This window comes from Hesperophylax consimilis, chromosome 24, assembly GCF_061612785.1.
Source record: "Hesperophylax consimilis isolate HC1 chromosome 24, BYU_Hcon_1.0, whole genome shotgun sequence".
In the NCBI taxonomy this organism is placed as follows: domain Eukaryota; kingdom Metazoa; phylum Arthropoda; class Insecta; order Trichoptera; family Limnephilidae; genus Hesperophylax; species Hesperophylax consimilis.
In genome coordinates this window covers 7,359,940-7,504,118 of record NC_142859.1, presented here as the reverse complement: position 1 = coordinate 7,504,118, position 144,179 = coordinate 7,359,940, and the positions used below count along the sequence as shown (strand labels likewise).

Genomic DNA, 144,179 nt, shown 5'->3' with positions numbered 1-144,179 from the left:
CATAATCTTTAGGATCACGTGACGATTTATAAACTTTATGAGCAATTTTTTTGTCTCTAATTATTTTAATAAGGTCGTTGCTAAACCATTTTGGGTAGTTGTGCACAGTGATTTTAGTGACGGGTACAAACAATTCAATTGCATTATTTAAAATTAAGTAAAATTTGTCTACCATTACATTTAGGTTTTCTTCAAAGTAAAGAAAGTTCCAGTCAGTAGACAATAGAAGATTTGTGATTTGCTTAAAATCAGCTTTGAAAAAGTTTAATTTTGTTGATGGAGATGGATTTTTTTCTATTTTTGAACTGTAGCATTCGATCGTTAAAGGAGGGTGATACTTGTCGATTGGGAGAATATCTTCAGCAGATGCGGATACTTTTACAGAAGAAGAATTGGAAAACACTAGATCGAGAAGACGAGCGTTAACATTGTAGACATAGTTTAACTGCCGGAGACTTAAAAAATTTGACATCTCGATTATATCATGGGAACCATGATTGATGTTGTCCGTGCATGAAGTTTTATTGTTTTCTGTGTCCCACGTTACATTAGGTAGATTGTAGTCTCCTGTTAATATTAAAGTGGCATCTGGAAATTTTCTTCGTATTGTTTCAGCTTCGAGGTAGTGGTCTTTGTATAATTGAGCATCAGAAGAAGGGGGTATATATAAGCAGCCAACAATAATTTTTTCCTTATTGGTAGACACCATGATGAATAGTTGTTCCAGATGAGTGTAGATGCATTTGAGTTTTCTTGAGTTGAATTTCTTATTTACGGATATTAACACACCACCTCCTCTAGTTTTATTGCTATTGCTTCTATCTTGTCTGTACACTGTGTGTTCAAAGAAACCCAATTCCGTAGTATCAATGTTTTTGTTCAGCCATGTCTCAGTGAAAGCGTAAGAATCGTAATCCAGAGTAGGTAAGGTTGATTTCATGTCCTGTAATTTTGTTCTTAGTCCACGTACGTTTTGATAAAATATTTTTATTTTAGAATTTAGTTTTTTGGGTTCGATTTGACTATCGACGGATTATTATTTGTGTATTTTATCGTGATATCCGTTTCACCAGAAGATTTTCTATTTTCCAATTCTTTTCTTAGGTCACTCAATTGTTTCCGCTGCATAAATGACTGATCTTGGTAAATACGTATATTATTTTTTAATGCGTGTTTCTTGCTTAATAGTATTTTCGGCCATTTAGCTTCCGGAAACTCGATTTTAATTCCTCTTGGTTTATCGGCACGCCTTTGACCCAATCTGTAGATTTTCAAGTCAAGATTTAATGTTGACATATCTAAATCTGAAATTATTTTTTTCACTGACACTATGTCGCTATTTATTGATTCTGTCTGAGATAACGATGTATTCTCCGGAATATTATGAATAATCAAATTTTTATCTCTGTAACTTTGTTCTTTGATTTCGGCGAGGATATCACAGACACTCTGAGTTTGTGAAACTGAGGGGGTGCACACATTAGGGGTTGCAGTTTTAAGAGCTGTTAATTCACCCTCAAGATTTGCCATTTTAACAGCCATTTGGCCAATTGTTCCTAATATGTCATTGGTTCTAGGAATAATTTTAGCGATATGTTCTTTCGTGAATTTATTATTGGGATCCATAATCATGTTGGTCAGTAAGTTCACTGCGTCCTTTGCGAGACAAATATATGCCTGAGCATCCATATTAAGAATGGTTTTTGGAAAGAAAAAGTTGTAATTATTTACTTGCCGATGTGGCTAATGGGACAGCCTAGATATCTCAGCGCACTCGGAACCAATATGTTAGTAGGTACTATACTGGCCAATACACTACTCACTGCGGCTTCGGTATAGGTAGATACCCACAAAGTTAACAATAAAAATACTAAATTGTTTGACACTTGGCGTATTCAAATATTAGTTTTGGATTATTATGAGTTGGTTAAGTGTGAATTAAATAATGCACAATGCAAGCTCTTACACTTCGCCACTTCGAGGTACCAAAATTTTACAGTGAATTTCGGTAAAACTCTTTAAATTTAAATATCTTTGTAATGACAATTTTTTGCGTCTGAACAGCAATAATAAAACTATAATATCTTCTGGTAAATAAATATACATAATAATTATATTTACAAGTTTTAACAGTTTAGCTGTACAAAAATGTAAGTAATTATTAATTATCTATGAAGTTTGCAATTTTTTTTTCATTTCTTATTTCAGTGAATAGTTTTTCCATATTGAGTCAAATGCTCTGTTTTTTCAGTATGGCTAGGTCTTCAGACACGTCCCCAAGAAAATGTCCGGAAATGAAGACACTATTGTTAAACAATCAACATTCCCGAAGGGAAATAGCAGCCATTGCAGGTATTTTAAAGTCTACGGTTAACAGGATAAATTAGAAAATCAATCAAAATCTGCCCCCTGAATTGGATCACAGTGGGAAATGTGGCAGAAAACGAATCACTACACCTCGTACTGACCGCAAAATCAAAGACTTCTAACTCCAAAACTGCAAAAAGAGTGTGGCTCGACTGACCTTGATGATCAACTAAGAAGATATCAAAGTCTCCCAAAGGAGAGTCCAGAGGAGATTGGCTGAGGAGAACCTCATTGGTCATCGGCCAGCTAAAAAACCTAAACCTCAAAGTAGATATGAGGAAAAAAGTACTGGAATGGGCCAACGCACACCAAAATATGTCTATAGAGAACTGGAATATGGTAATTAACATTTTTGTGGTTTTCAAACTTAAAAAAAAAATCATTTACTTTGATTATGGCATTTTTTTTAGGTGTGCTTCTCTGACGAGTACATATTCCAAATTTTGTTGGACAAATCATCGTTCGTCCCACGACGCCCAGGAGAGAAATTTCATCCGGACTGCCTTGTAGAGACGATCAAACACCCAACCAGTATCATGGTGTGGTCAGTCATCTCTTCCAAAGAGATGGGGCGCCTCCACATCGTGCAAGGGACTATGAGGCAGGATCAGTAGAGACAAATACTGGAAAATCGATTACTGCCTCAAGTCGGAGAATGGTTCCCTGGTGGCCAGGAATACGTCTTTATGCACAACTCCGCACCTTGTCGTAAAGCCAGGACTGTCACTGCATTTCTGGCTGAAAAAAATATGCAGGTTTTACCTTTGCCGGGGAATTCCCCTAACATGAACCCTATTGAAAACCTGTAGGAGCTCACCAAGAGGTAGATTGCCAAGGAGGTGATCACAACGAAGCAGCAGCTCATTGAAACCCTCATCCGGTGTGGCATCATTCTCCTGACCTAAAGATTACTGCAAAATTGTGCATTGAGAGTATACCACGGCGTGTACAAGCTGTTATTGCGGCTAAAGGCGAAATTACGAAATGTTCACTTTTTGTTCGATAATGTTTAAAAATAATAATAATAAAAAAATAATCGCAGATTAAGGACAAATACGGTGTTTAAGTTTTCAAAATTCAATATCCTTGTTAATAAATAATAAAAAAACGCACCTAAAATCATAAACATCCGTGTTTTATGAACACATAGTGTGAAAATTCCATTTTCCTTAGGTGTCCCTATTAATATGGCAACCCACTGTAGTTGTGATTTATTGTTCTTTTGACAACCTATAGTGAATAGTATAGGTTGATGTTACCAACTTTTAAAATTAAATACTTACGCTAACATTGGGGCGCTTACTCCTTCACCTTCTTCTTGGGGTTTCTCTGACCTCTGGCATCAATTTACAGAGCGCCGTAATTACGAAGTTGTCATCTGTCAAAGTGACAGATCCCATACAAAGAAATGATATTCAGCAGCAGTTCCCCAATTGATCTGACCCCCTCTCCAGAGGAAGAGCTTTATTTTAGACTTCTTTTCGACTTCTCTTCGTCAGGTGTTGCCCTTATAACATTTATAAATTAAAATAATTTGATGGGTCAACGCAAGCTTGCTTCAGGGTAAATGATTAAACTTATGTGATGTCAGATACAAAACATAGTTACTGGAAACTTCAATGCTAAGAGTTAACTGTAATACAGGCATAATATTTTTTATGCAATTTTCCAGTGATTCACCATGTATACTCAATTTTATTTCAGAGATATTTATTTACTGAAAGAAAGTTCTTCAACAGGAATCGAACCCGCATCAGCCAGTTCATTATCATATATGTTTAAACATTCATATTAAACCAATCTAGTAAAAAAACTCGGTCAGGAAATATTCTGTCAGTGGCTGAGTTGGCATCGTGTTTGGGTCCCACCCAGGATAGTGTGTTCAATTCCTCAGCTGCTAATCCCAACTATACTAATCCCAGCGAGAGATCGTACAGGATGTCATCGTTCTAGGGCCTTCTGTTTTTTCATTTTCAAACCAGATGCGTGAGAAGGAAAAGGATGAACGATGATGTCCCTAGGACTAGTTTAGTAAGCAACTCGTTATAAGTTTAGGAAAAAAAAAAGCCTTTGGTAATTTTATTATATTCTTTATTACTTATTTACAAAATGACAAAAAACAATAAATCAACAAAAAAATTATTACATACATATTGGAAAAATAGACAGGTTTACAATTTAATCTTTCTTCTTTATACAACTACAGTAACTCAGCTGTAAAATGTAGTTTACCCCTAGGATATAACGTACAACAAAAAAGGGTGTAAACCACACAGTTACAGTTATATGAGACAAGGATATTTTATCTACAGGATTTACATAACAAAAGCAAAAGTGTAAATCTGAAGAATTTTTTTTTTTTATTTTTTTTTTTATATTTACTCCACACAGGAGGCCCTGAAGAAAATAATTTCCCTCAGGGCCTATGTCATCTTTGGGGATGCTGTGTGGAGGGTCTTTTTGTGGAGAGGAAGGAGTGAACATGGGTCTTGAAGAGTCCCATGTTGTAGGAGGGAGGAAACACAGAGGCCGGCAGTTCGTTCCACAGCCGAGCTGTTGAACTTAAGAACGAATCATAGAAGCGACCCGTTCTCATGTGACAAGTGTCAACTGTGTACAAATGTTGGGCGCGCGTTTGGCGTGTATCCCGACTACGCACCGGTGCCGAAGGGATCAATGACGCTAGTTCCTCAGAGCATCTTCCATTGTAATACCGATAGAACAAGGACAGCATACCTACCTGACGCCTGTGCTCTAAAGATTGCAGTCCGTTTGTTAAGATTGGGGAATCTATCAAACGGACCGCCCGTTTCTGCACAGAGTCAAGGGTTTTTTTCAGGTATTTTGGGGCTCCAGACCAGAGATGGCTGCCAAATTCGACAGTAGGGCGCACTTGCGATTTGTACAAGGTGAGCAGTTGTGTACTATTAAAGTATCTGCGGGCCCTGTACAGTACGCCCAGCTTCTGAGAGGCCAACTTTACTCTAGCTTCAATGGAGCCCCCGTACCTGAGCTGGTCACTTATAGTTACACCAAGCATATCAATGGAAGGCCTGTTCGGAAGATTGCTTCCGTTGAAGGAGACTAGATTATCATTTGGATCCCTTTTAGACGTAATCAGACAGGATTGGGTCTTTGAAACATTAAATTCGACGAGATTATTTTTACCCCAGGAGGAAATACTCTCGAGATAACCGTCCATTCTCTGCTTCAAAGCCCTCCGAGCCGTTGGAGTTTGTGTGCCCTTTGGGGGCTTGTCAAACAAAAAGCTATCATGAACTGTACTGTCATCCGCGTAACAATGAATCGGTGCACATGTCAAAAGGTCATTGATGTGCAACAAAAACAAAGTCGGAGACAGAACCGATCCCTGTGGGACGCCAGCATTTATGGAGTGCGAGGAAGAGGTGAAACCGTCAGCAACCGCCTGAATCGACCTATCCCTTAAAAAGTCAGCAATCCACGTACACAAGGATGCGGGAAGTCCGTAAGAATGCAATTTGTTGACAAGTCCTCGGTGCCAGACCCGGTCAAAGGCCTTGGATATGTCTAGTGCGACCGTTTGGGTCTCACCGTGACGTTCCAGGCACCGCCCCCAAACATGCGTCACATACGCGAGAAGATCACCGCACGAGCGGTTCCGCCGGAATCCGTATTGACGGTCGTTGATAATTTTGTTCTTCTCGAGGTATGTGAGCAGTTTGTCGTTGATCACACGTTCCATCACTTTGGACAGAACTGATGTGATCGCTATGGGGCGGTAGTTGGCCGGGTTGGAGCGGTCACCTTTCTTGGGAATAGGGTGAATTACCGCTTTTTTCCAACCAGAGGGCACAGTGCCACACTTCAGGGACATTTTGAAGAGCTTTGTCAAAACTGGAACTATTTCCGCAGCACACCTCTGCAATACCAGGGCAGGTATTCCATCAGGTCCACTAGCTTTGTTAACATCGAGCCCCCGTATGACGTGGAGTACATCCCGATGCCGGATCCTCAGCTTTTTCATATAGAAGCCGCAGTGAGGAACCGACGGCGGAACAGCACCCCCGTCGTCGAGGGTCGAGTTTTCCGCAAACATTTTCCCTAAAAGGTTTGCCTTTTCGGTGGCGGTGTTTGCTAGTGAGCCGTCAGGTCTGGTAAGAGGTGGCAAACTGGGTTTGCAAAAATTTCGACCTATTGAGCCCGCAAGCGACCAGAATGCTCTGCTGCCATGCGGGCAGGCAGCCAGCTTTTTGCTGATCTGCAGGTCGTGTTCGAATTTTGACCTATTGATGATTCTCTTGCATTCAATAGGATTTAAAAACAAAATAACATGATTAACAACAGCTTTACAATGAATAGAGACAACTTTAATTCCTATGACGTATACAACAAAAGAAAGAGTAACATAACTGTAAGTACTTATGTATTGGATGCCTGTAGGGCTTTTACAAACGTTATACATTTCAAAGAAAAATAGGGTAAAATAGGAGTATGCAGAAATATTACAAAAATAATAATAGAAGCTTAAAATTAACTATGAAATACATAACGGGTTCATTCAGAACTAATTATTATTATTTTTGCTTTGATGCAGAACGAAAAGTTTTGAATATGTAGAAAGTTCTTTAAGTAGGCATTGGCAATTCGCTGAAAATGCTCTGGTGGTGAGTTTTGTGCATAGTTTATATTGCAGTTGTCACACTGGAAAAGATGGTGCCAATCAGGTGGATCTAATGCTGCCAGTACACGTTGGCCGGCCAACCCGAGAATCTGGCGCCCTTTGTAGAAGTATGTTTTACATGATTTTCATCATAATTGTTCCACATACACTATTTGCTTTTTAACCAACTAACATTTCTTCGAGGTTCGTCATGCCCATAGAGTTCTTACAACGATTTAATCTCATTATGCCGGAGAGATCATGAATTGTAATTGTGAATAGCAAAAAAATTAACGCAGTTAATGAAGCTTTTACTTAGAAAAACCTTTTCACACGCACTTATTATCTTTACACTCGTATTTAATATGGAATAACATTTGATATATATTAATATTTGCATACAGCAAGATAATAGTGTTACATTGGCGCGGTAATAATTCTGTTTGTCAGATTGGTGGTTTTTATGTTTCAATTTTTATAGGGTAGGTCAGAATTGATGACTAGTGTTGGTGAAGTGCGTGATGCGGTTCTTCACAGATTCAAGAAGTCCCGTGACTTCCTTACTATTAACTGTCATCAGGCGGTTACATATTAAGTTTACACAGTTTGTTGGATCTGTCGGATACTCCGAGGGCAAAGCGTTGAAGCGTCAGAGATTGTGTGGTATTTGTTACATGACATGTGCTAATTAAATCATCACCTACCTCGGCGACTAGGATTTACCTAATGACAAGACTCTCAAAGTATAACCAGGAGCCAGATTAAAACTAAGGAGGTTACAACCATGGATACTAAGCAGCTGGGTGACCCTGAGCTGAAGGAGGACAAGGTTTCACAGAGCAAGGCAACTAAAAGTATTCCAGTATATAAATGGAATATTCTATATGACGGTTCTACTTGCGTTCCAAGCTTTATAGAGCAGATTGAAGAATTAACAGAAGGCCGCGGCGGTGAGTAGAGTAACTGATAACCATATTTATAACCCTGTGTAGGTTCCACTCGCGTGATAATATAACAGCTGGCTGCCATTAAATAAATTTAAAAATGTTAATCTCCATTTGATATTTTAATTCAAATCAGTATAAAACTAATATGTATTAATGTACAAGTTTCATCATAGTTGCGTTTCACAAAGTGTACTACGTCCTAAATTATTGTAGAGCCGAATTTTACAATAGATACCTGGTAAAATGGCGTATTTACCTTACAATTACCGGTAACGTAGAATCGCAGTGTAATAGCTACCTGAATAAGAGGGGCAAGTCTCTATTATTTACCAGTCGAGTTATGCAAGAATGCGCACGCGCTATTCCGTAGTGACATCTCCGAATAAAAATATTTTAGAAATCTTAAGGAAGGTAGCTTCCTTATTAAGTGAAGTCACACCGACCCTAGACGCGTCTCTACAAATAAAACTATGTTCCTTAAAGGAAAGAAAGGCTTCTTGAACTAAAGGATCGACTCGATAAGGGTGTGACTCCACACCAACTGATATTATGGAAACATCAAGAACTTGACCCACCAAGATACCCCCGATCTTCATATAATATGAAAAAAATTGGAACCTCCTCCAGAAGCACCCCTCGGATGCTGGGATTAAAATAAATCATACAAAGGCCATTTCGACAGGGGTGGTCCTCGACACCAGCGATTATTCAAAAACAATACATTCGCTCGGAATAGCTTATACACGTCACCGAATCCTGGCTGAAACCAACTGTGTATGATTCTGAGCTATTTCCTGAAAACTGTTGTTTGTCACCGACACCACCTTGTGGCGGGTTCAGACGTTTCAATTTTAGTTGATCAACTTCTCTGTTTTATGACACTTGAAAGCTTATCACATGTGTGAACAACCTTTTAACAAAATTGATCAAATTTTTAGTTAAACAACCAAAGTTGAAAGCCCGTCTACTTTTGTTGTTCAAGTATGAGTCATTGTTCGATTTTCACGCCGAATCGAAACATGTGAAATCTAATGATGAACTAGACCATTTTGAAAAACATATTGTAGGTTAACTAAGGAAGAAGCCAGAATATGAAAGGATTATGTGTCAGGAACAAACACATGCCATGATAATGAATTGTTGTAATTGTCCTTATACGCCACGGGGGGGTCCTCCTGGCTACAAGAGAGGTTATTAGAAGGTATTATCAACAGACCTTCCTTGAAACTGAATCCCTGTGAGCGAAGCTGATCTTGAAGTGATCAACTTTATGTGTGCGTAATATGTGCCACCACATTCTACAACTTTTAAATGGGTTCTGTAGTATATTCGAAAAAGTCGAAAGTGATTGTAATCTTCTAATGATAAAAATATCTTAAAATTAGGTGATTTAAACCTCCCTTCATATAACACTAGTGCTGTAAACATGTGTAATCACTTTAAATGTGTTGTTATATTACAAAACTCTTTGTTCAGAATACGTTAAAATATTGTAAAGAAAGTTCCATCACGCCCCGCAATGCTTTGGCAGCACTGCGCTTGCCACACAAACGCAGTGCAGCAGAGCGACTTTTCTACCTTCCCCACTCCTCAGACGAGGTATCACCATCTTAAAGACCTCACGCGTGTTGTGCTCATCGAGCGCCCTTTTGGACTGCGTGGCTTTCGCCATGCCAAACTCTATTCCAAATAGGATAGAGAAGTTCTCAGTTTGCTGGAAGTTATAACACACCGTGGGACAGTATCCTCGGCGGGTCAGGTCTGACCACGCGAGTTGAGGTGATACTCAGAACCTGTAGTCCTGTGAGTCCGCTGTAATTAATTACCCTTGTGTGTGCCTATCATAATCATTTCCTCTGCAGCTGCGAATGCAGGCTGAAGTCTGAAGGCCGCCAAGTGATTATTTGGTCCAATCTCTAGAACTTTTATTTACTGGATTCAAAATAGTAAGCTCATCAAATCTGTACGAGAATTTTATATGGGTTTTATTGTTTTTTTTAATTGGAATTTTAACAAATAAAAAAGTGCTGGGGCCAGATATGGACCGCTTCATGGGGGATCCTCTGCAGAAAGCAGGAAAGTGATGTTAGTCCAATCTCTAGAAGTTTTATTTACTCAAAATAGTACCTCATCAAATCTGTACAAGAAGTTTATATTTCTTATGAATATAACCATTGGTGTATTACCTACTCAATTTGCTTGTCATATTATTCAACAAGATAGTGTTACTATTATGTAACTGTATTACTCTTATGTATTTTGTAATGTTATTGTGAATGTGTACATGTATGATCATTTGAAACCTGTTAATTTGACTGTCCTAAAACGGGAAACCTTCCTAGCTGGACAGTCAACAGCTTTTTTCCATATAATGTAATGTATCTTTTCAAAATAAATATCGGTTTTATAATTTTTGGAATTCGAATTTTAACAGATAAAAAAGTGCTGGGACCAGATATGGACCGCTTCATGGGGGTTCCTCTGCAGCTGAGAATGCTGGCCGAAGACTGCAGGCCGCAAAGTGATCAGGAAGTGGTCCAATCTACAGAACTTTTATTTACTCAATTCAAAATGGTAAGCTCACCAAATTTGTACAAGAAGTTTATATTGGTTTAGTCTTTCTTGGAACTGGAATTTTAACAGATAAAAAAGTGCTGGGACCAGATATGGACCGCTTCATGGGGGTTCCTCTGCAGCTGAGAATGCTGGCCGAAGACTGCAGGCCGCAAAGTGATCAGGAAGTGATCCAATCTACAGAAGTTTTATTTACTCAATTCAAAATGGTAAGCTCACCAAATTTGTACAAGAAGTTTATATTGGTTTTGTCGTTCTTGGAACTGGAATTTTAACAGATTAAAAATGGCTGGGGCCAAATTCGGCCCCTTCATGTGGGTTCCTAACGGCAGTCCTTTGTTCTCCTTGAGCTGGGTCTTAACCGAGGGGAAGCGGAGGGGCAACTCAAGAAATATGCGGAAGAGGTGCTCCAACAGATGAAACAAGTGCAGGGGCCAGATATGGACTGCTTCATGGGGGTTCCTCTGCAGAATGCAGGCTTAAATCTGAAGGCCACAAAATCAGTTGGTCCAATCTCCAGAAGTTTGTTATGAAAATAATTAATCCTGGCAAATAAATAATTATTTTCCTAACTAAATTAAATAATCCCACATATTACCCCGGTATAATTTAATCAATCACCATTTATTTACTGGCTACCAAATAACTTCACTTTTTCTCCGGGAGTAATTTCTAGTTGCAACGACAGGGGGTTATTCGTCGCGCTAGTCACTTTTTGAAATTTTGGCATCGAATGGGGCGGTTTGCTTTCGACTAGTCACGACAATGTGGGATTTTAAATAGTAATTGTTAACGGAACGGTGGAATCATTTAATTAAAATGTGTTCGTAAATCTTATGTTAGACGGCCAATCGAAGTGATCACGCGTCTCAAGATTATATAACTGCAGATTCAATGTAATCTCCGGCGATTAAAATGGCGGTGTGCATAGCCGACCATAAAATAACGGATTATCCAAGTCATCCGTCATAATCCAGTATGGATTCCTTCAATACAAGAGTCACATTTACCGCCGTTCGCGGACAACGAGAAAACGGGTGATTTTACCGACCACATGATCACAACCGACCGAAAGTTAAACTAAAATGCGGATGTGTGATATTATTGTGGATATTGTGTCTTCAATTTACAATCTGCTCTTTTCAGAGAATGTTCCGCTTACAGCTTTCTTCAATACAAGCATACAAGATAAAATATGTCATTAAGAGATGAGTGATATTCAGATTAGTTATTGTCAGTTCAGTCAGTTGTCGCCGTTGTCGGGCATTTAAATTTAAAACTTTTCTTGCTCTGCGAATGTTTTGAAGTTATATAGTTATAAGTTATATCGATCATATGTGTATGTGTGTTAGGTAAATCAATTGCAGTTTATACTAACTTATGATTACTTTTGTGTTTTTTCATTGTATATATTAACCCTTTTAGACCGTATGTATGTTCAAACGAACACTAACTTTGAGAATTATTTTTTCCCAAACTACATCGAATAAAAGACTCGGGTTTTTGTTTTCTAATACCTGGCAATCTTCTCTGTGGCGTCTATTTTTGTCCGCTATGTTGTCACTCGTTATCCCGCCGAAAATATCAACAACATTTTGACAGTTCGCATGCTTTCGGCGCTTCGAATTCCTCTCGCTATTATTTGCATCATATAAGGTGAGTTATCCATTGTTTTTACTCAATTTACATTTATTTTGTTGCCCAAAGGCGCATTACAAAATAATAACAATATAAACATCCATCTTACAAAGATATTTACGAGAATATTATAAGTGAAAAAGCATGTTCGGTCAACCTAACATTCGGTTTCAATGGTAGTTTTTTTACGAATATGGCGAATTTTTCTTTATTATTGTCATTCAAAACCATTTAATTTCAGCATGTATTTTAGCACAAATGTTATTTGTTAATGCATTATTGATTTGTCATTATATTTTATGTGGTGTTTTATAATTTACAGATGAATAACGGTCTCAAAGATATTGAAATAGCACTTTTGTTAGAAGGAGATGTTTCTGACATAGAGCTGGAACCGGATGAGGAAGAAGACGAAATCCAAGACCTTTTTCACGCAGAAGAGGGCTATGTTGATCATCAAACCCTCGAACGTGAAGTTGGGATGGGCTTTGAAGTCATAGTAAGTCATGAAGTCTTTAAAATCCACATTTAAATGCATATTTATGAAACCGTATTATCCATTAATTTTATCTTATGTTCAAAACATAACATTTTCTATTTTCAGGACACTGAAGTGGACAGTCAGGAAGAGGATCCTCCCCTGGACATGGATGAGGCAGAGTCCACCCAGGAAGCAGACAACGTTGCCCCAGAGGCAGTTGCGAGGGCTGATGTACGCTGGCGACATTGAGATTTGGAACCGGTGAACTCTGAATGCAAAGTCAACTTTTCTGAACCGAGTGAAGTACGAGGGTGGGTCAATAAGTCCTTAGAAAAGCCGACAGGTGGCGCGACTAGTACTGTAAGCGGTTTGTTTTCATGCAGCGGCACTACCGATTCAGTATGCTGCGAAGTTTCAAGCAGATTGGTCGGGTCGTTGTGTGTTTCTCGTACATTTAAAAAAAAAAATTTGCTTGCTTACAAAAATGGAGAAAATTGAGTTTAGAGCTGTTATTAAACATTTTAATATAAAAGGGTTAACAGCAAAGGAAATAAAAAATGAGTTGGATTTAGTTCACGGCACATCTGCTCCTTCACTTGCAACTATTTATAACTGGTTAAATGAATTTAAACGTGGTCGTACATCAACAAAGGATGAACCACGCTCAGGACGTCCTGTAGAGGTGACTACACCAGAAATGATCAATAAAATCCACGATATGGTGTTAAGTGACCGAAGATTAAAGTTGAGTGAGATAATTGAGGTTACAGGGATCTCAAAAGGTAGCGTCATTTCTATTTTACATGACAAATTGGGCATGAAAAAAATTTCTGCAAGATGGGTGCCGCGTTTGCTCACAGTCGACAATAAACGCAATAGGGTGGTGGCCTCTAAAGCCCTGTTGTCGCTCATGCAACGCAATACGGATGAATTTTTTCGTCGATTTGTGACTGTAGATGAAACATATAATATACATATACATAGATACACCACTATACTCCCGAGACGAAAGAACAGTCAAAGCAGTGGATTGCGAAAGGCGAACCATGTCCAAAGAAGGCGAAAACCGTAAAATCAGCTGGTAAGGTTATGGCTACTGTATTTTGGGATGCACGTGGAATTATTTTCGTTGACTATTTGGAAAAAGGAAAAACAATAACAGGGGATTATTATGCATCTTTATTGGACCAGCTAAAAAACAAAATTGCAGAAAAACGGCCTCATTTAAACAGGAAAAAAATCCTCTTTCATCAGGACAATGCCCGTGTTCACACATGTTTACGATCAATGGCTAAAATTGAAGAATTGAAGTTCGAATTGGTCGACCACCCACCGTATTCGTGTCAAAAATACGTGTGACTTTTTCCTTTTCCCAAACTTAAAAAAATGGCTAAGTAGACAACGTTTTTTTTCAAGTGAAGAAGTCATCGATCTGACAAATGCTTATTTTGAGGACCTTCCGAAAACTTATTTTTCTGATGGTTTAAAAAAAATTGAGAAACGTCTAACCAAGTGTATTGAGCTCCAAGGAGATTATGTTGAGAAATAAAAAAAAAAATACAAAAATACAAACTGTTTTAATGCTTTTTTCTAAGGACTTATTGACCAGCCCTCGTAATAACAGCTCTCCAATACTTCAAATATTTCATTGACGATAAAATTATTTTAAATATGGTGGAACAGACCAACCTTTACTCTGTTCAGAAAAGTTGCAGGAATGTTTGCACCTCAAGTGAGGAAATGGAAAGGTTTCTCGGCATGCATATTTTGATGGGTATGTTTAGGCTTCCTCAGATTCGCCAATATTGGCAAGAGGGACTTAGACTACCCATGATATGTGATGTGATGTCGAGAGACCGATTCATCAGCCTCAGGAAATATTTACACCTAAATGACAACACAAACTGTGGTCAACCTGGGCACGATAAACTATTTAAAGTTCGTCCATTTATAGATGCTCTCCGTCACAACTTATCTGTGATCGAACCAGAAGAATTCAACAGTATAGATGAAGCCATGATCCCATTCAAAGGGAGGAGCATTTTAAAGCAATATATGAAAAATAAACCCCATAAATGGGGGATTAAAATGTTCGCCCGAGCAGGAGCAAGTGGCTTCGTTTATGACTTTGAAGTCTACACGGGCAAAGACACCAATGTGGGTGAGAGGACTTCACTGGGAATAAGTGGAGATGTTGTTGTACGACTCTGTAGAGGCATTCCCCAAAATGCGAACTTCAAGGTTTCGTTCGACAACTGGTTTACCTCTCACTCACTTATTTCTAAATTGAAATCTGTAGGCATATGGTCCATTGGCACTGTTCGTAATATCCGACTACGGGGTTGTACCTTTAAAACAGACCCGACCAGACCATGACCTCGGACCCATCGGAAATTCAGAATTTAATAGCCTCAACAGAGTTCTATGCCATATCAAGAATCATGAAATTTATTCGATCATGTAAATTGGAAAATATTTGAAAGTGTAATCTTGGACAAAAGGCACCTTTGAAGGACCTATAAATTACAATACTGTAATTTTAAAAACAGATGAGGCAAAAAATGACAACATTATGTGAGTCAGAAGCCTCGTTAATAAATAAAAAAAATTTAAAAAATTAAAAATTGACCGTCAGTTGAAAGAAGAGGGCCGTGGCACAGAGTCATATTTCCATGATCTACACGACCAAAAGTCCCAATCTCAAAATAACAATACTATTCATAAAAACCGGATCCCCGAACAAAGGACTAACCCGTGAACAGGACCCGTCCCTGTTCTACCTTGTAATGCGTACCGCGCACCCGTGGCGCAGTGATGGGATGTCTAGGGAAATTTCCCTAGATCTAGGGGAGAAAAATATTGTCTAGGGAAAAGGGAAATTAGCACAAAATGTTACGAAATCTAGGGAAATTTCGAACTCTGGTAAAAAAAATTTTTACATATGACAATATAGCTGGGATTGCTAGTGAAAATGGTTTTATTATAATTTTATATTATTGGGATTCCCATTATTCTTAAATAATATTTTTTTAACACTGACAACTCAAAATAATGTGTATTTATGAAAATAAAAACCATTAATGGGGATTCCTCAAAGATATTTATAGGTTTCCGATTACGTTTTTTTCTATGAATATTGCAAGAAATTATCTTGTCTTTCGGTGATTGCAGTTAATTATTTGATTTTTTATTACAAAGTTAGTGGTTTTTACTAGGAATTCTGTGGTAAGTACATACATAGTTTGAAACTATTAATTGGCAATATTATTACATTAGTAAACACTGTTTTATTTTGAAAAGCACAATATTATAAGTACATCTACTACGTTCCAATCATTCCAATCTCTTTCCAATTAATAAACATATAAAACGGTGTTAGGTGTTAGTGTAACACAATATAAGTTCAATGTTGAGCTGCTACTTTCTAATATATCATTAAGACAACTTAAAAGTGCATCCTGAATATAATGTAGTATTTATTATAGGCCAAAACGATGGATTCAACACCTTCTACTTCTGGCTTAAGGAGGAACCTGTCAGATGAGGAAGACGCTTCGTCAACTTCGTCTTCGGCCAAGAAGTGCAAGAAAACTTATTATACCCAAAAATATCAAGAGAAGTGGGAGACTGATGAAAGTTTTAAAGGGTGGTTAAAAGAGAGCAAAAAGGGGCCAACATTCTTCTACTGTAATGCCTGCAATAAAGATTTTGTTTGTGGAAAGTCAGAGATTCAAAAACATGCGAAAAGTATCAAACACACTACGAATATCAGAGCTGCCGCTTCCCAGCCCACATTATTTGGTATGCAAGCTATACAGAAAAGGACAGCAGAAGTTTCAAAAATAAAATATGAAAAAAATCTACTCTATTTTTATAACATTTTTTGAAATGTATAATATCTACTATTTTGTTAATTATTTATTTGTAATTTCAGGTTGGCCGCCTTTGCTGTAGAACATAACATACCATTTCATGCCATGGACCATCTGAGCAAGTTGGGCCAAGCTCTTTTCCCAGACTCGGAAATTGCCAAAAAAGTTAGATGTTGCAATGCACAGCAATTGTCAATAACGTCACGGGGAAAGTTGGTTTTGACAAAGTGTGTCAATTATTAAGGGAGAATAAATTTTCTTTGATTGTAGATGAGTCCACTGATATTAGCAGCATTAAGCATTTAGCCTTAGTAAGTAGTTTTTGATAATAGCGTTAACCAAGTAGTAATTTAGTTCCCGTGCCTTCTGCAACTGCCGATAATATGTATAGTGAAATTAAAGATTTTTTTATTGAAAATAATATCCCTTATGCTGCTAATATGGTGGGCTTTGCTGCAGATAGTGCCAATGTGATGATGGGTTCTAGGCATTCGCTTTCTTCTCTTTTCAAAAATGATATTCCAGGTCTTTTTATAATGAAATGTGTGTGTCACTCTTTTCACTTGTGTGTTAGCAATGCATGTGAAAAGATTCCATCCGGTGTGGAAAATTTGGCAAGGGACATATATTCCTATTTAAAAAACAGTTATAAGCGACAGTCTGAGTTAGTCGATTCTGTGCGTGGGTCATATGACTACAGGACTGAGATTGAATCTGGTGTGTTTGCCCTGAAATGGTTCGATAACAGAAATGTTCACTTTGCATCTTCATACGTCGGACGAGAACCAGTTGGTACCGTCCGTCGGTGGTCGAAGACTTCCCGCTCCTACATAGACGTACTATGTCCTGCCATCGTGGCTCAGTACAACAGGTTCATGGGTGGTGTTGACCTCAACGACATGTTAATTGCACTATACCGGACGGATATCCGATCGAAACGCTTCTATTTGAGAATAATTTTTCACCTCATTGACATGTGTGTGGTGAATGCATGGCTATTATACAGGCGTCACTGCACACAAAAAGGTGAAAAATATAAAAGTCTGATAGTGTTTCGATCGGAGATTGGGCGTGCCCTGACTTCCAGCAGTGCAATCAACCCATGTCGGAGAGGTCGACCCTCAAATGAATCGCAGGAGGAACCGACGACGTCTAGTAGGCATCGGGCGAGACAAGTCAGACCTGTTGATGATGTGAGGTTTGGTGGTTGGGGGCATTTTCCTGAGTATGTTGAAAACCCCTTGAGGTGCAAACACTGTGTCAAAGGCATTATTCAGGTCAAATGCCAACGGTGCCAGGTACATCTATGCTTTACACCTACTCGCAACTGCTTCAAGGACTTTCATGCAAGGCCTGAGTTCCAACATTGACCAAAATCTTTTTTTTTTGTTTATTTCAATTATGTTTCTTGTTCACTATATATGTTTTTAAATCTTTCATTAAAAATGTTAATTTTTAATAATAAAAATACTTTTAGTATGTATTTGTAGGGAGTATATTTTCCGATATAAATAAAAAAAACTGCCCTTTGATAACTAATGTTTAGTATTCAACCTAACATAGCATAACTTCTATTTTTGTATCTTTCATAAAATATGTTAATTTTCATTAAATAAAATCCATTTTTGTATGTATTTGGGGTTATTATTCTTTTCCCATGCAAATATAAAAGTACCCTTTGAGACCTAATGTATGTTCAACCTAACATAGCATTACTTCCAAAACTTATTAAAAAAAAAAAAAAAAATTTTAAAAAATTATAAATAATTTCCAGAGTTGTAATCAAGCCTCAAATATTTTTTTACACTGCCAGTTTTAATTCAGGTCTGAAAGGGTTAAACATGTGTTTGAATGTGGAATATATTAAGAACAATAGGTCGAGTAGAGAAACTTCCTATATAAAGTTCAGTTAAAAGGTGAACTCTGTGCAATTTACGCCCGCTGATGATTTTTCAAAATCTGACGGCGCTTTGTCAATTTTACAACTTTTTTATAATACTTGTTTATTGGAAGAAAAATATTTTTTTTTACTGTTTTGTTCAAATGCCTGCTGAAAAACAACACCAGATTTTTTTTGATAAAAGCTGAAAATGATAAGTACGATTTTTATTTAATTTTTGGGACATTCATACTATCATAATTTGTTTTAAATATGTAGGCATATTATTTTGAAAAAAAAAACTCACCCCAGGGAATGACCACCATTATGAAACTTACTCCCGGAAAGTATAAGAAAATATTTAATTTAAGCTGGATTTGAGAAAATAAATATAATGATCATTTTCGCATTAATTTCTTCTTGCGATATCTCGGGACTTTCTGTATAGATGGCGCAAAACTCGGGCTTAAAAAATAATTTGAACTTTTATCTAGCGACATCTCCACACAGATGTGACAAATGATTTTGTTTATATGTATAATGAAAGACCTTGTCAAACTGGAGACTACAATATTTCCCCTCTGTGTTTGAATTCCACGCGCGCGCGTAGCCGTGTTAGTGTATCACATGGTTCCTTTTTATCTCGACGGTTCGCAAATACTTAGAATCTGTAATGAATCGTGGTTCTAACGTTATTATTTTAACAAATTGTTTTTATTAACTAGTAATATTTTTAGTGCAAATAAGTTTTGTGTTAATCAACATGTTTTGTTATTTTAAATGAAATAAGTTGTTATATCCGCTTTTCGACTGAAAAAATAATAATATACATTTTATTTATCTGTGTTTAGAAACTAATTATTGTGTTAATTTGTCGTTTTTCCAATATTTTTTTTGTGTAACCCTCCATCATGGCTCGACGCGACTTGTCTGATGACCAAATAAGAGAATATTGTCTCGATCTTGACTCTGACTGTGAATTTAGTGACAGTGAGTGCGATTCCGCCAGTGAAGTAAGCAGTATAAATGAAGGAGTAGACTTTTTTGTTATTTGGTTTTGGGGTGTTATGCCATGTTGCGCTAACTCCTTCTTTAGCCAACATTTCGGACAGCATTGCAGTGTCCATCATCAGGGCAGATGTGTTATTTGAGGTTGTGTTAAAATGTGAGCTTAATTATGAGGTTGTGATACCGTGTTGCCAGCTCCAACCCTCTGAGCTAACATTAACGTATCATTTTATTTTATTTTTTTTATTTAAAGTGGTTTTTCTTCGTTTAGCTCTGGTGTAGCCGTCAATTACCGGATACCAAGAACTATTGAGCTTAGCTCCATCGTCTCTATTAATGTTTACGGGATTTTTATGAATTTCAATGGCTTCCGTAATCAGCCGTGCTCTATAAGTTTTGGGTCTCCCCAGGATTTCAGGAACAAATCCAAAGTAATGCCCGGTGTCAATCAAATGCTCGGCAATTGCCGATTTGTCAGGGTGGCCGAGTTTATAAGCTCTGAAGTGTTCTGAAATCCTTTTGGAGATAGTCCGCTCTGTCTGGCCTATATAGACTTTGTCACATCCGGAACAGCTGAGTTTATACACCCCATCTGTTTCCAGAGGAAACTTAGTCTTTGCAGACCTCAGTAAGTCCTGTATCTTTGTTGTTGTTCCGAAGACAGTCTTGATATTTTCCTTTCTCAATAGCCTGGCAATTCTGTCTGTCACATTGTGCACATAGGGAGAAGGATAAAGAAGGAGTTAGCGCAACACGGCATAACACCCCAAAAACAAATAACAAAAATACTTTTGGCCGTGAAAATCTTAAATCATATTTGAAGGAGTAGACGTTGAAAATATTGTTGAATCTAATGATCAACTCTTGGACGAACCCAGCACATCAAGTCAGACTGGTTTTGACATGAACACTTGGACATCGGATCATTTTGTTCTGATTATTCACGACTTCGATGATTTCCCTTCTGGCGTAACTCTTCTCCTCTTTTGTCGGAAAATTCCGAGGAAGTGAATTTTTTTGAGCATTTTTTAAATACAAATATTATGACTGATATTGTATCTCAAACTAATAAATATTACGCAGCAACAATACAGAAAAAAGTGGTGTCTGAACAATCGAGGCTTTGTAAATGGGTTGATACTTCAATTAGTGAGATGTATGTATTTGTTGCCATATCAATGCTGATGACACGAAATAAACATCATTCAATAGAAGAGCATTGGTCGACAGATCCTCTTCTTACGAGTTCCATTTTTGGTAAGACGATTCCCAGAAATAGGTATCAAATATTATTGAGCATGTTACATATTTCTGACCACAATACACAAATTCCTGGCGACAAATTGCATAAAATAAAATTACTCGTTAATAATCCGACTCGTAAGATATTTAAAGAAACTTTTACTCCCTTCGAAAATATTTGCATCGACGAGAGCATGGATGTTTTTAAAGGACAATTAAAATTTAAACAATTTATTCCTTCCAAACGCCACCGGTTCGGGATAAAAATGTTTGTTTTGTGTGATGTACTGACGGGTTATGTTTTAGATTTCATTGTTTATTGTGGTGATGGAACCGACGTCACTGATAATCAATGTACAGGCGCCTCGGAAGCTGTTGTGACTACTCTGCTTAGAGATTACCTAGATAAGGGACACAAACTTTATGTTGATAACTGGTATACCAGTCCTACACTATTTAAATACCTGCATGAAAATAAAACCAATGCTTGCGGAACGGTGCGAAAAAATAGGAAATACATGCCAAAATTTGACAAACTGAAGAAGGGGGAAATGGTAACAAAGAGCTGCGGGCCATTGATGGCTCTAAAATGGCATGATAAGAGGGAAATGTACATGCTCAGCTCTTTACACGACAACACTATTTCCCCAACGGGAAAAACAAATTTAAGAACGGGACAAACAATATGCAAACCCAATTGCATTCAGGATTACAATAAGCATATGGGTTTAGTGGATAAGGCAGACATGATGTTAACTGGAGTAAGTTGCTTGCGAAAGTCCATTAAGTAGTATAAAAAGCTTTTTTTCCATATTATTGATTTATATCTGTTAAATTCTTTTATTGTACACAACAGCATAAAAAATTCAGGTATGAGCTTCCCCGATTATCAGTTATGTGTGATAAGACAATTAATCGCAAAACACCACAAAAAAACTCAACTCGACTCAACTCCTCATTCGTCTCATCATGACACACCATTACGTCTGCTTTCAAAAGAGGTTGTAAACTATATGCCTGAGCCAATACCGGCAACATCAAAACGATCCAAGCCATACAGAGCCTGCCATGTTTGTGCGAATACAAAACTTAAACAAAGCCGCAGAAAAATGGCTCGATATATGTATTCCCAGTGTAATGTGGCATTGTGTATTCATCCCTGTTTTAAAGTCTACCATTCGAATACAAATAATGCATCAATTCATAAAGATATCTTGTTTAGACTTTTCAAGAGTGTAACATAAACAAGTTTTTTTTTTGTTTTGGTAATAATTTACAATCTCTAAGTGCTGAGGATAATAAATAATGAGGCAATATAAAGAATTCTAAAAATCCTTGGCGCGGGAGTATCTATCTTGTTGTTATAATCCCAGCCTATGCTACAAATCTAAGTAATTAAAGTCAACCTTTATTTCCTTCTACATCTTAATATTACTGTTAATCTTAGCGGGTGCCCCAAAAGTAAGCCATAATGGCAAACATCACTGCCGTCTCTATAGAAGGCCGTGCTGTAGAAAACCAACTGACATTCAAAGAGTCCTGTTTTTGGGACTTCGTGGTAGCTTTTTTCTATGCGCCAGTATGGATGTGTCTGGAAAGTGTGTGCAACTGATTGAAGCAGTTATTTAACATTTTACATCACGTTTCTGCAATACTTATAGTTTATACTTCATTTTTGTAAAACAATACGTTGGTGGTTATATACGATCGTTAAGTAAGACATTTTAATTATATTTACAATTTGAACGTAGTAAATAATGTTTTCAACAACTTTCATAATGGCGGATGACGCTTAGCTTTGGATCTGTACAGATTATCATTAGAAATGGTGTAATTTACTAGATAATATAATATAATCTACATAATAGTACTATGTAATAACATGTGTAGAGCTTTCTGAGAGAATAATAGGGTAATTCATAAGCCGCCACGTTTTTAGTAGGCATTTGGAAATGATACTTCGTTTCAACTCGATTGTTGATTTGTTTTCAAAGTGAAATTTGATTTGTTTTGAAAATACGTAATATATTTATTAGTGGATATTATTTTCAGATGCCTCATAAGTGCTGTGTTCCCGGATGCAAAGCAAATTACACCAGTTCTCTGAAGAAGGAAGGAGCGGTTACCATCTTCAAATTTCCAGCAGAGGAAGAACGCAGACAGTCATGGATCAGGGCCATTCCTCGCAAAAATTGGATTCCAGGTGCTTTCGCTGCCGTTTGCATCAATCATTTTGACAAAAAGGATATTATATCGCACCCTAAAAAACCAAAATTGGCCATCGGAGCTACACCAAGTATTTTTAAAGGTTTGTCAAGTTATTTAACAAAGAAAAAGGCACTGGATATAGTGAATCCCGAAAATAGGAAGTTAAAATTAAAACACCGACACGAGGAACAAGTTGAACTTTTCTTTCAAAGTGACACAATAGTGATTTTGTTAGAAATATGCAAATAAAAATTAAACTCGGTGAGTGGAATGTAAAAACTATAAATGACATAACATATTTACGTATATATACGCCACAAACTTTGACAATGTAGATAAACATTTATATTTAAGTTCTCAAGTTGTAGGTGACCATAATCTGAATATCAAAGTATTTGTCGGAACAAATGAACTTTCTCACAGTGAATTGAAGTGGTTATTCCCCAAAACTATGATATGAGTTTATGGTCACAATTAGAAAATTTGTTGGTACGATTTCATACTATTAATATAGATGACAATGTTAATTATGAAGACAAGAGTCAGAATACTGTAAATAATCATTTAAAAGCTCATATTTATTTAAAGTCTGCACTAGACGCTGCCAGTAGTCTTGAATATGAATTTAAAAACTCTTTAGAACTACTTTTAGATCAGGTTAGTTTATTAACATCAAAAAGGAGACGATATAGTACTACCACTTTAATCTTTGCTTTCATGATTTACTCGGGGTCTCCTACATGTTACAGAGTAATTAAAGATTTTTTTTTATTTTGCCACATAAAAGGTATTTACAAAGCATTTCTTCGTCGTTTGATGTTTCACCTGATTCTTCAAATAATTTAAAACAATAATGAAAACTTAAAACATATTGTAATTAGCTAATATTAAAGTTAGTGTTCATCTTTATTGTTTATCAATATTATTGTTGATTTGAAGGTTATTAGCAGTTTATCTATTTTTACTTACTTAATAATTTATATTCTATGTTACCTACTTTTGTAACATTTCATGTAACCTGTGTTTTGTTTCTTTATTTTTATGGACTCAGATATTTGTATGGTGGGTCCCCTCCAACGTTCCTATCCAAATATTATAATACAAATATTGAAAATAATTGTATTGTGTATAATGTAATAAAATATATACTTGTACAAAAAATTCTTTTCTTATCTATCCATGAAAAATTGTATTGTATTGTGTATAATGTAATAAAATATATACTTGTGCAAAAAATTCTTTTACTATTTATCCATGAAAAATTGTATTATATTGTGTATAATGTAATAAAATATATACTTGTACAAAAAATTCTTTTACTATTTATCCATGAAATTCTAAAATATCTACTTCCCACAGTAAATATATATCTTTTTACCCATAGGATTTAGGTGAGTACGTATTCATTAATATGAATCAAAACGATTTGCATAGGTAAAATAGGTAAGTATTTATAAATATAAAATATCCATGCCTTCACTTTAAATTAAATTCATTAGAACCTTTAAAATCAGAGCTGGAATGATGCTTTTGCTTCTTGGGGAAATAGGCCTCTTTACTTTGAAATTTGACTTCCCGTCAAATCTACAGCACGGCTATGTAAATAGAGACGGCAGTGCAAACATTCATTTCTTCGGCACTTTAAAAGGAGCCATATTATTTTGGGAAACCAATCGATGATGCAATATTCAAATTAGTCACATGACCCTTTTTAGCATCTTAGGGATTAAAGTCCACAAAGCTCTCACGGTCCCAGAGACCCGGAATACTATATAAACAGGAACAAGCTGTTCCCCTATGTTCACAATTAACATCACTTGTGCTGCTTGCATGCTGCACCTCTACGCATTATTGTTATTGTCATTTAATTAATGTACTTGTCATTCAATTAAGTAAATAAGTGTACTTCTATCTAAATAAAGTAATTCAACTAAATCTATAAAATTGTTATTGTGTGGAATCCATATATTCACCTCAAGATACTTACACACTGGAACTTGTATCACCCCAAGATACTTACACACTTACACCTGCAGATCTTATATACACATCCTCAGTGTCCCGATCTCCAAATTATACATCAACCACGAAGAGAACTTCTTGACAACCGCTCGCCGTACAGAGTTAAGTTTTTATTTACTGCGCCTCAACCGAGGGTCGTAGCAAATTGGTGTCAGAAGTGGGATTGCAAAGACATTCCCAAAGGACCTTTTGTGACGACGGAAGACTCCTACCTCATCACTTCACCGGAACAACGACGACAAGTCTGGCAGATACTCTCCTCGGAGAAACCCTTTTCGGAAGGCAGGGACGGCTCTCCCTCAAATCAACCTGACTCATCGACGTGACCCTGGAGAAGAGAAGAAAACGGCAACAACGTAGATCGCGGAGACAACATCTACGGTGAACTTCAGTTCTTCAAGCAGCCAAGAATCCAATCCTGTCAACTCTAAACCACGAGCATCGAGACCTTCACTTCTACAAGCAGTATGAACTGGCGACTCGTCCTTCTTCTACTGTAAGTCCATCAAAATTTTTGTCCTGTAGAAATTTTTACACTGTATTTTCCCAATTCCCTTATTGACAATTAATGCATTTCTTCTCGCTTATACACCGTGAACCGTGTATTAGTGAAACTCCTATATTTCTTTTTCTTTCTTCAACGCGTAATAATAAATTTCGTAAAATAATTAAAATTTAATAAAAACCTCTTAAATTAATTCGCTTTAAATTCAGTTAATTTCTTTAATAATAATAAATACTTCTTAAAATGAACGATAAACCTACTTCGTCCTCTCAGGAATCCCAGGAAATGACTTTACCATTACCTGTTTTATTTAAATTTATCAAATCTTACGATGGAAACAGAGATAAACTCTGTGCCTTCTTAACTAATTGCGACCGGGCTGTAGTACTAGCTCAGCCTAATCAACAGAATACGCTCCTTTCATATATATTAACTTCATTAGAAGGCCAAGCAGAAGTCATCTGTGCCAATCACGTTCTCAATAATTGGTCAGAATTAAAAGATCTATTAAAAAGATCATTCGGTGAACGCAAACACTACGCACACCTATTATTGGAATTGCAAAATTGCAAACAATTTCATAATGAGAACGTATCTCAATATATTTTACGGATAGAAAATTGCATAAAAAACCTCTTAGTCTCAATTAATCAAAATAATAATAAACCCGCAGAAATGTTAGGCAGAACAGCCAGCATCCAAGAACTCGGTATGCAAACATTTATGTATGGAACTAACCCTTCCATAGCTACAATATTGAGATCGCGCAATCCGAAAGACCTCAATGAAGCATTTACAATATCACTAGAGGAAGAGAGAATAAATAAATTACTGAATTCCTCAAAAACTAATAACATTAATAATAAATCATTCGATGAAAAACGCGCGTTGGCCACATGCACAGTAGCCATCCTAACAGCATTAATAAAATTAACTCTGTTACTATCGGAATCCAAGACCATCGGATTCCAGACAAAGGAACAATATCCACTTCAATTAACTATGAAGCATCGCGTTTTTTCCTCATTATGACTAGTTGCTCTTACTTCTGCTGCTACCCTCATTATTGATATCGCAGAAGGTGAACCACTATGGGAAGAGTTTTAACAGATACCTGGGAGCTCACTTTAGGCATTATAATATTGCACTCATATTATGTTTTGGCAGTCCTTTCTTCCCCTCAAGCTAGGACTTGGGCCAGACATGAACAGCTTCATGGGGATTCCTCTGCAGCTGAGGATGCTGGCAAAAGTCTGCAGGCCATAAAATGGTCAGTTGGCCAATCTCCAGACATTTTATTTACTCAATTTAATATAGTGCTCCAACAGATGAAACAAGTGCTGGGGCAAGACGTGGCCAGCTTTATGGGCATTCCTCTGCAGTTAAGAATGCTGGCCGAAGTCTGCAGGCCCTAAGGTCAGTTGGCCAGTCTCCAGACGCTTTGTTTACTTAATTTAATATAGTAATATAGTGCTCCAACAGATGAAACAAGTGCTGGGGCAAGACGTGGCCAGCTTTATGGGGATTCCTCTGCAGTTCAGGATGCTGGCAGAAGTCTGCAGGCCCTAAAATGGTCAGTTGGCCAGTCTCCAGACGTTTTATTTACTCAATTTAATATAGTGCTCCAACAGATGAAACAAGAGCTGGGGCAAGACATGGCCAGCTTTATGGGCATTCCTCTGCAGCTGAGAATGCTGGCCGAAGTCTGCAGGCCCTAAAATGGTCAGTTGGCCAATCTCCAGACGTGTTATTTACTCAATTTAATATAGTGCTCCGAAAGACGAAACAAGAGCTGGGGCAAGACGTAGCTAGCTTTATGGGCATTCCTCTGCAGTTAAGAATGCTGGCCGAAGTCTGCAGGCCATCAAATGGTCAGTTGGCCAGTCTCCAGACGCTTTGTTTACTTAATTTAATATAGTAATATAGTGCTCCAACAGATGAAACAAGTGTTGGGGCAAGACGTAGCCAGCTTTATGGGGATTCCTCTGCAGTTCAGGATGCTGGCAGAAGTCTGCAGGCCCTAAAATGGTCAGTTGGCCAGTCTCCAGACGTTTTATTTACTCAATTTAATATAGTGCTCCAACAGATGAAACAAGAGCTGGGGCAAGACATGGCCAGCTTTATGGGCATTCCTCTGCAGCTGAGAATGCTGGCCAGTCTCCAGACGCTTTGTTTACTTAATTTAATATAGTAATATAGTGCTCCTACAGATGAAACAATTGCTGGGGCATGACGTGGCCAGCTTCATGGGGATTCCTCTGCAGCTGAGAATGCTGGCCGAAGTCTGCAGGCCCTAAAATGTTCAGTTGGCCAGTCTCCAGACGTTTTATGTAATCAATTTAATATAGTGCTCCTACAGATGAAACAAGTGCTGGGGAATGACGTGGCCAGCTTCATGGGGATTCCTCTGCAGCTGAGAATGCTGGCCGAAGTCTGCAGGCCCTAAAATGTCAGTTGGCTAGTCTCCAGACGTTTTATTTATTCAATTTAATATTATGTTGGGACTCGGGTTGTCTCTAGGGCCGGTGAGTGGCTGCTTGAGAATGTAACAAACGAGAAGACCTATAAGAAACGTATTTACGCTATGAAAGCTTCGCGCTTTTTTGTCATTATGACTACAATGGCTCTTTCTTCTGCTGCTACCCGCATTATAGATATTGAAATGGTTGAAGCGTTTTGAGAGAAATTAATACATTGCACTCTTATTAAGTTTTGGCGGTCCTTTCTACCCATCGAGCTCGGACTTAACCGACAGGAAGCGGAGGGGCAACTCAAGAATATGCGAGAGAGAGGTGCTCCAACAGATGAAACCATTGCTGAGGCCAGACGTGGGCAGCTTCATGGGGGTTCATCTGCAGCTGAGAATGCAGGCCACAAAGTTATCAGTTGGTCCAGTCTACAGAAGTTTTATTTACTCAAAGTCACCAAAGAATTGGAAGTGGCCAAAATGATGTATGATGGGGAAGATGTGATACAACCTATCAAGAGCGTCTCCGTGTGTCGGCCCTTATAATCAAATGAACATTCCATAGCTGATGTCCTGCTGGTCACCTAAGGCTGGGCAATTAGTGCTGGCTACCGACTGCTTGCCATCGCTGCTGGCCATCTAATGTAGCCGTCGACTACGCCATCTGCTGTATTGTATGGCGCGCTGATTCAATCAACAGGTGCACAATGTGCTCCAATTTGAAATCATCACTGAAAGCATTCCTTTTGAACAAGTGTCACTACGCCTTGGACAGATACTGTCCACAAACCGATTTCCTCAGTTTCTATTTGTGTATTAAAACACAGTAGTATTGAAATACACACTCTACTTCTTGTGAATTGGGTTGGCTGTAAGAAATAGGAAGTACCTATAAGCTACACCCCTTTGCACTTTCTGTATACCAGTACAATAAATGTAATTAAAATGTGAATTTTGATTTGAATCGTCTTTCATTTTATGATGATTTGGATAGAACACCTCAGGGTGTTTTACTTAAATCATTACACAGGTTGAGGGCTGATTTGTGCCGGTGCTTATTATTTACAGTTTTTTCTTGTACAGGCAAGCACGCCCCGTACACCTGCCTTAAACAAGTATAAAATATACAACCACAGTAAAGGCTTTTATTAATTGTTTGGCGAGTTTTAAGCAGACTGTATCAAAAACTGTACTGAAGTGACCTACGTTTGAAGTAGTGCTTCCCCGGCTCAGAGACGTAAGGAAAGCAAACAAGGGTAAAAACACTGTAAACGAAGGGTAAGCTAGCCAAAAACCTGCGGTGAGCACAAATCTGGAATAATAAATTATCCGCTAAGTCTCTAACCATTGCCAATAAATACAATGATATTGTTAGCGCTATATTGTTAGCGCATGAAAATGTAGACTCCCAGTCAATCAAAGACATCAAGTCATCATGACATCAGTCAGTCAAGCGGGTTCTGTATATTGATTTAAATAATATCAATTTTACAAATCACGGGGGAGTAATTGTAGGGCAAAATGGTCTCGACGGTCCCGAAGAACAATGCCAAATCTGTATATAAGTTTTGGCTTAGACAGTATATGACAGGTTTATAAGACTTTTGAGTTTTATACCTAGTTGCTATTTGTTTTGGTCCTTGAAACTTGTTCAACGGATGCCTCTATAATTTTTGTTTTACTTTTACAGAAGCCAACTGTGGGTTGGCATTCAACCTCTGAAGAAGGAAAGGTTGCAGATGGCGGATTTTTATTTTTTGTAATCTATTGTTCGCTAGAATAATATCAGACGATGATTTGAGTACTTACACCATTGAGTACTTGACCGAGAAAGTTGAGTGCAGATATCATGATATCAGAAATTATAGTACATAATAAATTACAAACTTTGACAATATTGATATCAAATATCTATTGACTCTCCTTACGTAATTAGCGGAAATAACGTATGTTTCGAAATAAGTAAGATATTCGAGATTCACCTGAAAATTGTTGGACCGGGGCATTTTTATTGTAATCGTAATAAATAAATCAATAAAAATACTGGAGATAAGTGGTTAGGGTCGACTAAAAGAGCACAAGGAGTAGAGTAACTTCAGGAAGTCACAACGCTCAAAAAACCATAAGCCCGCGAAAGGCTGCGAATTGACCCCGCCCTCACCGAACATGGGAGTGGGGGGGGTATTGAAATAAACAATACACAACAGACAGATTCCCCATTCTTGTGACAGTACAAGAACTTATTACATGTAGATTCCCCTGAAAATTGTTGGGCCGGGGACCCAAGCGTTTTTATTGTAATCGTAATAAATAAATCAATAAAAATACTGGAGATAAGTGGTTAGGGTCGACTAAAAGAGCACAAGGAGTAGAGTAACTTCAGGAAGTCACAATGCTCTAAAAACTATAAACCCGCGAAAGGCTGCGAATTGACCCCGCCCTCACCGAACATGGGAGCGGGGGGGTATTGAAATAAACAATACACAACAGACAGATTCCCCATTCTTGTGACAGTACAAGAACTTATTACATGTATTACCAGTGATAAAGCAATGTTATCATCTTCGGTGAGTGTATGTTATGAAAATATTTAATATGTACATAACAATTGTAATCGCTAAGGTAACGCTTGTCACCGTATCTACGCAGTACCCGCTACCGTACGTAAATTTCTAGTCGAGCAAGAGAAAGTATTTATAAGCTGGACTATTTGCCGCGTCCGAGATTTTATTGGCCTTACTGTCTGCACCAAATGCTACATGATTGGTCACTCATACAAGTATTGCAGAGATACCAAACCCACATGTGGACATTGTGCTCAACAGAATCATACTGGTGAGTCCTGCCCAAATTCCACCATCAAACCAGTTTGCGCGACATGCACCAGATTTGGTAAGCCTGCTGATCACTCAACTGGAGATAGGGACAACTGCCCGGCCTACATCGCTGCACTCAAGAACGACCTTGCAACTATAGATTATGGAGTGTAACATACATGAGCATAAGTGCCTCACCATCGAGAATTATAATCCCGTGACGAACTGTCTACGAATAATGTATATGAACGCGAGAAGCATCCGTAATAAGTTTGATGAGATCGAAGAAAAAGTAAGAAGTTCGCGGTACATTGTACACGTGCTCGTCATTACGGAAACGTGGCTTAAGATTGGAGAGGAAAAGTTTTACTCCCTGAATGGTTACAAAAGTGTTTTTGCTTCTCGCCCCAACGAAGGAGGAGGCGGCGTAGCAATATATGTGATTGATACTATGAAGTGTGCAATTATTGAAAATTTCTCAAATGAAAATTCCTTTTTAGGTATAACGCTTAGTAGCAGTGATAGGAAACCAGTTAACATCTATGCTATCTATCGAAAACCCAACACAAATATGCAGGATTTTCTAATACATCTAGAAAAAATACTGAACGAAAGTAGACAAGATACATTAATATTCGGAGACTTTAACATTGACATATCCATATCCACACACTCTTCATTAAATTTTTGCAACATCTTACAATCTTACAATTTTTCAATACATAACAAAACATTTCCCACGAGAGTCACTGATACAAGCTGCACCTTAATAGATCACATCTTATCAAATAGGCAAAACATTCAGACTACTATATCGAATATTGATGATCCACTTAGTGACCATAATATACTTATTGTTGATTATAAGAACAACTTAAAAAAATGTTTTAATAATAGAACCAAATCCCGGATTACGAGACCTATCATCAACAGTATGTCAGTAAAATCCTATCTTCTTGATAACAATTTCACGATCAACTTAAGCGACTCAGAAGACCCTTTTAAAAGTTTCAATTATCACATTAAAAAGGCAATAGAATCAGGTACAACTACACCAAAAACAGGATTAAGAAGTCGGGTACAACTGAATACTCCGTGGTTTGATTCCAAATTAAATACATTAATCAAAGAACAAAACCAGATTCACAAGCAGTGGAAACAAGACCCTGGTAATCTTACTCTTGTAACACTTAAAAAGAGATTGAGAAATACCATTACTAATTATAGGCGAAATCTAAAACACAAATATTATGCGAACAGCTTTCAACAAAACCAAAATAACCCCACTAAAACCTGGAAAATCATAAACTCTATTCTATCAAACCGAACACATAAACCAACTAACGAAATAGAATCCCTCGTGGTAAATGACTGCGTAATTAAGGATCCGAGCCAAATAGCATCCGCATTTAATGAGTTTTTTCTCTCAATAGGAAAAAAGCTAGCAGCTACCATTCCGTCATTCCCGGATGACTGTAATACCGTTTTTGTGGAACCGAAGGCTTGCCAATCCTTGTACATGGCTAGGACAAACAAAGATGAGGTACTGAGGATCATCTCTAAAACTAAGCTGAAAACAGCACCGGGACTCGATGGAGTAACACCATCAGTTCTTAAGACTTGTAAAGAAGAATTAGCGGGTCACCTTACAGAACTTTTTAATTGGTCACTGTCCTCGGGAAAGTTTCCAAATGAATTAAAGTTAGCGAAGATAATACCTATACACAAAGGAGACTGTAAAACATGTATCTCTAACTACCGTCCTATATCACTTCTATCGGTTTTTTCAAAAGTATTTGAGACCATAATCAAAGATAGACTCCTAAAATACATATCTGCGAATAATATCCTTACACCACAACAATATGGCTTTCGGAAAAATTCTAGTACTCAATGTGCCGCCTTTGATTTTATCTCCAACCTTCAACAGTATATAGACCAGGGTGAATATGTGGCAGCCATATTTATAGATCTCAAAAAAGCCTTTGATACGGTCGATCATGAAATACTCTTAAAGAAATTGGAATATTTGGGAATTGTTGGGAAGCCCCTAAATCTCCTCCGAAGCTACTTAGATGATAGATTTTGTCTTGTTGAAGTCAAAGGTGTCTCGAGTGGCTTAGGTAAAATCACATGTGGAGTGCCACAGGGATCAATTCTTGGGCCTCTGCTTTTCTTGCTATATGTCAATGACATAACTAAATGTGGTATCTCTGGAAACCTCCAACTTTATGCGGATGACACTGTAATCTATTATCACAGTACAAGCCTGAGTGACCTGGAGTCTCAAATGAATGTAGATGTCTCAATTCTAGCTAATTGGCTGCGTATTAATAAATTGAGCCTCAATATAAAAAAAACGCACTACCTAACTTTCGGTAATAAGGATTATGTGCCAATGAATATCACACTTGGAACTGAGAAGCTCCAAAATATAGAAGTCACGAAATATTTAGGGCTATTAATAGACTCTAAACTTTCGTGGAATTCCCATGTTGAGCATGTGAAATCTAAAATATCCCCAATAACCGGCGTACTGTACCGACTCCAAGGTCTTCTCTCTACATCTCTACTAAGGGCCACATACTATGCGATGATTCACTCCCATCTGAGTTATTTAGTTAGTATCTGGGGCACTATTACTAAAAAACAAATATCAGAAATACAAGTGATTCAAAATCGAGCAATAAGGAATATCTACCGTCTACCGTGGGATATACATATCAAAGATATATATTTAAAGGCAAACATACTTCCTTTTACGGTTCTACCTAAATACAATATCACTTATACAATATTACAAATCATACATAGATCCTCACACACTAACATCAAACCAGCATTTAATTCAGACATACACCAGCACAAAACACGGTCCCAAAATCTAATACACCTAGCATCGTCTACCCACACAACAAAATTTGGTATTAACTCATTACAATATATTGCATATAGACAATACAATGCATTACCTAATGAAATAAAGCAATCAGTAACTAACAAAAAAATATTAGTTAAAACGCTTAAAGATTATTTCCTGAAAATGTTTTTAAACCAGTGAATTTTCGCTCGCTTTCATATGTTGGTTTACTATGTTTCATGTGTATAGATGTCTCTCAGTATTTCTAAAATCTCTATTCTTAACAATGTATTTTTCCTTTTTTATTTATTTTTCTTTTCCTTTTCAATATGTTGTATTTTTTTAAAAGTGTAATATCCTTGTAAAATGTATTTTATGTGTCTGTACTTCCCGTAATGAGTTTTATCTCAACTCATTGGGAATAATGTGTTACTTACCATGTTTTTTGTAATACATTATAAATAAATAAATAAAACTTAAATAAATCAGGTACTGATTAGTACTTTGATTATTGTCGATGGTTTTTTTGACAGCCATATATCGGCGCAAAATAGGAGGAAATGAATTATTCTTGCGGGGTTCTTCACTTACCTACAGGGCCCAGTGAATTTTAAAAGTCGAGCTGAGCAAATGATCTATTAATTTAATCCAGGCATCCGATCCTGGGAAACGCTGATTATTGCGTTTGTGTGCGAATCGCGGGAAAATGCGCGTAATGTGAGACTTAAAATTAAACCCGAAAGAGTAAAACGCGTGTCAATGGACACCGGGTTGTGAGTTTACGTTTGGGAGTAATCTACGCAAAAGGGCGGCAATCTTCACTCGCTTCGGGCGTGTTAACTGTCGGGAACGGGCAGTATTGTTAATTTTATCGGATGGGTTACGTATTTGGGGGCGGGATCGCCTATTACCCACTTTACCACGCACGCCTTGGAGGCAACGCAAAGACATGGATGGATGGTCACCGGAGGCAATTGGAGAGGATCTGGTAGTCCCTTGGCTGGGGACTGAACGAGAGACGGAGCTGGCGGGCTGGTCGCCCGCGCTGAAGCAGTCGTGGACCCTTGGGGGAAGGCGTCTCCATCCATCCGCAGCATTAGTTAGTTATGATGGGGGTAAGTTTTTAAAAACCTTTTCTGTATGTAATCCACTTCTAATGTGAAATAGAGGTTATTTGTTATATTTGAAGAACTTGCCTTTCATTGATTTACTTCATCAGTTCTACTTGTGAATAAGCACCTTATGCCCATCCCTGAGGAGGGTTTCTTATGTCTACCGCAGTGCTCGGCATTCTTTGTCACCGACAAAGTTTGCCGTCCAAAAGTTTCCAATAGCATCCATTTAGCTAATAACCTAACACATTCATATCAGCTCAACATATGCCTACCCAAACCCGCGTATCATGTATTACTGGCAAGCAAAATTTAACAAAAGGATTAAGTTGTGTTATGATTTGCACATAGCCTCATATAAGAAAATTAAAAAAACAATACAGTTTGAACAACCATTGCAAGCCTCACAATTTGATATTCGGCCATAAACAGCAAATAAAAGTGAATAATTACAAAATCTCATCACAAGGGCTGATGATTGAGTAGTTGACAAAACAAGAACCGCACGAGGCGACAGAAGATTCATATAGAGATGCAGGACAAAAGAGTTTAGTTCCGGTCGGTTGGTCGAGATCTCTAGTCTTGTCTAAGGTAGTAAATACAAAAGCAACTACACCTCAGACCGAAACGAGGGTGAACGCAAATATCACGATCATAGATTAAATGTAAAATTAACCCGAAAATCCTTGTCATAAAAACATAATATGTAGTTATTCTGCTTCCAGGACATTAAGACAAATCACCAAAGATATTAGAAGAACGAGATATGCTATATTGGCCGCCGACCGAATACTACCTAATTAGGGTACTTTGAATACTATCGGGACGTGTACGCACACAAATCTGTTCTATGTATTAGTGCGGATACCTTAGCGTAAGCGAAGGTGTGCAGTAGTATTGGTGAACAAAACCGGCGACACTCGGCAAAACAATTCCACACAGTATGAACTGCTCATAGCACATCTCGTTCTTCTAATATCTTTGCAAATCACCTACAAACTTCCTAAGTAATCTTCATTAACATAAACATCGTTCCACTAAAACATTACATGCATTGTGTCAAAACGAGTAGCGTGGTGGGATACAGTGTGTTGAAAAGGTCAACAGTGTAAAGATTAAAGATTAAAATATAATATACCTCCCTAAAGTCTTCAATATAATAAAAAAGAAACAAAAACTCTTCAAATAAGCTTAAACGGGGGAGAATCTCCCAACATTACATACAAAGGTAAAAAAACAAATCGAAGGTAGAATCAACAAAGATATTTTGCACAAAAATACACATATTTATAATGCCCTATTTTCCTGGGGATTTATGCACATCTGAAGTTCCACCAACATTGTTCCACTGCGTGATGAAGAAGCACTTTTGTTAGATGAAGTTTCCGTGTTGGTTTTAATTCTTTAATTCTGCTTACCAGTCTGCTACTTCTGCTGTGATCCATTCATTTGGAGTGCTACCTGCTTTCCTTTGACAGCAACAGCATGCTTCAATCCAGGGGCTGAAATGAAAAATCATTTATTATAGACCAGCTGACGTGTACCCAGTGTTGCTGAGGGTTATCTTTAAGAGTTAGACGTATGCCATAGTGGACTTTTCTGTAGGCTTTTTCAAGATATACAACTCGGTAGAACATTATTTTGATATATCTCATAAGGTTTAACCAGCGTCAGCAATGTAAATGCCCAAAAATATTCTTTTTACGACTTGATTACAAAACCTTCAACTTTTCTGTACTTTTTATATGTATAATTATGCATATATATAAACCTTCCGGAAGAAATTCTCTAAATGATAGTGAAAATTCTATCAAAATTCGTTGTGTTATTTAGAAGAACTAAGCGCACAGACAGACGCGGATAGTGATTTTATTTTATACTATTTAGAGATGAAACAATCGATTACTCTAAGGACGGGTTGTTTCACAGAATTGAAATGCATGGAGTAAGTGTAGCAGACAGACTCAAGTATAGAGTGTGTTCTACAGATTTTTTAATGGAGCCTGCTCTAAGAAGTGCTATGTTCGGTTAAAACCCCATCTTGGAATTGAACCAAGGTGTAGTGAAATTTGCTAGCTCAGTGTAAAGGTAGGACAGGTGAGAACTCTAATTCATCAGGTGTGGGGGACTTTCCAGCTCATTTCTACGTCCATCGGCCAGGATATGGGAAGGTCAATTCAATTATTACTCATCAATATTTAAGGACAAAGGTTTATTGAGTAGGATACACTGGGACATAGATTTACTTTAAAGAAACACATTGTAAAATAGAATCTCTCTCTAACATTGTAAAATAATCTCTCTCTCTCTCTCTCTTTAAAGAAACGACAGGATGAAACGGGAATTTAAAATGAATTTACGGTCTTGAACACAGTTAGGGTAATATACTGAAGATGCTTACGGCTCGCCAAGGCAGGATGAATATGTCTCGTACACGTATGCTCGCGAATAAAACAGAGGTACGGCTCCGACGGGCGAATTTACGTAATGAATCCGAAATATGTTTGAGACTGATACTGCAGAATATTAAATACATCAATAATGAGTCTGTTTAAAAGGCGTAAACTACGCGTGATTTCGTGCTTAGCGTCATTGCTGAGAGCGATAATATTTGTTCGGCACGGGACGCTGCTTGCGCGACTGAGCGCGGTTCTCGACTGTGCCGAAGCGGGAGAATTCTGACGCGGTAGCTGCGGGGGGGGGGGGGGGGGGGGGGGGGGGGCGCACTTGCAAGCAGTCGTTTTGACCATCTGGCATGCGTAGAGTGGGGTATCAAGTGTTGCTATAGGGTGATTGTACCTTTTAAAGTATAGGGTGATTGTATTTCGTAAAAGGAGCTAGCAGCATTGATCCCCGGTGTGTGAAACTCGACGGATACGAGCGAAACACCCGTTCACGGTTGATGTTGACTTCATGAGAACAGGTCGTTTCTTCGACTCTTTTTGGTGTGATTCAGCTTGTATGTGGAACGAGCTACCGGCATCTGTTTTTCCTCCTTCATATAATCCGGGCCTTAACAAGACCCGCATTAATAAATCCCTTCCTACAGCACCTACCCTAACCCTCCTCACAACGCTGTCACATAGGGTGTGGAAATAGTTTCCTGTCTTTACATACTACAAACAGGGGGCGCACTTGTGAGGTGTCTCTTATAAACTTTCTACTTTCGAAATGGGTGGTAAAATCATGAAATATATACTTTGGATGAATTGTATGCTTTACGACCCTTACCAGTAATAAACAATGACAAAAACCATAGTGGTATTGACAATGACAATAACAATGGTGTACTATTTCCCCGACGTAAGGGAAGAAAACGAGTGTGTAGAGCCGGGAGGAAGGTTAAGCTAGTCAAAATCCTACGGTTAGCACAAACCAGGAATGCTCATCTGCCTAAGTTTCTAACCGTTGCCGCCTGGAATGCGCGATCCATTGCGAACAAACACGATGATATTGTGGATCTCATTCGTGACAAAGGTATTCACATTTTGGCGCTATCGGAGACTTGGCACGAAAATGCAGACTCATTCACTTAGAAAACAAAACTGATCTCATGTCCAAAAAATACACGAAAATCCTGTATGACTTCACCTGCATGGGGTGGGTGAACTCGGCTACTCATGATGCAGGAGGTACACTTGATATTATAATTTCCCCGAGTAGGGTGTCCCCCGAATAGAACTCACGTTACTGACATTGGACTATCGGATCATCGTCTCGTCACATTCGTGTTTGCCTTCGACCCTCCAAAATTGGAGTTCAAATCCGTTATCTCCAGAAATTGGAGAGAATTTGACTTCGAGGCATTTTGCAAAGAGCTGAAAACCACGCCGCTCTGTGATAAGGAAAAGTTTTGTGAAAACCGGGTAGAAGAGTTAGTAATTCTTTTTAATTCTACACTACTACATTACTTGACAAAAATGCGCCTTTCACAGAGAAGGTCTGCCGCATTCGAAATTGCTGCAAATGGTTCGATGTTTAATGTCTCAAGAAGAAAATGGATATGCGGAAATTTGAGAGGTTTTACAGAGGTAGTGAGGGCAACGAGAAGGCTGACGAACTAGCAAGGTAAGGGGCGAAAGCACCACTTGTAAGATCCGAGCCGGCCGTAGGAATAGCAGCTTGCCACACAAAATTAAATATTGATAGGTGGGTCAAATCCCAGCACCGCAAAGAATGGGAGAGGGCACCTGGAATGAGACAATCCAAAGTTCTCATAAAAGGACCAGACCCTAGACGAACCAAGAAACTACTCGATATGGACAGAAACATGCTGAGGGAACTGGTAGGACTACTAACGGGACACTGCCATCTCAAGAGACACATGCAGATATTGGGAGTGGAAAACACCAATAGATGCAGGAAATGTGAAGAGAGGATGAATAGACTCCAATTCACCTATGGTGCCAATGTCCTGCCCTGGTGCGAACTAGACCCCATACCGACCTGGCTCAAAAAATAGTACCACAGATGAAATAATCACTTATTTTGCTAATTATTTTCTATTTTTAGAACTCCATCTAATTTCACAATAAATAAAAACTAGTCACGAGAGATCAAAATGCAATCTACATTTTTTACCCCAAATAAACATAAGAACAAGTATGTACTTTAACACCCCGTATAACACACATTGTATTAGAATCATTAGATGAAGTAGGTACTTACAGCAACATCTTTTTTCTTAGCTCTCAAAGCAGTAATTTGGTCTAGTCAGGCAACATGTCCAGTTTCATCTTCTGGTTAGAAGTTAGCTATCATCGCAGCCATCAACACCATAGCACAGGCGAATGAAACTGCACCCAATCAAGCTAACGCTTCTTTGTTTGGCAATGATTCATCTTCTAGTGAGAAGTTAGCTATCATTGCAGCCATCAACACCATAGCACAGGCGAATGAAACTGCACCCAATCAACCTAACGCTTCTTTGTTTGGCAATGATTCATCTTCTAGTGAGAAGTTAGCTATCATTGCAGCCATCAACACCATAGCACAGGCGAATGAAACTGCACCCAATCAAGCTAACGCTTCTTTGTTTGGCAATGATTCATCTTCTAGTGAGAAGTTAGCTATCATTGCAGCCATCAACACCATAGCACAGGCGAATGAAACTGCACCCAATCAAGCTAATGCTTCTTTGTTTGGCAATGATTCATCTTCTGGTGGAAGTTGGCTATTATTGCATCCATCAACACCATAGCACAGGCGAATGAAACTGCTCCCAGCCAGAGCCAAACTCATGTTTCTCCAAGGGTAACATCTTTATCTGGCAATGATCTTCAAATCTATAAAATAAACAAAGCAAAACAACATCAGCAAGGATTAGCAGTAACAAATGGTGACATGATGAATGAATTTGAGTATAGCGAGGATTATGTACCAGAATATAGATGTGTTACATTCTATCCCCTATATATATACTCCTACAGAGAAATTTGATGTTGCAATGACCATCACACGATTTGATGACAACCTTCGTGGCCAAGAGGTTATGGTTCTTGACTACGAAACCATAGATTAATATTTCACATTAAATTACTGTAAATAATTGCACTTAATACGCATAATTTTTTGTTATAGGGTCAATCCGCACCAAATCATCCAGGCCATGTCACCCACCATCTCAGATTTTGATGAAACTTTAAATTTTTAATCCTTCCATATAGATAAGAAAATATACCAAATTTTACCTTAATACCTCAACTCGTTTTTTTTTTATGGGCAGTTGAAGTTTGGGCAAAATAAGCGTTTTTACATATTCCGAGCACTCCGGAAGAGCTTGTACCTTCAATGAAAAAAAAATGTATCTTTGTCATTTATAGTGCAAATGCAATGAAAATTTTCAATATTATCAAGAAAACTATGCTGATTGCAGAAAAAAATAAATAAACCCTTTACATTTATCTACTTGACTTTAAAAAATTACCAAAAGTAATTTTTTAAGTAATTTTTGGGACGGAAAAGGTACTTTACAAAAAAGCAATATCTCGGGAAGGTACAGTGTTAATGAAGTAATTTTTTTTTTTATTCATATCTACAAATAGCATAGAATCACATACAAAAATAAAATTCATGGCATTTTACTTGCTTCAATAAATAAAATCCATTTTAAACTTTTTGTAATTTTTTTTTATTCTTATCTACAATAAACATAGTACAACCTAAAAAAATAAAACTCCTGGTATTTTGTGTGCTTTACAGTGTAGAAACGTTTTTAAAATAAGAAATCTTTATCATACAGAATTGTTCTAGGTTTTTTTAAATCTAGATACAAAAATAAATAAAATCCATTTTAAACTTTTTTCAAACTTTTTGTGATTTTTTTAATATCTATTTTTAGTTTGTAATTGGGCAAGTTATAGTTTAGGTATATAGCTAGTAATATAGGTTGAATGAATGGACTAATATCAAAGAAACAGTCCTAGAGACAAGTCACTACATGGAAATGATGTATCTGCAACAAGAACAAGACAGAACATGAAAATTACTATCTGCCTCATCACTAAGTTTGCAGGATACTACATGCTTTGTTTCCTCTGACATGCTTAGTTCTGAGTCAGCTTCAAAGCAGTGATCATCTATATAAATACAGTAGTTGTTTCATGTTATGGTGTACGTTGTTAAAATGTCTCTAATCGAAACAAGTTTAGTTAAATGTAGTGTGGGACAACATAATGGTACTGAATGTCACAAAAAAAGTTATACTAAGTCAGAGAAATTAACGAGTGTGGATTTGTTAAGTGAATTTGAAAAAAAGCTTATTCAACAAAGAAGTTTTGTATCTACAGACTTGGTTTTCAACATTTGTGAGCACCACAGAATATTTAACTTAAATAAATATGAAACATTTCAAAAAGCTTGTTTTGACCCGTTCCAAAGCCACAAAAGGAAAATAACAAAAACTTTAAGAACAGTATCCTTGGAATTTTCAGAGAACATTAATACCATTCTAAAAGTAACTAATAAAGCAATCCCTGGACAAAAAATTTGTAATGCATGCAGAGCAAAAATTAGTAAGAGCCAAAACCTTAACAATGAAATTGAAGAGCTTAACACTTTTCAAGAAGACATAAGTGAAGTTGAAAATGTTTTAAACAAAGAAATTTTTTTACAAGAAATCAACACTTCTTTAACTGACATTGGAGAATCTCCATTTAAACTACATGCAATACCATCCCACAGTAAGTCTAGTTACGCTAAACGGAAGTTAGATTCTGCTTGTTCAACCTTAAAGAAAAAAGTAAGTAAAGTTTTAGAAAAAGAATTTTCCCCAGTAAAATGTGATGCAAAAATACCAAGATGTATTCAAGAAAAAGCTAATGACATGGACAGGCTTGTTGAGTTGGTTAAAAAAAAATTGGAAACACAAGTTACACGCCGTGAGAGAATTCAGCTTCTAACTCTCGCTCCAACTTCGTGGAGTAGAAAAAAGGTTGCTGAAGAATTCAGTGTTGGTGAATACTCAGTTCGTAAAGCACGAGAGCTACTAAATGAAAATGGTATCATTGCTTTACCTGATCCAAAAAAAGGAAAACCATTAGACCAAGGAACAGTTACTTTGGTTAAAAATTTCTACCAAAACGATGAATTTTCTCGTGTTATGCCAGGGAAAAAAGATAAAGTTAGCATAACCAAAAATGTTTATGAACAACAAAAGACTATTGCTTTGTAACCTGAATGAACTTTATGCTACCTTCAAGTTTGAATACCCTGCGTCAAAAATTGGGATTTCGAAATTTTGTTGGTTGCGTCCCAAATGGTGTGTGCCAGTAGGTTCTCCAGGCTCTCATTCTGTCTGCGTTTGTGCAATTCATCAAAATGTAGTGTTGCTTCTTAATGCTTGTGACAGTGAAGAAACGTACAATGATTTAATGGACTACTTAGTGTGCTCAAAGAACAATAGAGACTGTATGCTTCGACATTGCGATAAGTGTTCAACATCTAGTGAAAATCTTAAGAAACATTTGTTAGAAAAATTTGAAGAATGGGACCAAGAAGATGAAATTACATACAGTGCATGGGTAACTACTGATAGAACACAGCAGGTTTCAGTACAGTTCCCTTTCATGAATATGTAGAACATCTTGTGAAGAGTCTTGTAAAACTTCTTCCTCATTCTTTTATAACAAAGTCTCAATCAAAATATCTCAAAGAGTCCCTAAAAGCACAGCTTCAGATAAATGAAGCTGTTGTGTTATTAGACTTCAGTGAAAACTTCTCCTATGTTATCCAGAATGAAGTCCAGGGTTACCACTGGACGCAAGACAGTTGTTCACTCCACCCAGTGGTAATTTACACTTGTGAAGAGCCTGGCAAAGATCTCACAGTGTCAAGCTTGTGTGTAATTTCAGATGACTTGGAACATGATGTAAGTTTCGTTTACGAAACTCAAAAAATTGTTGCTCAATTTTTAAATCAAAAATTTCCCCAAATTCAAAGTGTTCATTATTTTACTGATGGTTGCGCAGCGCAATATAAAAACTGCAAAAACTTTTTAAATCTGTGTCACCATCAAAAAGACTTCAACTTGAAAGCATGTTGGTCGTTTTTTGCTACGAGTCATGGGAAATCTCCCTGTGATGGAATAGGTGGAACAGTAAAACGTCTTCTAACTAGAGAAAGTTTGCAACTTGGCCCTGGCAACACTATCACAACTGTAGACAAAACTTTTAAGTTTTGTCAGTCAAGAGTAGAAAATATATATTTTTACTTGCTGAGAAAAGAAAGCTTATTCACTTGCAGGCAACAATTACAGCAGCGTTTTTCACAAGCTAAAACAATACCAGGCACTCGAGGTTTCCACTGCTTTGTTCCTCTGTCTGAAAATGAAGTTGGCACAAAAAGGATAAGTTCAGATTCAGATTATGCTTTGATTTTTAACTTCAGTGGGGAACGAAATCGCTCTGAGCAACTAAGTATGGTACAAATTTGTACAAACTCTTATGTAGCTTGCGTATATGACAACCATTGGTTTTTTGGACTTGTGGTTTCCAAAGATGAAGACGAGTGTGATGTATCAATCAAGTTTATGCATCCTTTTGGCCCAGCTCCATCCTTTTACTGGCCACATCAAAAAGAAGATATTTGTTTTGTTCCACTACAAAATATTTTTAATATCGTTGACCCTCCCACAACAAAAGGTTCAGGAAGAGCTTACTACTTTCTTGAAAAAAAAATCATGCTGATCAAAAGTTCAACCATCTTATGGGTCAGATCAAGAATAAAAGTAAAAAATGAACTTGAACATTTGTTTGTAAACAATATTATTGTAATGTACTTTCATTTAACCTAATCCTACATGGCCTGTTTTATTTTTATTGTATTTGTTTTTTAAAGAGTTAACTTTGTATTGAAAAGAGTTAAAAAGTTGATCTTGTTATAAAATATTGCTATGGTGTATGCATTCAGGGTAAGGAACAAGGTACATTATTTTGTTGGTGCCTTAAGCTTACATTGCAAGCTTACCAGCATGTTGTAAAGGACCGAATAAGTTTGACTTTTTTTATTTGCAAATACAGTATCTAGATTTTAAAAAACTTGGAACAATTCTGTATGATTAAGATTTCTCATTTTAAAAACGTTTCTACACTGTGAAGCACACAAAATACCAGGAGTTTTATTTTTTTAGGTTGTACTATGTTTATTGTAGATAAGAATAAAAAAAAAATTACAAAAAGTTTGAAAAAAGTTTAAAATGGATTTTATTTATTGAAGCAAGTAAAATGCCATGAATTTTATTTTTGTATGTGATTCTATGCTATTTGTAGATATGAATAAAAAAAAAATTACTTCATTAACACTGTACCTTCCCGAGATATTGCTTTTTTGTAAAGTACCTTTTCCGTCCCAAAAATTACTTAAAAAAATACTTTTGGTAATTTTTTAAAGTCAAGTAGATAAATGTAAAGGGTTTATTTATTTTTTTCTGCAATCAGCATAGTTTTCTTGATAATATTGAAAATTTTCATTGCATTTGCACTATAAATGACAAAGATACATTTTTTTTCATTGAAGGTACAAGCTCTTCCGGAGTGCTCGGAATATGTAAAAACGCTTATTTTGCCCAAACTTCAACTGCCCATAAAAAAAAAACGAGTTGAGGTAGGAAGGTAAAATTTGGTATATTTTCTTATCTATATGGAAGGATTAAAAATTTAAAGTTTCATCAAAATCTGAGATGGTGGGTGACAAATCCAAAATTTTCTGGATGATTTGGTGCGGATTGACCCTAATACATAATACCATAATTGACAAAAACATTGTTTCTTTTTAAATCTAAACTGAGAACCTAAAAACGTATTGAAAGAAATAGGTTTGTTTGGTGGTTTTACACAAATGAAGTATTGAATACCGTGAAGTCTAAAACTTTAGGGCACACAGTCTACACCCGCGCTGTGCAAGCAGGTTCCCAAAAAAGCATTGGACCATCCCAAGAAAAAAAAATAGCCTAAAAACCTCTATTATTACTAACTAGTTTTTTTTTTTTTTTTTACCCGTAGCTTCGCTTTCGTGGTATTACGGAGAAATTAAATGTTTTTACGGGATGAAAAGTAGTCTATGTTATTTCCCAGTCCTCCAACTATTCCTGTGCAAAAAATCACGTCAATTGGTGGCTCCGTTGCGACGTGAAAGAGGGACAAACAAACATTAGTTAGGACTAAAGGTTGTAGTTATATCAACATGGCCGCCAAACTAGTCGTAAAATATTAATTTTGTTTTAAATGAAATAGCTATTAAATTGATCAATTTTCCATCTCCGATAACTGAAATAGTTGTTTCTTATTGTAATTTAGTTCAATCATAGTGTTATTTCAGAAATATATATAGCGACCGGTCAGTGGTTGAGTGGGCATAGCGCTTGGGTCTCACCAGAGCGTCGCGTGTTCGATTCCTCGGCTGGCTAAGTCCTCCATCACAACACAAGCAACATTTTCGGCTTTCTGTGGTGGTAGTAGGAGATTTTCGGAAAAAATTCGGTTTATGGGCGAAATTCCTAAAAAATAAAACTAGTTATTTTTATACTAACTTTGGGCCGGGGAATCCGAATCTGGAAGAATTAGGTTGGGGCAAGCAATATTAACTGAATTACACGACTTTAAAATTTTCGACATACAAACAATATAACTGGCCATTTTGAACGCTTTCTGACAATAAAACTAGTTATCTTTATACATCTTTATACTAACTTTGGGCCGGGGAATCCGAATCTGAAAGATTTAGGTTGGGGCAAGCAATATAAACTGAAATACACGACTTTAAAATTTTAGATGCAAACAATATACAACGCCATTTTCGATGCGCTTTTGACAATAAATCCATAGAAAAATAACCAAAGATATTACATACAGTGTTACCAACTCTCAAAAATATTTATCCCTAAAACTGAATCAAAAACCCCTAAAATCCCGCCAATTACTTGAAAATTCCCCTAAAAAAATATTTTGTAAAAATAATGAAAAATTTCGTGGTTTCAGAAAATACCTATTCCGAAAATTTAAATTTCATGGGGGGGGGGGTGGATCAATGTGAATAGATAACAGCAGAAAAACATACCTTATAAATAGAACAAGTCTTCTTCGTCCGTTGTATCCTTGTCAGACTCACACGTCTCCAAGGGTTCCTGATGAATACGCAGGTCATGTAAGAGCCCAGCTAAACGGTAGAACTCCAGAGTAGGATCCTTCAGGCGTTCTTTGCAACTTTTCAGAAACATGTATCGAGCAAGGTTGCCGGGTATGTGCGCTTTAATTCTACCAGATGACGACATGGAAGACTTGGCTGCCCGCCAAGAGGACTCGATGGAATTTGTATGAGCTCCAGAATCAGGGTCCTTGAAATGTAGTGAATGATTCACCGTCTGGTGTACATACCCTAAGTCTGACAGGCAGTCATATGCCTTCCAACAGTCACTGATAATAGTTGTGCCCTTTTCGATCCATTTTTCGATTATGGGCATTAAAGTTTCGGAACTACGAGACTCGACGGCTACCATAAACACACGGCCGGAACCACGTTCGTAGCCGCCGAAAACCCATTGTCCTTCAACATAATGCCCACGATGATACTTTCTCTTACCAAACTTGGATTCGTCAATTTCAACGATTTTACCAGGGCCGCCGATTTTTTCTAAGCGACACAAGTAAGAATCGAGTATAACTTCCCGACAAAAAGAGGACCAGTCTACTAATGCTTCCATCGCCAGCTCTAACTGTAAGCCAATAAGCCGTAACGACGCACCTTGCACCCAAAAATTGACGAATCCAAAAATTTTCCAAATTGGCAAATGAGACCTTGCAAAAAACGTCCCTGTTCGAAATGCCACTCTGTTGTCGCACCGCTTAGCCTTCTTCTTGCCCCGCGCTAATTTGCCATAGCAATTCCATCGAAACCCATCGGTACTAAAAAAAACCTTTCTTTAACACACTTTATACAATAGAATATTCGCAGGTAAAAAAATGCATAACAATAAAAAAATAACCTCACCGATTTTCTTCCGACCTTAATTCCAGCGCTCGCCCACAATCCGGACAATTATAAGTCCCACTTTGAGAAATGAGGCCCCATCCGACTAACTTAGCCAACATTTCGTGTTTTTCAGCACAAATCTGCAATATCTTCATTAAATTCAACATTTTGAGATGGAGAAGAATTAAAATCGGATAAACTTATTATTCCGGAAACGAATGTGCCTAAAATAATAATCGAAAAATGGATCGAAAAGGGCACAACTATTATCAGTGACTGTTGGAAGGCATATGACTGCCTGTCAGACTTAGGGTATGTACACCAGACGGTGAATCATTCACTACATTTCAAGGACCCTGATTCTGGAGCTCATACAAATTCCATCGAGTCCTCTTGGCGGGCAGCCAAGTCTTCCATGTCGTCATCTGGTAGAATTAAAGCGCACATACCCGGCAACCTTGCTCGATACATGTTTCTGAAAAGTTGCAAAGAACGCCTGAAGGATCCTACTCTGGAGTTCTACCGTTTAGCTGGGCTCTTACATGACCTGCGTATTCATCAGGAACCCTTGGAGACGTGTGAGTCTGACAAGGATACAACGGACGAAGAAGACTTGTTCTATTTATAAGGTATGTTTTTCTGCTGTTATCTATTCACATTGATCCACCCCCCCCCCATGAAATTTAAATTTTCGGAATAGGTATTTTCTGAAACCACGAAATTTTTCATTATTTTTACAAAATATTTTTTTAGGGGAATTTTCAAGTAATTGGCGGGATTTTAGGGGTTTTTGATTCAGTTTTAGGGATAAATATTTTTGAGAGTTGGTAACACTGTATGTAATATCTTTGGTTATTTTTCTATGGATTTATTGTCAAAAGCGCATCGAAAATGGCGTTGTATATTGTTTGCATCTAAAATTTTAAAGTCGTGTATTTCAGTTTATATTGCTTGCCCCAACCTAAATCTTTCAGATTCGGATTCCCCGGCCCAAAGTTAGTATAAAGATGTATAAAGATGTATAAAGATAACTAGTTTTATTGTCAGAAAGCGTTCAAAATGGCCAGTTAAATTGTTTGTGCGTCGAAATTTTAAAGTCGTGTAATTCAGTTAATATTGCTTGCCCCAATCTAATTCTTTCAGATTCGGATTCCCCGGCCCAAAGTCAGTATAAAAATAACTAGTTTTATTTTTTAGGAATTTCGCCCATAAACCGAAGTTTACCCGAGATTTTCAAACATTGTTGGGAACGTTTGTCTTTCTTTTTAAAATAAAAATTTTAAAAAAAAATATGCACATTGCATGTGGTTAGTCATAAATAAAATTTTAACTTAAAATTAAAGGAGTACTTACAGAAATTATTTTCTATTTTCTTGTGCAACTGCATTCTTCCATAGGAATATTGGCCAACCACCAACTCTCCTGTAATGTCAAATGGACTCTTTTTGACATAAGTTTCCGGAAACTAAAATATAATAACGAAAAAATCATTAATAAAATTATCAACAAGAGGATGTGAAAGATAATGGTCAAGGAAGACACAGCATAATTAAGTGAATCAAATATGTAGGTACTTCAGTCAGGTTATGCTAAAAGTCAGAATAACAGAGCATGTATAGAGAGAAGTACAATAAAACAAGTGTTTACCAAGCAGATTAGTATGGAAGTACATCCTCTCTGCCAAAGAAATTATTTTACAAAAAGTCGAAAACTTTTCAAATATATTATGTAAACAATTAACATAAAAATATCAAATCGATAAATTTGTATTTTAATCAAAGTTTCTAGTAATTTCCTAGCCTTGTGGCGCCATTGAGGTGATATTTCACAAAAATGGAGCTATATAAATCAAAGTATTATTATGTTAGCGAACAACAGGAAATTGGGTCCATATTTAAAACTTCCGATTTTGTTGTCCGGGTTAAATCTTCCCCAAAGGAAAAACTTAACCCTTCCACTCACTTTTCCACAAATGATCATCTAGTCAATCAACATTATGTAAGTGCATTATATAAGCAAAATAAATACAAAACAATACAAGAACAACAACACGTCAACTCACCAGAGATCAAATGGGAAAAAAAATTCACCGTCTCCAGATATTTTCATATCAGAGGGTTCGGCTCGGTAGTACTTCTAACAGGGCCTATAAATCCTACTGATCCCTCAACATAAATATTTAAAAAATCTTTCGTTATCCTACATGTATTCAAAATGACCGACTTTTGCATCTTTATATATAAATTTTTTGATAGATCTAATACGCCTAATTTTTATATATCATTATCATTATTATTATTTGGTGATGAAAATGATAAAAATCACAACCACAAAAACAGCCTGGGTTTGTTTATCCTGTTAAAAAGGAAACGCCCGTTTCAGAATAACAGAAATAAAGTATGTTTCTATAAGATGTATTTTGGAACTAGTATTATGTATTTACTTCTGTTGATTCTTTGGATGTTTTCACGTAGCATTATGGTTTTTGTAACAAAAAACCAAGGCGATTTGCATCCATGTTTATTTCATAAAATCGAAACCATGGTCGACTTAAAACAGGACTACTCCTCTCGGGATTTCAAGGCTTTTGTTTAATTTTGCTTACGTCTTCTTGTAACAGGTTGTTGCACACATTTTGCAAATTTTTTCAATAATTTTCGGTTAATATTTTTTTAATATCCAACCAAAACATCTCTCGGCTCTAATTCTTGTCGGTTGAGACGAATTTATTAATAAACTGTTAGGTTAGGATCAAGGATGCATGAATGAAGCAAGAATCGATTGCCAAGCCAGAATTGTGGGGTGGTCAATCCTCTCTGCATAACCCTGCGGGAAACGGCGGTAACGGCAGTAACGATGGTAAATTAGTTAGGCATCGATGTTTTATATTCGTCGAATGAGGCGTATGTGTGGTAAAACCATAATTGATCATGTGAGAAATGTGGAGATTCGCAAGGAATGCGAGACTGATGTAAGCTTAATTAGTAAGATTAAGAAAGGGATGCTCAGAATGAACGAAGAAAGGAGTCTAAAGAGAATATATGACGCGAATGTGAATGGTAGAAGTCAAAACGCCCGAGGAAGACATGGCACGACCATGTCAAGAGTCGAAATATCAGAAGAGTATGTATGAGACGATGTATGAATGAGGCAAGGAGTGTGAGCCAAGACCGAGTTTTTTGGTGGTCTGTCCTCTCTGCCATCCCGCGGAGAAACGGTGTTATGGTTAGTTAGTATGTAGGCATTGACGGTAGAAGTGTACGGTATTGCTGCATATTCAAAACACGACTCCACCATCACCATTAAGTTTAATAACCCTTGCAAAAATGTCCCTAAAGAAAAGGCCAAAGGAAGACAGCCATAAGAGAATAAAAGTAAGTGTAGAAATGAAACGTAAAATCATTGAGAACGAGGTGTGAGCATGGCTGAACATTCAATCGGTCTACATCAACGATTTGCACTATCCTCAATAACAAGAAGATGAAAGAAATGCTATGATATGGACCAGCAGATTACTATACTAAAACACTCTTCGACCGTTGTTTTGAGGTGACTGAAGGGACAAGCCTCACTCTCAAAGGGTTTTAGAAAGATCACTTTCACATCTTTGCTTGCCTCAAGATAATTGACAAGGCGTGGGTAGGGGTTACCAAGAAGACCCTCACTTCTGCTTCGAGGAAGCTTTGGCCAGCGAGCATTGTTGAATATGATTTTGAGGGGTTTGTATCAGTACCTGTGGAGTCTACAGTCAGCAAGATTGTGTCTTTGGCCAATACTATGGGACTGGAGGTGGATAACAACGATATTGAGGACTTTGTGGAAGAGTACAGTCAAGAGCTGACCACCAAAGAACTTAAGGAGTTGCATTGTGTTTCACAGCAGAAGTTATGGAGGAGAGTTTGTAGGTGGAGGAGAAGGAAGTAGCAGAGCAACAATCTTCTGGCGCAATAAGAGAAATGCTGCAAGCATGGGAAACTGTTGCATCGTACATTGAGAAGTACGAGTTCTACAAATTTATTCAATGATAATGCGGTCACATTTTCACCAAATTTTGAAGCATTGGTAAAAACAAACTTCTCTTCGACAGCTTTCTAGTAAAAAAAGAATGAATTATTTGCTGTGTGCACGCTGTGATTTTCGCTTAGTTATTATCGTTTTTTAATATTAGCGCGCTCAGCCGAATTAATTTTTGAGAGAGGTATATACACGGTGTCCGGAAACTCGTAGTACAAGCGGGAAACTGGAGAATCTACACCACATGGGGAACCCAAAAAAACATAAATTTTTTTTTTTGAGCATTTTCACAAAAAAAAAAAAAACAAAAAAAAATATTTTTCGGCTATTTTAGGGTTAAAGTTTTTTCTGGTGTTTAGGGTTGAACAACAGATGTTTTAACCCTGCAGAGCAGAAATATTTTATGATTACAACGGGTTAAATGAAGGGTGATTTCAAAATAATGCTTCAAATCCGAGTTTCTTCATTTGTTTTACTTTCAAATAGTTTTAATTAGTTGGGTACTTTGATCTTCAGTAATAATTTATAAGAATTTGATAAAAAAAAAATAAAAAAAAATCAACTTCTAACTCGATTTACTCGATAACGAAAGCTCAAATCAAAAAAAAATATACTACAAAATCGACTCCAAATGTGATGTAGATTCACCAGTTTCCCGCTTGTACTACGAGTTTCCGGACACCCTGTATATAAATACGTGACCCCTTTGAAGTTTAGCAAACAGTCAAATCGAGACAACAAACAAACAACTTGGAATCGGATGATTGTATGTATAGGAATAAAACAAGGTCCCGGGGTTGCACGGGCTTTACGAAGAAATGATGGAGTGACCAACTCCATCGTCACTCTAGTTATTTCGATGTTTTATTATTTTTTGCAAATCGAAATCGCATTCCAGGTTGTTACGCTCCATAACGACCATAACAATTCAAGTTTGTAATTTTATCTGAATAAACGAAAAATAAAAATGAGTATTTGTTGGCATGGAACGCACTATCGTATTTTAAATTGATTTATTAGGGAAAAATTGGGTAATTATTCGGAATCGCTGGACAAGGATTATATGAAATATTTTTAAATAAAACCTTCTGGTTTACCTTAATTACTATAAAAGGAATCTGACTTGACTGAAAAAATTGTTTTACTAAACGAGTGTGTCACATAATAAGCAAGATTCTAGAACGAATTATGTTCGTTATGAGGTTACACTGTAATAAATTTCAGCAAACTTACCGCCGCCATTTTACTCCTTGAAGTTAAATGCGAAATAGTGTTTTAGTCATGTGTGCAAATAATGTTCCAACGGTTTCACTCTGTTGCATCACTTCGTACCTACGTCCTCTGTTGGACGTTGGACATACAAATCGTTTGTTAGGGCACCGCCCAACGGCCAAGCCATGATCATGATGGAATCGACGCTATTCCAGATGCAGACGTATAAATAAACCGCTCACCGCAGACGCAAGCAAATATAAAGCTTTCATTTGAACACGTTGCATTTACTGAAAACTAATCAGAAAGCAGATAGCCGCAATCCACAAATAAACCAGTCACACCGTAGCATCACCGTAGTCTGCATAAATAAACCAATCACGTAGTCTGCCATAAGCCATATTGCCATATGCCATAGTCACACTCATAAATCAACTATCTATAGATTGATAACTCTGCCATCTTTCCATACGTTTGGTTTGGTGGTTTGGTCAAGTTTTAACCACCATGCCTATAAATAAATGTTGCCAACTCGATTCTCAAAATAAGCCGTCTCCCGAAAAGGATTTAAAACCTTGCACCTCCTATTTTTTTCTATATTCCCCACAATATTATTTCGAATCTATGGGGGGTGACTAACGAATTTTGGGAAAGAATTATTTCCCACAATATTTTCAAAGCGAATTTCGGGGGATGATTCCCCACGTTGTTCGAAATTCATGGGAGGAGGTGTGGTGGCTAGAAAAATAAATTCCCCGCAATTAACTCATTTAGTTCTCGTTTTCAGAATTTCCCTACATTATTAGGCTTTTTTCCTGAAAAATAATTTTCTCGCCTATTTTGAATTTAAAAAATTATATAAAAAACGAGCTAAGAAGCTAAACCAATTTTACACTTTTTAACCCTGGAAGCAGGGGTGCTAATGAATATGTTCTAAAATAATCTTGATTCAAGAAGTTCTTTTAATTCCAAAATTCCATTTAAATTAGTTTTTATTTTTTTAATATTTAATTGTTTTCAAATATTCTCATTTGTTCAGGCTTAAAAAATTGTAACTTGCTCAGAAAAAAAGAAATTACAGTACATTCTCACTCGTAAATCCAATATGAATATAATCTGCGGAGTAAACGGTGAACAACTCATCAGAAAACGCCAGATTCAACACACCTTTAAAAGTTGATATTTACCCTTCAGGCCTCCATAAATCAACTATCTACAGGCCTCGGAAGGACATAACTAGCCACAAACATCATATTCCTGTAGAGCATCGGTAGAGTCTCTCAAGGACAGATCTGACCGGGGCGTCCATACAAGTATTATAATCTTTTTTTATATAATGCTTAGATATGTGATTTGTTAGTCATTGGAAAGATAAATAATTATTCTTATCAGTTTGTGTCAAATATTTTTACAGAATCATATGGATAAAATAAAATAAAAATGTCAAAGTGCATGATTACGAATCGGCAGGATTTTTTTCATTGTCATTTCAAAGATAATTTAAAAAAAAAAGTTATTGTATAAACGGCATAAAAAGTGAGTGACAGTTTTCTTACTATTTACCCACACAAAAGGATGTGAATTTAACACAATTTCTATAAATATTGAATTCTTATAAAATTATTGACGTTCCGAGTCAAGATGTCTCGGTAAGTTTTTTTGATAACATTTTCATGTTTGATTTTTAAAAAATATTTTTTATAACTATCCATGTTTATTTCTATCCAGTTTATAAACAGACAACTTAAAAAATAAGCAATATATATAGCACATGTTAAATTTTATAATGTCGTTGGGACTTGTTGGAAAAATTATTTTAAAACATGAAGGGTTAAGTCATAAAAAGCGATGAAACATAAACTTGATTAATCAAGTTAGGTTTACGTGTTAGTTTTTTCATCGCTTTTAATTACTAAATCAATTTACGTGTGTTAATTTGCCATCGCGTTGAATTTATTCATTTTTATATGACTATTTATAAATTCGCATATATAATAAAACTTATATTTTATTAATTAGTGTTTGTTGATTTGTAATATTCAAGCCACCAATTTTTTTACAGGAATTCATTATTTCGGGCCTACGCAGTCTAGGCACCTATCAGAAAATAAATAAATGACTTTACAAAATACGTATAATTTTGCGCTGATGTAAACATTATTTTGACGTTTGAAAGGCGGTAAATTTTTATCAGACGAATTACCCGAATTCACTCACTACCAGTTTTTTTATTCTTACAAACACTCACTATTTAGAGGATTTACTTGATTTAGTTTGAATGTGAGTAATTTATTTATGGTTTGAATTTCATTGTTAATTATTTCATAGCGTTTATAGTAGTTTTATATTTCTTATTTAATTAGTGTTCTTGTGTTACTACAATACTCATTTTCGTAAAAATTTTTGTTGTCACCCACAACCCAATCAAAAGCATAAAATATCTCAAAGCCAAATATTATATTATGGTTGGAGGTTATGTATTGAAATTGACAGATCTGGCAAAAACGTAAAAAGGTTAGTGTATTAATTGCGGTTAATATACAAAAAATAGGGACACGCAATACGCACATTTTATTTTAAAAATACTATGCAACTATTGAAAATAATGCATTTGGTAAAGTTGTCGAATTCTACTGCATGCAAAGGATCTTTAAAAAAAAATACTTGATTTCAACATTAATATCGAATGGAGACAACTGTAGTCGGGGGTTTAAATATCATTGCACAAAATAGGTTTTTAGGGTGTTAGTTTGGGTTATTTTAATAATATTTGCGCATTTCCTAACCTTCAAACTTAACTTTGAGAAAACATGGAACTTTAATGCATCTAAAATAAATAGATAGAAATAGAACAAAAAAAAATAAATAAATAAATAAACAACATAAATAGTTATTTCTTGTAGCAATTAAGTTGAATCAATTAAAATATTAAAATACCAATATAAAAATATATTATTTAGGGTATTTTTTAATTAAACCCAAACTGACAACATAAGAACCTATTTTAGATTCATATTTTGGTTTAAATGAGAGAAGAAAAACATTAACCAAAACTTTGACAACAATAACAATGGCCGCCATGTGAACATTTTTATTTTTAAATCTTCAATATAAGCACCCACTAAACTGCCAAAGCAGTTTGTCGGCAGGTCATGTTCACATTATTAATTATAACATTAAAGCACACATATAACGAGAAGCTACAATATAGAAAATTGATACAGAAGAATAAAATTTCAAGTGACTACAAAACAAAGATATATTAATTTTAACTAAATACATTATTTTCTATTTCTGGAAACTGAAATACTTACTCTCATTATTATCCAATGACTAAAGAAAAAACTTTTTTTTGTACATCAACTCCACACAGGAGGCCTGAAGGAATGATTTCCCTTAGGGCCTATGTCATATCGGGGGATGCTGTGTGGAGGGTCTTTTTGAGGAGAGGAAGGAGTGAACATGGGTCTTGAAGAGACCCATCTTGTAGGAGGGAGGAAACACATAGGCCGGCAAATCGTTCCACAGCCAAGCTATTGAACTCAAGAATGAGTCGTAGAAGCGACCGGTTCTCATGTGACAAATGTTATTATCTAACTACAGGGTTTTCCAATAAGAGGTGTTATTTTGATATTCAATCGTAAAAGATCAATGGTTTCGTTGCTTGTGTGGTAGTGCGCCGTCTTGTTGAAAGTAAACGTTGTCCAGATCAATACCATCCAATTCCGGCCATAAAAAAATAATTAATCATCTCTCGATAGCGCAATCCATTCACCGTAACTGTTGCTCCAGCCTCATTTTCGAAAAAGTAAGGTCCAATGACTCCACCGGACCATAAACCGCACCAAACAGTCACATGTTGAGGATAGAGAGGCTTTTCAACAATAACTCTTTGGTTTTCCGAGCCCCAGATGCGACAATTTTGCTTGTTGACGAAGCCAGCGAGGTGGAAATGGGCCTCATCACTCAAGATGATTTGCATTTGATTCACTCAAGTGAATTTTAATGATTTCAATGCGTTGTTGAAGCGTGTATCGTTCCATTTTTATTAATGGCGTAGTTTCTACTTGTCAAATGTCAAAAAATGACAGCTTCAAAAGTAACATCTGCCGAAATAGCGGGCTATTCAAAATAACACCTCTTATTGGAAAACCCTGTACTACAAAGTGTTTTTAAAATGTGCTTATTAAGCGTGTCTCTCTTACTGAAAAAAAGAACTAATGGATTTAGAAAATTTGTGGTGGAACATTAAATTAAAAATATGACAGTAATATGACGTAAATGTGAAGACGTATTTTTAAACAGTCAGTATTTTGATACCAATTTTTCCCTACATTATTGCTTTTTATTTGGCGTAAGAAACTGGAGGGAGACAGCAGGAGATTACCAAAATTAGAATATTTCCTAGAGGTAGCCAGGACTCTCCAACATGTACCTAAAAAGCCCTGGACGGAGCTGTTCGAGAAAATTTTGAAGCTACGTGGTGAGGGGGAAGATGTATGAAAAATGCCAAAATCTACTTAAATTTTTTAATGACATATTCCTTGTCTCATCAAATATTAAAAAAAAATCATAAACCGTTAAAACTCCATTAACATCACAAAAATAAAATTATAAAAACAAAAATAAATAATTTATTATGCACCACTTTGCATACAAATCATTTCAAAAGTTTGTCATACAATATGGCTGCGAAGCAATTTCCCCTCACCCTAGATTTGGCTTTAATATCATTGATACAAAATCGCACTAATGATTTGTCCAGGGCCTTTTAGGTCCATGCTCTCCAAGGATTGTAGCACAAAGATGATTTTAAACATTTTAGTAATACTTATATTTAATCACGTTAGTAATACTTATATTTATGAAGATATTAGAAATGTTGCCTTCATAAAGATTAATATTTCCCTAACCACTGCACTTTTCATAGGATAGATTATGGAAATCACACATCTTTTCAACATAATTACACCAACTATTTACACAAATTATTTTAAGCATTATTTACTCGCCTGAAATATCCATACAACTTGAAAACATCTCCCGAATAAAAATAAATGCCGCCGACGGGAATTGAACCCTTCTGATGTCTGGTCAGGTGCTCTGGACCACTGAGCTATGTTGACTTATTCCCAACCCGCCAAAAAATTCATTATGTACAAGTACTTCAAGCGACAATTACTGCTTACTATATTTTTTTCACCTGTAAACAAACAAATTTATTGTAGGAAAGGCTTGGTTAGTGCTGAATTTCCCACTAGATGGCGTCAATATACATATTATATCTACATTTGTTGGTGAAATATTTTGACTTGTCAAATATTATTATTTTTTTTTAATGATATGCTAATGTTTATAAGACAAGGTTTTTATGTTTAATTTTTTTTACATTTTCGGTTCAATTCCCGTCGGCGGCATTTATTTTTACTCAGGAAATTTTTTCAATTTGTATGGATATTTCAGGCGAGTAATTAATGATTATAATAATTTGTTATCCTATGTGCTATGCTTAAAAACCTTGTCTTATAAACATTAGTTTATCATTAAAAAATAACAACTATTTACGTCTAGTGACACGCACAAGATAGGTTATTAGGTTCTTAGTTTGGGTTATTTTAATAATTGATGCCTAGAAAAAAAATTCTACATGGTGGCACAACATCGTTTTACAAGGGACACATTTAACTTTGATTGAATAAAAATGCAACTTTAATGCATCTTTTACCATCTCCTTGACTTAACCCTTAAATGCATACTGTTGCAAAACTGCAACATACCGTTCAAACCACCTTTAACTCTTTGGTGTATACTTAATGCATGCCGTTTTAGAATTATCAAGTTCACGGTAATATATTTTATCGAGTGGCATCACCTTTTTTTTCAAAATTTTTTGTCAAATGTCACTTTTTAACAAAGTGAAGATTCTCGAAAATTGGTTGGAGGTTAGAATTACAGTGTTGTTTTGCTGGTATTATTTTGATTTTCTTAGGTAAGTAGATACAATAATACAATACTTATATGTAATAACTCGTATTTTTCCGGTACACTTATTAGTTTTGAGAAATTTTTTTAGGTTTTTTAATTTTTTATCATATGTAAATTGTTCATATTAATTTTTATTAAATACATGGTGTTGTAAACCTGCAACAATTTTTTTTGAATCAAATATCATTAAAAAATTACAAAAAAATAAAATTCTTTATATTTCCTTGCATATGCATGTAAATATCTACAAAATATTTTTTTTTCCAGAAAAATTAATAAATCATGCATTTAAGGGTTAAATAATTGTTTTTTGTAGTAATTAATTTAAATGTTGTAAATATAATTTATGTTGTAATCATAATCTGTAAATATTAGAAGTATGGTGGTTAGGTAAACATTTACCCATTTAAAGGTAGGTATTATTCATGTCAAATATTGTTTTATCACAGATAATAGATTTGACAACCGTTGAGCGGCTAAAATTCTTTACTGCAAATCCAGAGGTATTGAAATCTTGGCGTGGGCAAATAAATTTAATTGTTTTAATTTCTGTTTTTTATCAATAATACACATGCATAAAAGTATAATTATTGCAGTACGTTCCAGAGTGGTCAATACTCTCAGTATCGCCCTGATGAAAGACCACCATTCAGAATCGGAATATTGCTTGAAATAGCTTTAGCCGTGTTTGGTGACCATGAAGGTACTTCCCAACCTTCCTCTTCCCCTCTCTTCTTCCGATCCCCACTCCTTTCAGTCTCACAATGTACCCCAGATGCCATTTTCCCACTGACGTCAGTGGTGACTCCCATTAAAAAAAGAAGATTAGTATGTACACTTTGAGTTTCTTAATTCTTTATTTCAGTTGCCATTGCTTTGAGGATGGAGAGCATCAGGAATATGTTACAAGAATGCCTTTCTATAGAAAAACCTTCAGTGGATCCCACAATTTCGCTGTACAACGAACTTGACGCCAACAGTCACAAATTTCCTATAAAATTTCCTTTGGAATCTGTAAGGTTAGCTATAATAAAGAAAATTAGATTAGTGAATAGATAAAAATAAAGATTCATTTTTTTTTTTAAATCGTGCTGTTAAAAAAATACATCACATTTCATGACAAACCAATGGATGATTTGCGTCATTTTGAATGTTCGACATTGAACGATCCTCTTCAAACACTGATTCTTCACCCGTTCCCACTTTTGGGGCCATTCAAGTATTACGTAAGCAGAGTTATTACAATTATTTACCACCTCTTCCCCCTTGTCACCAAAAGTAAGCAAAGCTCTTACCCCCCCCTCCCATGCTTACGTAAAAATTGGTACCTACATATGTGCATTTTTCTGTTAATGTATTCTGTTTTTTTATTGATTCATAAGCAGCACTTATAAAATAGACTTAGGATAGAGGACTTTAATGCACATAATATTCATTTAAACAAACTTTATTGACACAATGGGAATCCCCGAATATGTATTCGGTTTTCAAACATAGACAATGTGTGGGTTGCCAATGTGTAACAAAAAAATAACTACTGCTGAGCAGTGCTGACGTAATCACTATCTCGACCCCCCCCACCCCCCATGTCATCAAAAATAAGCAAAGCAAAGACCCCCCTGCCCCCCTATAGTGCTTACATAATACTTGAACCTCCCCTTTAATCAAATTCCGATCAAGTGTCAAGTAAAAGAGGACAGGTGTTATGCTTGTCAGCCGATTATAATGAGAATTCTCAATTTTTTCGTTTCCTCTTTTCATCAAATGGTGATCAACTGTCATGCTCTTATGCTTGTCTGATGATCGAAATTAGAATTCTTTAAAGTCCTTTTCAGCTTTTGATTGCAGTTTGATCTATGGTAGGAACGGTCTGAGAATCTCAGTTCAATTATCAAAAATTCTATAGTTTGAGACACCCACAGCTAATTATAAATAGCATTATTTACATGGACATCCAAATTAATAAGGGAGTCAATCAGGGAAAAGGGAACAAACCAACTTGAGCGGAGGTATCCCTCTTTCAGTGATTTGTCAAAATATGTATCTGACAGTATACAGGCAACTTGTCAATATATGTATCTGACAGTATACAGGCAACTTGTAAATATATGTATCTGACAGTATACAGGCAACTTGTCAATACAGGGTGTATCGGCACGTACCCGACAAACTTTAACCAGCTATTCCTTAGCACATTTGGAGTAAAAAATGTTATGGGCACTTTGCTGTCCGGTAACATTTTTTTTTAATAAAAAATTTACTATTTATATTTTCACCACATGTCACCACTGTTTTATCCTTTGTCAAAGTTTGAAAACCCACCTGGCAATATTTTATTCGAGTTTCGTTGAATAATATACGTACGTACCTACATTAGCGCGCTTTTACGATCACAACGAAATGGCATGGCACCATTCGTCTCATTTTTAGCTATTATTATTTAGTGTGTATGAAAGAACGAACACGCTTTCTGACACACTTGCTAATAACAGCTGTTGAACACGAGAAACAATGACAATGACGGAGTGTGGTTTTTTTTATCATTTTTTGTTTTTAATTGAAAAAAAATGTTACCGGACAGCAAAGTGCCAATAACATTTTTTACTCCAAATGTGCTAAGGAAAAGCTGGTTAAAGTTTGTCGGGTACGTGCCGATACACCCTGAATATGTATCTGACAGTATACAGGCAACTAGTCAATATATGTATCTGACAGTATACAGGCAACTTGTATTTTAATATCACCATTCGGTCTTCGAAAATAAAATCTGCTGTAGAATTACTAGTCCTTTCTACAATGACACGTAAATTGTTGGATGCTTAAAAACTGAACTACATGTCCCATATCACGAAAAAATAAGTTTGGGCTTGCTTCCAAAATGTAATATTTCGTTCCACTATTTAGTTAGACATTTTTACAAATGTGTTATAATTTAGCCACCTCACTCAATTTTAGCAGATCCTCCACAGAAAAGTCCCACAATGGACAGCGCTGCAAATCTTTGCCTTTAGCGAACTTTACTTTTCTGGGCATGGCCTGGTTGTGCGCTCTTCGGTGGTCAATGTCAGACTGATTTATTCAAAGCATTCTCGAATCCTTCTGGTGCCAAAAATATGGTCACATGGTTTGCCTCCAACTCGTCGAAATGATAACCAGGTTTCATGTTAGGGCAAGTCTATTAATTAGAATGTCTATGATTATTTATAATATTTTATGATCTTTTATTGTACATGATTATATAGACGGTTCCGAAGAACCATTGTTGTGAATTTGTTAATTTGTACTTTAGCAATAGAGCTGTTTAAAGTTTCATTTTTGCATTCTTAATGTTTTTGAGATCAAGAAATATAGCGTTGTTTGATATTTTAAATTAATTTTATTTATTTAATTGGAGAAATATATTATCAAAAACAGTCAAAAAGCAGAAAATGAAACTTTAAACAGCTCTTTTGCAAATCTACAAATTTGCGCATTTTGTTCTTCGGGACCGTCGATATAATTATGATTTTTGATGTCAGGTGCCATACATTAGTGAAAGATGTGCCCAGGTGCTCCAAGGCAATGCTGGAGGAGAATATACAATCGACTTATCCCCTCATACATGAGAAAGTACTAATTCAAATTTGCAAATTCCTTCTTTATAAAAGGTAAACTGTTTAATTAATATTTTATTAATAATTTTTCACCCGAGAACTTTTTTGAAAATAATTTCCCTCAGGGCCTATGTAATCTTTGGGGATGCTGTGTGGAGGGTCTTTTTTATGAAATGAAGTTCTGGTAAGGCAAAAGGTATGAAAGGTGGGTAGGAATCTAGGGATTAGAGTGACGGACATATAAATCTATCTGCGGTGCAAGGCGATGGTTCAGGGGAGACCAGTTGGAGAAGTCAAAAGGTCTCCCCAAACCAGCCTCTCTCGATCTGGAATGCCGCGCAGCCAGTGGGCAGGCGTATCCTGAACACACTTCACCCGATGAACCCGGGCACCCCTGCTAAGTCACCAAACGTAGCGAATCACTTGGGGTGACCTACGGCAGATGTGTTGGTTATCCAATAATTTGTCCAGGGGCGGCGGTACCCAATCTATCTCCTAAATTGGGAACTAATCTCTATCTAAACCAATTTATTTATTTAGATTTTGCAAAGTCATAATTCTGATGACCGTCAAATACTATAGAAACAGGGAAAAGATATGGTATGGAATTGTGCGGACTGTCGCCGAGCTATAACCAAACTGTAGTACTAAAACCAAACTGTCAAAACGGCGAATCCAATGAAAGTTATGCATTTGGTGCGTAGCAAGAAACAAAGGCGAGGCGCCGATATATGCGGTTTGCAGTAGTGTAGATGAAGGATGTTGGAAACACTTTTGTACGTGCCGTTTCATACTAATAACGGTTCACAAGACAAGAATAGTAATACCTTGTAACTTATGAGATATATTTTGTTCTATTATCGTTCCCTCGCAGCCATTATTACACTGTGGTTCAGTCACGTAAAGTTAACAAGTCAACAAGTTAAAGTTCATAAGTCAAAAAACATCTGCCCTGATGATGGACACTGCAATGCTGTCCGAAACGTTGACTAACGAAGGAGTTAGCGCAACACGGCATAACACCCCAAAAACATATAACAAAAATAAAGTTAACTTATTTATATTACAATTTTGTTTCCTCTGCTTTTTGAATAATGTTATTATTCAAAAACTTATTTATTCTGAGATATTTTTTTCCAGGGAACATGGATCACATAAAGAAAAAGACTTATATAGAACCATGGGAGTCAAGGAGTTTGTTGACAGATTGCTTTTAAAGAGGTCTGTCGTGTTTTTCGGTAGACATGACAGATATTTGCTGCTCTCTGGAGAAACAGGGTAGTACATAATTGAATTTCAAAAACTTCCCCCCTAATTAATTTTTTTTTTACTATAATACATCTACTTTAAAATGTATTAATTTTTTTTTCTGATTTGGCTGAGGATTGAATCTTTCTTCCCAGGGACCGGGGTCAACCGCGCTACCGGTCTTGCCCGATGCCGATCGTGTAGGAATGACATTTATTTTGTATATTAACTGCTGAATATCGTCCGATTTCAGAGAAAGGCGTGTCCGCTTCTGTGTTCGTGATTTTTTAAATCTTTTTTTTTATTCGATATTCAAACACATTACAATAATTTACAAATATAGATATCTTAGGGCAAATTGCGAAAAAAATTATATTTTTTTATAAAACTGCCCAACTTAATTTAGAAATTATTTCTCTTGTTTGAATTGGGGAGTGGCGTCACTATGATTTATAAGGTGTAAAATTACATTAATTGAGGTAGGTACATAATAATTAACAAATAGTAACAAACCTACATGATCAATTTAAATAACATAATATGTTGTTGACAAATCTGTACAAAAACATAATAAAATTTTACTTTTTTTTAACTTTACAAACAGTAAAACACTGTGTGCCCAAGTAAAGTCAATTTTTGTCATTCTTTTGGTGAAATTCATAAAAAAAATATGAACTATCGGTTAGTGGGAGAATTGTTAATTACCATTGTGGGTTCAATTCCTCGGCTAGCTATTACATCCTCCATCATGACACAAGCAACGTTTCCAATTACCATGGTATTGTGGGCTCAATTCCTCTGCTAGCTACAAGTCCTCCGTCATGACACAAGCAACATTTCCAATTACCATGGTATTGTGGGCTCAATTCCTCTGCTATCTACAAGTCCTCCGTCATGACACAAGCAACATTTCCAATTACCATGGTATTGTGGGCTCAATTCCTCTGCTAGCTACAAGTCCTCCGTCATGACACAAGCAACATTTCCAATTACCATGGTATTGTGGGCTCAATTCCTCTGCTAGCTACAAGTCCTCCGTCATGACACAAGCAACATTTCCAATTACTATGGTATTGTGGGCTCAATTCCTCTGCTAGCTACTAAGTCCTCCGTCATGACACAAGCAACAATTCTGCTTAGCATGATGGTAGTAGTATAGTTTTTCAAATATTGTTGATCGTCCGTTTATTCGTTATTCATAAATTTTTTTTATTTGTTAATCTTTCTTTTTAACAAAAAAATATTATAGTAATATTAGATAATCCAGGAGGCCACAGAAGTCAATAAAATTGATCATCCGTTCAAGAAACAATTTCAACATTAGAAATTTTCATTTTTCAATTTCAACACATCGACATTATTTCTTCGTCGGTTTTTCTGTTCAGCAATTTTAACAATCGGCTGATAGTCGTGTGAGTGGAGTTCGAATCCTGCAGTGGGTACCAATGGTTTATTTTCATTAATGTAATTTTTCTGTGTAGTATATCAGGGTGGATGGAGGTAGGCACGGATGATGAAATGGAGCCGCTTGTCCTGATGAATTGTTTGAGCTACGATGAAATGAAGATATCAGCGATGTTATATGTGTCCGGAGACACTGTCTTCATTAATAATGGCTGCCGAACCAACGGGGGTGTGGTGACTTCAAATCTGAACAAAATTGAACCCTTTGGCGTGATCATAGGTAAAATATAAATTATTTTAATTTCAGTTTTCCCACTGTGATTCTTTCTTCAACATGTCTTTCATATTTCATTTCAATTTAGTTATAGAATTCTTCTAGGCTGTGATCCATGGCTTTCCCAATTCTGGTAAAAAAAATTGAGGCTAAAGGTAGTGGGGAAGGGAAAGAGATGGGGAAGCGGATGGTGGAAATGTACCTGGCTACAACAGGGCGATACTGAGAGTATCTTTCACTCTGGAACATTTTTAATTATTTGTGAAACAAATTATTTCAGTTGAATAAAATTTTACTTTCACACCGGGATTTGAACCCGCGATTTGTAGTCAGGGCCTTACGGTAAATAAATGAATTTATTTAAATCAAAATGAACTTACATTATATTAACTTATGAAAACATAAGTTAATATAATTTATATCCTTAACAGTCAACTTTTCCCCACATTATAATTGTACAGTTTCAAAATAGAAACATTTATGTTGTTTTTCTTTATCAGGATTGATTGGAACACGATTAAAGACAAAGAATGTGATGGAATACCAGGAGATTATAATTGATGAGAAGCAGAATATTTCTACTAAAGGATATTATGCTTCTAACAAGGACCAAAGCCCTGACAAGAAATTGTATAGCTCTGTGGTAAAGGAGAACAATTCTTTCCCTACTCGTCATAATAATGACAAATATCTATGGAGACAGCTTTGGAATGAGTTCTATGGTGTAAGTCATCCATCTAATTCTTGATTCTAGAGTCATCTAGAGCACTTGTATATGATACGTTTTGCCAACGTGAAAACCTCTGTCAGATTCACTGTGTATTTGCAAGTTGGCTAGTGTTATAAGGGCCACTACGAGAGCTCATATACACACACATTTTGGTCATGTTGCGGTGCGGCCAACGTAAAAATCTACCAGAGTTTTATGGCAGTATGTTAGAGCTTGTAAATGACGCCTTTTCACAAATGGCACGGTTTTTGAATTTGAAATATTTTATTTTTTTAAATATGGTGTACGAATTGAACGAGTATGAGTGAGTATAATTACTTTGGTACATGAAGGCCCAGTGTTCTGGGACTGAACCACCAAATATTATTTATCATTAATTTTTATTAATTACTAGCTGTACCTCGCCACACCTTGCTGTGGCTCAGACTGTCTGTGCAGATAGAGAAACAATAGCACGTGTTGCTTTTATGTCCAACAGATGGCGCTTTTTATCGAAAAAAGCATGTTTTTACCTATCACAGGTGACATCCAGCGACCGCGGAAGTGGGGGACAGAGGGGGCCAAATGCCCCCCTAAAATCAAATGGGGGGGGGCCGCGCCCCCTCCAATTTTACTACCTGGGTAAAGAAGGATTATCTTTTTTTTTTTTATGTATATTTTATTTAGTTATAAGAGTTTACATCTTATACCTAATATATTATTTTCTATGACTACTAAAATATTATTTACTACTTATCTGACGGCCGGCATAGTCCAGTGGTAACGCATTGGACTGCCATTCCGAAGGTCGCGGGTTCGAACCCGTCGTTCTCAAATAAATTTTATTTGATTAATTTGTGTTATTTTCACAATTAATTAATTAAAATAATATATAGTATATTTGCGGCACGTTCCAGAGTGGAAGATACTACCAGTATCGCCCTGGTGTAAGACCACCATTCAGAATTGAAACGTTGCTCCAAATGGCTTTAGCCGTGTTTAGTGACTAGATCTGAATAGCCAGGTACTTCCCCACCTTCCTCTTTCCCTTCCCCACTTACCTTCAGCCTCACAACATCCCCCAATTGGGGATGCCATAGTCTCACTGGCTCCAGACGGGAGCAGTTGGGACTCTTGTGAGGTATTCACTATAAAAAAAAATTTTTAAAAAAATCTGGTAAAGATTATCTGTATCCTTCACAGTGCTTTTATTCATAAATGAAAAAGTGTCGAATTAGGCGTTCACGCAACTGATTTTGATATTGACTCACTAGCACTGCAAATGAAGATAGCTAAGAAAGCAATACCTCATGTGAAAACTGTCCGAGAGTACGCAAGAGAACTGGCTAATCTACCTAAAGTTTCAAGAGCTTCAAGAGCAATGATTAATGAAGTATAAAAGTTAGTAGTTTTGCTCCTCACCGTGCCAGCTACGTCTACGTCGTGTGAAAGGTCTCTGAGTGCCCTCCGACGCATCAGAACATTCCTCCGACTACCAGCAACTGAAGCAGAGAAGACTTACTTATCTAGCAATACTGCACGTGCATAAGGCGGAAACATTTAGTTTAGATTTAAATGAAATTCTTGGAATTAAGGGAATTTGCTTCAAAGACGGCTGAGAATGTAACGTTTTTGGTATCGTTCAATGAATGCAATAAAGCAATATTTAAAAAAAAAGTTTTTTATTCACTGAACCTGTTATTTTTTTGACCTAGTCATCTCCGTTTTGTTTTATTTATAACTAGTTGATTGACTAAACAAGTTTGCCCCCCCCCCGTCATATAGTACTTCCGCGGTCCCTGGTGACATCTATATAATATAGGATTATAAAAACACATGCGTATTCGAATGCAGAATTGTATCAAAATTTCAAAGCAATTGGTGAAGAACTCTCGGAGATTTAAGTTTTTGGACAAACAAACATTACATTTTCATTTATATAGATTTTACTAATTTTTCTGAATTTTTAAACTTTCTGTACATTGTTTGCTTACTGCCAAGACCTTCTATCTGCCAGAAAGCAAATTTGACAGGAGGAAGACAAAACTATGTACATTTTTATAAGTTAAAGTTTTGAAGTTAATAATGTATTGTTATTTTGAAGTCTTTTTCTAATATTTTTCACTTATATACTGGCTGTGTGCTTTATTGAAAACTTTACTCAACTTAGGAGTTTGTTATATATTTTTTTCTTATTTAGAAATAGGAGGTCTTGGCAGTAAGCGGACGAAAATCACAATGATATGTTTTTTCTTATTGATAGTCGTCATGATGAACGTCAGCAGGTTAGCACTTAATAATGACAACTGAAACACCCAACTCGAAAATGTTAACCGTGATTTTCTGTGTTGGCTCGCCGTGTCCTGAACTAGGATTAAGTTTTTTTCTGCTTTGGCAAAACATTTTACAAGTGTTCTTAGACTTTTCCTCTACCGATGTAGTGTCTCGGCTATTTGAAATCCTCACAAGAAGGGCAACTCTCTCACGCTTATTTTAGAGATGTTTCTACCAGTGGTGGTCCGTGACTTTTCAGTGAACTAGAGTGGAAAGATTGAAAAATACGACATTAAGCATCCCAAAACAGAAATATTTTCACACAAAATATTTGAAATTTAGAAAAAAATAATATATATTCAGCTACAACATCATTCATGTTTTTTTTTTAACCTTCACGCTATCTTTATGAAAGATCATGGACCGCCACTGATCTCTATACGAGAGACTTGAGAGAGTGCAGCCATTATTCGTGGATCTACCCAACGAACTTCTTGTAGGGTATGCTTGAATTTCACTCCGTTTATTTTAAATAATTTTTTAGCTTTTACCCATCAACTCATGCGCAGAACCCATTGGATACGAACATTTTGATCCATATGGTAATCTGAAAACAACACTTTATATTTGTGGGATGACGGAATGGAGTGATTTATATAGCTTGGCAAACTATAACACTTTGTGTACTGCAGTGATGACAAAGTTGTTTGAAATTCTTCCGTAATCCAGAATGTAGATTGGTTATTTATTTCGGTTGACCCTGCCTCCTACCAAATTTGGTTTCAAAGCATCAATAATTAGGAAACCTCTTGCTTACCAGACTACATTTTCTTGGCAAACACTCCTTGCTTACTCTGCATAAATTCAAATAATCCAGATGTCCGGGCGTAAAGTGCGCTAACTTCGGGAGATGATTCTACATGATAGTACAAGTAACAAAGAAATGGAACTTTTTTAGAAATTCCAACATTTTAAGGTAGTTTTTGGGTAAAAAATTGAATTATTTGTAAGGAAAAATAAATATTCTTTTATAGATAAATATGTATTTTTGTATGGAAAAAAATATTGGAATTTTGATTTAAAGGTAGTTCTACCTTTAAATATTAGATTTTCAAAAAAAATTATTAATCTTTTTTTACTTGTACTATCGTGTAGAATTACCTCCGAAGTCAGCGAACTTTACCCCCGGACACCCTTTATGTCTTCTCATTTAATTATAAATATGTATGTACCTATAATTTATTTCCTCAATTTATTATTCTAGAAACCTAGCCTTACCTATGATGAAGCCTTGCAAATCCATGAAAAAGAAGTTGCAGAAGATGTTAGTTTCAACAAAAGATTTAATATGAAAGAAAATATTTTATTTGATAACTACATTTATTCTCAACATATCAGCATTGCTTTTGACTGCGCTCTTTTGGAGGCTAATATTAGAGCTGCTGCCAAAGGGAAAATGGCATACCTTCATGTTGTTGGCATTGGTATTGAATTTTAACAATTATTTTGATAATTATATTGATAATTTTAATGTCCGTTTAATGTCTTTATGCCATTATTATTCATAAATTGGGATGGTGGTAAAAATTCATCAATAACATTGAATGAAAATTTCAATCCTTGCAGCAAATGCGAGAAGTATCTGATCTAACATTTATACATTGAATTTTAAACAATAACATCGACTGTACCGAACATCTATCCTTAATTAATTTTAACATACCTTTGAGACGTACACGACATACAGCGCTATTCCACACGCTTAATTAAAAAATAAATACAGCATCTAATTCCCCAATTATTTGTGATCTTCATGCATTCAATAATATTTGTCTAAACTTTTAACATCAACAATATTTCGGATTCACAAATAAAAGTAGCATCATGTCAATGATATAAAGTGTTCAATGCTCAAACATATATACACACACACACACACACTGAATATACACACATACACACACCTATACACTACGCACATCACCCTGTAATTACTAAATATACATACCACTTATAAGATATTACAAGGAAACATATCATAGGTACCCGCACACCCACCTTGAAATATTTAATATCTGTAAATTGTTTCGTCACTGTAACCAATGTATGGTTTGTTTCTATAATACAATGAAATGATCTCACGTAAGAGGTGATCAAGAAGAGACATTGCACAACCGTTAAAACTCTTTTATAATCCTTTCTTCTCTTCCTCTCATGCTGTCTCATTCATACTATTTGTCAGTTGCACGTTCATTACAATGGTTACTTTATAAGGAGGCCTTTTCTAAAAAAGTGTGTTTTTAATTTACTAAGTCAGTTTCTGACATAATGAGAACTGGACCCAGAACTAATGAAACACCTTGCACCCAGAAACATAACTACATTCATACGAGACGGTACGATTAGTCTGTTTGATATCAGACTTAACTGAACAGAGCGTGATTTTCCTTCGAGTTATTATAATCCTTCGTCAATTCATAACCTGTTACGAGCTGAGTGAATAAATGCATCTGATAGTCAGTTAAATCATCTCTTAGCTAAGTCCTCCAACATTGCACAAGCAACTTTTCCCATTTTAATTATGGTATTAGTTAAATATTGGCAGGTTATTGTCCTAGGAATGTTAAATTTGTCTTTATTTTTGTTTGTATTTTAGGTCTGGGTGTTTGGAAAGAATTCGCCCACCAAGATAGCGAGTTCATCAAAGTATTTTTGGAAAGAATAAAAGTTTTGTCCACACAACTGCCTAGAGTATCTGACGTGTATTTCTCCTACATGCAAAACATATCTGAAAGTAAGTTTTTTTTAAAGATTTTGTACACAAAACTACCAGGCATTCGACGGCCTCCATGGTCATGGGGTAAGGCTCTCGACTAGCAATCTTAAGGTTTTGGTTTCAAATCAATCAAAGTAAATTTTATTTGATTAATTTGTGTCATTTTGCAATTTATTCATTTAAAATAATATACAGTATATTTGCGGCACGTTCCAGACAGGAAGATACTGGCCCAATTAATTTTTTTTGTACCAGAGTCTCACTCTCGAGGACGTCATCACAATCTTCTATATAGTAGAGCAAGCCGCACTAATTTATTTATGACCTCACCTGTGGGGAGAGCTACGTGCTTTTTGAATGCGGTAGATAAAAAAATAGATTCATTTTTTGTGTCCTATAGCGCATTTGCGAGATTTTTGGCATTGCATATACACTGCATAAATGGTACAATTATAACATCTTAGGCTATATTACCTGTAATTGTTATAAATAAATGTACAAATTATATAAATAAATACTCTCAGTACAACCAGCTTACCACTACCACCATGGAACTTATCGTAGACATACTATATTACGTTAAATATATACTATCTGTATGTGAAATAACACATTTAAATTTTCTTGCTCACATCGGGATTCGAACCGGAGACCTCACGATCCGTAAGCAAGGATCTTAATCGCTCGTCCCCGGAAGTCAAGTGGGTAATAAATACTTACTTTAGATACGGAGGTTGCAAATTACAACTTTTATTTTTCTCCGCAAAAAATGATTTGAATAATCTTTATAAATAAAAAGGTTAAGGCGATGCAAAATCATATGTTTTTGGTTTAAAAATTTGGTCGCCTAAAATGTTTCAGATGCTTTAATTAAATACTGCGAGTAGAATACATCCTGGCGTTTGAAATAATGGAGTATTTTTTTAGATAAGTCTTTTTATAAGCCCAGAAAAAAATAATGTATAAGGCCTATGAAAACTGCTTTAAAGTTCAAAATCTCCTACTTACCAACCCATTTTCGGTTATAGTTTTATTGTATAATGTGGCGAATTAAGTTATTTAAAAAATGATCGAAAAACATTTAAATATTTGTGCCTGAACATACACAAAATAAAATAAAAGGCACTTTTTGCCCATGTTTTTTTCTTGCATAAATCAAAACAGGTGGATGGTGTTAAGCGGGAATTCAAGCCTTATCGCTATCTACGTAAGGTGTGTTATTGATAGCGGCTCGGTTCAATATATTACACGACGTTGTGCATCGCCTTAATGTTCGTTTGTTCAAAATCTTAAATCTCCAAAAGTTCTTGACCGCTTGCTTTGAAATTTTGGCAAAACGTTGCATTTGAATACTCATGTGTTTTTATATTCCTATATTATATAGATGTCATCTGTGACAGGAACAAAAAAGCTTTTAAAAAAAAACACCGCCATCTGTTGGACGTAAAAGCAACACGCTTTATTGTTTTTGTATCTGCACAGACATACTGAGCCACAGCAATGCGTGGCGGGTTACAACTACATAGTTGATAATAAATTATGTATGTTTCAGCTATCTTGAACGAGGAGGGAACATTTATCAAATGTGATTCCCATCCATTTGGTGAGTTGCAATCTTGATTTGAAAAATAATTTGTTTATAACTTGACACACTTAACTTTACAGTCGGTGATGTTACTAGTGTTGAGTTTGTGGATTAACCTCCGTTGTGCCGGAGTTGCCTGTCAGGTGTGCGTGTGATTTATACCCTTCGTGTGTCGGAGTTGCCTGTCGGGTGTGCGTGTGATTTGTACCCTTCGTGTGTCGGAGTTGCCTGTCGGGTGTGCGTGTGATTTGTACCCTTCGTGTGTCGGAGTTGCCTGTCGGGTGTGCGTGTGATTTGTACCCTTCGTGTGTCGGAGTTGCCTGTCGGGTGTGATTTGTACCCTTCGTGTGTTGGAGTTGCCTGTCGGGTGTGCGTGTGATTTGTACCCTTTGTGTGTCGGAGTTGCCTGTCGGGTGTGCGTGTGATTTGTACCCTTCGTGTGTCGGAGTTGCCTGTCGGGTGTGCGTGTGATTTGTACCCTTCGTGTGTCGGAGTTGCCTTAAGGAAACGGCATTCAGCAATACGTTTTTCAAACCGTTTATACTTTAAAACCTATTGGTAGCATATTTAATTGAACCATAATTGCTTGTCAACATTGTAAGTTTTGCATTGCTTGAAGTTCGGCACAAGTCTGTGAATAAATATTTAAAATATGTCAATCTGTACTCTCTAATATTCCATTTTTAATTTTTTTTTAGGTGGCGTTAAAGTTCACTTGGGAAATAGAGAACCTTCCTCGAATCTGTCTGGGGAAGATAAAGATAAACTTTTAGTGGAAACCTACGCTTGGAATGGAAATTCACAACCTGGCAATGTGTTTTGGTAACGTACATTTAAAATATCAGTAAAATAAACACGAAATTCCCACCTAACTTTTATGCCCTAATGATTGCAATTCTCTGCAAAGGAGGGCGGTCCGTCTGATTGACAATCCATTGTTAACAGACCGACTGCCATCTATAACGCACAGATGCAATGTGGACATGCTGAGTCTGTTCTACGGGTATTTTAATGGAGCCTGCTCTAAGGAGCTAGCAATATCGATCCCCGGTGCACCGGTGCACGTGTGTGAATCGCGACGTACACAAGCGGAACACCCGATCACAATTGATGTTAGCTTCATGAGGATGGGCCGCTTCTTCAGCTCGTTTTTGTGTAAAGAACTACGGGCATCTGTTTTTCCTACTTCATATAATCCGGGCCTCTTCAAGACTCGCATTAATAAATCTCTTCCTACAGCCCCTACCTTAACCCGCATCACAACGCTGCCCAACTGGGTGGCGACATAACTTCCCTGCCTTTACGTTGTACAGACAGGGGCGCTCTTATGAGATGTCACATAAAAATAAAAATAAATCATCAGATAGCCGTTATTGCACACATACTAGATTCAGTTATATAATACGTATTCAGGCTAGAGGTGATTGTAAAAATACATTTTATATCTTTCCAAGTTTATGAGATATGAATTATTTTAGGAAGGGGTACCTCCAGGCATCGGGCGACCCAGCGGCCGCATGTTCCTCGCAGATATCGGAGCTGCACAATTCACACATCAACACGAGGTTTGTGTGCGCCAACAACCTGCACGTGGCCGGCAAATATGGAGTTGTACACATTGCCAAACACGCTAAACGCATTCTAACGGATTTTAAATATCATTCTTCGTGAAACTTTGGCGTCCAGCCTTGGACGTAGGTCTTACCCATTCAAGCCTTCAGTTCTCTTCAAATCTTCATCCATCTCTTATGTGAGTTACCTCTGCTTTGCTTTCCCAATCAAGGATGCTGTGCGAGCGGTAAAGACTCCGTGTATTGTCCTGGTTGAAGACCACCATTCAGATTGGAAACATTACTTGGAATGATTTTGGCTGTATTTTGTGACCAGGTCTGAAGCCAAGTGTTTCCCAACTTTCTCTTCCCAATCTCCTTCTCCTCCTACATTTGATAAAATATTTCCAGAGAGAGGTTGTATGTGATGTCATCATTCTAGTATCTTCTGTTTTTTTTTTTCATTTTTATAAAAGTTTTGTGACAAGGAAGATTTTTATATAAGCATTTTAGGTCGATCGTCGATATTGTGGTCCCAAATGATCCGGGCAGTGGGACTTTTCAAACGCCTTTGCAATCACGCAAAGTAATGCTAATACGAGGACATGTTTTATGAATTTACTTATGTATTACACAGTGTCTGGAAACTCGTAAAAGCGGGAAACAAGTGAATCTAACTACTTAATCTTTTTTTTCGATCTGCGCAATTTTTTTTTTTTAAGAAAGACAAACATTCCCGGGTTACGAAAAACCTGAAAATATTTGAAAATATCTTACTTCCACCACAGCAAGCGGAAAATGTTACTTGTGTTGTGATAGAGGACTTAGCCAGCCGAGGAATTGAACACACTACGCCTGGTTGGGACCCAAAAGCAATGTTCATCTCAGCCACCGACCGGTGTAATTTTATAGCTTTATTCTATATTTAGCATTTAATTTTCTTTTTTTCTGCAACTAAAGGGTTAAAAAACTTTTGGAGCCGAGTCTTCATTTTAAAAGACATCTAACAGCTGATATTAACCCCCGAGTGACCGATCTTTTTCGAATTTGACTTAAAAAATTCTAACTCCTTAGCGATGATTTTTTTTTAATTTGACCTAAAAAATTTCATGACTCGATTTACTCAAAAATTAAAGCTCAAATCATAAAACTACTCAAAATCGACTCTAAATGTGATGTAGATTCCAGTTTCCCGCTTATACTATAAGTTTCCGGACCCTGTGGTGTATAATAATTGTATTTTTTGTTGTTGTTAATTTAAAGCAGAGGTACCTTTAGATTTGAATGGAATGTAATTAAAAGCTTTTTTTTAAAGAGCGGACACGATTTACATGTAGTTCCCGTGAGCACTTAGGCCATAGGCCCATTGTGATATTTATCTCCCATTTTACCTCATTCCTTTAACAGTAACCCTGTCCCTTTAATAATGTTCACCAGGATTGTCATTGGATATGTGGCTATGTCTTCTGGTTCTACAATGTGTCTTCCCAGGTATCTGAGCCTTGTTCCCAACAGAGCGGGACATTAGCACCAAAAGTGAATTGGAGTCTCTTCATCCTCTTTACATTTCCTGCATCTGTTGTTGTTTTCCACAAATAAAAGCTTAGAACCGTGTTATTTTATTTATATTTATTGTACGAACGGTACGTTGTCATGTGATCAGGTCTAGCAAAATTTCGCCTGAATAATGTTAACCTACAGTGAAAGATCATAGAATTTCGCTTGTTATTGAACAGAAGATATTTACGAAAATGGCTCTCTTGTGATATTATTTATTTGGTAGATTATTATTATGTAATTATTGTGATATTTCATTATTGTTGTTTTTTTAAACAATGAGCCACTTGCACTACGATTTTCGGTTATTTTTCGTATAGTGTATAGTTTTAAATATATAAAAAACATAGTACCTAACTACCTATTCAATTTTTTTAACATTTCGGAATTTCAGGTTTTTTTCTAAACCATTGAAAAAAGCATGCAAATGGCTCATTGTGATCACAAAGCACACTTTATTTTGAAATTTTGTTTTGTATTTTTTTAATAGTGTTTTGTATTATATTTGTACCCATGATTAGTTTTTAGTAGGTATTTATAGAAAATGATGAGAATTAATGCAATGTGATTTTATTTCGTATTAGTGCAATAATTTACTTAATTTAATGGTTTTGTTTAATATTAAAATTTATTTTATAACATGGGGATTTTTTGTTATTATTTATTGACCTAAGAACGAAGTAAGGTTTGGTGTATTTTTTTAGCAATATCCACTGTCTAACTTAAAAGACAACGATTTTTTTAGAACCACTTTTTCCAATTCCGAATTTAGAAGCCACCTCTGGTCTGGCACCCCAAAATATCTGAAAAATCCCTTGACCATGCAGGGCCCTGTCGACTTATGATAGATTCGCCTAGCACAGGCGTCAGGTGGGAATGCTATCCTTGTTCTACTGGTATTTTAATGAAAGATGCTCCGAGAATATTCTCGGTTTTTACTATATTTCACAGTGAGACGGTATTTGAGAAACCTCAACTGACTGTATTTATTTTCTTTTTAACTTCACCATATTATTTTTTTTATTTTTCTGTTAATTTTTAGAACCTTAAAAAAAGTTACAAATCAATGTACAATATACACCATAATATGCATTTATACAGGGTTTTCCAATAAGAGGTGTTATTTTGATATTCAATCGTAAAAGATCAATGGTTTCGTTGCTTGTGTGGCACGTAGCGCCGTCTTGTTGAAAGTAAACGTTGTCCAGATCAATACCATCCAATTCCGGCCATAAAAAAAATCATCTCTCGATAGCGCAATCCATTCACCGTAACTGTTGCTCCAGCCTCATTTTCGAAAAAGTAAGGTCCAATGACTCCGCCGGACCATAAACCGCACCAAACAGTCAAACGTTGAGGTTAGAGAGGCTTTTCAACAATAACTCTTGGGTTTTCCGAGCCCCAGATGCGACAATTTTGCTTGTTGACGAAGCCACCGAGGTGGATATGGGCCTCATCACTCAAGATGATTTGCATTTGATTCACTCAAGTGAATTTTAATAATTTCAATGGGTTGTTGAAGCGTGTATCGTTCCATTTTCATGGCGTAGTTTCTACTTGTCAAATGTCAAAAAATGACAACTTCAAAAGTAACATCTACCGAAATAGCGGGCTATTCAAAATAACACCTCTTATTGGAAAACCCTGTAATTGTAATTTGCAAACTTCCTTAAATAAGGATATATATTATTATTATTAATACGCACAGTTGTGGCAGCACCGTATGGACGAGACAGAGCGCGTATCACATGAAGGCATTGTGTTCGTGGCGGTGTGTTAGATAATATTTTGTTTGTTTTTAATTGAAAAAAAAATCGATAAAAAAATAATGACAGATAATTTGGTATAATTTTGCTAAATATTTATCTACATTTTTTACACCAAATATGTTTAGTAATCGTTGGTTAAAATCTTTAGGGTACGTGCTGATACACCTTGTATAAGCAAACAAATTAAACAATTATGAGGCGACACACGACGTAAAACTGTTTTATTAAACGTTTTCGAACTATAAAATTAGCAGTAAGCACCATATTTTATTTTTCTAGACGATGACTTAGTAACTTCCCGAGGTATTAATTTAGAAACATTTGAGATTTTAGTAATATCATAATTAATTTTTAAAAAAACCCGCGGAAAGATCATTTTTCTAGGCCTGCTAAGGCAAATTCGACCGTAGGTCCTTCCAATATGCCGGTCTGTGCCCCGAATATTTTTGTAGACGCCTTCTTCACTTACGTCGTTAAAATTCCGATTTTAATTTAGAGTATTGTGAAACCTTGAAACGTTTTAAGGCGACGCACTACGTCGTGTAATATTTTGAATCCAGCCGCTATCAATAACACACCTTACGTAGATGGCGATAAGGCTTAAATTCCCGCTTAACATCATCCATCTGTTTTGATTTATGCAAGAAAAAAACATGGCCAAAAAGTGCCTTTTATTTTATTTTGTGGATGTTCAGGCAAAAAACATTTAAATGTTTATCATTTTATAAATAACGTAATTCGCCACATTATACAATAAAACCATAACAGAATATCGGTTGGTAAGTTGGAGATTTTGAACATTAAAGCAGTTTTCATAGGCCTTATACATTATTTTTTTCTGGGCTTATAAAAAGACTTATCTAAAAAATACTCCATTATTTCAAAGGCCAGGATGTATTCTACTCGCAGTATTTAATTAAAGCATCTGAAACATTTTTAGGCGATAAAATTTTCAAACCAAAAACACATGATTTTGCATTACTACATTAAATAAAATGAATGAAGATCTTATAGAAATAAAAGGCCGATTTGATGCAGTGCCTTGGCCTTGCTTGAGGTAGTTTTGACTATACTGGAACACCCAAGTAATGTTTCTAATTCCGGCCAGTAATAATAAAGAGATAAAGTTGACCTCGACGATCATTTGACCGCCAAATAAAATCAATGACAATTCTATCAATCCTTATCAGCCTTATCACTGTCGCTAGAGAGGTCATGTTGCCGGGTGTACAATTTGTTAACAAATTTTACTTTCCATGTCATCGCCAACCATCATTGGGAATTGAAACATCTTCTTGATATGGCTTTAACCGTGTTTAGTGACAATGTGGTCTTCACTACCTACCTCTTCCCCTCATTTCGACGGCCTTCAGATAATTTTGATAAATTTGTGTTATTTTAAAATATACTCATTTAAAATAATAACTAGTATATTTGTGGCACATTCCAGAGTGGAAGATACTTTCAGTATCGCCCTGGTGTAAGTAAGACTACAATTCGGAATCGCTTAACCTGGCTTTGGTCATGTTTGGAAACCAGATCTAAATAGCCAGGTACCTTCCTCTTCGCCATCTCTTTCCCCCTCCCCACTACCTTCAGCCTCGCAGCATACCTCAATTGGAGATGCCATAGTATCACTTGGTTTATATCAGAGGTTCCCAAACTTTTTTGCCCCGTAGACCACTTGCCAAATATTTTTTTTACGTAGACCCCCTGCCTACCGAATATTGAAATTTCCTAAAACTATTAACGTCCCATGTGATAATCATTTATTTTTTCCCATTTATTTTAAAAGATTCCCTTCCCTTGCCTGTCCAACAACGGGGTGGCGGTATAGTTCCTCTGTCTTTACATTGTGCAGACAGGGGCACCCTTGTGAGGTATTACACCAAATGGAAGTGGAGCAGGATAAGCAACGGGAATTTCTTTCTGTAGCTGGCCCTACAGAACTGCCCCTTAAGTTCTTGGTTAGTGCTTATTCCGATCAGTTCTTCTTGTCAGATGATATCCGATTCTTCAACATTCCACTTCCATAGTCAAAATGTCCTCAAACATAGTTTTGAAGTCTGTGTGAAGTACATTTAAATGCTGAACGTCATTATTACCCTGAACGTTTTTCAAAAACAAGTAGGAACTAGGAAAATGCGCGGCTTCCGATGTGCAATGTTTTGCTTCTGACGAGAAAAGGAACGTAGACTCTATTTATATACCTAAATTAAAAACTTTACGAAATATAAAAATACAAATTTCAAGTAATTTTTCAGTCTATTGTGTCATTTACGGAACTCCTATATGTTTACTTGAGGTAAATGGGGGTCCGCTCGTATGTACCCCCATTTGAATCTCGTGGACCCCCAAATTTTTTTCTCGCTAACATAGACCCCCAGCAAGCCGATATCGACCCCTGGAGGTCTATATAGACCACTTTGGGAACCTCTGGTCTAGACGGTTGGGAACAGTTGGGAATCTTGTGCGGTCACACATAAATAAAAAATAAATTCCCTTCTCATCACGTTACTATAAATCTCATAACATACCCCAATTGGGGATGCCAAAGTCCTACCGGCTCCGGGCAGTTTGGGCACTTTTGCGGTAGGTATATATTTTTATTTTTTATTTGCTAATAACTAATTATCCTGTCATATTTCATAAATAATTAAAATCATTGTATTATTTTTCCCATAATAACATTATTTATATTTTTATGGTAACTTTTTTATACGTTTTTAAAAAGACTTTTTTTTTCACTTTTGTTTTCGGTAATGAATGAATGCAAATCTTGGAAGCTGAAATTAACCAACTTTCCGACATTCGATCGATCTGAAACTCTGCAGGTAGAGTCGTTGTCGCTTGCAATGCATTCTGTCAACTTTTGCTTACAATCACGTACACACGCGAACATATACACATTTCTCTGAAATCGGATGACATTACAGCAGTAATATACGAAATAAATGTCGGTCCTACCCAATCGGGATTTGCTCAATTGTTAGCGCGGTTGATTTCAGTACCTGGGGAGGAGGGTTCAATCCTCAGTCAAACCAAAAAAAAAACTTATAAACATACATTTTTAAATACATCTAAATAAAAATAGATGTATTATATTAAAAAACTACGTTTTTTTAAGAGTTGTTTTGGTATTGCTTTAGTTTAGAAAAATAAGCAAAATAAAACTGTCATGTCACTTCATTGCAATATTATTACGTAGATATTTATTTACAAGTCATTCAGCAAATAAATAATAATTTTACTAGCTAAGTATGATGAATGATGATTGATGATTCTGTTGAGTCACTTTTAAGTAATTATTTTTATTACAATAATAATTATTATTTTGCTGTTAGGAGTAGATAACCAATTAAGTACTTACCTACCTACTTCAAACCCAATTTTTTTTAGTAAGGTTGGGTTGTTTATTTATGAGTGGATTGTTTCAAACACCTTCAGTTTCATTTTGAAATTTGGACATTTGAGCAATCTCCGTTTAACGCCAATTCTCAGCCCGATTCAGGTTTACATCAATTTGTAGCTCAATCAGCTGGCAAACATAACAACATGATCGGTCACAATTTAATCAAAACTTGGAAGGGGGCGAGCGGAGACAGTTAAAAAATGTCAAAAATTCAAAATGGTGCTGATCTGCGATTTGATTATTTAATCATCAAATTTAGTGGAAAACAAAAAACGGTGTCCGGATAAATCATCAAAATGATAATTCATCACATCTTTAAAAAGTTATATAAAGTGATGAAACAAAAACTTTATTAACTGGGTTAAGTAGGTTAGGTTAGGTTAGGTTTAAATTTTTTTTTTCATCGTTTCTAATGACTTTTTATGACTTTTTAAAGGTGGTTTGAATTGTCACTGTGTTGAGTTATCATGGAACCACAAAAAACGTATCCGATACAAAATGAAAAGATGGATTAAAGAACAAGTATAAAAATTAGCGTTCCTCATAATATTGACCGTTTATTGTTGTATTTTATTTTATTTCATTTTGATTAATTTATTATTATTATTATTATTATTACATTTATTACATACAAGATATACAAATATAAAAGGAAGCTTTGACTGTCCAACTAGGAAGTTTCCCGTTTTAGGAGTTATTATAATTAAGTATTATGTTTTTATTAAATTGTAAAATGGGGTCCTCAGCACCGGCAAAGTATCCAGTGAGGCTCACTGTATCATATAATGTTTGAAAATACATAATATTATCAACAAAAAAAACATTATAAAAATCCGCCAGGATAAATAAATAAATAAATAAATAAACACCCTCGGGAAATTAATTTTATAGAATTCAAGTTTGAATTTATTTGTGCAAATCGAAAGTTTAAAAATTTTTTTTTCGACCTATTTTGGAACACCGCCTATAGTCCCCTCTTACCCTCAAATTCCCAAAGATAAGTACTAGATGTGTAGAGTCGTTTGTCAATTCCGATTTAGACTCGCTATTCTATTCGACAAATCTGTTTTTTTTGTTGTTTCATTCTTCAGCTTCCTAACAAAACAGAAATTATTATGTTTTGCATCCGATAGTACACCACTAAACAAGCAAAGGTCTCTTTAAAATCATTTACCTTTAGGTTGTGTATACTTAATTAATGACTAAAATGATTTTAAACGCTATCATTCAACCTTGGGTTAGTCGCTAAGCAAGCCTATATCTATATTTTTGTATGATTTTGAAACCAAAGGCGCATGAGTTATCTTTATAATAACTTATAAATAATATTACAGTTTAAAAGTCCGGAGATTGTTGTAAATAATATTTATAAAATAAAACGTATAATCATTACGTATTATGTGATGCGATAAAGGTAAGTAAGCATTTGACGTGATAGACAACATGTCATAATGTACAGGAATCATTGACAGGGTTGGCAGATGAGTTTAAAAAAATATAAACAACTGTGTTTGTGAAACTATTGGCATCCCTATTTGGGGAATGTATGGATAGAGAATGTGGGTGAGGGGAAATACAAGAGAGATGCTGGGGAGTAGCTTGTTATTCAGAACTGATTACAAAACACAGCTTAAGCCATTTGAAGCAATGTTTCGATTATAAATGTTGGTCTTTCACCAGGGCGAAGATAGGTTTTTTTTTATTTTATTGTTGATACATTTTTTTTACAATATTTCATATTTCAATTTAGTAATGTTGGCCTCACTGGGTTGTTTACCCGTGCTGGGGCCCCCATTTTATAATTTAAGAATTTATACATTTAAAAAAAATAAAAGAAAAACAACATTAAAATAAAGATAAATTTAAAATAAAAAATAAAGATTAAAAATTAAAATATAATTATAACACTAAAAGAAAAATATCAAAAGAGAATGTAAATCGGCATTTATAATGATATATGTGTTTGTGCGTGTTGCGTGTTTTATATATTTTTTTTTTGTGTTGCGTGTATATGTTTTATTCTTTTATGTTATAGTATTTTGGTAATATTGTCTTTTTGTTCTTTAATCCATTTTTTTTATTTTGTGTTTGAATTTATTTTTATTTTCCTCAATTTTTGTTTCAAGTGGAAGACTGTTGAATGGTTAATGGTTAATGGTTAATCAACTACTCTGAAACATTCCACAAATACACGGTGTACGGAAACTCGTAGCACAATCGAGAAACTGGTGAATCTACATCTTATTGGAGTCGATTAGGTAGTATAACTTTTTTTGATTTGAACTTTCCTTTTTGGTTTAATTCTTTCGAGGAAATCGATTTGGGATTTTAAGGCTGTTGGGAAGTGAGAGCTTCACAGATGCACTCACAGAGGGCAGTGCAAAGAGCTTGCTTGGAAGTCCGCAAGATGGCAGCTAGTAGCCAAAAGTCGCCAGGACCAGTTAGAACGCTCCCAGACAAACTTGGTGTTTTGAGATCTCATTTAGCCAGCTCCTAGTTAGGTCGACTATCGAGTCACCATTTCAATAAGCGAAGTAGGTATTAATAAATCTCTGGTTTAACACAAAGAACCTATTATTTAAAATCTCCTTCCACGACGAGTTGGAGAACTGTTTGTGGGAACACAACAAAGGCGAAATTTGAAAAAGAAATTTCACTAGGGGGTTACAATCAGATATGTATTTTTAAATGCGTCGAAGCGTAAACCCAGCTCAGAACTTTTTTTGATGTAGAAAATGTTTTTTAACTCTATTTGATGTAGATTGACCAGTTACCTACTACTTGTCCTACTTGTACCTTGATACCGATATCTACTTATTTATTTATGTATGTATAAATTACAAACAATACAAAACAAAATGAACCTTCCCGGGAACTGGGAAGGATTCCCGTTCAGGACAGCCAAATTGTGTATTTAGTACATAATATTCTTACAATGGAGTGGCGATGCTGTCAAAACAAATTTTGAGAACATTGTTGATTTCATTCGAAGTGACAGGATGGTTTCTTTATCCTTGAAAGAATCGCAAAGATGTAATTTATTACCAGGGTCAATTTGGATTACATTAATAATTGCATTCAGAACAGATGAATGGTTTCTTTCGGGACATCATAAGACTGAGATTCTTTCCGGGGCATTTTGGAGAACATTTACAATTTTATAGTTAGAATTTCTACATTTATAAATCAGTATAAGACATATGAATCCTATAGTACTATATTTTTAGAATTTCTTAGGTGATAGAAATTACACATTACTAGACCAGAATATATTCCGTATGACATATGAATTTCCAATTTTACAATTTCGAATCTTTATTATAGTGTAAGAGCTTACCCATAGATGCCACTAGATTAAGTTACCCATAGATTGTTTAGCTATCGAGTATTGTAGAGAGACCGAGTATATGATGAAGGTATATCAGAGCCCATTGTTAATTTATCACATTATAGTTCAGATTGTTTTGTTGAACTGAAATGAAAAAATAAAATGTATTTGCGCCCGTTTGGTTACGAACTCGTTACCTCTGGATTCATAACCTATGACCTTAACTGCTCGGCCACGCAAGTCGTTGCAATGTTAAGTTTGTGGTCTCTTACTAGGGCGATACTGAGAGTTTTTGTCATCCTGGAACGAAGTGCAATTATAAATACATATCACCGCATTTTATTATAAGGTACTTTGTTTAAGAACTACACCTACTACCACTAACTTCCACTAAGTCACCGATCAGAGTTTTTCTAAATCAAATGTAGACAGTAATGTTACTCTTATTTTGAATATCAAATATGAAAAATTTCATTACGAAATATTAAAATTCTGCTTCAATCTCGTATAGACAGTGACATTCCTCTTGTTTTAAAGGTCAAGTGAGCAAAATTTCATCAATTTCTGAATAAAACTGTAGGTTTGGATAAAAAAAGCGATTCCGCCCGTACAGACACTATTATTTGTATAATACACGGTTTCTTCGTATGCGGGAAACTGGTGAATCTAAATCACACTTAGAACACACTCGATTTTGTAATGTAACTCTTTTTGATTTGAGCTTACCTTTTCAAGTAAATCGAGTCCAAAGTTGGAATTTTTGGTTCAAATTTTAAAAAAAACGTCGTTAAGGAGTCAATATCAGGTGTCATTTAAATGCGTTGAAGCGGTTCAACAGGCTTCCGAAAAAAAATGAGTTTTTGGACACCGTGAATAGAGAGATTTATAGTTTACCAGTTTCATTTACACGTACCTATTTTTTTTTAACAATAAATACATCGATACAGCACAAAAAAATATTAATATAAAGACACAGCAGAAAAGTGTTTTTTTATTAAAAAAAAAGTGGTGTATACACAGATTATTATGCATTATACCTACATCCAAGTATCCGGTTAATTTATTAACACTTGGCAACCCTGGTCACACAAATATAATATTATAAAGAATCCGATAAGATGAAACTTTGCCTGATATTTAAAAATGTTATCAGTCATTTTTGTTTTGTGATAAACGGTAAGACGATATTCTATTTCTATACAAAATTATAACATTCTGTTGAATTAATTTTATTTTTATTAAATCTTATGTGAAGAGAACAATATGGCGTCTTATTTTGGTTAACAAAATGGATATTTCAAAGCAGATGAATATATCACCCGGCAAGAAATATGTGAAGACGAAACAATATTGTTTCTCTTGTTTGGTGTCATAGTCATAATGGGGCTTAGAAATATCTATTGAATGAATAAATTAAATTGAATCTTGGATGTATAAATTAACCACTTAATTAATCCGATGGAGTTGAAACTCGGCTGAAAGACTCGTTGTCGATGACAATACATTTTATCAAACCTTTGGTGTCACTCACGTACACGTACGCGTACACACATGCATTTCTCTGAAATTGAATGACATTATAAAAATTGACAACAGTTAATATACGAAATAAACTTCGGTACAACACATTTGATTTTTTTGATCAATTTATGAATGTGAGTGATGAGTCGTCTAGGGATTATTGGTTATTTGTTACTCGTTGGCACAATGCCTACCGTTCAGAATGCTAAACACCGATAGTGTGTCCGCACCAAAATAGACTTCACGTAATTATATTTATTTATTCATGAAATGATTCCCCGGCGTTATCAGCCAGTTGTGATGACTCGTAGTTTTTTCAATAACAGAATAGCAGCCGGTAACGCGAACGTTCAGTCAATCATAACACATAATAATATTATTAAATAACACGATAAGCTTTAGTGTAGTGAACAGTGTTTACTTGTATCGGTGAAAAAAATAGTAAGTACCTAAGTAAGAGAGTTTAATCAATCACCCATGTGAATGCTATAACCAAAATTTCAACAACCGCGTCGCTAAATTAAGTAAGGCCTTTCTTCCACAGGGATACGCAAGTATCCGATACTGATGATGTGTGTTTTCGTCGCGAACAACTTGTCGCGTACACTCCTTACGCTTCACTACTGAAATTAAAACACCCGCATCGCCACCACGAATTCTCGAATAAAGTCTTTCATAACCAAACTAGCTGTCATTCTTTGTTGACTGTTTTGTTCCTAGCATTGATCCATACCAGAGGTTCCCAAAGTGGTCTGTATGAACTCTCAGGGGTCGATATCGGCATGCTGGGGGTCTATGTCAGCGAGAAAAAAATTTGGTGGTCCACGAGATTCAAATGGGGGTACATACTAGCGGACCCTCATTTACCTCAAGTCAACATTTAGGAGTTCCGTAAATGACACAATAGACCTAACACAAATATAATTGACTGAGATATTACTTATTTGTTATTCGTATTTTTATATTTCGTAAAGTTGTTAATTGAGGTATATAAATAGAGTCTACGTTCCTTTTATCGTCAGAATTAATATATTCAAGCAAAACATTGCACATTGCAAGCCGCGAATTTTCCTATTTCCCCAACTTGTTTTTGAAAAACGTCCAGGGTAATAATGACGTTCAACATTTAAATGCACTTCACACAGACTTGAAAACTAAGTTTGAGGACATTTTGACTATGGAAATGCAACGTTGAAGAATCGGATATCATGTGAAAAGAAGAACTGACCGGAATAAGCACTGACAAAGAACTTAAGAGGCAGTTCTATAGGGCTATCTACAGAAAGAAATTCCCGTTGCTTTTCCTGCTTCATTTTTATTTGGTGAAATACCTCACAAGGGCCCCCCTGTCTGCACAATGTAAAGATAGAGCAACTATACCGCCACCAGGTTGTTGGGCAGGCAAGGGAAGGGAATGTATTTACTAAAAAAATAAATGATTATCACATGGGACGTTAATAGTTTTAGGAAAATTCAATATTCGGCAGGCAGGGGGTCTACGGAAAAAAAAAATTGGCAAGTGGTCTACGGGGCAAAAAAGTTTGGGAACCTCTGAAACACACTAACGCACAGTCGAGGTACCCCACCACTTTCCCAACGGCGTTTTAAGGATACATATTATTGTTGACAGGAGGTACACACTTGAAGATTTTTAATGATTTTTTTAAATGACTAGCTAGACCCTTGACTGTCCCTGCATAGCAACCGCTTAGAAGGCTTGCTTTCAGGTTAGGTTAATACAGACACGATCGAAACCCACCGTTATTAATCTTTAACGTCGCGAGTTATATTCGATTCTTAGTAAGAGATTTAAAAATTATTACCTGGTTATTCGTAACCTAGGAATGTTTGCCTTTTCTTTTTAAAAAATCTGTTGTTGGTCTGAAGCACGCGAATTCTTACAAAATGTCTGATACCGGTGACGTCATGTTGAAAGTCTCGACGATGTGAGCAAAAACAATCTCGCCCGGCTAGTCGCGGGAGACTTGCGTCGCCGACGATTTTACAAAATATTGGCAAAGCGTTCCGGTGTACGTGAACCTCCGCGCCTTAGTCGTCAAGATATTTAAATCGTCGAGTATCGGTTACTCACGTATCCCCGTGGAATGTGGAAGGAGGGCCTATAACTATAACTAAAAGACAATTTTCAGATGGGCTGCTGCAGGAAGTGGTGTACCGTGAGTCTGGCCATAGTGGCTGCGGTGTTGGGCTATGCATCTTATGGCCTTTTCAAGGTCCCTGAGGTGCCTCAGCTAGACCAGAACCAATGGTGGGGACCAGGACTTCCTGTCCAAACTGACAGAACCATCAGAAAGGTGAATGTGGAATTTGAACCACAGGTAATGATTTTATAAATATTCAATAAGATAATAGGGGATTTTCACTTTATTATAGTAAAAAAAAAAATAAAAAAAAATTTTTTTATTTTAATGTTGACAAATTAACTTTCGATAACTACTTAAGGTATACCATTAAGGGCGTTTCTGACTCACACTGTTTGTAAGGGCAGTTTCTGTTCCCGGTAACAGCTATATTTGTCAGCCAGCAGTATTACCTACACCATAGCCTTATTCGAGTTTTGATCGTTTTATAAATCAATAATAATTATCAATAAAAGTTCAACATTTTTAGTGCGATGATCAGAACCAGAAAAATAATCAATTCATATTAGTGAATGATTTTAGTCTATTTGTTACTTAGTTTGCTGTTCATTCGTTCAATTCATTTTTGGTGACTCATGGTGATTAAAATTCTTCCTTAATTTCTCATTTATGTTGTCAGTCAGTAAGTCTGATTCACCACGGATTGATTTCATTCACAATTAAATTTCATTCACAATTTACTATTAAAAAAATCTGTAATTCATAATATTGGTTTTGTACATAGAATAAAGAAGAAAACTAGAAGTGCCTTCAATACAAATTTAAATAATAACAAACGTCGCCACTGACTTTTATGGCGTTGTCTCTAATACACTTACATCGTAGATCACCATCCCAATTGAATTTCGTAATCACTGGAAACACAGTTTTGTATTGGAAATTTAAGGCCTGATTGGACAAATATTCGAATCACGGAATCGTCCACAAGGCATTTTTGTGTTATTCTTTATTCAGTCTTTATGCAGGTCTCTTATTTAGTGGGTTTTGCAGAAAACATTCGTATTGTTTAGTTGTTGATTTTGAATAATCTTGAAAACGTACCTATAGCCTTGGCTATTATTGTGTAGATCCGAAAAAATATGGTTCTTACTCTCCTTTTTTTACTCCTTCTCCAAGTCCGACAAAGATTTCACTAATATTTTGAATTAATTACGGGATGTTAATTCCTTCTAATTCAGCTGATAGTGGAAACTAATTCATACACGTCAAAGCAGAAGACTTCAATAATTGGATTCTTTTAATATTTTCCGACAATGTCTTCTGTTTATTACATTTCTTAGTTTCATGTTCTCCGATGTCTTCATACTAAACGATTTATATTTACTTCAATTTTATTTGTCTACATTTAACATATTGTGTGGAGAACTCAACACAACCTCCATAATTCCACACTCTTTTTTTTTCAGAGAATCGAAAATCTGAAACAGAGGTTGAATGAGACTTCCTGGTACACTGAGCCACTGGAAGATGTCGCATTTCAATATGGCTTTAACGGAAAGTACCTTAAAGAAGTCGTTGACTTCTGGAAGAACGAATATGACTTCGTTGAAAGAGAAAAGTATATCAACGAATATCACCAATACAAAGTGAACATTCAAGGCTTGGATATACATTTTGTCCACATATTGCAAAGGGCTAGAGGTATTAGAATTATGCCTATGTTGCTCCTGCACGGATGGCCAGGGAGCTTTGTGGAATTCCACAAGATGATCCCCCTCTTAGCACGATCGAGCCCGGACAGGGATTTCGTGTTCAACCTAGTCATTCCAAGTCTTCCAGGATACGGATATTCCCAGGTAAAATTAGGACTCTCACCCAGCGGCGGCTCTGTTTGATTTTTTTTAAAGTTTAGTCGAAAACCAAATAGATTAAAAAAAAACGTTTTCAGCTACAACAACACCAATAATGCCATTTTTGTCATATGAGCAGTTAGTATACCCAACAGTCACGAGCCGCCACTGCAGCCTCACTGCCAAAAGTATTATAGTGATTGATTGCTGGGGTATTTTGCCTTGTTGTATATCTTCCTCTTTCATCTAGATTTCCCTTATGATGGACTTTGAAGACTGTCAGACTTTTTACTCAAGGAGTAAAAAGCGCTACGCAGGATGCTGCCAAATATAACCAATAATCAAGCTGAATATTACATATTTTTCTTTTTTTAATCGTCGTAAATAAAGGGATATTCAATCTCATTTTTCAGAATGGTAACTTTAACATCGTAAATAAATTGCGTATCCCATATCCTTTTCCAGAATGGTAACTTTAACATCGTATCCAATCTCCCTTTCCAGAATGGTAACTTTAACATCGTAAATAAAGGGGTATCCCATTTGCTTTCCAATATCCCTTTCCAGAATGGTAACTTTAACATCGTAAATAAAGGGGTATCAATCTCCCTTTCCAGAATGGTTTAGTTAGTTTAGTCTGAGGTGCTCTATAGAATTATTAATTACTTTATGAATAACAATGGTAATAAAACTTTTTTATTCGGATTCGATGTTTGTTACTGTACATTATTTTTTTATTATTTATAAATTTAGGCATCTTCAAAGCCTGGATTAGGAGCCGCCCAAACGGCAGTTATTATGAGGAATTTAATGCAACGTCTTGGATACGGAACTTACGTCGTCCAGGGCGGAGATTGGGGAGCAATCATAACCAATGCAATGGCAATAATGTACCCCGAGGAGATTTATGGATATCACACAAATCTGCCATTCGTCCAAACTGGGCTGGGAACTGTGAAAACCTTGATCGGTAGTCTTTATCCTCCGATGTTTATGGAAAAGCAACACATATCGTTGGTGTACCCGATATCGAAGATTTATTCGTACCTCCTGCAGGAAACTGGATACATGCACATTCAATCCACCAAACCAGATACTATCGGTACGTATAAGCTAAAAAGACGTTTTCTCTTTTACAAGGATATTATTAATTTCATGTTGTCATTCAAGACGACGATGTTGACTACCTGTAGGTACTATCGAAGTTTACTATCTGTGAACATATGTATAGGTTATTGATTCTTAACGTGGACAATGTCGCCCTCCAGTGGGTGATATAATGTATGGCACTACATGGCTCTCATATATCTTCTTCCTATCACTGCCATTTTTCTGCTCAACAACTCGACTGTAGAATGATTTGCTGGCTCCTACGTTTCTTTTCTCATTCAGCTTGGATCTGTTCAAGGCCTTGGTTCATTACTTATATTCAGTAAAAAAAACCCTTCCAAAAGCACCCTCAAAGATGACGTAGGCCCTTTTGAATCAGTGTTTCTTCATCTTCACGTTTTTAGAGCTCTTTACGTTGTCCACCTTCAACAGTTGCATGCGTCTGCTGAGATAACAATGTCATTTCATTAGTCATAGAAACTCCCTCAGTAATAAGATTCACAAACAGTCTCCAACTCGTCTTGGAAGGAGTTTTATAAATAATAGGTTCTTTAATATTAATCAGCGATTTATTAATACTCCGCGTATTATATTGGTGACTCGTTAGTCGACCTTACTAGTAGCTGGCTAATTGGAATCTGGGATTGTCTGAAAGCCTTCGCACTGTCCATGGCGACATCTGGCCACTGGCTCCATCTTGCGGACTTCCCTGCAAGCTCTATGCACTGCCATCTGTGCGTGCATCTACAAAGCTTCCTAACAGTTTCCTAACAATTAGATTTGTGTAGTTTATAGTAAGCCTTTGAAGAGAGATCTTTTACGTAAATTACGTTTAGTATTTTGTTTTTTTTTCAGGAGTAATAATACAAAGGTTCCCATTTTCTTAAAACAAGTCTTTTTCCAGGAATCGCTTTGATGGACTCTCCAGTGGGGCTAGCAGCTTATATTTTAGAGAAGTTTTCCACTTGGACCAACAAGGAGTGGAGAGATCTACCTGATGGGGGATTGACCAAGAAGTATAATCTGACAGAACTGTTGGACAACATCATGATCTACTGGGATAGTCGATGCATCACTACCTCCATGCGTCTATATGCGGAAACATTCAACAAGGCACAACAAAGCTTGGGATTTGATAAGTGAGAACATAATATGTTTTTATAATTTATCAAAAATACGAAAACATTCTACTCGGTAAAGGTGTACTTTCTATGATTGGGGAAAAGTCTGTCGAGAGCTGTGATGGATTAATAAGCCTTTTGGCAACGCTGCAACTGCGCCAATCTCTTTTGATTTGAATGTCTGAACTCAAAAACCTAATTGAATTAGATTTGTATGGACATTTTCAAATTTTATATGGTTTCCGAAATGTTTTGCGCCAGACAGAGTGAAATGCATCCAATACTCTTTATTATTGTACATCATGACTTAGTACGACGCAACCTATAAACCGGGTTTCTTAGAATGCATTTCCAAACGATAAGTGGGCGTCTTTTGTAGTCTAAAAACAAAACATAATAATTAGCTCTTTCGCCATTTTCTGCGCAGTTTGTCTTTGTATTTTGCTAAGCTAGATTAAGTTTGTTTTTTTCCCTTTCCTTTTCTTTAATGTTCTGTTTTGTTTTGTAATGGAACCGTTTTCATTTTAGTATTCCGGTGACTGTTCCTACAGCCGTGGCTCGGCTCCCCAACGAGATAACCTTCGCCACCCGATGGCAGATGAAGGAGAAGTACCTGAATCTGGTGCAGGTCACCGATTTCCCCACTGGAGGCCATTTCGCCGCATTCGAAGAACCACAGCTTCTCGCCAACGATATCTTCGAGGCGGTGAAGGCCTTTGATCGCTTTCACGAGGCGAATGGCACAGAATTTGGACCACCTGGACCACCACAGTGAACCAAATGTGATTTAGTTTTAAGACGACAAATCTTTTGTATATTTTTATCATCAGTTAAAAAATAATAAATACTATTGTAAAATTATAAATGATTGTTTTCTCGCATCGCGGCCGCCCGGTATAGCCGATGAATCGCTGGAGGTAGGTATATACTTTTTTTATATAAAAGTCTGCGACTTTTCAAATTTGGGAAATGTTATATGTCCAAAGGAAGTAGGGAGAGGAAAGTTGGAAAGTACCCGACTATTCAGATCTGGTCACCAAACACGGCTAAAACCAATTTAAGCAACGATTCTAGTCTGAATGTTGGACCTTCAGCAGGGCAATACTGGCACCAAAAGAAGAATACGAATTCCAATGGAACGCCGCGCCGACGACGTGACATCTTAGTAGTGGACCGAAGTATTTGAACTCGGTATTGGGAATGTTAACGTCAAGCTAAAGCCTTTAATTAAATTATATTTTATAATTGTGTGAGTTATATATCTCGAAGATTGCCGTGTGTGCAGAATATTAAGGATTAATTTAAATACCTTTTCCGTCAGAAAGACATCTCGCATTACGCGATAGCAATCAACACGGAGCCGCCCCGGGGTGAGAGTCTCCTTGACTGATAACGATAACGCATAATGTACATGTACCTTGTTTTCTAATATCTTTAACATGTACATACAATTTGTACACGATAGTAGAGATGTTACCGAAGCCAGATACGTTGGTTAATCTCGGGTTTTATCAGTAAGCCATTCTGATAGTACAGGTAAAAAAATAGTATGAAAACGCACGAAATAAAATACAAAATTCGTACATTCATGAAACTTTGGTCTTAGATTACAAAATCTTAAACTTGATGGAACACTCCTCTCGGGGGGTCATTCCTTGTTATTTCCTCTACTTTTTCATTTCTTTACTATATCTGTTTTACTTACCAAATATTGATTCTATCGACTTGTGAATCGATTCAGCACGAACGAAAACATACTAAACAATATCTCACACGGCCTAGTTTATAATGATGTATTTTGAAAAAATTCTCTTCATTCTTCTCCCCCTAGAGGAAACACTTTTTTTAGCAGACTCTTCAGATGTTTATTTATACTGCCAAGATGTATGCATGACCAAAGTTTCACGATAACATCATTTAATAATAAATAAAAAAAATTAAAATCTCATGTTACCTGTACTATTTATTACTGAATTTCAGGTCAAATGTGTTTTTTTCCAAAACGAATTAGAATATATTTCATTTTAACACTATCGACCATGTTATACATAATCTAATAATCATTAGATCAGATCTAGGTTATGAAAAATCAAGTAGTTGTAAAAAGCATTAATTTAGTGGCTTGTCATAATTTACAATAAAAAACACATAAATTTGTTTTTGTCAGTTTTGTTGTATTTTGTGTTTCATGTTTTGTTTTGATTTGTTTTAGTTTTGATTTGATTTGTTTTTATTTTGATTTTTTTTTGTTTTGTCATCAGTTTTTAATATTCTCCTGATGAAAGAAGGGTTCTTCAGAAACCGGTAAGTAAAATTAAAGTGGTCAAAAACAATTTTTTTTTTTTATTGTATAAAAAATGTTTTTAAATTATTCCATTTTTAACATGTTTTGACTGAGAGTTGACTATTTATAATGATATTTTTTACACACAAAATACAAATTTATGTCATTTACCCGTCGCGTCGGACGCCTAGTAAGCCGATATAATGAACCGCCACTTTCACATGCATGCAAATCATAATTAAGTAGGTCTTCTGTAGTAGTTATTCCTGTCATTAACTGTTTTATGGAGACCATGAAAAATAATAAATACTTAAATAAATAAATGAACCTAACCGATTATTTGATTACTTAGATCGTGACATTACTTCGAGATTGTAAGGCTGAAGGACTGAACGCGGTTGGCGCTAACCAAAAATTGTCCAAAGAAGCGAAGTTAGCAGTCCATATTGGAGTGCTGGTACCTACCCTGATGGAAATAGATTGAATGCTATATAAAGGAGAACCCTGAGGCGTATGTGTGTAAAACCATGTATGATCGTGTGAGAAGTGTGGACATCCGCAGAGAATGCAAGGCTGGTGTAAGCGTAATGATAATGAGTAATATGAAAGGGACGCTTATATGGTTTGGGCATGTAGAGCGAATGAACGAAGAAAGGAGTGTAAGAAGACTTGACACGATCAAGTGAATCAGATACTTGAGTCGGGCCATGTCAAGAGTCAGGATAATAGAAGAGTATGAATGAGACGCTATATGAAAAAACGGCGTGATGGTTAGTTAGTTAGATCGTGCCATGTTCTGCTTGCTCCGGCGTTCCCGACAACTTCTTCAAATAAAAATACAGTGTAACAACCTTTATTATCAACTGATTGAATCTTCGACATAAATAAAAGGCAATGTCTGTATGTGTGAGCCCTATACATATATTCCAAAACTACTGGACCGATTTTGCCGAAAATTTCTGAAAAAGTTTATTCTTTGCTAGGAGTGTTTAGAGAGTGGTAGAGGAAATCGGGAAGCCCGAGGAAGACTTAAGGACTTCACTATTTTAATTAATCTTTATAACAAATTGGTGTACATTATGAATACCAAAAAATATGATTTAGATAAATTGAAGGTTTTCCTGTCGTTTCCCTTGAGTGGAATACAAATACAAAATAAAAATACCTAGTAAAAATATAAATGAAAATTATTCAAAAAAATATTTTTCAACAGAAATGTATGAACGCGTAAAGGAAACAACTTTTAAAAAATACAGTATTATTGCTAAAATTATCTGTGACAGTTTTCTTTGATTATTTTTTTGCTTCTTATAAAATTATTTACAAAATAAATTAAAACCACTTTTGTGCTTGAAATCGAACGTTTCTAGACTCCATTTGTCAAGCGATTTTAATGCCTATTACCTACATTCGTGACAATATAAGGCATACCAAGAATATACACATTTTTGGCTTGTAGCTTTATCTCAGCACTGAAATGAGATAATACGGGCTTGAATTAATTAATATTACAATGTAATTTTTAATGGTAATAATGTGAATTTAATGATACTACAAGAAAAAGCCGTAGACGCGCGAGGACGACATGGCACGATCAAGTGAAACAGATACTTATTAGACTACAAACATTTTATTTCCACCTTAAAAATGCATCTAGTTTTCAGGTACACTAGAATTCACAATCTCAAAATTTAACTATAAACAAACCACTCATAAACCCGAGCATAAAACATGTACACATAAAACGCACTAGAAACATAAGAAACAATTAAACTACCGGCAACGTCATTACAGCATTTACCTATGATGAATAATTATGATAATCAGATTCAATAACAAGCCCATTCTATGACATATCAAATGCAATCTTCAATCTCTCCATCTATTCTGGACCCGAACTCTTACGAACTCTTCCGAACACCGATTTAATAGTGTAGTTTATTTCAAGTTTCACTAGAGTGTTTGAGTCAGTTGTTCTGTTGTTCAATCTGTTCAGTCAGTTTGCATCAGAGTCTCAGACACAGTTCACAGTACTGTTTTGAGACCCGTTGTAGGTTGCCGGCGTTTGTGGTTCTACCTTGTGCTACAAAATCCAGGTAAAACGTTGTTTGTTTTTTAAAAGAACCGGTTCCATAATATTAGGTAGCATGACAAGTGGATTCATTTATGTTAAAAGACGAAAAACAAGCGTTTTCTGTGTTAATAATAAGTTTAGTAGATAGATAGTGTAATTGAACCGTTCACATTTTTATCTCCAATTGCATTTTTCTACGGTCAAAGTTCTTAAAAACCTGTTTAAAAAATAATTACCTAAAGCAAGTCAGTAAATAAAACCCTTCCCATCGACATCACAGTTTTTTCGACTCTCGACCGTTATTTTTCATTACATTCAAACACATGTTATTGGAATTATCAACGTAATTATTTTTACGAGTGTGTTTTTTTTAAACAAACTAACTCTTTGATAATTAAACTCTGAAAGTCGGCACCCGTGACGTCATAATTCGGTCAACCAATCACACACAGCCCGTTTTGAAAATTAATAAACACGAATGAAAATATTAAAATTTCTCATTTTTAGTACGATAATCATAATCAGAAAATAAACTAAATCTTCCACATATTTATATTATAGGTATCCATAGACATATGAATATTAGTAGACCTGCCCTAAGTGATTAAAAGCGTATTATCCCCACTCCCCATACCGGTTCCATTGGAGCCGGCTGTGCTCGCGTATGGCCTCAAGTGAAATTTGAAAACGTGACGTCATCATTCTTGTGCGAACTATGGTCGAGGCATCATCGGTTCATTTTACGAAATAACACGGCAAAATGTTGACTTGTACTATGAAAACTTGTAAAAATAGATTTGAAAAAGAGAATAAACCCAATTGTCGTATTACATTCCATATATAAGCATTATTTTACTTTATTTTAAGCATATTCACATCGTATAATATAGATCAGTTTTAGAAACATATACTATCACATCGAGAAACGTCTGGACGCGAAACACAAAGCTGGTTGGTTGCTGGGAAGTAAATTATGAACATTTATAAAAGTGTCTTAACTAAATACTTAAACGAAATATTCGACTCTGAAAATAGAACCGAATTTTTTTGCCGAATTTGGACTTCGCAAATTTGTTCATAACGTGGCGAGTAATTTGCGCTCCCATGTAAAAATGTCTATTCATTCAAAAGCAGATTTTACTTTTAAGAAGTAAATGGTGACATTATAATGCGAGATGCCTATTTACTGTTAGATTGATTTATTGACGAATCACAGTCAGCCTTACTCCCTTCGTTCTTTAACAGTTGATTTTACCCCTCGCCATTATCTTCTCGTCTATTAATTCCTATGTCTGTGTAGGTATCCCTAGTTTGTGAAAACACCCTATGATTGAATTCACAGCCAACAAGCGATCATATGGAGTAGGGCTGTCAATCATACGGCCCGAGGTCCACAAACGGCCCGCGAGATGTTATTTTTTTCTGTATTTTTGTTTAAAATAGGGGACAGCATGTTATTATTTTGGATGACATGGAAAAAGATTAGGTTTTTTGATTTTCTGGTTGAGTGAAAATAGTTTGGCTTTACTGGTAGACCAACAATTTTGGTGGTTTGTGTCAAAACTAGTTAACTAGGCGTCTACAAAATATTAACGCTTTTCTGTGTATTTCTGATTGTGATAATTCACATTTCACTAAGTTCAACCACAACAGTTATCTACCTCAATTGGGGATTTCGCGGAAATTTAAAACTAAGAAAGCTTTTTGGCGTCAAATGATTAAAAACATATAAATTTAAGCGTTCAACATCAAGCACACGGTAATAGTGAACAGAAACAATTTTTTTTAAATTATCTAAAAACATCAGCAACAAAATTGGAAGAACCTCGTTTATTTTTAGGTGCATTTTACTCCGATGCCTTCTAATCGAGTTGAATACCCCTGGTAGAGTGTAGGCAGATTACAAATTTACGTCATGTATTCATTATACTATTATTTCATTGAGGAATGCTGGGTAAAGAGAGCTGGTGGGTAAAGCGAGAAATAAAATTTAATTTATTTTTAATGATAAACTTATGTTTAAAGTCAAGGTTTTTATTCATAGCACAAAGGATAACAAATTATTATGTCAATGATTTGAGCAGCTGACCGGCAGTGAGAAGGTTGCGGGTTCGATTCCCGTCGGTGGCATATATTTTATCTCGAGAGATTTTTTTCAATTTGCATAAGTGTGTTTCGGGAATATTGCTTATAATAATTTGTTAAAATTAAATTTTTCAAGAAATTCAGGATTCATCTGAAATTGAAATAATTTTTACTTGTCTGTCTGCAATAATTATTTTCACGAGTTACGTTCTTCATAGTATATGTGATACAATTTCCAGCGTAGGTATATCTTTTCAGTTATGTGTGTTTAAATTATATTTTACGTTATTTTAATGGTTGCTCAATTACATTCTCGAGATCGTGGTTTTTCTGTTTACCGTTTATGGTATGTTTCAAAATGTGAGTTCAAAACATTTAGTCGTTATTTATAATTAAAAATATATCCATTTTGGTTAAATTTACGTGTCATTTTCAAAATTGGTACAGTTTGTTTGAACAAATTCACACAAGGGATAAAGTACCAATCCATATATTTTCTTATTGTTTTAATATGCCACTTGTAAGTATTTTATAAAGGCTTGGGAAAAATCAAGTGGATAGATTTTTCTGCCAAAGATTTCGAAAATTTTACTATGAAGTTTTTAAATAATCTAATCAATTGGCTAATTGTCATTTTCAAGATTGAAATTATAATATCCTGAGATTTTTCATTGTATATTTTTGATACATTATGCTTTCGAACATAATTTTAATTGTTTTTTTTTCAGATGGGTTGTTGCAGGAAGACCTTAATTGTGGCCGTAGCACTGGTTGCGGCGCTAGTGGGGTACGTGATCCACGGCTTGTACAAAGTCTCTCCAGTTCCACAGCTCGACCAGAACCAATGGTGGGGCCCGGGAAAGCCACCCAAAACGCAAGACACAACCATCAGACCCTTCAAAGTTACATTCGACCCTGAGGTAACCAATTTTTACACCTAATATTTTCTTTTTATTTTAAAGTCGTTGTTACCTTCTTCTGTAATTCAAATAGAAAGTTAAATAATATGTATCGCTTCATTTTTCAGAGAATAGCTGGGCTGAAGAGTCGTCTCGCCGAGAGCGAATGGTACACAGAACCTTTAGAAGGCATTGGTTTCGAATATGGCTTCAACGGAAAGCATCTCAAAGAAGTGGTCGCTTTTTGGAAGAACCAATATGACTTCTCTGAAAGAGAAAACTACTTCAACAAGTTTCCGCAGTTCAAGACCAACATCCAGGGCTTGGATATCCACTTCGTTCACTTGAAGCAGAAGCCTATCAAAGGAGTCAGGATCATTCCCTTACTGCTGTTACACGGATGGCCTGGTAGCTATTTAGAGTTCCACAAAATGATTCCTTTGTTGACCACACCAAGCAAGGACAGAGATTTTGTTTTCAACGTAATTGTACCCAGTCTTCCAGGATACGGTTATTCGCAGGTGTGTAATTATTTAACTTATATTATTCACCTTATTAAAAAAAGGTCATTACCCCAAAACACTTGATTAAATAAGGCTAATTTCGCACCAAACTAGCGTCACGTCAAGTCATGACCAGTAAATCATTCATTAAAACCATGCGACAAAAAACTGAAATTGTGGTAATATTCGGAAGTGGCCTTATATTCCTTGCATTGGTACCAATAAGATAGAAAATTCCCTGACTCGTGGACCGCCAAAAATTTACGCGTAAAGAGAAATTTATTTTGATAGCAGCTGTTCGAAGAACGAACAGGGGTTGGAATAGCCGCACTTTAAAGGGCTATTCCACACAGATAAAGTATAAATGAATTATATGGCTTGTGACAGGCGATGCAAAAACACAATACATAACGTTAATTCACAATCAACTTACCGGGAGGAGATGGTGAAATCTGCATAGTGAGCATCATCTGTCAGCACTGGGACGTTTAGCGTGGTTGTTAGCACTCGTTATTTTAGATTAAATTGCGATAAAAATACGTCTTATGATTATTCCGATTAGACAACCGGCGATCGAGAGTTGACAGGATGAACCGTTTTTGTGCAACTGGCTCGGCTCACGGCTATCCGTCGTTTTAGCTGACTTGTGCGAACTTAAACTATACAGTTTAAATTCTGACGATATGATTGGTCATTACACAGCCTGTCAAAAGCAATCGGCGTTACGGAACAGCAGCTATATATATATATATATATCGGTGCTAATTATATATATTTTTTATTTTAGGCGGCTGCAAAGCCTGGATTGGCTACTACACATATAGCAGTAATCATGCGTAACTTAATGATTCGCCTTGGCTATAGGGAGAAGTTCATGATTCAAGGAGGGGACTGGGGAAGTGTCATCACCAAGGCCATGGCAATTCTATATCCTAAAAACATATATGGGTACCACACCAACATGCCTGCAGTAATGAGCGGCTTGGGATGGGCCAAAGTGTTCATAACCAGCCTTTACCCTTCATTGTTTGTTGAAAAAGAGCATATTTCCAAGGTTTCTCCTCTGTCAAAAATTTTCCAGAAATTAATCCTAGAATCTGGTTATATGCACATCCAAGCGACTAAACCTGACACTGTTGGTAAGTTGTTCCATGTTTTATATGTTTAACTACACGAGTAGGTATGTGCTTTCAGAAATGCATCAACATATCGACCCCATGGAATACCAAGGTTCCATCTGACTCTGACCCTATTCTGAGAAAACGGGCTTCAAAGATTTGAATGACTATATTTCGATTCGTATTCAACTTTATATTGTTTTGAGTATGCAAATACGGTTAGTTGTAGGTTTAACTGATTTTAAGTATTATTAAAGATCGTTAGTTGGTACCTTGTTACGCAGTTAAATTATTTTAAGTAAACTAACAAAGTTCCATCGCTAGATGAAAAACGTCTATTTACATAGATCGCAAACTGTTGGTTGAGATGGGGGAATCTATCAGAATAAGAGTTTTTCGTGTATCTAGGGGCTCTAGACCAAACTAAAATTTGGATGCCCTTGCATTTTGTACAGGATCAGCACTAGTGCGCTCCTAAAGTACCTCTGAAGTCTGAAGAATATTACGCCCAGCTTCCTAGATCTGACTGATTTTATTGTCTCTTCCAGGCGTCGGTCTGAAAGACTCTCCTGTCGGACTCGCAGCGTACATTCTAGAAAAGTTGTCAACTTGGACCAATCCCGAATGGATAAACCTGCCAGATGGAGGACTAACCAAGAAGTACACCCAAACAGAGTTGCTGGACAGTATCATGATTTACTGGGACAGTCGCTGCATCACGACATCTGTCCGTCTATACTCTGAACACTTCGCAAAAATTCACAAAGACTTGGGAATGGATGAGTAAGTTTATTAATTGCAAATTATTGTATAATCGAATGCCTTCTTTCTATTTTCTGCTCTCCACTATCGCCGAGACATTCTGCAAGACTTTTAATCGAAGCAAAAAGCCCAAGTGCTATTTTTTTAATCTAGTATAGCACAACTGACTACAAATTATAATTGGTTGCTTATTTCAACATATTTTTAATGAGGCGCTTCATGATGATATAACATGTAATCATGACAATTTTTTAGAAAAAATATTGTAGCTGCTGCCGATATTTGAACTCGGGACGTTCCGCTCTCCGGACGTTTGTTCTAACCACTAAGTTATTGCGTAAACCTTTAAACCCGCCAAGTTTCCTGACACATATGGTGATTTTTAAATGATTATTTTCAAATTTGATTGTTTTATCTGCGGTTAGTTAGTGTCCGGGAATTTTTCTCCCCATTTTTTGCAGATTAATTGAGTTGTCTTACTTCGGTTCTGTGGACTGAATTTCGATCTTTTCTTGTAATCATTAGAAAATAATCCTTTTATTCTGAAAATAAATTCAAAGTGTGAGAGATTATCCACATCTCCCCTAAGCATCAACTAGAGCCAAGGTCAAAACCACGTTATTAGTAAAAAGATACTTACTAATCATCTGTATATTTTGTACTTTTAACCGAAGTGTAATGCATTAATGTGGGTGTTACGTACATTTTTTTTTTTCTGTAACAGTTATAATACATTCGTATTATTGCAAAATCGTTTGTATCGATCGAAAATATCAATAGTATGATTTTAATGATGCATAATAATGCAATGCTTGATACCAGTTTATAAGAACTGGTCATCTGAAGGTATTTAAACACTACGAAATATTTTTTTCTGATATAATAATAATATTTATTTGATGTGATACGCGGTAACCGCAGACCCGGAAACGTACGCGGTGATTATTTATAGGTAATATGTCTATAAAAATAATTTTAATTTCATTATACTACATCTTATTGATTATAACAAAGAATTATTTTTTTATCGTATGTGTGTGCCATATAGACTAAAAAACTACTGGAATGATAACGCTAAAAATATCAAAGTTTGTTCTTATTAGTGCCAGCAGTGTTTAGCGATTGGTTTTGAATGGTAGAAGTAGTCCGGGACGTCCGAGGGAGACTTAACGTATTATCTCTGCACTGGAATGAGATACAGAGTCGAATAAAATTCAATATAATGTAGTTAACAGGTGCATTATTTTCTGGGGCCAAACCTGTTTTTCACATTTGGTTTCGATAGTGTAGGACATGAGATATATGATTAGGTATAACAAAAAAATTTATCTCTTACAAAATTTGCTAGGCCAGGATTTTCAAGAATTATCTCAAACATTTTTGCGGCACGAAACAAGCTCGCGTACCGCCAGTGGTGTATCACTGCATTAAGTATTCTAGAATCGCTTACATTTTTTTATAATTAGAAGTGAGACTACGATTATTACGCTGGACTTCGGATCAAAGTGCTATTATAAATGCTTCCGATGTATAATTATTCGCCGCCGGCGAATGTCACCTCTATTGACAGCTGTTGTTTTCCAACAACAATGTACTCATATAGAGCTTCCCAAACTTTTTGACTTACCGCACCCCTTTTAAAAATATTTTTCTTCGGTGCACGCCACTATCATTTTTTTTGGAAATCGCTTTTTTAATGTTAAAAAACAATCCAGGATCTGCACTAAATTTATTATAAAACTGTTTATAGTACCCACTTACTTATTTTGGATTTTATTTTTTGTTAATTTATTAAGTTAAAAGAAATTTTACATTTCACTTTCTTAACTTAAATAAGTACATACAAGTAGTTTTCTAATTTTGTTCTGATAACTTAAGATTAAAAAGGTTTTTTTTAAATACATTTATACTCGTTTTAAGGTTATCTGGAAGGAGATTGTATATTTGTACACCCTCGTGGCCAATGCCTCTTTTGCCACTTTCAGTCCTTACAGCATGTGTGTACAATTTGTTATATTGCCTAGTATAATGTTCGTGTACTTGTGATGTTTATTTAAATGTTGTGTTTGTGTGTATAAGTCCATTTTGGATTTTGTAGATTAGGAGGCATATGTTGTATTCATACAATTTTATTATTTTCAAAAGTTTCATTTCCTGATATAGTTTTTTTGTGACGACTTTTGCCTATCTACGTTTCGACCAGCCTTGCAGTGTTTATCATCAACGAATGTGTCAGATAATAGTCGTTCTCTCTCTTAATCGCTTTTTTTCTTTCTTTTAGAATACCAGTGACTGTCCCAACAGCCATAGCCAGATTCGACAATGAGCTGCTGTTCGCGACAAAATGGCAGATCAAGGATGCGTTCGTGAACGTTGTTCAAATATCAAACTTGAATGGAGGTCATTTTGCTGCTTTTGAGGAACCAGCCGTGATGGCCAACGACGTTATATCGGCAGTTTATGCCTTTGATAAGTTCTACAAAAACTAGAAACTAAGAACTGTGATCTGAAATGTTATTTTTTTTACCGTTTTCTTTCATTTTAATGTTGCTGTGCAACAAAGGATGAAAATAAAGGTTTAAAGAATGTTTTTACTTTTTTAATCAGATTTTCTGTATTGTTGTGTAAATATAATGTTTCGTTAATACAGTAATTTTAACATTATTTTTTTTAATGATCCAATTTTTTATGTCTTGAATTATTGAATTTCTGGTGAAGTTGTCTTAACCCAATGTTTGGCTAAATTTGTAAAATTTACTGCAGATGTTTTTCTATTTATATTATGTAATTTTTTATGATTTTTTCTTTTAATTGCATTGCATCGTATTTTTTTTGATAAATGTTTTTTTCTGAAATAATTGTTACATTATTGTTTTTAGCTTATTGCATTATCCAAACATTTTGTATTTCTGATGCTTTGTGCAAGTAAAAATTTAACAAATCCATCAAACTTTATAAAAAGTTCATTCGTGTAATTAAAAATATAAGGTTTTCGCAAATCCGAAATAATTTAAAGTATAAGGCATAGACGTAAGCAACAGAAGACATGCCATAACACAACATCTGAGTATCATTTCGAGGAACTGGAAGTAAACCACATGGCAACCATTTTGCCACCAAGAGAGTTTCAGCATGTCTTGAAATAAACTATGACGTCATTTGTATACTGACCACCGTCAAGCGAACACTGAAACAGCGGGAAAAGTAAAGTTCGCTAAAGTAAGGTAACGGTTTGCGGGGCAGTCCATTGTGGGACTTTTCTGCCCAGGGTCAATACTATCACGTCGGGTTGCACAGCGATACAAAAATATTGAGGTATTCCTAGAGAACCAGGGAAACGTATGTATAAAAATATAAAAAAAATTGAATGCTAAAGAAGATAAAGTTTTTATAGTCGCTTACCGTTGGTTTTTATTGTGTAAACTGAAATGACTAATTTAATTGAAACTAAAAAACATATTTAATAAGACAAAGGCATTTACGTTGGCAGAGGGGGGCATCTTTAGACAAATTGATGTAATTATTTATTAAACAATAATTATAGGAAAAAAAGACAATGTAACTGGTGCCAAAACGACAAAATCTTTTTAGTACCAGATACGGATGTAAAGCTTCGACCCAAGGGTTGGGGGCCCTTTTTTTAGGGTTCGTTTTTTTATATTATATTTTAACAAATCCCCAGACAGGAGGCCTCGATAAGCAATAAGTATCCTTTAAGGCAAAATTCTTACTCATTGAGGAAATAGGGTTTGGAAAATAACACAAATGAATTTCCATTGAATAAAATGGCCCAATGTCGGAGAGGTCCCGGCTAGGTGCCAAAATAATACACATGGAGGATACAGGACTTGGAAAAAATCTTTAACAAATTTTATGTAAGTTGTAAATGTTGCTTGTGCAATGATGAAATACTTGAACGAGCGGCACATTTCACATGTGTTGATGAATGCAATAATTCATGTTCTACTCAATAAGGAAAAACTGCAATGCCACTGAGATTTTACTATTGATTCTTCTTCAGACCATAATTCTAAGTATGCATCCGATATTTCAGTCCGTTCGGCCCCAAAATATATCCTAATAAAAGGGCTTTCAAAGATCGAAACCAAGCCTTGCATTTATGCGTATGAAAATTATGAATTTTTCAGAAATGCCACTTTTCTGAGATAATGATAATGCTTCTTCTACAGACGATTATTGTTAAGAGCAATATAAAATTTCAGTCCTCTCGACGCCATAGATCCTTAGAAAACGGCTATCAAAGCTCGAACCCAAACCTTGCATGGTGATAAAAATGATGAATGTTCCAGAAATCAGATTTTTTACAGACGTTGTTATTGATTCTATTACAAGCAATTATTGCCGAAAAATTTCAGTCCGCTCGACGCCATAGGTCCTGAGAAAAAGACTGACAAATCTCGTACCCAAGCCTTGCATTTATGCCCGTAAAAAGGATGAATTTTCCAGAAACGCCACTTTCCTGATATATTGTTATTGATTCGACTACAGACAATTATTGTTAGCACCCATACAAAATTTCAGTCCGCTCGGCGCCATAGATCCTGTGAAGACGGGTTTCAAAGTTCGAACCGAAGCGCGTAAAAATTACGAATTTTCCAGAAATGCTACTTTTCTCAGATGTTGTAAGTGGTTCTACTACTAGAAATAATTGTTAATCGCAAAAAGAAATTTCAGTCCGTTTTCCACAAATGCTTCTTTATGCAGATTTTGATATTTTTGATTTCGCTTCAGACCATGATTCTTAGAACGATTCCAAAATTTCAGTCCGTTGGGTGCCACAGATCCTGAGAAAACAACTGTCAAAGTTCGACCCCAAGACTTGCCTTTGTGCCCATAAGATTGATGAGTCAGTCCGTTCGGCTCCATAGAGCCATAGAAAATAACTTCCAAAGTTCGAGCATTTAATCAAGTCTAGCATTTGTGCCCGTAAGAATGATAATTTTTCCACAAATGCAGATTTTGATACTGATAACGCTTCAGAACATGATTTTTTGTACGTTTTCAAAATTTCAGTCCGTTCGGCTCTATAAAGCCTGAAAAAACAAACTCTCAAAGTTCGAACGCAAGACTTCCACAAATGCTACTTAATGCATATTTTGATATTGATTTCGCTTCAGACCATGATTCTTAGTAGGTACGAATCGAAGATTTCAGTCGGTTCGGCTCCATAGAGCCTGAGAAAACGACTCTCAAAGTTCGAACCCAAGTCTTGCATTTGTGTGCGTAAGAATGATGATTTTTCAGTAAATCCAACTTTATGCAGATTTTGATATTGATTACGCTTCAGACCATGATTCTTAGTAAGATTCCGAAACTTCAGTCCGTTCGGCGCCATAGAGCCTGAGAAAACATTTCTTAAAGTTCGAGCCCAAGTCTTGCATTTGTGCCCGTAAGAATGATGATTTTTCCACAAATGCTACCATATGCAGATGTTAGTATTGATTTTGCTTCACACCATGATTTTTAGTGCGATTCCAATATTTCAGTCTCTTCCGCGCCGTAAACCATAATATTTTACCAAATGTTATGGTTTAAAGAATAAAAATAATAATTTAGACATAGTTACGCTGATGCTGGTTGGGCATCAGATAATTTAGATCGTCATACACTGGATATTGTTAAATTAATTCAGGTTGTATATCTCATGAAAGTAGGAAACAACAAATTGTCGATTTATCAAGCACAGAAGCTGAATAAATGGCTGCTTGCGAACAAGTAAGGAGGCTTTATTCTTAAAAAACCTGTCAAATGAAATAATAAGTAGAGGTAGTTGGTAATAAACCTATTAAATTGTGTAAGGATTGTCAAAGTGCTACAAAACTTTCTGAGAATTGTGTTCATCATAGACGAAGTAAGCATATTGATGTCAAATTTCATTTTATAAGGGAAGCTGTAGCAAATAAATTAATTAATTTAGAATATTTAAATTCCTCTGAAATGCCAGCAGATATGCTAACAAAAAGGTTAAGCAAGATTAAGCATTATCGATTTATGAACAAGATGGGTATTGTAATGATGCATACCTAATATTTATTTTTGTGTCTTTTTTATTATTTTGTTAAGTGGTGGTATTAGTCTATGATAATAAAATAATTAAAATGATATACCTAGTGCCATCTATGATTATTTATAGGAAACTAAGTGTACCTACAAGTTTGTTTTGAGATAATAAATTGCTGTCTGTTCAAAACTACCAACCGTGTTTCCATAGCGGCCGGCCGCCTCAGCAGGCAGTAAGCCAGTGGTTTATTTATAATAATAATATTGGACAATTTAAGTTATTACCTCAGGGGCGCAGTAAGTATGCAGTAAGCAGTCACAGGGCTCGGAGATTGGTCACTGTAGAGCTGCTGATTGATGATTGTAGAAATGCGAATCGATGACTGGCGAATTCCTTCCCGCTGTCGCTTATATAGGTGAAAAACGTTCTAGAACATTCTAGTGGCTATGGCAAATATTGCCAAACGAACCTAGGCAACGACTGAAATTTCCAGAATGTCTCTATGAAGGCCTAGGTACCTTGGCGTAGTGGCGTACCATATTTTTTAACATTAACCCCAAAAAGGAGGCCCTGAGGAAAATAATTATATACATATATAAACCTTCCGGAGGCCTAATAGTAGAAAAGTCTTACAAATTGATATGGTGTTTTTTTTGCTTTGTATTGTTTTTTTTTTTGTTTTTGTTTTTTTTTGTTTTTTGTTTTTTTTTTATTTGATGTGGTATCTGGCAAAATATGCATATCCGTGGTAATTATTATCCCAATTCAAGATCTTAAAAAGTTCTCCAAAACTCTGGGTCCAAACTAAAATGGGTATAATTTCCCTCAGGGTCTATGTTATCTTTTGGGATGCTCTGTGGAGGGGCTCTTTTAAGGAAAGGAAGGATTGGAAAGGTAAAACGTATGAGAGTTGGGTAGAAATCTTGGTATTGGTGTGTCCAGGAGTGAAGGACATATGAATTTATCCATCCCATTGCGGCGTGAGGCGATAGGTCGAGATCAGTAAAATTAATGAATTTAGTCAAACATTGGGTTAACACAAGTGTATAAGAAATACAATAATTCATGACATAAATAAACATAAATTGATTGAAATAAAATAATTTTTAATTATTGTATTTACGAAACATTATATTTAAACAACTACATCATACATACATCTTCACAAATACATCATGATTAAAAAAATGAAACATTCTTTAAACATTTATTTTCATCCTATATTGTAGGTACAGCAACATTAGAATGAAAGAAAACGGTAAAAAATAACAATTTATTAGCGTTTCAGATCACAGTTCTTGTTTCTTGTTTTTGTAGAATTTATCAAAGGCATAAACTGCCGATATAACGTCGTTGGCCATCACGGCTGGTTCCTCAAAAGCAGCAAAATGACCTCCATTCAAGTTTGATATTTGAACAACGTTCACGAACGCATCCTTGATCTGCCATTTTGTCGTGAACATCAGCTCGTGGTTGAATCTAGCTATGGCTGTTGGTACAGTCACTGGAATTCTAGAAGGAAAATAAAAATCATTTAGACCAGTGAATACAGGTGGCATTTAAGTATGGTGAAGCGGGCAGGGTAATTACAGTGCATAAAAAAATTACAAATCAGGTTAAGAGGAACGGCTGCGCGGCCCTTTTCACACCAAACTCAAATTTGAATTTGATGCCAAAATACCCAAACAAACTGAATCATAAATACTTTTATCAAAAGGTATGACAAATATTTAGTACGAATATGTGCTATTTTATTTATAAAATGTAGATCATTATAAAATGTAGATCATTATAAAATGAAGATCATTATAAAATGTAGATCATTATAAAATGAAGATCATTATAAAATGAAGATCATTATAAAATGTAGATCATTATAAAATGTAGATCATTATAAAATGTAGATCATTATAAAATGTAGATCATTATAAAATGTAGATCATTATAAAATGTAGATCATTATAAAATGTAGATCATTATAAAATGTAGATCATTATAAAATAAAGATCATTATAAAATGTAGATCATTATAAAATTCGATTTTTCATGAATTTAGACGTAACTTTGGCAATTATTTATGAGTTCATATGAATTATTTGTAAACAACTAATGTTATTAACTCTATTTACCATGAAATTCAAAACGAAAAAATGCATTTTAATGGGCTTCAATTAAAAATTGCCAACGATTGATGTTCATTTAACACAAATTTGTTGTATTTAAATTTATATTTCTACCCATAAAAAAATATATCTTTTTTAGCGATGTTTTATCTTAATATATAAAAAATCATGTGTACGCTAATCTCCCAAACCGCCCAACATATTTCAATTAAATTTTGTGAACTTTTATGATTGGTTAGCTTAGCTAACCAACTTGAAATATAGTATACATAGTTGTGAACCTCATAGGTGACCCTGTAGTCGAAATCAAAAAAAAAAATTCAATGATAATTATTTTATTTCAGATTTCTCATCCAAAAATGCATACAACCAAAAAATTTCGCTTCCTTACATAGAAGCCGATCTGGGGTAGGACAACGTCTTATATTAAAATGCATTCCAAACGGTTGAGTTAAATTAAATTAAATAAACTGGTTTCCAATCTTTATATATAAAAATTCACCCTGCCTATGTTTGTACTCGCAAATATCGCGGAAAATTTCAAAGTTTATTTTTATTATTGCCAGGAGTGTTTAGAAGGCTAAGATTATATTTTAAATAATTGCTTTCAACTCAATAAAAATAGACAAAGTTGCCTCCAAAATCATGAAAATATTGAAACATTAATGGCCTATATACCATAATTTAAAATATTAAAAAATAAAATAGCACACATCCGTACTATTTATTTACTGTATCTTAATGAAAAATATATTTTTTAGTTTGATGGCGTGTCCTAACAAACGCACTGTTATTTAGATATTATCTTGGTTTTTAATATTTTAGCAAATGTGTTATTTTAACAAAAAAACACACACAACCGCTTTATAATGGCACAAAAATTAATAAAAAAAACATTTCCATATAAACCTTCAATTCTCTTTAAAACTTCTGTTTAAAGAATTTAAAGTCAGAAAATTAAACACATTATACTTCTGTCATGTAACATTACAAATTTTAAACAAAAACAATAGATTACTCACACAAACGTCAATACTCCCAATTCAGAAATGTAAAAAAACAATTAGGCAATTCAACTATAAATATCTTGGAGTGAAATTTTTTAATTCACTACCTGAGAGTATCCGAAAAAAACAAAGATTTTAAACTTTTAAACAACACGTTGTTGACTTTTGAGATATTTAGCCGTGTTCAGCTTCCTTCTCCTCGTTGAGCCATCTTCTCAGGCAATATCTAACATCCTATACATGTTCTGATCATGAAGACTGCAAGGTCGAAGCGTCGACCGATAGGTACCCCAATTGGTACAAAGTAAGTAGGTACTATAAACAGTTTTAAAATAAATTTAGTTCCGAACCCGATGTTTTTCAACAAAGCGATTTACGAAAAATGGCAGTGGCGTGAATTGACGAAAAATATCTTTGAATAGCACCCCCCCTAGGCTTAAATTTTTTTTTTTTTTTTTTTTTTTATTATTTATACCCGCTAAACTGCCAAAGTTTGAGAAACTCTGTTTCAGTACGAAGTAAGTACATTTTTGTATTATTGTGTTAGGAAAACAACTGTCAATAGAGGTGACATTCTGATGGTGATCTGAAGTCCACTGTATTAATCGCAGTCTTATTCCTATTATTAAAAAAAATATTAAAAAACTTTGGAATTTCGAAAAAAGTTAATTTGATTTTTTTCTTATATAATCACGTAGAACCACCTCCCGAAGTTACTTACTTCGAAGATAACCAGTGATTCCTGACATTATTTGGAGTAAAAATATTTTTTTGTCTCCGGTGACTTTTAATGTTATATTTTTGTTAATTAAAAAAAATTCTACCTCATATGGTCACTGATAACCAAACTCAACCCCTCACATCGCACCTAGCTGTTCAATACCTACTGATTTTTTATGTTTTTAGTTGACAAAAAAAACATAAAAAATTTCATCGGAAACCAAATTTCATTTATTTTTTTACGGGCCCGGACATCCTGTATAATATATCATTATAACATAAAAAAATGGGTTCAAATTGTTTAAATACCTTCATAATTATATAGTACTGTAAACTATTGTCGGGCATTGATTTCTTATGCATTCTTGCAATCATACTAATAATGTATTGTAATGACATTGTAATCATCTAAGATGTATTTTATTGTTGTAGTAAAAACTAAATAAACAATTTAAAAATGTAGTACTTAATACATTCGTGCATTAAAAGTACAAAATACAGAGATGGCTAGTATCGACTTTACTGTTTAATAATTAATATAATGTGGTTTTTGACCTTGACTCTAGTTGGCGCTTAGGGGAGATATGGATAATGTCTCACTTTAAGAAATTATTTTAAGAATAAAAGGATTATTTTTGAAAGATTACCAGATTGAAATTCAGTTTTGTTATTGCGATAACCGCTATAACAAGATACGGCTGTAATGAGCAAAAGCTTTACACATATTTCCACAGAATTGAAATTAGACAAGACGATTAATCTGCTAGGGAAATAGAAATAGCAGTAGATAAAACCATAATGTTTGAAAATAATCATTTAAAAACCACCATGTGCCGGAGAAACGTGGCGGGTTTAATGTTCTACTCAGTAACTCAGTTGTTAGAAAGGTCCGGAGAGTAAAGCGTCCTGAGTTCAAATATCGGTAGTATCAACAACATTTTCCCTCGTGTTTTTACTGATACATGTTACCATTTCATGGTGTAATTGTAATATCATTCATTAGTTAAAATTTGTATCCATTAATTAAAATAAAATTATAATAAGCAACCAATAATGATCCAAACAACAACTGTGTTATACCAGAGTGAAGAGATAGCACTCGGCTTTTCGCTTCGTTTAGAAGTCCTGCCTAACGGAAATTAAGGAATTTGATTGTGTAATGGTATACAATGAATTAACTTACTCATCCATTCCCAAGGCTTTGTGTGTAAAGTCCAAGGCTTCTGAGTACAGACGAACAGATGTTGTGATGCAGCGACTGTCCCAGTAAACCATGATACTGTCTAGCAGCTCTGTTAGGGAAAACTTCTTGGTCAGGCCTCCATCTGGCAGGCTCATCCATTCGGGATTGGTCCAAGTGGAAAACTTTTCTAGAATATAAGCTGCAAGTCCGACAGGAGAGTCTTTCAAAGCGACACCTGGAAGAGACAATAACATCAGTTAGTTCGGGGAAGCTAGGCGTAACTACTGTAGCATCCGCCTGTGTATCCTAATCCTGTACCTATGAAATTTAATGTGGGTCCAAACGCCTTCCTGATATTCTTACACGGTCAGTATTTTCCAGAATGAAAACTGTTGGTTTTTACGGTTAGAAAATTGATTAGACCTCCCACACAGCATCCCCAAAAATGACGACTTCACCTGGTTAGTAAATATTTAAAGAATGAGAATTTTATCTATTAACTATTACTACTAACTATTTTCTTGAACTGTGGACCCAAGAATATTATTTTAACAGTCTGATTCTCTAGCATTAATTGAAGATCTGCCTTTCGAAAACATGCGACAACTTACCAGTAGTGTTAGGTTTAGTCGCTTATATGTGCATATAACCAGTTTTTCGGATTCATTTCTGGAAGGTTTGATAGTGGATAAACCTTGAACATGTAAAATTTAATATTTCTAACTTTAAAGGATCGTTAATAACCTACAACTAACCGTATCTGCATACTCAAAACAATACAAAGTTGAATACGTATCAAAATATAGTGGTTAAAATATTTGAAGCCCGTTATCTCAGAATAGGGTCGGAGTCAGGTGGAACCTTGTTATTCAATAGGGTCGATATATAGATGCATTTCTGAAAACATATATAGTTAAACATATAAAACATGGAATAACTTACCAACGGTATCGGGTTTAGTCGCCTGGATGTGCATATAACCAGACTCTAGGATTAATTTCTGGAAAATTTTTGACAGAGGAAAAACCTTGGAAATGTGCTCTTCATCAACAAACAACGAAGGGTAAAGGCTAGCCAGGAACAGTTTGGCCCATCCCAAGCTGCTATCTACTACAGGCATGTTAGTGTGGTACCCATATATGTTTTGAGGATATAGAATTGCCATGGCCTTGGTGATGAGGCTTCCCCAGTCCCCTCCTTGAATTACGAACTTCTCCTTATAGCCAAGACGAACCATCAGATTACGCATGATCACTGCCATTTGTGTTGTTGCCAATCCGGGCTTTGCAGCCGCCTAAAATACATTATATAATTAGGTTTAATTTAGTTCTTCAACATTGAGAAATTTTAGCTCGAGCTAACAAAATAAAAACACGTTGTGGATTTTAAAACTTGTGACGATTAGATTACAAAAATACGCTCTAAAATAATGATTGACTGTGACTTGACGTGACACTAGTTTGGTGCGAAATGAGCCTTATTTATTCAATTATTATGGGGTTACGATCTTTCTTTGAAAATATAAATAATATTAGCAAAAATAATTACACACCTGCGAATAACCGTACCCTGGAAGACTGGGTACAATTACGTTGAAAACGAAATCTCTGTCCTTGCTTGGTGTGGTCAACAAAGGAATCATTTTGTGGAACTCCAAATAGCTACCAGGCCATCCGTGTAACAGCAGTAGGGGAATGATCCTGACTCCTTTGACAGGTTTCTGCTTCAAGTGAACGAAGTGGATATCCAAGCCCTGGATGTTGGTCTTGAACTGCGGAAACTTGTTGAAGTAGTTTTCTCTTTCAGAGAAGTCATATTGGTTTTTCCAAAATGCGACCACTTCTTTGAGATGCTTTCCGTTGAAGCCATATTCGAAACCAATGCCTTCTAAAGGTTCTGTGTACCATTCGCTCTCGGCGAGACGACTCTTCAGACCAGCTATTCTCTGAAAAAGGATAAAATAAAATAGTTCGTACTAGAAAGATAGAAGAAAAATATTTTTTTAATGGGTCACACAAAAGAAGTGATACATATTATTTAACTGTATGTTTGAATTACGGAAAAAAAACAACGACAATGATTCGAAAAAAAATTGGGTTTACAATTTGGTTACCTCAGGGTCGAATGTAACTTTGAATGGTCTGATGGTTGTGTCTTGCGTTTTGGGTGGCTTTCCAGGGCCCCACCATTGGTTCTGGTCGAGCTGTGGAACTGGGGAGACTTTGTACAAGCCGTGGATCACATACCCCACTAGCGCCGCCACTAGTGCTACGCCCACAATTAAGGTCTTCCTGCAACAACCCATCTGAAAAAAAGAAACAATTAAAATTATGTTCGAAAGCATTATGTATCAAAAATATACAAAAAGTATAGTACTAGCGCAGACCCGTCAAAAATCTTGAAAAGGCAATAAGCCAATTGATCACATTATTTAAAAATTTCATAGTAACATTTTCGAAATCTTGGTATAATGATCTATCCACTCGATTTTTTCCAGTTCTTTATAAAATCCATGCAAGTGGCCTAATAAAATAATTAAGAAATATAAGTTGGTACTTTTTCGCTTGTGTGAATTTTTTCAAACAAACTGTACCAATTTTGAAAATGACTCATTCAAATTTAAACCAAATCCAAGTTTTAGAGTTCATTGAACCGTAGTTACAGACACACAACCGGCATGAGTATTTTTGATTATAAAAAATGAACATAGGTTTTTGGACCAACGTTTTAAAAAAATATATCAAAAAAGCAATAAACGTGAAACATAAAAACCACAATCTCGATAATATAATTGAGCAACCATCAAAATAACATCTTTAAATAGTATAAAAGAAAGTCGCTATCCGCGTCTGTCTGTTTAGTTCTTTAAAACTACGCAACGGATTTCGATAGGGTTTTCACGACCATTTAGAGAATTTCTTCCGAAAGGTTTATATAAAATACATGCATATTATATTTAAAGAAAGTAGAAGAAAAGGCGATGTTTATCCTAGTGTTCATAACCTCGTACTATACTTCAAATCATTCACAACCCCGAGCAACGCGCGGGTACACCACATTCATAAAGGAAACAAAATACAGACTTTAAAGAACCATTTACTCGTGAAACTAATTATTGCAGACAGACAAACTAAAGATATAAAATATAGACTATAAAGAACCATTAAGTTGTGAAACTAATTATTGCAGACAGACAAACTAAAGACATAAAATATAGACTATAAAGAACCATTTACTCGTGAAACTAATTATTGCAGACAGACCAAACAAAAGATATAAAATATAGACTATAAAGAACCATTTACTCGTGAAACTAATTATTGCAGACAGGCAAACTAGAGACATAAAATATGTACTGCAAATAACCATTTACTCGTGAAACTAATTAAACAAAAGACGTAAAACTTTTTCATTTCTGATGAATCCTGAATTTATTAATAATTGTAATTTCATTTCTCGCTTTACCCGCCGACTCTCTTTATCCAGCATTCCTCAATGAAATGATAGCATAATGAATACATGACGTAACTTTGTAAGGTGCCTATACTGTGTAGACTCTACCAGGGGTATCCAACACGATTACATCGCGGGCCAGAAGGCTTCTGAAAAAAATGCACCTAAAACATATCAACGAGGTTCTTCCAATTTTGTAGCTGATAATTCTAGATGATTTAAAAATAAAAGTAGTTACGCTTCAATAACAGTAACTACTTGCTTGAGCTTAATTTTGAATACTTAAATTAATTTTTAAAAATCGTCTGTCTGCTAATAAACTGTCTTTAAAGTCTTTAATATGTTTAATGTATTTGTCTATAAGCTTTTTTACATTATCTCCACACAGGAGGCCCTGAGGAAGATAATTTCCCTCGGGGCCTATTTCATCTCTGGGGATGCTGTGCGGGCGGTTTTTTCGAGGTGAGGAAGGGTCTTGAAGAGAACCATATTATAGGAGAGAGGAAACACAAGAAGCGACCCGTTCTCATGTTACCAATGTGAGCCGTGTACATTTATATATGTTGGGCGGTCATTTCCCGATTATGCACTGGTGCCGAAGGGACCAATGATCAATGTCGAGGGGTAAGGCTTTCGACTAGCAAACTAAAGGCGGCGGGTTCAAATCCCGGCGTGCGCAAGTAAATATTATTTGATTAATTTGTGTTACTTAACAATCCTTTCAAATAAAATACAATATACTACACTTGCGGCACGTTTCAGAGTGGAAGAAACTCTCAATATCGCCCTAGTGTAAGGCCACCATTCAGAATTTAAACGCTGCTTGAAATGGCTTTAGCCGTGTTTGGTGACCAGATCTGAATAGCCAGGTACTCCCCCCCTTCATCTTCCCCATCTCTTTCCCCTCCTTAGCACCGTCAGCCTCATAACATATCCCAATTGAGGATGCTATAAACTCACTGGCCCTAGGCGGTTAGGAGCAAAACACCATGGTTCGTAGAAAATCCTATTATACATTGACACCCTAGTAATAATAACATGCTGTCCCCTATTTTAAATAAAAATTTGAGAAAAAATAACGTCTCGCCGCACAGTGGGCTGAAAATCGCCTTTCAACATAGAGACATTACAATATAGAGACTTGAATTTTCAAGGGTATTTTTTTTGGCTAGAAATGGATTCTGCTGATCTGATTTAAGCATTAAAATGAATCATCAACATTAAAAAGTGTTTTTTTCAACTTTGAGGATTTAAAAAAAAAATCGCAAGTTGCGCCACAATACGAAGTATGTCAAATAAATAGTAGTATATCTGGTAAGTTTTTAGATTCTCACGGCCAAAAGCATTTTTGTTGTTTGTTTTTGGGGTGTTATGCCGTGTTGCACATCTTCGGATCTACCGGATCTGCCCTGATGATGGACACTGCAACGCTGTCCGAAACGTCGGCTAAAGAAGGAGTTAGCGCAACACGGCATAACACCCCAAAAACAAACAACAAAAAAAAAGTAGTACATCTCTGTGTGTAAGGATAGAATGGCCAACCTTATGATTCCAGAGATAGCCTCGAAATTTTATTGCATAGATAATGATTAGCAGAATCTATTTCTAGCCAAAAAAAACCCTTGAAAATTCGAGTCTCTATGTCTATGAAAGGCGATTTTCAGCCCACTGTGCGCCGGCCAGTTTGTAGTCCGCGGGCCGTACGATGGCCAGCCCTGCTCCATATGATGACGGTTAATTCAGTAAATTCAGCAACTAGGTGTTACAGAGAGACCAAGTGTGAATGACTTGCAATAAAAAATCACTTGAAAATCCTTCAGCCCGTAACAACTAACTTACTTGAACACCAGCAATAAGAATATTAAATATATTGTATCTATACCGACATGTTGAAAAATAATGAATACATAATTTTATTATGTTAAAGCAACAAAAATCAACTCAATTATCGCATCTCGTATGTACCACAGGTGATTTAAGTCAATTTCTATCTACATTCATAATTCATGATAACCCAAGTTAATAATAAATTGAAGCGTTACGAACATATCAGACTTAAATTTAATCTTACTGAATAAATAAGATGACTTGGTTATTTTATGACTTCATTTACTAAGTGTACAAAGTACAAAAATACTTATCCGTTATCATAAACATCACGAACAATAATCTCATGGTATCTCATCCACCATCTATCTCCCTCTAATTGTCCCTTCAACCTTCAACTTAGACATTTATCTTCCCCCCCTGAAAATAGCTAAAGCTTGCTTAAAAGACCAGTTGTGTTAATTGATGTCAGTTTTTCAAACTTACGTACGATTTGCTATTTTAAGAAACTAGGAAATCTAAAAATCCTTTCTCGAAATCAAAAGATTCTTTTAGGATTAGGAAGACAACCCAATTTTGAGTATTATTAACATTGGCTCTTTTAGAAGCAAGCCATAAATATTAGAAGTGCATTAATATATTGCCTACCAATTCGTAAGCAAAAACCTGTACGCTGTACCTACGCATATATGTATTAAAATTTGAATTAATTATTAAAATTTTATGGTATGACAGCCATTTCCACAAATAAACCGCCATTTCCAATAATTTAAATTCATAATTTCTGTTCATGATATTCCTGATATTATACGAGTGGTTAGAAGAGACGTTATTATCATTTTATCAATGCATATTAGGTACGTACTATTTTGGCGGAATTCTGAAAATCAAATAAGGTATTTAGGCATGTTTTTTTATTTAATATTATTTTTTAAGATTTCATCAGTTTAGGTTAGGCTAGGTAAGGTTATGTTGGGTTAGGAAAGGTTAGGATAGGTTAGGATAGGTAAAGTTAGGTTAGATTTGGTTAGGATAGGTTAGGTTAGGTTTGATTAGGTTAAGTTTGGTTAGGTTATGTTTTTTTACATAAAAAAATACTTTAAAAACTTGCCTAAATACCCTTATTCAATTTTTTTCCATAGTTCCGAAAAAATAGTGCCTACCTACCGCATGAAGTTAATAATACTTTAATTATATTATTTATCTACTAAACTTCTTATTAACACGGAAAGCGCTTGTTTTTAATCTAAATGAATCCACTTGTCATGCTACTTAATATTTTTGAACCGGTTTTTAATTAAAACAAACAATGTTTTACCTGGATTTTGTGGCACAAGACAGAACCACAAACGCCGACAACCTACAACGGGTCTCAAAACAGAACTGAGAACTGAGAACTAGTGATGAGTCCGAAAACTACAAACACGTTTGGAGTTAAGAGGAATATGAAAGCCAAAAATATTTTTGTTCTTTCAACTTCGAAAATAATAATCGAGCTACACATATCGTTAAGATTATCTGTGTTGTGAGAGGCAGGGAATTTTAAAATAATGAGAGTCGAGTTGCAGTAGGTCCCTGCAATAGGTAGAAAGCACCCGGCAGGATCTCCTTATGTTGATCCTGCCGCACTGTATTATTTTTTTTAAAGAAAGGCAAACATTCTCGGATTACAAATAACCTGACAATATTTGAAAATCTAACTAACATTACTCATAAACTACCATACAAAACTTACACCTTTAAAACTTACATGCACTTTACTAAATTTGCGTACTTATATCATTATAAAATCATTTTTAAATGCAATTTCAAATAACAAATAAAGCAAACAAATCTCAGTATTAGAAATTATCGAGGAACAACTCACAACCATCGCATATGAACTAATAATTCTTCATTCAATCTATCAATTTGTGGATCGACACAAATTAATATATTTTTTTGAAATTCAGGTAAAATCATATTATGTATAAATGAACTTTCACACTCTTCTCTGAGAAAAATTCAATTCACAGTTTTTCTTCTATCTCTAATAGGTACCGAGATAAAGACGTAAAAATGCAAACAAGTCGATTGCACGACTAGGTTTGGGTTTTCGTGAATTTAAGTGCAACTTAAATTCAATTAAAAAAATATATTAAAAAACTTTAGTAGAGCAGTATTTTTTATGTTTTTTTACCAATGTTGAACTTATGAACCAACATTAGGTTGAAAATTGAAACGGAGATAAGTATAGTGTTTTAAACTTTCTTGGAATTTATTATTATTTATAGAAATTTTTTATCTTGAAATTAGTAGTGTGGGCGCAATAACAATATATATAAACAAATTTCGCCAGCTAAATTTCGTCTAATTAAATAAAAAACTAAACAAAACCGTAAATTGGATTACACACCTATTGTACTGCTATAACGCGAGTACACATTTACTGAGAATATTTGTTCATCATTAGTAATTATTAGCACAAACGGAAAGCATTTTTCCATGAGAAATAAATCATTAACTTATGTAAATTATCACGGAATAAAAACATCGATTAACAAATAGTATTTTGAGATTCAAAAAATGAATCTGTAAAAAACGAAGTTTTTTTTTCTATAAATACATCTGTTTTTATTAATAAATATATATCTAGATTTTACTAAATAATAAATCTTCCTTCCCAGCTGGCTTCTGAAGAAATAATAGAATTAAATACAGTGTTTCACTCAAAAAATTATTACATTAGCGCCAAAGTGGATTTTATTTTTTTGTGAATAATTTAAGAAAAACGGAAAAAATGTTAATCAAGTCAAGTGGTAGCAAATAAACATAACCATAAAACAGTATTTTTTTAAAGTTGTTTCTTAAACGAGTTCATAGTAAACTTTTGAAAAAGAAATCTATTTAGTGGTTTACGCTTATATTTTTATGACGTAATTAACATTTTTTTTTTAAATTCTGATCAAGCCAAGCGATAGAACAAGCTTAAATGTATCCATGATATATTTTTGGTATTGATAACCTATACCGATTCGTAGTAAAGATTAATCTAAATAGTGCTTTCATATTATAGCTTCACCTTAAATAATGCCACAACTGTTTCCCTTGATCAGCACAAACATAAATATGTTTATCCGTTTTGTGGACTTGTGTGGACTCTTCTAACTTATTTCGTGGAAGCGCGATTGAGAATGAGACAGAACTGTTTCAAACAGAAAAACAGTATCTTACCCTCTCGCACTAAAGTCGCAATAATATGTGAGAGTGAGATAGGTTTGTTGCAGACGAAAAACAGTATAATTACCCCCTAGTAGTGATGGGCAGGATCTAAACAATTCCATGATCGAAACATAAAAATAATCGAGTTATTAATCGATTTAATCGTTCGTAGCGGGAGCAGTAGCTGCGGACAGAGCATAAATAAACCATTCACAGGGACAGTTTCAGATATTTGTCGAGATGGGGAAGGAGGGGGCACATAAGCAAGCCATGGTACACGCGTTTCATGAGACGTTAATTTATAATATTTACTTTTAAACTGAATATAATAATACATATAAGTTTCGTACCTTCTTCCAATTATAAGGAAATACTACATATTTGAATATTCATACTAAAGCTTTGAAATCTTCTCAAATTTCTCATTATTCCTTGAATTCATTATTCAATAGAAGAAATATTGAAAAATTTTCATCCCCACGGACATTAAAACCTGAAAATTAAAACAATATCGAATATAATATTTATATATCGGGCCGATTGCGTCATTCACATAAAATACATACACAACCTTAAAATACGTACAATCTTAAAATTCTTTATGGAGCGCCCTCGTGGTGATTTTTCACAAAAATGGCCCTATAAAAATGAACAATTTATGTTTATTAATAACCTTCCCAGCTATAGAAGTCAGAATGCAATTTTTTAAATACACTAAATCCCAACCTAAAATATGTTCACAAAAAAATCACTAAAATGTAGCTTCTTCGGTCGGTATAATATAATATCATAACTAATCATTTGACCATTCGCAAAAATGATTGCATAATCCCAGTTTCCTGTTCCAAGTTTCCAGTGGATATCAAATCATATTAGGTAGTACTTAACACAATATACCACGAGAATAATATCTCTTTTGTCAAATAATCCGAGATATTTTTGACGTTTCTCGTGAGTGTCACCAAAAGTTGATATAATGCATTGTCATCGACAGCGAGTCGAGTTTCTGCCTGATCGGATCTCGGGAAGTGGTTGATTTACATTTCCAAGATTCCGTTTAATTTATTCATTGATTAATTAAAAAGTTGAACGATGGAAATATTTTTTAATTGATTATAATAGAAATACACAGTTACATGCATAATGCTACAAAAGAAGTTAGAGAAAAGCTGAATACAGGTGTGATTGGGTTATCAGGCCTCAGCACACCGATCTATGTTTCAGAACTTTGCGCGGCAAACAGCTCTGGTACTTAGCGCGCCAATCTGCAAGAAAATGTAAGTACAAATACGTTTGGACTAAAGCCGGTCAGGATGACTTATTTAGTCAGTAGAATGTTATTGTTGCCAAAGTACTGCCTAGTTGTAATGTTAGTTTGATTAACTGTAGTGTGTATTTTTTGTAAAAATTTCGTGAGTTTATATTCTCAATATTATAACTTATAATCTCAATATTCTCAATAATATAATATATTATATTTGATTTTTATTATTTAATATAATTGTAAAGCTGCACACCTCGACAAAAAAAATCTCTAGTGAGATGAGCGGCTGAGATTTTATATTTGGGCAAATCTACAAACTGTTTTTCAGTCGAATAAATTGTAACTGCGGCGGCGAGGCTCCATACGGAGTCAAAGCAATGGTTATGTTATCTTAGAAAAACTTTTAAAAATTATCTATTCCTCATAGCTGTCAAATGTCAAAACACGCAATAGACAATACCGTACCGAACGCTTTTCCAAATTTAATTTTATTCAAAGAAGTGAATCACGATTTTGAAAAGTATTCTATATTCCTGACACGACTAGCAATTGAAGTACTTATTATTCATTAGCGCTAATTACGAATTTAGGTTTTTTTCTCAATTTATTGCGTTAATTTATTAATTATTCTCGTTTTATTGGACATGTGCAAAAATTGTGTAGGTGTGTAGCAACGAGTTTGTTTGAGAACAAAACTTTGGACAAGTTGACCAATATCTAGAATTTGAAGGAGTTTATTGTGAAAATGGTTCGCGTTATAACCCAGCAGACGTACGATGATGTTGTCCAGGAAAATATTGATGATTTTGAAATGGCCCCAGAAGAGGCTATTGAAGATGCCATTAAACAATTTAAGGCTCAGGTAAACATCGCTTTCTATAAAATTCCAAAGAACAAGAATAAAACTAACTTTGATACTCTTTTAAGAGAGCTGGATACGCATTTGCATTTTTTCACACGATTTTAAAAGTTTACCCTAACTTTTTTTTTAATTCTTTCTTTATTTTATGTTTGTAAAATATATACATTTTTACATAAATAAAACACTCCATCATAAATCACAAAATTTACTGGCAAATATTTCCCTAACCGCTGCACTTTTTATAGGCAATTAAGGGAATTACATTTCGTTTCAACTAAATTACTACAAGAAACAATGATTTGAGTTGGGATAGATGGCAAAGATGCATTATAATTCCATTTCTATTTAATCAAAGTTCTAAATCTCTAAATAGTATAAAACAAAGCCATTATCCGCGTCTGTCTGATTGTGCGCTTACTTCTTCCAAACCATGCAACGGATTTTGATACTTACTACCATTTAGAGATTTTCTTCCGGAAGGTTTGTATATGCATATTATATTTATAGAAAGTAGAGAAAAGTCAATGTTTTGTAATCAAGTCTTAAAAATATTTTCGGCCCTTAGATTGCTAACGCTGGATAAACCTTATGAGATACATCAAAATAATGTACCACATAATTGTATATCTTAAAAAGGCCTACAGAAAAGTCCGCGATGGTATATTTCTATCTCCTAAAGATAACCCCCAGCTACGCCGGGTACTGTCAGCTAGTTTACTTTATAAAACGATCCCTTTGCCGCCATTTTGGCTTTTTTTGTATGTAGTGACAATAGCATAAGTTTATTTTTAGTCTAAATACGCATAAACTACTTAATTAACCCGAACTAAGAACCTATTTTGTGCATGTAAATAGTTGTTTCTTGTTATAATTGTTGAAACAAAATTGTAATTTCCATAATCTGTGCCTAAAACTGCGGCAGTTCGGGACATAATTACCAAAAATAATAAGTAATTCAATACATAAAAAATCATAAAATTCGTTGAATTCTTCAAGAGTGTGACTTTTAAAATATGTCGAGCACAAATACTTTAATATAATTAATTGTGTCGTAAAAAGATACTTCCGTCATCAGTGGCTGAATGAGAGAATCCTTCACAGCTCACTGTGCAGACATCTCTCCGTAGCACAGTTGCCTGGGTACCATAAATAAACCACTCACTAGATCGATATCTTCGGGCTTTTTGTACGTAACAAATTGGTCCTAAAAAACCATAGATATGCCAATATATAGACAGTACAATTCTCATTCGGAGCCTACTTATTTTACTAAACACCAATGAAAAACTCTGAAAGTTTATTCCATAGACTTTTAGAGTTTTTCATTGGTGGATATAGTTAGACAATCATATGACGTCATTTCTGTTCCAATTTTCGATCGGAGTTATATCAAGTTATATTGAAGGTACTAAACATTTCGCTTCTAGTGGCATCAACATCTCCCACAGGAGGAATGGTCAGAAGGTACAGGGGGGAGGAAACAACCTCATCACGCATTCTTTACATGCCAAACAGTTTAACATTTTGGCAAGGGTGACCGTCATTACGCTACTGATCCCGGGTTAAATTCCAAATGCGCTGTTCTTACAAGTTAGACTTTTTGTGTTTGTTACAAGGTAACTTTTTGTACTAAATAATTATTTTATTTTTAACAGGGAGTAGACCTGACGAACATAATAAAAGATTTAATTCTTTCGGGTAAGCCAGACAACCATATTGTAGCAGTCACCATCAGAAATATCTCCAAACTTATATCTGAAGACATTCTGGACAAGGAACAGCTGATCAAAGATTTGGAAGTTCTCAAAGTAAGTACATTTTTTCCTAATAATAGTTTAAGTGGGGAGGAGAAGGACATAGAAAAGAGAAAGGTTTGGAAATACCTAGCCCTTCAGTTCTAGTAACTCAATAAAGCTATTGCTATTGTTCAATAATCACTTAGTCACCCCATCTAAGGTATTCTGTAGATGCGCCTATACTTATAATGTATCAAAATTTCATAAAGCTTATATGTTCTACATTAATACTTGGTTTAGTATCCAGGATTGAAATTGAACTCCATTCGACTCTTCATCGAGTAAAATGTCTTAAATATACGTCAACTCCATCTAAAATCTATGCTAACACATTTAAACAACAATAAACAATACTGTAAACTTCGCATGACAGGTAAAATAATACTAAAAATTTATCTACTGTACAAATAAAAATAAAACTATTCCCAATCCCCCTCTCCCCCATCTCCTTCCTCTCTCCACTACCTTCAGCCTCACAACATACTCCAATTGGGGATCCCATAGTCTTCCTCGCTCCGCACAGTTGGGAGATAAAAAAATGTATTTATATAAAATATACAGTCGATTCTGCTTAATTGATACGCCAGCTTATCGGGACAGCCGGGTATTTGGGCCAAAACCCCGCAGATACTTTAATAGAACACAACTGCTGACCCTGTACAAATCGCAAGTGCGCCCTACTGTTGAATTTGACAGCCATCTCTGGTCCGGAGCCCCTAAATACCTGAAAAAAACCCTTGACTCTGTGCAAAAACGGGCGGTCCGTTTGATAGATTCCCCAATCTTAACAAACGGACTGCAATCTTTAGAGCACAGGCGTCAGGTAGGTTTGCTGTCCTTGTTCTATCGGTATTACAATGGAAGATGCTCTGAGGAACTAGCGTCATTGATCCCTTCGGCACCGGTGCGTAGTCGGGATACACGCCAAACGCGCGCCCAACATTTGTACATGGTTGACATTTGTCACATGAGAACGGGTCGTTTCTACGATTCGTTCTTAAGTTCAACAGCTCGTCTGTGGAACGAACTGCCGGCCTCTGTGTTTCCTCCCTCCTACAACATGGGACTCTTCAAGACCCACGTTCACTCCTTCCTCTCCACAAAAAGACCCTCCACACAGCATCCCCAAAGATGACATAGGCCCTGAGGGAAATTATTTTCTTCAGGGCCTCCTGTGTGGAGTTAATATAAAAAAAATAAAAATAAAAAAAAACCCAAGGAACAGAAACCATATCGGGAACACCATTCATTCCGTTTAATTGGGACAAATTCCCATCTGAAGTCCATTAAAACGTGTCTCAGTAAACGAATTTTAGTTAAGAAAAGGGGGTGAGCGGTTTGCGGCATGGGTGAAGGGAGGGTAAGGGAGTTACAAGTTCATTCAGCAGTAATTCGGTATACTTCGCCCACACGGGCTTTTCGCCGTCCGCCGACATTAGTCAAAGTAAAGATAAATTCCAAGAAAAGAGTTAACTGGTGTCCCAAAATCTACCATATCGCATCCTCAACGACAAGAAAATCAGTTGCATGACGAATGGGTGTTACATGGTGATAAAATGAGACATCGAAAAGAAATCAGGGACACACTAAATCATCGGTTTTCTATGGTCGAAGCATGAATATTAAATTACAACTGCTTATTTGGGACAAAATGCTCGGAGCCCGATGTGTCCCAATTAAGCGTAATCGACTGTATATTGTTTTGTAAATATTAACTTGCAGATTGTTTTCAGACCGAATGCGACAAAGACCTGTTGGCCCACAAGCTGATGGCGAGTAAGGAAGGGGCCTATCCGGTCATAGTCTCCTGTCTGAAGAACAACTGCGAAGATAAATCTGTCATCCTGGCTGCTCTGAAGGCTATAATCTCCCTCATGGACGGGCAACCTGATATCTTAACTAGCGAAGGCATTGATATCATGAATAAGTACATTAAACACACCATACTATTAATTCGTCATTTTAGTAAATGTCAGCAAATAAACAAAAAAAAAATCACATAATCTATAGCTGAAAATGACATAATTTGCGAGTATTTTCGCCAAAGTTTGTTCATTTTTGTACATTTTTGTAATTTCCCACGATATTGATTGTTTTTTTTCAGCCTAATCTATTAATTTACTTTATTTAGACAGTTAAATACAAGTTAATGTCAAACCTGAATATATTTTTAAATACATAAATATGAATTGAAAGCGTAAATTAACCCACTTAAGCAGATAGACTTCGTCCATGACAATGCATTCTATCAGCACACGTGGACGTATACGCATTTCTCTGAAATTGCATGACATTACAGCAACTAATATATGAAATAAATGTCGGTCCTACCCAATCGGGATTTGGCTCAGTCGTTAGCGCGGTTGATTCCAGGGCCTTATATAAGTTTATATTCTCTTTCCATCCACTTTACATACTCAAATCATCATATAAAATGTTCTGAACGAAGAGAAGCTTGAGAATTTTTCAGGTTTCTTGTCTTTTTCTTTAAGGGTTTGTACTTTACAAAGTTTTTTTTGTAATTTTGTAAAAATGTATATTTTGATTTTCTCCTTTAGTCTTCTGGATAAGCAGGATGATAGTGCGGTTATTTTAATGACCCTGAAGTGGATCTCCACCTGTTGCTTGAGACATGAACGCAACAGGCAACACATATTCGATGCAGAAATACTCACCCACTTGAAAACCATGCTGGAGACTAACAAAGATGCCAAGGTAATTATAAATTACTAGCTGAAGTCCTCGGCGTTGCCCGTACTTGCAGAGCTCAAATGTAGAGAGTAATTGTTCTCTTATTTTGTAAGTCAAGTGTGCTAAATTTTATCAAGTATCAAAATTATGCTTTAAGAGTTTGGGGGAGCTTTTTAGAAATTTCTTGCAGACAATCACCTTCCTCTTGTTTTGAAGGTCAATTGTGCAAATTTTCATCAATCTCGAAATAAAATTGTAGATTTGTAAATTAAACCCCCTAATAAACGCGGTGTAAATATAACTTATCTTATTACCGCGACGTTTGTGTGGTTAAAACGTCCTTACGTAGGGTCGGCTTTACCACACCAACGTTGAACGGGTGTACAAGAATCTAATTAGTAAGACCGTAAATGTTTTATTACTGCTCTCCATATTTGCTTGCAGGTTCTGAAGGAAGTTTGCTGCGTGATCCGCCACCTGGTGTTGGATGATGACGTCAGAGTGGAGTTTGGCAAGGCCCACGATCACGCCCGGCTCATTGCCACGGAAACTCTCAGCACTCTCACTCAAATGCTCTCAGGTACTTAACCACTTTCATGTGGCAGACGGTTTCCAATAATGTGTTTTTATAAAATTGTACAAAATTGTATAAGCCACCTCAAATGCGACTTTTCTAAGATATTATAATATGTATTATTTAATTTGATTTATGGTGTTCTAACCTTTGGTATGCTTAACTCCCGCGGTCTGATACTTACGTCTTGTGCTGATGGAAAATTTTTACACCCTTCTATTCTCATAATTTTTTATTTATTTATTTATCTACTCACTTATACTTACAGTTTATAGGTATACATATTGATATTGGTTGCATGTAATACAGATAGATGTTTCATATATAAAACGTGGTAGTAGAATTAAATGTGATATACAACTTTATATACATGATTGAAGCTTAGGTAGTAAGTATGTTCTGTGAACACCTCACAAGCAGAACATGTGCTGAGGTGTTCGCATGGGTGTTATTCTGCCGTCATAGGTGGAAACACAATATCCTCCTTGGGAGTCTCTACCGTAGTTCCTCCCATGGTGGCAGTATTTTATATTATTAGGTTAGAAGTTAGAAGCTGTGTTGACATGTTCATCTTGATATTATATAGACACAGTGTAGTAATTTGAGGTAAGTTACGTATCAAAATGTTCTGTAGACACACTGTAGTACAAGAGTACAGATACATTGTACAAATGTAGAAAATGATTTAAACTTCATAATAAAAGAGTGTTTACTTGTTTTTGCAAAATTATGTTTTTGTACATTGTCCCATCTTACAGATAATGAGTTTATATATTTATTAAAATAGTATGTATATTCACTCGAGTGATTGGTTGTATATACATAAATTTACCGTATTATTTAATATCATTCCTCAAAATATTATAAAGCGAATGAATCCACCTAGATTTCGCCGTTCATCCCACATTTTTATGTTTTATATATCAAATACGTAATCAATATATCAAAAACGCTCAAAACGTTTTTGTAAACTTACCATTAATATCCATATTAGCCAAAAATCGCTTGAATGAATACAATCTACCCCAAAACAGCTACTAGTATATTAGTTAATTATTAATAGTATATTCAGAGTATTTTTTTCTCTTGCCTGTTATAAAGAAACATGAAAATATTCTTGAAGTTTTATTACATTTTTCATAAAGCTAAATAAGTGTTCTCTCTAAATAGTATAAAATAAAGACACTATTCACGTCTGTCTGTTTGTTTGCTTAGTTCTTCTAAACTACGCAACGGATTTTGATAGGGTTTTCACTATCATCTAGAGAATTTCTTCCGGAAGGTTTATATATATATATGTATATATAATACATGGATATTATATTTATTGTAAGTAGAGAAAAGACGAGCAACACCGGGTACATGTCAGCTAGTTCTAAATGAAAAATTAAAAAAAACACAAAAACCATAGGAAATGCGAGTTAGGCAGGTTGAAGAATGAACTTTAAAAAGAATTGACAAAATCCCACGAAAAGAAAGTATGTTTAGATTTTGTCTATCGTCCACTGAGGTGTTCAACGGTTACAAGTGTTTCGTGGCAGATAGGCACATCCAGCACACAAAGAGTTGTACCGTATCCAGCTATTAACTGTGTTGATGCGCCAAAATGTGGCGTAATAAATGGAATTCTTAACTTAATGCTCGCTACATGTGTTTGTATAATATGTGTAACATGTGTGAATAAAATAAGGAAATAACCAGAGCATGAGACATAATGAAAACTCTTATTAGTAAGATAAAGATTTATTCATATAAACAAATAGATTAATAAATTAATAATCATGATTAAGATGGGTGAAGAATAATATTATATCTACAGGGTCGTGCCTTCCCTTGAAGAGACAAGGTCACGTAAACGAAGTTAATGTCACGTAATAATTATTTAAAAATGAAACTTAACTGAAAATATATTATGAGCGCCATCCTATTTTTTAGATAAACAGGAAAACTTGAAATAGCTAATTTAAGGATAAACCATGATTAAAGAATTAAACTACATTACGTAGGTTGAAGTAGATTCCTTGCGTGAGTACTCTGGGCCGGTTCCCCGAATCCATCTCGTAGTGTGTTGGTAATGTCGTCCTGCTGGCTGCCAGATTAAAACTGAATCTTCTTTCCTTGAAATGCGTTACGCCACCTCGCGTCAGCCGTCCAAGGTCACGTGGGAGCATGGTAGTGATGTTCGTTCGCTTGAGGAAGTCAGCAGTGGAATCGTCACTGCTACATTACCCCCTCACCAAAAGAAAATATTTCCTCCTGGAAATAATGAGGTCCACCTGGCACCTCCTGAAGAGAACCTTCTTGGCTAGTGAGACTTGCCCGTAGATAATCTTGCCGGAATCTCTCAGATCATGATTTCTTCATATAACTTAAAGACCCAAAGTGGCCCACTGAAGAGATATATATAACAGATGCACCAGCTGCAGAAAATACTTCTGCCCATTCAAGGCAACTATAAGTAGGTTGATATGAAAATGATGCTCCATGTAGTTGAAGAAACTTCTTTGACAATATCCAAATGCTTGAGAAGATACTTCTGCCCATTCAAGGCAACTATAAGTAGGTCGATATGAAAATGATGCTCCATGTAGTTGAAGAGATCTGGAGATGATGACCAACCGCTTGAAGTGAAGTTCTCTACAGCTAAAACTGCCTACCTATATGGTTTATCCACAAGAATGAACTACTCAATAAAACATTGCTAATTATGTTTATGAAAATATAAGCATTATTATAAAGAAGTAAATCAAAAAGGTTACCTATGAATGAACCCTATAAAACATTTGACCTCAACAAATGTGAAATGCAAACACGCAAATTAACTAAAGTTATAAAACATCAAAATTAATGTTAATATTCAAGTTGTATAAACCTACCAAAAGTTAAAATATGTTGACCCAAAATAGAAAATTGTTCCAAAATCACGGAAAAAATTCTAAAATAGAAGGAAAAACCCAGGTACACAAAACCTTTTTTTTTTTTTTTGCAAAGTATGAATAATAAGACCAGAAAACCAAACCGAAATATTATATCAACTCCCGAGATTATTCACAAATATTAATCCAAAATTAAATTTTAATTAAAAAATTTTATCATACTCAAAATTTAAAATATTCAAAATCAATTGAAAAAACTGTCAATCATTAGACACTGAACATATAAAGTTTCAAGAAAATTGTAAATTCAATACCAAAGGTATATAATAAAATGATAAAATTCAAAAATAAAGAATGATATTCTTTCTGAGGGAAAAAAAAAGTTATTATCATTATGATAAATTTATAAATTATTATCATTATAATAAATTTAAAAAAAAATAAAATATATACATATATATACATATATATATACATATATACACACAAATATTCCTCTTTAAATTTATTTCCATTAGCTTGTCAAGCAATTATCCTAAAATAGGAGAAGTGCTTAAGAAGGTGAACACGAAAAACATGAAACATAAACATTGCTCTGATAATATCCCGAATGAGCGTATATGTTCAAGACATCATAATTGTTGTATATTAACATACCAAACGGTATATATTTCAAAACAGAAAAAAGTATCCCAAAAACTTTATATTAAAAAAAAATTATCAGAACAAAAGACCCCACGATTGTTGAACTAGATATATCCCAACATATCCATATAAATCCTCGAATGAGAAGGAAAACCGGAAAAACCCAGAACTCATATAGTCCTGAAATAAATTTCCAGAATAACGTATGCGTTATATAAAATACCCAAAACGTCTTATTGCTGAATAAAACTACTGTTGAACAAATATCACTTGAACCACCAATCCATATAAAACCTCATAATGAGATGGAAAACCCGGAAAATTCCTGGACATAACGCTATATACTTCAAAATACATATCTTATTTGCGGAGGACAAGAGACCTACCCTCATCATAGGAAATACATCTACGCCAAGGGTTCCTCTCTCTTCCTGCGGATGAGAAAGACTAGGAAACTACCTACATCCTACATCTAATCTCCACGATCAATTCCAAAAGAATTGTGCTGCGAACTCAGAGGCCCTAGAACTAAAGCATGGAACGCGAAAACAATTAAACAACGTACTCAGAGGATTAGAAAACTAACATGTCACGCGTTAATATCGTCCCGCTGCAAGACAAGAATAAAAATAGTGAAATAATTTCCACCAAAATTAAAGACGAGGCTTAAAGTTGAAATCCGAAAAATAAGCCGCGAATTACCCCATGGACAATTACAATAACGACAAGACAAAACAAGACAACACAAAACATCCATTCGAAGTTCATATTCGTGTTCATATATGAACGTCGAATGTGTGCTCTTTTTAAAAAATATCGCATCCCTCTTAACCGGAAAAGACAAATGCTCTTCTTTTTAAGTTTACGAAAAAGAAAAGTAAACAATATGTAACCGTTCTAAAATGAAAAAAAAACGAAGTATTAGATGTATATGAACATCGATGACAGCTTCTATTTGTTCAGAAACCGACCAAAAACATCAAAACAACTTATAGTTGTATAATTCTCCATGAAAACCAACATGAAACAGTTGAAAGTATACTTGCAACTAAGAGAAAGAAAATTTGTGTTCCCGTAAAATAGTATCAAACTTATGCCAACAACTAGGCAGTATCAAAGTTCCATAAAAATCCAACAAAAAAAAGTTGATAAAAGTTTAATAATTGCAAACTAAAGTGCCGAAGAAAATTATTAAATAGTTAAATATGTTAATATGAACTTAACAGCATCCGAGATAAACCGTAGAATAAATTTGTATACCGAAAGATTGTGTATAAAACATTACAACGATGAGTAGGTAATATATCTTGTCGTAAGAAAATATTATTTTTAAAAAAAACTAAGCAAGGTGTGTCATCTATAATAAGATAAATGTTGAATCCCAATTAAGTAATTCTAAATGACAGAGTGTATTAATACAAGTAAACACTAATTGATAAAGTAAATTATTATCCAAGGTACTCATAGACTCGAACCAACTATAAATCATGATAATGAAAGTAAATAAGTATAAAACCCGACGTATATGTACTTGTATGTAATAATAATAATGTCATTAGCGAATGCACCGCGAACCGAGAACTGTGTATATAATAATAATAATAATTCAATGAACTGAATCCCAACGCATTATAAAATTTACCTAAATGCTCGTAGAATAACGAAACCAACTGTAATCCGATTTACAATAAAAATCCCATAATAAGGTAAGTACAACCAAACGACTGCTGTGAAACGAAATAATACTTTAGTAAAGGTTTGTCTTCAAAATAATTAATATAAATTTAATTTAAAATTTATGAAAAAAAAATTAAATCATTGAGAATTCAACCACTCATGTTGAAATTGGAACGAAGGAAGAAAGTTAAAATAGATTTCTTACCTTAGCAAAAAATAAAATTTGCTGCTCAAACAAAGTTCTGTATAACCTTTTAAAAAAAATCCCTAGAGTAGGTAAGTTATAACAAAGCCATGAATGACCCACCAATTCAATTTAAATATGCAACATATAAACCAATCATTTCTTGTATGAATTTAATAACCCTTCACGGAAGCCATACTAACAGAAAATGATAAATACGCAAAGTAGTGTAGAAAATAAAATTCCTTCTCAATAACAGCCAAATAATAAACCCAATTAACGACATCTATATTTGCAACAAGGTGAGTTAACAAAAGTTTTAATTTCTGAATAAAATAAATTACATTAGATTCGTATGGCATTTAAATTCCCACAGTAATTAATAAGATAACCCCAAAGAAAGCGCTATAACATAGAAATATAACCCCAAAAGTTAACTTAAATCTCCAAAAGTTTTAGAAAAATAATCCTCTTCAAATCAGCACCCAAAAATCAAAGTACATTATGATAACTATTCATAATAAAATAATATGCCGTCTCAAATGCAATGCGCTTTTGTAAATGAAACGCTATCAGATTATTAAAGCAAATTAACATGAATTTAAAAATAAACTGTTTTACAATTTAACCCCTCGAGACTAACCAACATATGTAATATGTAAATTACAGGTAATAACAGCACCTATCACTCGTAACACACATTAGGATAAAGGTTTCCAAATAACCCATGATTTAACCCCTCAAAACTATTCCTAAAAATATTATGCCTGTGAAAGATTTAAGATTTTAGTAATTGTTAAAAATTTGAAATTAACGCAATTGCAATCAAAATACGTGAGCCATGGTAAATTGAAAGGAACCGACAATAATTCAAAACGTTTAACCTAGAGCAAGATGCCAATAAATTCCCATTAAATAATTCATCAATCCAAGTTATTGATAGATTCCAAAGAAATTAACACAAACTATATACAAAACTTCAGTAAAAGCAATCAACAACTCAACCGAAAACTATAAAATAAAGTATTTAATATGACCTCTTATCCATGATGATAATGATAAACTGGACCTTGATTATTCCCATTGAATACTTGACGTCTCATATCCAACGGCAATGTGAAGGAACCCAGCAACGCTGAAAAGCATGATTAGACGCATTTAAATAATAAAGCAAAATTAAGGTTTAACTTCGAAATACATGAAAGGAAAAAACATTCCCAAATAAAATTATAAATAATTTACTTCCATGAAACAAAATGAGGATTATTCCAAAACCCGAAAGAAGGATTCCCAAGGAAAGAAGTAAAAAAAAAAATTTCCCATGTTTTTTTTTTTTTTTTTAAATATTTCAAATATATTCTGATAAGAATATTAACCAAAGTTGTAAGAAGTCAATTTAAGTGTACAAAAGATGTCCGTAAGATATAATAAACTTGAGTGGTTTATGAAGTTAAAAGTCATTTAGAAAATATGAAATATAGTAATCTCGAAACGAAAAAAATTACATAACGTTTTGTGACATTAATGGCAATAATGTGATAAAATACAAAATTACAGTCAGGTAGTAATTATATTATATTATAAGCCGAACTAAAATTTAATTGTATATTGTAGCAATCGAAACACCGTTATAATATTATGTTAATCTTAAGTCGCATGACAAAATTTTATGAACTTGTAACAATTGTAACATGAAGGTAAAACAATAATAGTTTTAAAACAACATTTTGAAAAATTTGTTGCACAATAACCTCAATCATACTAAGAAAGCAAATACCATTTACATCCAATAATTAATTCAATCAAACTTAAAACCCGTGCTTAAATCTGTAATAAAATATTAGTGACATCGACCCCCCGTCTCTCAATATAAAAATGTTGAGTAGCATAACATTCAAAAGCAAATTTTATTCCCGAGATGATTGCAACAAAATTGAACCCCAAAATTAGAAAACAATCCCATTTTAAATTACCACAATGATAATTACAATAAGAGAGAATAAATCAATGTGAAATCAACTTACAAAATCTCGTAGCAATGTATTGTTCCAACCGGCCGCAATTAGAGTGAAATAGGCAGTAGGTATATTGGATTCCTACGATGGCACATAATAATAATACTCCGCCGGCCGTAATTCATCCAATAAATTAAGACAACCGCTATAATGCATAAATAAAATTATATAAAAACAATTACGATAATGGCAGTGATATGATGACAATTGCTCCAAGTTATCTTTTGAATAAATATAAGTTGAAGGGATATGAATTTAAAATTCAAAGTCAGACAAGGGAACACAAATATTTCAAAATGAGCTAAATAAAGTAGGTATTTAGCCGAATGGTGACATATTATTTACTACAACACAAAATTTGAGCCTTAATCTGAAACAAGCAGGATTAGAGCGTAATAAACTGAATAACAAAGACATGCTTACCAACACAAAACGAAACGGACGGGACCAAAGCACCCCCACAAGAATCTCAATGTAGCAATAAAAAAAAATTTATACCCAGAAAAAAATGTGACATAAATTAACTAAGTTTACTATAGGTTTACCACGTTGTAGCGCCAAAAATGTACCGTATCCAGCTATTAACTGTGTTGATGCGCCAAAATGTGGCGTAATAAATGGAATTCTTAGCTTAATGCTCGCTACATGTGTTTGTATAATATGTGTAACATGTGTGAATAAAATAAGGAAATAACCAGAGCATGAGACATAATGAAAACTCTTATTAGTAAGATAAAGATTTATTCATATAAACAAATAGATTAATAAATTAATAATCGTGATTAAGATGGGTGAAGAATAATATTATATCTACAGGGTCGTGCCTTCCCTCGAAGAGACAAGGTCACGTAAACGAAGTTAATGTCACGTAATAATTATTTAAAAATGAAACTAAACTGAAAATATATTATGAGCGCCATCCTATTTTTTAGATAAACAGGAAAACTTGAAATAGCTAATTTAAGGATAAACCATGATTAAAGAATTAAACTACATTACGTAGGTTGAAGTAGATTCCTTGCGTGAGTACTCTGGGCCGGTTCCCCGAATCCATCTCGTAGTGTGTTGGTAATGTCGTCCTGCTGGCTGCCAGATTAAAACTGAATCTTCTTTCCTTGAAATGCGTTACGCCACCTCGCGTCAGCCGTCCAAGGTCACGTGGGAGCATGGTAGTGATGTTCGTTCGCTTGAGGAAGTCAGCAGTGGAATCGTCACTGCTACAGAGTTAACAATAATTTGTCTATTTTTCAGACTTCCGTTCCCAAGAAGCTTTTGTTGCGGACGTTTTGCTGACGATAGCGACGTTGGTGGTGCGGCACGAGTTCTGCCAGAAGGTGGAGGAGGCTGGAGGATTAAAGTTCATTCTGGATGTGATGGTGGAGTTCCACGATAAGGAGAAACTCAACAGGCAGTGTTTTAAATTGTGAGCACGCTATTTATTTCGATTCTTTATAACGGCCTACAGAAAAGTCTCTGATGATATATGTCTATCTTCTAAGGATATGCATCGCCTGTCTGGAATCCCAAATACACTTACTATGTCAATAATATAGAGCGCATACAAAAGTCTCTGATGATATATGTCTATCTTCTAAGGATATGCATCGCCTGTCTGGAATCCCAAATACACTTACTATGTCAATAATATAGAGCGCATACAAAAGTCTCTGATGATATATGTCTATCTTCTAAGGATATGCATCGCCTGTCTGGAATCCCAAATACACTTACTATGTCAATAATATAGAGCGCATACAAAAGTCTCTGATGATATATGTCTATCTTCTAAGGATATGCATCGCCTGTCTGGAATCCCAAATACACTTACTATGTCAATAATATAGAGCGCATACAAAAGTCTCTGATGATATATGTCTATCTTCTAAGGATATGCATCGCCTGTCTGGAATCCCAAATACACTTACTATGTCAATAATATAGAGCGCATACAAAATAAATTCATTAAATACCTAGGTTATAAATACAACAATAATTATATCTGCACTCTCCAATCCCTGAAATCCAGGCGAACGGTAGCTGACATGACATTTCTCCATAAAATAATACACAACGAAATAGACTGCTCAGAACTTCTATCCCAAATAAATTTTAACACCCCATCTAAAAGAACTCGACACACCAACCTTTTTTACACAACTAGTAATAATACAAACGCTGCAGCCAATTCCCCTATTTCTCGCATCCTTCAAACATTCAACTCAATTCAAACAAGCACAAGTACCGATATATTTTTTGATTCTCTCCCTCTATTTAAGAAAAACTTTTATAGCACACTGAATTCGCCCACATAACACATACAACCACACACAGACACACATGCACACGTACACACACACAAACCTCTCTCCTTCCCCAGCACACTAATTTAACTTAACTTAAAAATGTAACTTAACCGTAAAATGTATAATATACCTCATATGCATATATGTCAGCGACATGTCATTGGTACCAATTATTGTACTAACTTTTATAATTTTGTAACTATTGTCATCTATGTAATTATGTACTGTTTGTTTCTGCAATAAACAAAAATAGATAAAATAACCTCCAGCAACGCAGGGTGGCCGTCAGCTAGTATTATACATGTATATCCCAATTTCCCATATTAGCTATATTGTATTATAAAATCCAATGTAATTAATTTTTGTGCATTTTGAAACCCTGATGTATTTTATTACATTTATAATATATTTTTGTTGTTTGTTTTTGGGGTGTTATGCCGTGTTGCGCTAACTCCTTCTTTAGCCGACGTTTCGGACAGCGTTGCAGTGTCCATCATCAGGGCAGATCCGGTAGATCCGAAAAACTTACCATTTATAATATAAATCATCATTCAAAAACACTAATTTCGGTTGTCTGTGCGTCCTGCGTAACTCCACTTTTTAACTCAAATTTGCTTTGAATATTGTCATTTTCAAAATTGGAACTGATTGTGTAAAGAATACAGAGATAAAATATCTATCTATAATATAAAATTTTAAAAGAAAACTATTTTAATTGTGTCAGTTTCAAAAATTGGAACTGATTAGTCATCCATGATTTTTCACGGATCTGCGCTGCTTATATTATAAAAGGAACACACTGATGGTCTCAATTATAGCAAGTAAATAAGTGTTTCTGATATTTCATAAAATTGTATTTATTTGGTCTTTTTAAAGATTGAAAGCCCTATCAGGACACGACGACGTGAAAAGAGATATCATCAAACAGGGGGCCGCAACCCTCATTTGTACTGCCCTGGACACACACAAGGTACATATCACATCTACATAATAATATTATACATAATTTGTACTTTTTACATGCAAAATTAACATTATTATGTAATTTTATTCAAACCATGCAACTGTGGAACATAAAGCTCTTACCATTGATTAATTTGCACTTCATTTTGGAGTCACAAACACTCGGTATCACCCTGTCGAGATGCCATAATTTAGAATTGAAACTTTGCTTGAACTGCTTTTGATATGTTCAGTAGCCAGAATTCCTGGCTTTTGTGTTTTTTTGTATTGCCTTACTATGATATGGGTCCCTCCAATACTCAGGTTCACTTCTTCCTTTTCCACACAGCATCTTCAATGATGACATAGGCCTACTGTGAGGAACTAATGTAAAATTATATAAAAAAGAAAATAATTTTTTTTATTAATTTCCAACACACCCCTCCTCAACATTCCCTAATCAGAAAGGCTTCATTTTACAGACTCCAGTCAATGAAACTCTTCTGTGATTATAAAATACAAATTTATGTACCTAATATCAAAACTAACGCCGAATTTACATTACAAAACTATTTTCGTTATATTGGAATTAATTTCACAACATGGATGTTTGGGAACAGTGGGGAAATAGCATAAAATTTATGAAATGTTGTGAAATCTTAAGTATACCATGGCGCCATAAGCATTAAAGCTTTTTTTTTTGCAACACTAGTTTCATCACATTTTACACAATGAAATTAGTTGCATGACACTAGTGTTGCCAAAAATCACATTTTATTATTTTTTAGAAATAATTTTGTTTCACAAAAAAAATGTATGAAACTGTATGTTTACATGTGAAACTAATGTCATGAAACAAGTTTTGTATTGTGAATTATTTGCTCAATTGGTTTTTTTAGAATTCCGAGTCATCAGCAGCAGCTGGCCTAGGATGTGTGGCAGCTTTGGCCCTGAGAGAAATAGAAAATAGCAGATCCTTCTACGACGTGGGCATTCCAGAAGTTCTACTTCAATGTATGAATGTGCACAAAACGTCACTACGAGTTCAGGTAAATAAGATTATATTACAAAATGTTATTAGTTTTGAGTTTAAAAATTGTTGGAGCAACAACAATACAGAACTTTTTGTAGATATTGCGAATCATTAAAAATTCTAATTGAGCATCAGACCATTGTAAGATTCTGCAGGTTTCGTAGACTTTCAATTTGGGTGGCAGGTAAAATAGGGGAACTTAGAAATATATATTTGTACTCCAATACTCTTCAATAGTCAAGTGTTCGTTTCTTGTCATAAGCATGGTTATTGCAAAAAATAGATACATTTCTTCAATACTTGTGTCCTTCCACTTATGAATTTGTGACTTCGCACCAAATTCCTTTGAAATGAGAAAAAAAGTATGGTAGTCCATTGTTTCTTGAACAATTTCATTCAAAATCGAGCGATTCAAAAAATGTTCAAAAAAATCACTTTTTGTTGAATTTTTGTTAAGGCGTCTTAACCAGCGGACGAGAATTCAAATTTCGTTAAAAGACGGTCTCGCGATCGGACGTTTTTTTAGAACGAGACAGAAATACCAAATTCATTCCGCTGCGAGCCGTACACTCGGGCGGCTGACGAAAACTACAGCATGGTTCCGATGAAATAACAATTATTGTTGTTAAATTCTCGGTTGTAGCTTTCTTCCTAATAAGTAGTTACATACATATTTATAAGTTATATGTCGGAGTGCGTAAACATAAATAAATACAAATGCAGTTTGTTGACACGGTAGATATAAAATATGTAGGTATATGAATATACATTTAAAAAAAAATTCAAATATTTGTTTAGTTTGTTTTTTTTTTAATATTTTAAATGAGTTTTCCAAAGGTGAGTAAAAATCTTTTGTTTTACTTATTTATTTGTTTGTCCGAAAGGTATTACTGGTAAGTTTTATTTCTAATACTTATCTTTAAAGTATTACTTGATTTGATATGTATGACATTGAAAAGAGGGTTTATTCCTTACAACTGAAGTAATATATATATTAAAACTAGGTTTTATTTCCAACTATATTCTACGGTACCTACCTGCATATGTAGTTATGTGATTGCATAAAATTGTATCGCTTTCATGTATTTGTTTTCATGATTAACGGAGCGACCTGACTCGTCTAATTTTCGAAATGTAATTAAATTCACGAGTAAATTTCGATTGAAAAATTATAGGTTAGTATGTCAAAAATAACCTTGTTTTTTTTCCTAAAACAAGAAGCTCAATTCACAATATGACATTATGAAACTGACAAAAAGTAACACAAAAAATATTAAATATGTTGAATTATACCAATGTAATAGTGAATTGGACAATAAAAGAGAAATTATGAACAAAAAAATGATTTGAATCGCACATCACGAATCGAAATTCATTTGGTTCGTGGCACTTTTTGACCACCAATCACAAACAGTTTCACGTACTTTGGCATAAGTTTTAACATTTATACATGAAACATCGATGTTAGACATAAACTCCTGATAGTCCATAGTTGATTCTTTTCCCTGGAAATTAAACAACACAAAATTATCGCCAAATGTTGTAAAAAATATGTGCTTATTCTGACTGATTCCTTCGAACGACCCTGTAGCATATAAGTACGTACAATGTACACGGATAATTAAATATCACTAACCTTTGTTTTTTCTGAAAATATATCTCCCACGTACGTTTTTGATGTCGTAATTTGTGTTTTCTAATAAAACTTTTTTCCAAGGGTATTTTGCTCCCCATTTTTAAGCAATGAATTTCTTTAAAATGTCATTAACTAGACTGGCGTGGACTAGACGTCCGCTTGCCGCCCGGTCGCGGCGGAAACTGACAAAATTTTGTCTTATGCCGAGTTAATAAAAATTCACAGACGCGAATCGAAATTAATTACTATTATATACTTTAAGAATATATTTTTTAGTCATAAATTATTTCTAATGTTTCAATAATGTCTTGGTAAATTATTTTTGTAAAAAAATCTGAACTATACCAATTGTAAGACCATAAATAAATAGTCAAATTGAGGGATTTTCGTCACAAAACGCGTGTTCGGATTTATTTATTAGTAATTTTATTTGAAATAAAAACAAAATTCTTATACATACATATGATAGATAATTTATTGATTGTTGATACTGTATTATTATATGATTTGAAATATTTGTTGTATAATACAAATTCACCTTTGAAAATGCAACAAATCTGCGCATCGTCCAACGGTAACACTTTATTATGATATGAATATAATATTATTTTTCAAAATTTAACATCTTACTTTACTAGATAAAATAACGATCTTTCGAAATCAATTTGTGTTTTTTTCTAGAAAAGTGTTCATACGTCTAAAAGTGGCCTCAAAAATGCCAAATTTCAGGTCAAGTCTACCTATTTCGCCTTAAATTGTACAGAAACGCCGGATTGAAAATCATCAAATTCGTGTACTATTGGAATATGAGGTCCAGACACCCAGGAGTGTAACACAAAAATTGTAAGATTCTGCAGGTTTCATTGGCTGTTTAATTGAGCATGAGACAATTGCGAGATTCTGCAGGTTTCATAGGATGTTTAATAATAAATGTGTATATCTTTATGGGACGGGTGGGATCGCACTAATCTCCCCACATCCTGGTATAAAAGTTATTATTATTAACTGAGCATAAGACAATTACTATACGATCCTTCAGGTTTCATAAACTGTGATGGGCAGGACATATAGATAGAATGCTAGATGACATATAGATAGAGATTATGAAGACTGTATGAATGCCTCAGTGATATATTGTGTAGAAGGACTGAAGACTAAAGGCCAATGGCGAGAGACCACAGACAGCGGAACCACAGCATTTGTGGAGGAGGCAAAATCCTTTCCTGGGATGGAGTATTGTAATGATGTTGAAATATTAATTGTTTCGATTTTTTACAGAAAAATGGGTGCTGGGCAATACGCAACATGGTGGCCAGGTGTCCCGAGCAGCGCTCCAAGTTCCTGGAGCTCGGGGCCGAAGAGCTGGTCAACGAGGCCCTGAAGAACTTCGGTGCGGACCAGTCCACCAAACAGGACATCAAGTCGGCGCTCCGGGACCTTGGCTGCAGTGTCAAGCTCGAGGAGCAGTGGACCGGCAAGGGCGGGAAGATCTATACTTCGTCGGCTAATCAGCAAGATGAATGTATGGCATAAATACACTGTGCTGATTCCAAATATTAAAACTATGTTTGCTTAGAAACACTTCAAATCCCTTCCTGTAGCCCCTTCCTTAACCCACCTCCCAATGTCACCAAACCAGGTGCTGATACAATTCCTCTGGTTGTACACGGTACAGACTCTTGTGAGGTTTTGCATAAAATATAAATTAACAAACAGAACATTTTCTTTGGCACTGCATTATTTTTGCCAAAAATTGAGCACTTAGCATATTTTGATATGATTGTTTGTCTGTTTAATAAAGCTTTTGTATACATAATACTCGTAAATAAATTAACATGAAAAGTTTGTTTTAATTTAAATTCTTTAAAACAAATGCCTTTATGTTTTCAGCACCATTTAAGCAGAATATTGAGGAAATCTTCATAAAATAAATTAAACACAGTACAATCATTTTAATAAGAAAACAACACATTATTTATTTTTAACAATTTTGACATAAAATTTAATTTACAAAAATATAACAATTTTAGTATCATGTCATGGATGAATATTTAACTCCTATGTATACCTAAAAGAAAATCACAACATCATTATGACTTTGTTAAATTAAATAAGATAAAAATAAATAATAATAATTAATGCATTAAAATAATGGTAAAAATATTATTATTATTTCCTGTCATATATTTGTTAAAATATAGAAAAAAATTATGGTGCATAAAATTATATGTTGACTTGCTGTCAAAGGTTGCGGAAACTTATTAAGAATAAAAATCCATATAAATAAAAATGTTCGTTCGTTCAAAATCTTAAATTTCCGGAGGTCTTCACCGATTGCTTTGAAATTTTGAAACATGTAATTTTATATACCTATTTTTTTTATTTTTTTTTATTTTTAAACGAAAGAAACATTCCCGGGTTACGAGTAACCTGACAATATTTGAAAATCTCCTACTACCCCCACAGTAAGCGGAAAATGTTGCTTGTGTTGTGATGGAGGATTTATCCAGCTGCGGAATTGAACACACTACGCCTGGGTATGACCCAAACGCAATGTCAACTCAGCCACCGACCGGTGCATTCTTTGAAAAACAGCGCAATCTGTTGGACAAATATGTTTCTTTTTTTAAAACAGCGCCATTTGTTGGACGTAAAAGCAACATGCGCTATTGTGTCTCTATCTGCACAGACAGACAGCCACAGCACCGCGTGCTACAGCTCGTATAGTCTCTTAGAAATGTTGTCTCCCTTCATCGTGGTGAGTAATATGATCTAAATGGTGTTAAAAAGAGAGAACAAATTTTTTTTATATGAATACCGCACAAGAGTCCCAACTGCCCGCACCCGTCTGGAGCCAGTGAGACTATGGCATCCCCAATTAGAGTAAGTTATGCGCCTAAAGGTTGTGTGGAGGGGAAGAG

General features: G+C 35.3%; 6 protein-coding genes and 1 long non-coding RNA gene across 9 annotated transcripts; 5 read left to right on the top strand and 2 right to left on the bottom strand.

Moving 5' to 3' along the window:
• Positions 1-12,159: 12,159 nt before the first annotated feature.
• Positions 12,160-13,463, top strand: LOC149411857 (uncharacterized). The gene is made up of 3 exons (XM_089646513.1): positions 12,160-12,186; positions 12,491-12,667; positions 12,773-13,463. The coding sequence occupies exons 2-3, from the start codon at positions 12,491-12,493 to the stop codon at positions 12,896-12,898; spliced, it is 303 nt and encodes a 100-aa protein (XP_089502639.1). The 5' UTR covers positions 12,160-12,186; the 3' UTR covers positions 12,899-13,463.
• Positions 13,464-33,755: 20,292 nt separating this feature from the next.
• LOC149411856 (uncharacterized) lies at positions 33,756-52,810 on the bottom strand. 2 transcript variants are annotated; one of them, XR_016304725.1, is made up of 4 exons: positions 52,353-52,810; positions 48,459-48,570; positions 39,309-39,925; positions 33,756-36,142 (listed from the first exon to the last, which is right to left on the bottom strand). It is a non-coding gene; the product is annotated as an uncharacterized LOC149411856 (long non-coding RNA). The 2 variants fall into 2 exon arrangements; XR_016304724.1 differs by lacking the exon at positions 39,309-39,925.
• A 1,988-nt stretch (positions 52,811-54,798) lies between these two features.
• Positions 54,799-73,850, top strand: LOC149411855 (ADP-ribosylarginine hydrolase CG2909-like). The gene is made up of 11 exons (XM_089646256.1): positions 54,799-54,845; positions 59,182-59,335; positions 61,835-61,963; positions 63,050-63,187; positions 64,639-64,841; positions 65,336-65,559; positions 69,083-69,302; positions 70,475-70,612; positions 72,147-72,197; positions 72,878-73,001; positions 73,658-73,850. Exons 2-11 carry the CDS (start codon positions 59,199-59,201, stop codon positions 73,848-73,850), a joined length of 1,557 nt encoding a protein of 518 aa, XP_089502382.1. The 5' UTR covers positions 54,799-54,845; positions 59,182-59,198.
• Positions 73,851-84,907: 11,057 nt separating this feature from the next.
• LOC149411854 (juvenile hormone epoxide hydrolase 1-like) lies at positions 84,908-92,323 on the top strand. 2 transcript variants are annotated; one of them, XM_089646504.1, is made up of 6 exons: positions 84,908-84,971; positions 87,467-87,655; positions 88,885-89,274; positions 90,022-90,370; positions 91,283-91,517; positions 92,028-92,323. In XM_089646504.1, the coding sequence occupies exons 2-6, from the start codon at positions 87,467-87,469 to the stop codon at positions 92,272-92,274; spliced, it is 1,410 nt and encodes a 469-aa protein (XP_089502630.1). In that variant the 5' UTR covers positions 84,908-84,971; the 3' UTR covers positions 92,275-92,323. The 2 variants fall into 2 exon arrangements, with proteins under 2 accessions (XP_089502630.1, XP_089502629.1); XM_089646503.1 differs by lacking the exon at positions 84,908-84,971 and adding an exon at positions 85,636-85,757.
• Positions 92,324-95,737: 3,414 nt separating this feature from the next.
• On the top strand, positions 95,738-103,888 carry LOC149411853 (juvenile hormone epoxide hydrolase 1-like). The gene is made up of 6 exons (XM_089646506.1): positions 95,738-95,879; positions 98,671-98,862; positions 98,970-99,362; positions 100,132-100,483; positions 101,011-101,245; positions 103,506-103,888. The coding sequence occupies exons 2-6, from the start codon at positions 98,671-98,673 to the stop codon at positions 103,711-103,713; spliced, it is 1,380 nt and encodes a 459-aa protein (XP_089502632.1). The 5' UTR covers positions 95,738-95,879; the 3' UTR covers positions 103,714-103,888.
• A 4,443-nt stretch (positions 103,889-108,331) lies between these two features.
• On the bottom strand, positions 108,332-119,007 carry LOC149411852 (juvenile hormone epoxide hydrolase 1-like). Its single transcript, XM_089646505.1, has 6 exons — positions 118,878-119,007; positions 114,393-114,584; positions 113,832-114,224; positions 113,222-113,573; positions 112,280-112,514; positions 108,332-108,758 (listed from the first exon to the last, which is right to left on the bottom strand). The coding sequence occupies exons 2-6, from the start codon at positions 114,582-114,584 to the stop codon at positions 108,536-108,538; spliced, it is 1,395 nt and encodes a 464-aa protein (XP_089502631.1). The 5' UTR covers positions 118,878-119,007; the 3' UTR covers positions 108,332-108,535.
• Positions 119,008-122,479: 3,472 nt separating this feature from the next.
• LOC149411851 (armadillo repeat-containing protein 6 homolog) lies at positions 122,480-143,156 on the top strand. Its single transcript, XM_089646502.1, has 9 exons — positions 122,480-122,886; positions 124,542-124,694; positions 126,416-126,609; positions 127,241-127,397; positions 127,818-127,953; positions 136,596-136,767; positions 138,524-138,617; positions 139,489-139,638; positions 142,537-143,156. The coding sequence occupies exons 1-9, from the start codon at positions 122,770-122,772 to the stop codon at positions 142,789-142,791; spliced, it is 1,428 nt and encodes a 475-aa protein (XP_089502628.1). The 5' UTR covers positions 122,480-122,769; the 3' UTR covers positions 142,792-143,156.
• The last annotated feature ends 1,023 nt before the right edge of the window (positions 143,157-144,179 follow it).

Excerpts from the sequence above, each read along its gene's own strand:
- LOC149411853 (XM_089646506.1), top strand. The coding sequence starts at position 98,671 with ATGGGTTGTTGCAGGAAGACCTTAATTGTGGCCGTAGCACTGGTTGCG. Across the intron at positions 98,863-98,969 it reads AAGTTACATTCGACCCTGAG|AGAATAGCTGGGCTGAAGAG; the intron begins GTAACCAATTTT and ends TTCATTTTTCAG. Across the intron at positions 99,363-100,131 it reads CAGGATACGGTTATTCGCAG|GCGGCTGCAAAGCCTGGATT; the intron begins GTGTGTAATTAT and ends TTTTTATTTTAG.
- LOC149411855 (XM_089646256.1), top strand. The coding sequence starts at position 59,199 with ATGGAGAGCATCAGGAATATGTTACAAGAATGCCTTTCTATAGAAAAA. Across the intron at positions 70,613-72,146 it reads CATGCAAAACATATCTGAAA|CTATCTTGAACGAGGAGGGA; the intron begins GTAAGTTTTTTT and ends TGTATGTTTCAG. Across the intron at positions 73,002-73,657 it reads CAACCTGGCAATGTGTTTTG|GAAGGGGTACCTCCAGGCAT; the intron begins GTAACGTACATT and ends GAATTATTTTAG.
- LOC149411851 (XM_089646502.1), top strand. The coding sequence starts at position 122,770 with ATGGTTCGCGTTATAACCCAGCAGACGTACGATGATGTTGTCCAGGAA. Across the intron at positions 122,887-124,541 it reads TTAAACAATTTAAGGCTCAG|GGAGTAGACCTGACGAACAT; the intron begins GTAAACATCGCT and ends TATTTTTAACAG. Across the intron at positions 127,954-136,595 it reads TCTCACTCAAATGCTCTCAG|ACTTCCGTTCCCAAGAAGCT; the intron begins GTACTTAACCAC and ends TCTATTTTTCAG.
- LOC149411854 (XM_089646504.1), top strand. The coding sequence starts at position 87,467 with ATGGGCTGCTGCAGGAAGTGGTGTACCGTGAGTCTGGCCATAGTGGCT. Across the intron at positions 87,656-88,884 it reads ATGTGGAATTTGAACCACAG|AGAATCGAAAATCTGAAACA; the intron begins GTAATGATTTTA and ends TTTTTTTTTCAG. Across the intron at positions 89,275-90,021 it reads CAGGATACGGATATTCCCAG|GCATCTTCAAAGCCTGGATT; the intron begins GTAAAATTAGGA and ends TTATAAATTTAG.
- LOC149411852 (XM_089646505.1), bottom strand. The coding sequence starts at position 114,584 with ATGGGTTGTTGCAGGAAGACCTTAATTGTGGGCGTAGCACTAGTGGCG. Across the intron at positions 114,225-114,392 it reads AAGTTACATTCGACCCTGAG|AGAATAGCTGGTCTGAAGAG; the intron begins GTAACCAAATTG and ends ATCCTTTTTCAG. Across the intron at positions 112,515-113,221 it reads GACTAAACCCGATACCGTTG|GTGTCGCTTTGAAAGACTCT; the intron begins GTAAGTTATTCC and ends TGTCTCTTCCAG.
- LOC149411857 (XM_089646513.1), top strand. The coding sequence starts at position 12,491 with ATGAATAACGGTCTCAAAGATATTGAAATAGCACTTTTGTTAGAAGGA. Across the intron at positions 12,668-12,772 it reads GGATGGGCTTTGAAGTCATA|GACACTGAAGTGGACAGTCA; the intron begins GTAAGTCATGAA and ends TTCTATTTTCAG.